This window comes from Bos javanicus, chromosome 18 (genome assembly GCF_032452875.1).
Source record: "Bos javanicus breed banteng chromosome 18, ARS-OSU_banteng_1.0, whole genome shotgun sequence".
Taxonomy (NCBI): Eukaryota; Metazoa; Chordata; class Mammalia; order Artiodactyla; family Bovidae; genus Bos; species Bos javanicus.
In genome coordinates, this window is record NC_083885.1 from 49,500,147 (window position 1) to 49,637,848 (window position 137,702).

At 48.5% G+C, this 137,702-nt stretch overlaps 3 protein-coding genes and 1 pseudogene across 9 annotated transcripts; all 4 read right to left on the reverse strand.

Annotated features, from left to right (window-relative positions):
* Positions 1–26,501: 26,501 nt before the first annotated feature.
* DYRK1B (dual specificity tyrosine phosphorylation regulated kinase 1B) lies at positions 26,502–35,086 on the reverse strand. Of its 4 annotated transcripts, XM_061388270.1 has the most exons (12): positions 33,973–34,737; positions 32,547–32,710; positions 31,421–31,540; positions 31,142–31,330; positions 30,621–30,768; positions 29,480–29,766; positions 28,638–28,784; positions 28,411–28,551; positions 28,087–28,122; positions 27,807–28,002; positions 27,333–27,439; positions 26,502–27,237 (listed from the first exon to the last, which is right to left on the reverse strand). In XM_061388270.1, exons 1-12 carry the CDS (start codon positions 34,046–34,048, stop codon positions 26,866–26,868), a joined length of 1,983 nt encoding a protein of 660 aa, XP_061244254.1. In that variant the 5' UTR covers positions 34,049–34,737; the 3' UTR covers positions 26,502–26,865. The 4 variants fall into 4 exon arrangements, with proteins under 4 accessions (XP_061244254.1, XP_061244256.1, XP_061244255.1 ...); XM_061388272.1 differs by lacking the exon at positions 33,973–34,737 and adding an exon at positions 34,744–35,086 and having other exon boundaries at positions 27,807–28,122; XM_061388271.1 differs by lacking the exon at positions 28,087–28,122.
* A 95-nt stretch (positions 35,087–35,181) lies between these two features.
* Positions 35,182–47,474, reverse strand: FBL (fibrillarin). Its single transcript, XM_061388273.1, has 9 exons — positions 47,365–47,474; positions 41,912–42,085; positions 41,721–41,822; positions 41,538–41,632; positions 40,398–40,568; positions 37,353–37,485; positions 36,233–36,345; positions 35,369–35,514; positions 35,182–35,284 (listed from the first exon to the last, which is right to left on the reverse strand). The coding sequence occupies exons 1-9, from the start codon at positions 47,372–47,374 to the stop codon at positions 35,260–35,262; spliced, it is 969 nt and encodes a 322-aa protein (XP_061244257.1). The 5' UTR covers positions 47,375–47,474; the 3' UTR covers positions 35,182–35,259.
* Positions 47,475–54,899: 7,425 nt separating this feature from the next.
* On the reverse strand, positions 54,900–113,024 carry FCGBP (Fc gamma binding protein). Of its 4 annotated transcripts, XM_061388274.1 has the most exons (21): positions 112,890–113,024; positions 96,613–96,669; positions 93,929–95,176; positions 91,434–91,780; positions 86,606–87,176; positions 84,050–84,654; positions 79,838–80,405; positions 78,484–79,076; positions 76,688–77,282; positions 76,384–76,583; positions 74,385–74,526; positions 71,271–71,608; positions 69,597–70,170; positions 68,659–69,275; positions 67,513–68,056; positions 65,136–65,707; positions 64,232–64,805; positions 63,035–63,234; positions 59,011–59,394; positions 55,187–55,455; positions 54,900–55,065 (listed from the first exon to the last, which is right to left on the reverse strand). In XM_061388274.1, exons 2-21 carry the CDS (start codon positions 96,665–96,667, stop codon positions 55,056–55,058), a joined length of 9,006 nt encoding a protein of 3,001 aa, XP_061244258.1. In that variant the 5' UTR covers positions 96,668–96,669; positions 112,890–113,024; the 3' UTR covers positions 54,900–55,055. The 4 variants fall into 4 exon arrangements, with proteins under 4 accessions (XP_061244258.1, XP_061244259.1, XP_061244260.1 ...); XM_061388275.1 differs by lacking the exon at positions 93,929–95,176 and having other exon boundaries at positions 112,890–113,006; XM_061388276.1 differs by lacking the exons at positions 93,929–95,176; positions 112,890–113,024 and adding an exon at positions 107,666–109,606.
* Positions 113,025–114,405: 1,381 nt separating this feature from the next.
* LOC133230595 (alpha- and gamma-adaptin-binding protein p34-like) lies at positions 114,406–121,625 on the reverse strand (annotated as a pseudogene).
* Positions 121,626–137,702: the final 16,077 nt, after the last annotated feature.

The following is a 137,702-nucleotide window of genomic DNA, read 5'->3' on the forward strand; positions in this document are numbered from 1 at the left end:
TTATTTTGTTGCCATGACTAGGACTTCCCATACTATGTTAAATAGAAGTGGTGAGAGTGGGCATCCTTGTCTTGTTTCTGAATTTGATGGGAAGGCTTTTAGGTCTTCACCATTGAGTATTACATTGACTGTGGGTTTGTTGTAAATGGCTTTTACTCTGTTGAGATATGTACCCACTTTGGTGAGAATTTTCACCATGAATGGGTACTGAATTTTGTCAATGCTTTTTCTGCATCTTTGAGATGATCGTGTGCTTTTTGTCTTTTCTTTTGTTGGTGTGTTGTATCACATTGATTTGCATATGTTGCAAATCTGGAATGAATCCAAGTTGATCATGGTATGTGATCCTTTTTATGTATTGTTGGATTTGGTTTGTTAATACTTTAAGGACATTTGCATCTATATTCATCAAAGATACTGGTCTGTAATTTCCTTTTTTTGTAGTGTCTTTGTCCAGTTTTGGTACCAGGGTGATGGTGGCTTCATATAATGAATTTGGGAATATTCCCTCCTCTTCAGTTTTTTGGAGTAGTTTGAAAAAAATAGCTATAACTTTTTCGTTGCATGTTTGATAGAATTCCCCCAGTGAAGACATATGATCCTGGACTTTTGTTTGCTGGAATTTTTAAAAAATAGATTCTATTTAACTTCTAATGATTGGTCTGTTCAAATAACTTGGTGCTGCTTTACTCAGTTTTGGCTGGCTATGTTTTTTAGAAACTTGCCCAGTTCCATTTTTTTTGGCTGAGAATTGTACATAATATTCTCAGGATTTTCCCCCCCTGTGGCATCAGTTGTTATTTCTCCTCTTTCTTATTTTATTTGGGTTGTTTCTCTTTTCTTCTTGATGACCTAGCTAGAGGTTTGTTGATAGTTTTTCTTTTCAAAAAACCAGCTCTTGGTTTTATTGATTTTTTTTTATTGTTTTTAATCTTTATTTCCTCTCTGATCTTTATTTCCTTCCTTCTGCTGACTTTGGGTTTTGTTTGTTCTTCATCTTCTAGTTCTTTTAGGGGGCAGGTTAGGTTGTTTATTTGAGATTTTTCCTGTTTCTTGAGGAAATCCTGTATAGCTACGAACTTCTGTTTTAGAGCTGCTTTTGCTGCATCCCATAGACGACTCCTGCAATGCAGGAGACCCTGGTTTGATTCCTGGATTGGGAAGATTCCCTGGATAGGCATCCACTCCAATATTCTTGGGCTTCCCTGGTGACTTAGATGGCAAAGAATCTGGATTGCCTGCAATGCGGGAGACCTGGATTCAATTCCTGGGCTGGGAAGATCCTCTGGAGGAAGGCATGGCAACCCACTCCGGTATTTGCGGGGAGCGAGCTCCGCCCTTGGCAAAGGTCATGAGGAAGGAGGCTTGGCATACGCAAAGGCGGGATCAAGCCTAAGGAGTCTCCCTGGAAATTCTCGAGCATCTACCCCCAAAACCAGAGTCTGCCTACTTTCTGCTTTGTGCTTTCACCTACACCTCAGACTTTACAGGGGGCTGTCCCCCACTACCTCTCTCTGAAACAAGAGTTAGCTTACAGCTCCAGTTAATAATTCCTGGTTGTGACAGTGTTTCAACCTACAAACTTCTTTGGAAGTCCTCTAGCCTGCCTGAATAGGTTTTTCCGGCCACATGTGATTGCTCAGAGCCTCCCAACTGTGAGAGGCATGAGATGTTCTAAACTGTCTAAATACAGATTCCTTTGAGCAGTTAAAAGATTGATTAGAAATTGTATTGGTGAAGGGTTTTTCACTTGTTGGGCCAATGTTTGCTGCTAAGTCTCCATATCCCTTACCTGCTGTGTCCCTGGCAGTGTATTGATTAATATAATTGGTGTAAATAGTAGCTTTAATGTTTGTAACCTGGGACCCTTGAGTTAATTCTTTTTCTTGTTATAGCGCACCACACCTTTGCTTTGTATGAATGCAACCTTATCTAATGCTTTTGGAGGGTGGCGCTTGACTTATCACCTTTAGAGAAAAAGAAGTTTTCTGAAGAAAGGGTCTTAAAATGTTAACAGGCCTCCGGGCCAGAAGATGATGCAAATCACCTAAACTTTTGCATATGATAAGTTTGCAGGAAGAAAGCCTGGCTTGCTGCATGACTCTACCCCTTCTCCCATTATCCTCTATGCATAACTTAAGGTATAAAAACTACTTTGGAAAATAAAGTGTGGGCCTTGTTCACCAAAACTTGGTCTCACCATGTCGTTCTTTCTCTTACCTTCTGGCTGAATTATTCAGCCTCTTTTCTCCACTGAATTTCCTCAATGAGCTATCCTTATTCCATTACTCTTTATATCCTTAATTAAAGTTTAATTAAGCAGTTGTTTCCTGATCCTCGACGATGCCGTCCCTGCTTCGAATTCCCTGGATCCACCGGGGCTGGACCCCGGCAGGTATTCTTGCCTGGAGAATCCCCATGGACAGAGGAGCCTGGCGAGCTACAGTGCATGGGGTTGCACAGAGTCGGACGCGAGCGATTGCACAGAGCGACTAAGCATAGCACATGGACTTTAGTGAAGTTGTGTTTTCATTGTTGTTTCGAGGTATTTTATGATTTCCTTAATTTTATCATTGACCCATTGGTTTTTTAGTAGCATATTATTTAGTCTCCATGTGTTTGTTTTTTCCCCCATTTTTCTTAAATTAAAAAAAATTTTTTTTATAAAGTGTTTCGCATTTCTGCCTGTGCTGGGTTTTTGTTGCTGCAGGGGCTCTTCCCTAGTTGCAGCAAGTGGGGGCTACTCTGGTTGCAGCGCGCGGGGCTCCTCTGGTTGCTATGTGCAAGTCTCTCTCGTGGCAGAGCGTAGGCTCTAGGGTACTCAGGCTTCAGTGGTTTTGGCTCCCAGCTCTAGAGCACAGGCTTACAGGTTGTGGTGCTTGAGCTTAGTTGCCCCTCAGCATGTGGGATCTTCCTGGACCAGGGGTGGAACCCGCGTCTCCTTCCTTGGCAGGTGGATTCTTTACCACTGGGCCAACAGGAAAGCCCTTTCCCATTTTTCTTTCTGTGGTTAATTTCTGGCTTCAGACTCTTGTGATCAGAAAAGATGCTTGAAATAATGTCTATCGTCTTAAATCTGAGGTTTGGTTTGTGACCCTTTTTATACTCCCGTCTTCCACATTTAGTGACTTTGTTCTGTTTTACATCTTCATGCTTATACTTTTGCTGTTAATTGTAGGTATAATCATTTTTATAATTTAAAATTATTTTTAAAAATCTATATCCTGGCTTATTTAAGTGATCATCAATTCTTCTATATATTTGCCTTTCCTATTGTAATTTTTTCTTTCCTGTAGATCATTACTTCTTTTCTATTTAGAGAAGTACTTTCAATATTTCTTTTAGGGTAGATTTGGTGTTGCTGAATTCTTTTGGTTTTTACTTGTCTGAGAAATTCTTTACCTCTCCTTCTATTCTAAATAATAATGTTGCTGGGTAAAATATCCTAGGTTGCAGGTTTCTCCCTTCCGGACTTTGAATATATCATACCACTTCCTTCCAGCCTGCAAAGTTTCTACAAAGAAATCAACTGACAGCCTTAAAGGGCTTGCCTTGTAACTGACTGTTTTTCTCTTGCTGCGGTTAGAATCCTCTCTTTAACTTTTGCCATTTTAATTATATGTCTTGGTGTGGGTTCATCTACTTTGGAACCCTTTGTGCTTCCTGTACCTGAGTATCTGTTTCCTTTTTCGGAATGTTTGGGAAGTTAGATGTGATTTCTCCCAGGAAACATTTTCTATTCCCTTTTGTCTTTCTCTTCTTTCTGGAACCCCTATTATGTGTAGATCGGCACACTTTATATTATCCCATGGATCTTGTTTTTTTCATTTGTCTTTGTCTGCTGTTCTGATTGTGTGATTTCCATTATTTTATCATCCGGATCACTTATTTGTTTTGTATCATTTAGTCTCCTATTCGTTGCTTCTAGATTGATTTTTACCTTGGCAGTTGACTTGTCTAATTTTGATTGGTTCATCTTTATACTTGGTACTTCCTTGTTAAAGTGACCTGCACTTCTATGATAATCTTTCTTAATTCCTGTAGCATTTTTATTACCTCATTTTTGAGCTCAAGGTCTAGTAGACTGGTGAGATCTCTTTCATTACTCTTTCAGAGGATTTCTCTTGTTCTTTTAAGGGTAGTTTCTGTGAGTTTTCATTTTACTTTCTCTGTCTCTATAAATTTAGGAGAAATAGTTATCTCCTGTGGTCTCGAAGGGGTATTGTAATGTGGCGGCATGCCTGGGTAGACTGTGTGAATCCAGTGTTTTGGGTGCAAGGGCTGCTTTTGGTATGGACGCCAGCACCATCTTTCCCCGGAGTGTGGTGGCTGTCTTTCCCTTGTTTGGGGCGTTTCTGGCATTCTGGTGTCCAGAACCTGTGCTGGATGCTGGGCAGGGCCTCCTGTTTGCTGTGTGGCTGTCACTGCCTTGTCGGGGGCAGGACCTGCTCCCCAGTTGTTGGATAGAAGCCCTGAGGGTTAGGTTCTATCAGGCTCTGTTGCCCTTGAGTGCATGCCCTGCCCCAAAGGAGGTGACTGACTGCTACCGCAAGGGAGTCCCGCGCGGACCTGCACATCATGTGTGCAGCTGTCTCTGGTGCTGCTCAGAAGCCACCCCAGTTCATGTACCTTTCTCTGCTGTGTTCATCCCAGACCTAGTGCTAGGCTGTGGTGGGGGCCGGGCTGTGGTGAGGATCTGGCTGGGGTTTAGAGCCGAGGCACTGTGGCGGCAGGAATCAAGGTGGCTGTGCTTCCTTCGGGGACCTGAGCTGCGTCCCTGGCAGACCTCTTCCAGGACTTGTCTGCCCCAGATCCGGCTCCAGGGGGTGGTGCGGGGTGGGTGGAGCCAGAGCGTTTGCCCCTTTGGATTGGGAAGTTCAGCCAGGCGCAGGTCTCTCTGCCCTGACTGGTGTGCAAGCCAGCACCGTGCACTCCTCGTGAGTGGAATCTAGGCTTCTCCAGCCCTGTCTGTCCCAGCAGATTTCCCAGCATGCACGGGCTCCCCACGGTGGCGCTCCGCCCGTATGGACCTCCTCTCCCTTACAGGTCACCCCCAGGGGCACCAGTCCTGTGCTGACGCTGCCCCACCTCCACCGCCCGCCCCACCTGGCTACACGGAGCGCTTTCTTGCAGCATTGGTTGTATGGGAGATCTGTTAGTTTCTAGTTGGCTTCCTGTGAGAATTGTTCCACATGTAGATGTATTTTGGTGTATTTGTGGGGGGAGGTAAGCTCCCTTTCCCCTTACTCCACCATCTTTATCCCTCCCTCACTACATCTTCTTTACCCATTCGTCTGTGATGGATATTAGGTTGCTTTCACAGCTTAGCTATTGTCAATAATGATGCCGTTATGAACGCTAAGATGCATGTATCTCTCTGAGCTAACGTTTTTTGTTTTCCTTGGATATATACCCAAGAATGGAATTTCTGGATCGTATTTTATCTCCAGTTTTAGTTGAGGGAATCTCCATACTGTTTTCCACAGTGGCTACACTGACTGACATTCCTACCTCAGGTACAGGGTTCGCTTTTCTCCACATCCTCCCCTCAAGTTTGTTATCTGTGATCTTTTTTATGATAGGCATTCTGACGGTTGTGCAGCTATAGCACATTTCGTTTGTGTGTGTTTATTTTGTTTTTATTTTTATTGGAATATAGTTGCTTTACAATGTTGTCTTAGTGTCTGCTATACAGCACAGTGAATCAGCTGTATATACACATGTAGCTCCTCTTTCTTGGATTTCCTTCCCATTTAGGTCACCACAGAGCACTGAGTAGAGTTCCCTGTGCTATTCAGCAGGTTCTCATTAGTTATCTGTTTTATACATAGCATCAATAGTGCATATATGTTAATCCCAATCTCCCAATTCATCCCACCTTGTTTCATTTTTTTAAACAGCTTCATTGAGATGGAATTCACAGGCCATAAAATTCAACCAGTTAAAGTGAGCAATTCAGTATTTTCTTAGTAGATATGTGAAACAGTCACGGTAATCAAGCTTTGAACATTTTCATCAACTCAGAAAGAAACCCCATACCCTTAGCTATCACCTACCAGCCCATCCTTCTCAGTCCTAATCAACTAAGAATTCAGTTTCTCAATATATATATTTGGCTATTATGTACATTTCATATAAACGGAACCCTACAATATGTGGCCTTTTGGTTTTTCCCTTTTAACTTTTTATTTTACATTGGAGTATAGTTGATTATCAATCTTGTGTTAATTTCAGGTGTACAGCAGACTGGTTCGGTTATAACGTGTATGTATCTGTTCTTCAAATTCTTTCCCGTTTAGGTTGTTATGTGGTATTGGGCAGAGTTCCTTGTGCTGCACAGTAGGTCGTCACTGGTTATCCAATTTAAATACAGCGGTGTGTACATGTCCATCCCAAATTTCCCAGTTATCCGTTTTCCCACCCTTCACAATATGTTCGTTCTGTTTTCTACATAAGTTCATTTGTATCATTTTTCTTTTGGTTTCTGTATATAAGGGATATCACACAGTATTTCACTTTCTTTGTCTGACTTACTTCACCTAGTGTAACAATCTCTGGGCCCATCCATGTTGCTGCCAGTGGCATTGTTTAATTCTTTTTAATGGCCGAGTAATATTCCATTGTATATATGTACCACATCTTCCTTATCCATTCCTCTGTCAATGAATATTTAGGTTGCTTTCATGTCTTGGCAATATGTGGCCTTTTGATTTTTTTTTTGTTTTAAAGATTTTTTTGGTTGTTGTTGTGGACTATTTTAAAAGTCTTTATTGAATTTATTGCAATATTGCTTCTGTTTTCTAATGTTTTGTTTTCTGGCTGTAAGGCACGTGGGATCCCAGCTCCCTTACCAGGTACCAAACCTACACCCATTGCATGGAAAATGAAGTCCTAACCACTGGACTGCCAGGGAAGTCCCTGGTCTGTTGTATGTGGCTTTTTTTTTAACCTTAGCATATGTTTTCAAGGTTCATTCATGTTGTAGCGTGTGTCAGCCCTTCATTCCTTTTCATTAATATTCACTTGTGTGGCTATATCACATTTGGTTTATCCGTCCATCAGTTGGACGTTTGGATGGTTTGGGGTTTGTGTAGACAGTTTTCTTTTCTCTTGGGTGTATTCCCAGGAGTGGAATCATTAGGTCATATAACTCCACGTTTAATCATCTGAGGAGCTCCTAGACTATTTGGAAAGTGGCGGGACCTTTCTACATTCCGTCCGACAGTGTACGAGGGCTCTGATTTCTCCACATCGTCACCAACACTTCTCTGACTTTTCGGTTATAGTTATCCTAGTGGGTGTGAATTAGTACTTCACTGTGATTTTGATTTGCATTTCCCTGATGACTGACGTTGGGCATCTTTTCATATGCCTAGTTGGTCTTCTGTATGTCTTCCTTGGAAAGATGTCTGTTCAGATGCCTTGCCCATTTTTAACTGGGCTTATTTACCTTTTTATTACTGAGTTGTGCAAGTTCTTTATATATTCAAGATATAAGTTGCTTTTTAGATATATAATTTGTGAACATTTTCTCACATTGTGGGTTGTTTTCCCTTTCTTGATGGTGCCCATTGATGTACAAAGGTTTTTAATTTTGATGATGCCCAATTTACCTTTTCTTTGTTGTGTTTTTGGTGTCGTATCTGAGTTTCATAGTTTTTGCTCTTACATTTAGGACTTTGATCCATTTTGAGCTAATTTTTTAATATGGTTTAAGGCGAAGGCCCACCTTTATTATTTTGTATGGACCATGCAGCTGTTGCAGCTTCATGTGTTGATGAGACTGTTCTTTCCCCGTTGCATGATCTTTTGGCGACCGTGTGGAAAGCCAGTCAGCCAGACACCAGACCCAGTCCTGTCTCCAGGCGTCGTCACATGCTACACTGTGAACCCACAAGGTCTCCACGGTATGTGGCCTCTTCTTTGTCTCTGGACATGGAGTATCTTTTTTGGTGGGTTCCAGTGGCCTCCTGTCGATGCTGGTTCAACAGCTAGTTGTGATTTTGGTGCTCTTGCAGGAGGAGATGAGCTCACATCCTCTACTTCGCCATCTTGAACCGGAAGCTTTGCTTTATTCTTGCTCTTAGTGTGAAAGCATCCAGTTTTTCCCCAATAAGTATGATGTTAGCTTAAGTGTTTCATAGATGCCTTTATCATGTTAAGGAAGTCCCCTTCTATTCCTAACTTGCTGAGAGTTTTTATCATGAAAGAGATTTTTCCAAATATTTATATCTGTTGAGATAAGCACATGGTTTTTGCTTCTCATTCTATTGATGTGGAGTATTACATTAATTGATTTAGGGATATAAAACCAATCTTGCCTTCCTGGAATCAGTCTCACTTGTTCTTTGTGTGTGTCCAAATATAAATTTTATTCGGAATAATTAGGGTTTTCTTATAAGCTGATGGATGTAATGCACAGTAGCCAACAGCAGAGAGTTTGTGATTTTTCCTACACATGGCTGGAATGAACAGTGGTTAGAATCTTGGTTGGTTCCAGTTTTATTTCAGAAAAGTTGTAATCGGTTATAGGCCAGACATTAAGATGCAGTTCCCAGGTCCACCCAGGAAAGCTCCTACCCTCAGTCCTGGGTCTGGATCACACCTCTGCTCCTGCCCTAGACACTGGCCCCAAGGCAGCAAAGTGTATCCTTGTGCAGAGCAATAATGTGTCGACTTAAAAAAAAAAACAAAAAAAACTGCTCAGTGTGAGAGTTGCAAGTTATGTTTATTTGGGGCAAAATGAGGATGATAGCCTGGGAGACAGCATTTTAGACAGTTCTGAGAAACTGCTCCAAAGAGAAGTGGAGAAGGTCAGTTTATATATGATCTCGGTGAAGGCGGGGAGTACATGCAATCAAGCACCTGTTCTTTGCAGAAAGTTTCTGCTGGTCTTGTGAGGGCCTCTGCTAGTCATCAGGAGCAGTTGTCACCGTGAAGGGCTGTACTGCTGTTCTAGACATGAGGAGATAACAAGGATTGGGCTCATAAGATTGGTTCCTGAAAATATCTACCTACCTGAAGACCTGTTCTGCCAGTTTTCCTCTGAACACAGAGTGCCTCATTTCTGCTCTCTGCTCTCCACCCTGAACTCCTTTCTGGGGGTGTTGGAAATCAGCAGCACATGTTTTAATCCTTGTAGAGGCAGATGGCAAGTGCCAGTTCATAGGTGACAATGGGAAGCCCATGCGGAGCCATCTTTCCCAGCCAGACTGGAAGAGGGAAATCTCACTTGCTCTTGGTGTGTAGTTTCTTTTTATACATTGCTGGACTTGGTTTGCCTAGTGTTTGAAGATTTTTGCATCTGCATCAGTATTCATAAGGGATACTGGCCTGTAGGTCTCTCTCCTTGTATCTCTTTGCCTAATTTAGGTAGCAGGGTGATACTGGCCTCATAGAATGAGCTAGGAAGTGCTCCGTCCTATTTATTGGAAACATTTGTGAAGAGTTGGTATTCATTCATCTTTAAATGTTTGCTAGAATTTAGTGGTGAAGCCATCTGAGTCTAGGCTTTTCTTTATGGGTAGTTTTTAGACTATGAATTAAATATTTTAACTTGCTTTGGATTTGTTCAGATGTCCTATTTCTTTATTTTGTTTCAGTCATTTGTGTCTTTCTAGGAATTTGTTTTTCATCTAAATAATATATTGGCATACAGTTGTTCATAATATTCATTTTTTTTAAATTTCTGTAAGTTGGTAGTAATGTCCCCTCTTTCATTTCTGATACTAATCATTTCACTCTACTCACTTTTGTTCTTGGTATATCTAACTAATATTGTTACTACATTGATCTTTAAAAACCCAACTTTTGGTTTTTCTGATTTTCACCATTATTTTTCTAGTCTCCATTTCATGTATTTCTGCTCTAATCTTTATTTTCTTCCTTCTGACTGCTGTAAGTGTAGCTTTTTCTCTTTCAAAGTCTTGAGTGGAAGTTTATTATTTGCAGTCATCTTTTTAAATAAAGGTATTTACAAGTATACATTTTCTTCTAAGCACTGCTTTTGCTGCACCCCATGAATTTTGATTTAGGATGTCTTCATTTTCATTTATTTCAAAGTACTTTCTAATTCGTTTTTTTCTTTTGGTTATTGACGAGAATATTGTTTAATTTCCACATACTTGTGACTTGCCCAAATTTCTTTGCTATTGCTATCTGACTTTATTCCATTGTCACCAGAAAATTCTCTCTACCTTTATCAAGATTTGTCTTGTGGCCCATCACGCCGTTTCCTCTGGCGAATGCTCCACAGGCACCTGAGGCAAGTGTGTCTTCTGCCTTTCTATAGATGTGTTAGGTCTAGTTTGTAAGTGTTGCTCAAATCTTCTGTTTTCTTATTGACATTCTGCCTGATTGTCCTATTTATTATTGAAAATGGAGTACTGACGTCTCCTAATACTATATTTCTTAAAGAAATTTATTTCAAAAATTTTTATTTTTGGCCATGCTGGTTCCTCATTGCTGCTCAAGGGCTTTCTCAAGCTGTGGTGAGCGGGGCGATTCTCTAATTGTGGCGCTTGGGCTTCTTTTGTTGCGGAGCATGGGGTTCCTGGGTGTGCACGCTCAGTAGTTCCTGCTCATGGGCTCTCGAGCCAGGGCTCAGGAGTTGTGGCGCATGGGCTGAGTTGCTCTGCGGCACGTAGGATCTTCCCAGACCAGGAATTGAACCCATGTACCCTGCATTGGCTGATGGATTCTTAACCATGAGTCCACCAAGGAAATACCCCATTTCTTACCTATGTGGTGGCCACATGTGCACTCAGAGTATATTTTTTTTCAACTGTATACACATGTATTAATATGTATGTGTCTCTACACATAGATACACTATATGGCACAATTTTTTTAAACGAGTTTTTTAATTTTACCACTATTAGGATAGAGCTCAAGTTCTTCTCATGACATATAAAGCCTCATACAACCTGTATTCTGCCTGTATGCCTGACCTAATCTCCTGCCATCCTCCTGCCTCCCTCTCAGCTCGGGCCACACTGACCTTCCTGCTCTAGCTGACAGGTCAAGTAATAGCGGAGCTTGTTGGAGGGGCGCTTAATTGGCCCTGTGTTTAAAGCCATTTGTATTAGCAAAGCAAACAAATGTCTGTGGTGGGCTGAGTGAGTGGGGGTTGGACATCCAGGGGCAGGGATTATGTGGCAACTGCAGCCTCCCAGAGATTGGGAGGAAAGGTGTCTGCTTATATAAGACAGCTGGAGATGGTCCTGAAGGCTGCCAAAAAAGGAACAGTTGTGGGTGAAGGAGCTATCAATCAGGTCCCCTGAACAGGTGGAGGCTGGCGCTACTCTCAGCGGAAAGCTGGGCTCAGAGCTCCAGTTACCAGCACGGAGAATCCAACTATCAAAACCAATGCCAGAGGGGAGGGAGAGGATGAGAAAGAAGCCTGAGTCAGCGGAAAGAGCGAGTCCAGAGCACCTGAGGTGACTGCAGACCCACTAGAAAGGGAGCTGGACCCCAGTAACAACATCTAACTAGGCAGTTCTCAAGGTAGGGTCCCCTGGACCAGCAGCATCACTTTGATGCAGGAACTCATTAAAAATGCAAAGTTTCAGGCTCCCCTTTCTGAGAATCAGAAATTTCAAGGGGAGGGAGGGCAGGGCCCAGCAACCATGTCTTAACAAGCTCTCCAAGGACATTCTCACGTCCAAGTCTAAGAACCATGGATTAATGTCAGTGGGTGTGTGGACTATGCGCCAGGCACTGTTCTGAACGATTTACTTCTATTAACTCACTGGGATTCAAAATGGTGTTATCACAGAGGACAGCACCATTTTCCAGATGGGAAAGGTGAAGCAGTGACTTCCGTAACTCACCTGAAATCAGAGGGCCAGGCAGAGCAGAGATGCGGCTTGGAGCTGTGCTCTCCCCCTCCTACCACGCTCGCCTGTGGTGAAGCTGCGTCCAGGACATGGCCGCTGGAATGCTTCTCAAACACTCTTGCCAGAACCCATTCCAAGTTTGTGATTTTCTAAAGTTGGACCTGAGAATTTGCACTTTTTCACCAGGTTGCACACTTGGAGAACTTCTGTCCTGTCACTCTGCATTTTCCACACACTGACTGAGTGCAGCTAATGGAAATGTTGACTGAGGCTTTAAAACAACAACAAGCTCCATGCGTATAGGCCCCTGCTGGGATGCTTTGGGCTACAAATGACAGGAAACCCAATTCAAACTGGCTTAAGCAGAAACGATATTTATACGCTCATCTAACGGAACAGGTTACGTCTGCCTTCAGGTACAGGTGGATCCAGGGCCGAGGAGGTAGTCAGGATTCTCTTTCCCTCTTCATCTCTCAGCTCTGTCTTCCTTTCTGTATGGTCATTTCCAGGTGAGCCCTCCTTGCAAACGGGCCCCCAGCAGCTCTGGCCTTGGATCCTACTGGCTGGGAAACCACCACCTTTTGTGTTTTGTGGTGTCCCCCTTCCCTACCAGCTCAGGGGAAGCCCACCCCAGCTCTCATCGGCCAGGTCTGGGTCACAGGCTCATTTCTGAAGTCGTGGTGGTCAGGGAGATGGAAGAGTCTCAGTAGGGAGGTCCAGGTTATGGGCTCAGCCCTAGAGAACCAGCAGGTGGACTTACCTGCACCCAAAACACACAGATGAAGAGGCAGCACGTGGGATGCTGCAGCCAGAAAAATGGGCGGCTACTGGGCAGGCCAGTATAACGTGTCCACTGCACCACCTTCAGGGAAAGGGCACCAGGCAGCCGACGTGTGTCCCACTCATTAACCTTTCATAAATGGGTCCGAGCACAGAGATGATGGTAAGAGAGGGAAACTGGAGTTTGATGTGTTGTTTCGTTTATACAGAGGAAAGGCTTGGGCAAATAGCCTGTGGCCCTAGAAGTCAGCACAGCGGTTATCCTTGGGGAGAGGGTGTATGATCAGTCCTCTGTTGCTGCTTTAACGACCCCCCTCACCTTAGTGGTATCATAAAATACTGGGACCTGATGACGACTATCATTTACGTGTCTGGTAGTTCGCTGAGCTCTTAAGTATGTGATCGCAGTGGTGGAATTCCTATAAGGTGATGGACGGACACAGCAGTGTCTGCACCAGGAGGCAACCAGCGGGTGGCGGGAGCAAGCAGGACAGCCTATAGTCTGAGACCCACTCAGTTAAACGGGGACTGAAACCAGCCTCACAGGGGCGCTGGGAAGAGTCAAGGGAGTCATGCAGGTAAAGGCCTCACACGCCACCTGACACAGCGCGGGTGTCCCTGTGAGAATAAAAGGAGTCAGGCCTGAAGAGGGAGGGCTCATGCCCTACCCTGCAGCGTGTTACCCCCACAGGAAGATGGCATTACTGACCCCAGCAGGAAGAGGGGTACCCTGCACTCCCAGACAGGAAGGGCAACCACCTTACTACCCAGAAGCGGGAGGGGACGCTTCCTTCTTGCCTTGCCACAAGCCCAGCCAATGGGAAGCCGGCACTGCCTGCTGCCTCTGATTAACTTTCTGATAACTTTCCTGTCACACTGTCCTTACTATGAAAGCCTTCTACGTTAACTTCTTGGTTTGCCATACAGAATGCTGCCCCATCCATGAATTTTTAAATAATGCAAATTAGATCTTAATTTACTCAGTTAAACCTTGTTTTTTGCTAACACTCCTAAAAGTGGTAACTCACTCACCACATGATCACCAGTTGTTTGGCTCCATGTAAGAGGACCCAGGTCCAAAGGGCTTGAATTAGAAAGAAATGCATTACTTCACACACAGCAAGAAATCCAGAGGTGTAGGGTGTTTCAGGGTTGTTGAAGTCAGACATTTAAGAAAATTTAATTTTACTTCCAAAAGAATTTTAACTTAAAAATACACGTATTTATCAAGTGCCAACTAATCACCAGGCCCAGAAGTGGAGACACAGCAGAGGAAGCAGAGCCCCTCGCCTGGCTCCGTGACTCAAGTCCTTCTGCCCAGACCTCCTCGGCCTGACAGGCGAGCCCCCAGGGGCTGGCACTGCCCCCCTCACATGGCATATCCAGAGGTGGTACGAGGAGTCTGAGCTGCCCACTCCCCTTTTTGATTTAGCTCTACAGAGGTATTTACGTGCAGTGAAATAAACCCATTTTAAGTGCACAGCACAGCAAACCCCAAAAGGTTCCCTCTTCCACTTGCTGGTTTTACGACGTTTTCGTGCGCAGTGTCTGTGTGTGCCGGGTTCTCAGCTTTCTGGAATGGTATCATCGTCCCGTATGGAATCTTCTGAATTTTGCTCCGTTCACAGAACATTATTTTTCTCACACACCTGTAGTTCCTTCCTTTTCACTACTGCATAATATTCATTTAAGAGGGATTTATTGACTCCATGCCAGGTTCTGGAGATAAATGGCGACAAGAACAGACTTTGTCCCCATCCGTGTGGATTTATCGATCTCAAGGGAGAGACAGTCATTTAGATCATGAAAGCATCTCGCCTACCGTCTCATTGTGGCTGCTTCTTTGTGTTTGGGTGTAGAATATCTTTTTGGTAGGTTCCAGTCCTTTTTTGTTGATGGTTGTTTGGTAGTTGTGATTTTGGTGTTTTCGTGTGAGGAGGTGAACTCAAGTTCTCCTACTCTGCCATCCTATCTCCCGTCTCCGGGAGACAGACATTTAGATGCTGATGTGTGTCACAGGTAGTCAGGGCTGAGATGAGGAAAACCAATAGAGCAGAAGCCCAAAACAGACACCCAACCACCCTGGGGGATCAAGGAGGACTTCCTGGAGGAGGAGACATCTTATTTGAGACCTGAAAGATGTATGTGGTTACTTTTGAGAATGAGGTAGGAAGAAAGAGGGAAGCTTCAAAAAAGAGAGAAAAACATGTACAAATGCTTAGAGATGAGTCTGGAGGGCTAGACCAGCACAATCCAAGAGAAACATCATGAGAACCACAAATGTAATTTAAAATTTTTTAGTAGCCACATCAAAAAAAAAAAAAAAAGGAAAATTAATTTTAATAATATATTTTATTTAACCCGATATATCCAAAATATTACCATATTAACATGTGATCAGTATAAAAGCTATTAATGAGACATTTTACATTCTCTTTTTGCACTAAGTCTCTGAGATCTGGCCGGTATTTTACACTAAAGTACATCTCAGGCCACACAAGCCACATTTCGAACCCTCCACGACCACACGTGGCTGGTGGCTGCCTTACTGAGCAGAACAGCACAGCAAGACCCTTGTTACTCAAAACACTGGCCTCGCTTGGGAGCTTGTTAGAAATGCAGAATTCTCAGTCCCCCTCCCCAGACCCACTGATTCAGAATCTGCATTTTAACACGATCCCAGGGGACTTATATGTACATTAGTTTAAGAAATATGGGTCCAGTTCTGCCTGAAACACTTCTGTGGCTTCCCACTGCCCTCATGAGAAACCCCAGGTACTGGCCCTGGTAGTCATTCATTCATTCGCTCATTCATTCCTGTTACTGCGCGCCTGCTGTGCGCCAGGCCGGGTGCTGGGTGATCCTGGGACACAGCAGGAACACAGACAGACCTGAGTCATGGAGCCCCCAGGCAGTTAAAGGTAAGTACCCAGATCCCTGTTTCCTTTAGACTGTGTTAAACACACTGTGCTGAGGTGAAGTTACGGTGTGCATGGGGTGTAACGGGAGGTTGACCTGGCTTGAGTGGAGGGGCGGCCAGAAACGAACCCAAATAAGGAAGAGGCCACTATCGCGGCAGAGCCACACGCAGGTGAAACGTCCCACTGCAGGGGACGGGCTGCCAGGCAACTCGGCCGGCCTCGGTCACTAAGAGGGATCGTTTTCAGGCTTCAGGGCCATGTGGAGAAATGCCCGGAGGGGATCGGGTTACGGGGAACGAGCCAGTGATGGGGCTGCAATAGTGTCACGCCGGCAGAGATGCCTGCATTTGGAAAGCCCACGGGGAGGAGCTGGGCTCGGGAAGATGGTCAGTGTGCCCACAGCGGGAGGACTTAGAGCAAGGAAGTTAGGTCCCTTTTGCTTTGAAGGCCATGTCTTCTGATAAAACACCTGAATTGCTTTAAACTAACTGAGCAGGGAGGGAACGTGTGCGGGATGTGGAGGGAACAAGAATGGGCACGTGCTGTAACTGCTGAAGCTAGGTGATGGGGGCACGGGCACTCATTAGACTCTTCTCTCCGCCTTGGCGCATGTTTGAAGTTTCCCCTTAAAAAAACAAAACAAAGTTAAGTGTTTTTCTTCGAAAGTAATTGGGGATGTTGAAAAAAATATTTTTGGCACCTGGAGAAGAAAGTCTTTGAAGCTCTTCTGAAAAGAAGAAACTGCAGTATTAGAAATGTGAGCATCTCGGGGAATTTCCTGGTGATGCAGTGGTTTGGGCCCCGTAGTTCCACTGCAGGGGGCATGGGTTCAATCCCTGGTCAGGGAGTGTTAGATCCCATAAGTTGCCTGGCAAGGGCACCCCCCGGCCCCCCAACCCAAAAAAAAAAAACAAAAAACCACTGTGAATGTAAGCATCTCTTTAAGAATGGAGCCCAAGGGGAAGAGGGTTGAAGGCACAGACAGTAGAAGCAATAGTATTCCTGGGTTCAAATCCCAGGGCTGCCACTCACTACCTATGCGACCTGAAGCAACTGATTTCAACTCTGAACTGAAAAACTGGGGTAACAGCAGCTGCCTCCTAAGGGCTGTGTTAGGTTGTTACTGAATTAATGCACACAGAGGGCTCAGACTGGTGCCTGGCTTGAAGCAGCGCATGTAAATGTTGGCAGTGGTTATCACAGCACGTGCCAGGCAGATGTCAACACCGCAAAAGGTCTCAAGGCAGACGCACCTGCGGTTCCTTTACAGAATTGACTGTCCCAGTAGTCTGGTATCAGAGGGAAAGTCAGGAACTCTCCCAACACTGATGTATTGATACTTTAGTAACCTTCCCTTACACATACAAAATCCTTTTCTACAAGTCAGTTGTTCCAAAGGCTTGTGAAACACCCTCTAAGTAAGTGACTTAAGTTCTGTTTATAATGATAACTGAAGACTTCACGGTAAAGAGGTTCCCTAAGTTGATGGGACCTTGAAAGGAATCCTATAAGCACTCAGAAGTCAGTCTGGGGTGACTGAAGGTTATAGACACACCCCTGTTCTCTTCCTGCCCTGGTGGAATGGTTTAGGTGATATTTTACAAATGATTCCTGAAAGGTTTTTTTCCTCTTAAACACAATGTGATTATTGTCTTTTGTTTAGTTAACTCTTTCTCCCACAACAGCTACTGGTGTGTTCTGTTAGTATTCAACAAAAACATGTTTGTTGCAAAAAATACTTTAAAGTGAATCTCCTCTCCCCTACTTTCAACATGCAGAAATGACCACTGGTTTTACATTTTGTCCATCATCTTTACAGATGATGTCTGGGAGTGTTTCAAAATAATACGAGTGGGAAGAAAGCGGGTGGTGTATGTGGAATGGGCAGGGCTGGCGGGACTGAAGGTCACAGCGAGGGTGCACGCTGAGGCCCACGTGAGAGTGAGGGCCGAACTCTAGGAAGAGAGGAAGTGAGTTCAGTGTGTCTGTGGCTCAGGCAGTCGGGGGGACAGGCGGAGCAAGTCAGGGACCAGGTCACACCACACACTCAGTGTCAGTCTATGGCATGAGGACTCGGTCCTGAGGACGCTGGAGAAATATGGAAGGACTTCAAGCAAGAGGGTGTGATAAGATCTGGGTTTCACAGAGATCCCTCAGCCGTCCAGTGGAGGTGGGTTAAAGGGGGAGACAGAAGACCAGGCAGAGACAAGGTAGGATAGGACGGAGCTGGACCAAGGCAGGGCCATGACAGATGAGAAGGGGTGGGTGGTCAAGCCCTGGAGGAGGACGGTAGGATGCAGGTTGGGGAGGGAGGCGGCATCAAGGATGAAGCCTTGAGCTCTCTCTGGGAGCCTGGTGTGCGACACCCCTGTGACAAGGGCCAAGAAGAGGAGCAGGTTTGCAGTTTGGGACATGGTGAGTATAGGGGCCCGGGGCTGAGGGCAGGATGGAGAGAGGGCTTCTGGGGCCCAGGGAGGAGTCGGAGCTAAAGGCGGAGAGTGGGCATCATCAGTACAGAGGCAGGAAACAGATCACAAGAGGGTGAGATGGCCCAGAGGCAGGAGGAGAGAAGAGCCCCCCACCAGCCTCTGATTTAAGGGGTCAGTGAAAACAGGAACCTCTTGCAAAGAAGCAAGACACAGGAGAAAAACCAGGGGACACTTGTCATAGAAACCGAGGAGAGCATGTCCTTACAGAAACGGGAATGGCCCGCCATATTTGCTAAGATGGCCCATAGGATGAATACCAAAAAGTGCCCACTGAGCCGGGATTCTCAGCCCAGAGAAAGAAATTACAAGAAAACAAGGGCAGAAGGAACCCTCTGGAGACTGGATGAGAGACCATTATGGACTCAAATAGGTTTATTTGTATACACTGATATCTGTATATATACACACACAAATACAAATGTGTGTGTACATGGGTTTCTGCGTATACATTTCCCCAGCTCTGTCAGCTGAGAGACAACGGAGACACCTCAGGTGCAATGACCACGCTCAGTGCCCAGTTCTTGGTTTCCAATGCCACCCTCCATCAGAGGAACTGGGGCTACCTGCAGAGGGGCTGAGTCCAGGGCTGGGCAAGTAAATGTGAGAGGAACTGGCACATCTTACAAGTGCTGAAGAATAAGGAAGTGCTCGAGGGAAAAAATAAGAATACAGAGCCAACCTGGAAGAGCCCCTATGGCCAAAACTGGAACAAGTTGAGTGAAAAAGTTAATTATGATAGTATTGGGTTAGATGCAGAGAATAAAATATCCATGAGTCCGCACTGATACGACTGTACAAATAAATGGGATAGAAGGGACAAACCTCCCTACAGAATTCCCAGTAAGAAAAGAGGAAATCAGAAAAGCATCCTTAGAACACCACAGTAACAACTGCTGCTGAGCAGCTTCACTGAGGAATACCAAATGAGCGGGCGGAACGCTGAGGGGACCGCTCAGGAGACCCTCACAGGGTCTTCCCGTATTTATCAATTACTGTGGCGGTTTTGACATATGAGAACAAATTCTTTGTATTTTCTCTCCAGGAATTGGAGCTTCTGGGCTGGATTTTGTGACTAGTTTCTAAAAGGCATAAGGAAAAGGAAAACCCTATGAGAAACCTGGCAGCCAGCACCAAAAGGAAGTGATCCGGGTTCCCATCACCTGAGTGGTACTCTTTGCCCAAACCTACACTCCTGGTGTAGCCAGGAGAAGAACATCAGACGACCCCAGACTGAGGGGCGTCCTACCCCATACCTGACCGGGAAGGCCATGGGAGGAAAAGACAGAGACTGTCACAGAGAGGCGGACACGGGATGAACAACTGCGACACGGCGTCCTGGAACAGAAGAGCATTAGTCAATTCCACGCGTTCTTCCACTAAAGCGAATTCTGTTAGCAGAATAGTAATCGGTGTTCATTGCTTAGTTTTCACAAATGTACTGCAATTAAGTAAGATGCTAACATTAGGGGAAGCGGAAGGAAGTCTCTCTATTATCTTTGCAACTTTCCCGTAAATCTCAGAAAAAGCTTAAGTATCTATTGACTTGGCTACATAGTCACCACCTGCGTCCCAGACTCCATCTCATGGGTTCTCGACTCCAGGAAGTCCTCCCTGATACCTTCAACGAGGTCACGTGCTTCACTGGGCTTACCTACCTCCCCCTTCCCGCCGTGACCCCCGTGGTCAGGGCTGTCTCCCCACTGGACAGGTGCTCTGGGAAGACAGGCCGGAGGCTGCTGCAGTCATCTCCAGGGTCCCCCTTACTTCCTGGGACCTGACCTTAGCCCTTTAAGTTCAGAGCCTGCCAGACCCCCCCCACCTTCCTTGTCTCCCTACCCTTCCCCCAGTACACCAACTGTCACCAGCACTGTGATTATTTGAGGTGACCACCCTGTCCACAGCCCTTCCCAGTAGACAGACCTCACTGTAGGAGTCCTCCGTCCACGGTGGGTGGAGGGGGTTGGACACTGGACCCCAGCACTCCGACTTCTGTCTGGGGAACTTGGGACGGAAAGGCTGTGGGGCACTGCATGGGAAGACCCCATAGAGTCAAGGCAAGAGCCCCCCAGGGCCAGCCTAGCAGCTGCAAACAAAAACATCAACTGCAAAGAGCAGCGGGGGCCCACAGGGCCTGGGGGAAGCAGGGTCACTGCCCCATGTTGACTCTCTTCTCTGTCATCACCCACAACCAGCCCACTGTGGGGTCTGCCTTCAAAACGCATCCGGACGACTGCTCAGGCCTCCCCATGCCCTCATCCAGGCCACCGTCCCCTCCCCACAGGCCCCCTGCTTCCACTCCCAGATCTCAGGTCCATCCACACACTCCCTCCCTTAGTGAACTCATCCTGGACCTTATAACCATGACATCACCAACAACTCCACGTTTCTGTCTCCAGCCCAGACGGCGCCCCTGAACGCCAGACTCCTGTACCTGCTGGGGTGCCTACCACAACCACGGGCTCCTTTACACAGTGAAACAGCACTCTGCTCAGGCTAAAACCTTGCAGTCACTGACCCCCGCTTTCTCAACTCGCACCCCAGTCCACTTCCACCACTACTAAGCTGGCCGAGCCACCACCTCTCAGCTGGATTGGAGCCGCAGCCTCCACGCTGGGCCTGCTTCCATTAAGAGGCCCTCAAAGCGGCCAGAGGAACCCCACTAGGACATGAGATGACGTCACTCCTCAGCTCAGGATGTTCCGACTGCTTCCCACCTCCCTGGGAATCAAATCAAGTCCTTCCCATGCCTGCCCCCGCCCCGATCCCCTGCGTGCCCCCCACCCCCATCCCACTCAGTCTGCTCCAGTTCACCCCTTTTTGCTCCTCCTACGCACTGAGCACATCACAGGACCTTTGAACTTGCTGTTTTTTCCCCCAAACAAAACAGGCGCACAGCTGGTTTCCTCCCTTTTGGTCAGGTCCCTTCTCCAATCGCATTTTCTCAGAGATCTCTCATTTAACCCCTCCACCTAAAATAGCAGCTCTTGTCGCTCTATCCCCCTCCCTTGGCCTTCACCAATACTAAGGTAAGGGAAAGTAAGTGAAGTCGCTCAGTCGTTTCTGACTCTTTGTGACCCCATGGACTGTAGCCTATCAGGCTCTTCTGTCCATGGGATTTTCCAGGCAAGAGAGCTGGAATGGATTGCCATTTCCTTCTCCAGGGGATCTTCCTGACCCAGGGATTAAACCCGGGTCTCCTGCATTGCAGGCAGACGCTTTACCGTCTGAGCCACCAGGAACAAAAATACTAACTTTTGTTAAAATCATCTACCTCTCCCCGCTAGAATGTTAAGTTCCAATGAGGACAGGGCTCTTGAGCATCTTATTTACTATTATAAAACCAGCATCTAAAACAATGCCCGAAACAGTACTACATATCTGATGAATCAACAAATAACAAAACCCAGACGTTGGCTCCAAGTAACAGAAAGCCCTATTCAACTTGGCTTGAATGATTTAAAAAAAGAAAAAAGCTTTATTGGATCCCCTAATAAGAAAGTCCTGAACTAACTTTTCTCAGATTCGGCCTGATCCAGCACTTCAACAACATCCCCAAGGACCTGATGCCTGTCTATCCATTAGGCCTTCCGAGAGAATGGCTGTGCCCTACAGCCACAGCCCACCTGGGTGTGTGCTTAGCCGTGATCATCTTCCCTGCCGTGGGTTAGGTGTCTGCCCTCTGACAGACCCTGTGCTCCTCATGGCAACCTTCTGAGATGACAAGTATATTCTCGACTTTACGATGAAGAAATGGAGCCTCAGAAAGGTGAAATCACTTATCTAAAATCATATCACTAGTAAGTGGAGGAATTAACGCTTTAATTCCTCTTATGACCCCTTCTTTAACCATCATGGAGATTTTAACGCTGGTGACCATGATGCTGGTAATAGCCATGATATGCTCACCATGTGTATCCTGCTGGTCCTCCACTAACTTCTCTGTGCCCTGGTTTTCTAATACACATAATGACAATAATAATACTACCACACAGGGTGACTCTGAGGGTTAAAAGAGCTAATACATAATATGGACTTCACTGGTGACTCAGACGGTAAAGAATCTGCCAGCAATGCAGGAGATTTGGGTTTGATCTCTGGGTGGGGAAAATCCCCTGGAGGAGGGCATGGCAACCCACTCCAGTACTCTTGCCTGGAGAATCCCATGAACAGAGGAGCCTAATGGGCTACAGTCCCTGGGGTCACAAAGAGTTGGACACGACTGAGCGACTTAACACTTCTCATTACACTTATTACTAATACATAAAATGGTCAGATCTCAAAAAAAAAAAAAAATCTGTCTCAGTTAGCTATTGCCAGGTAACAAGTCCCCAAACACCATGGCTTAAAATAGAAACCATTTATTTGCTTCTGAGTCTAATTTGGACAAGGCTCTGAGGGGCGAGGGGACTCAGGATGGCTCAGCTCTACGCCATGTGGTGTCAGCAGAGAGCTGGGCTAGACTATCCAAGATGGTACCACTCATGGCTGATGTAGCACATCAGCTGGGGGCTGACTGGGCCTCCCTCTTTCCACATCTCTCTCCAAGGGGTGGTCCAGGGCTCCAAGAGAGTAAAAAGCACAAGCTTCTACTTCCTAAGGCCCAGGCCCCCCCAACCAGCACAGCATCACTTCCACTGGATTCTGTTGGTCGAAACAAATCACAGGCCAGCCTAGATTAAAAGGGAGGAGACTCCACCTCTTCCCAGGAGAACCAGGAAAGAACACATGGTCTTCCTCAGTAGCAGCCACTTTAACTTCATGGCAATCAGCTTCCTCACAGGCGTCTCTACTTCAGTCCTCAATCCCCTACAGCCAGTTCCCCACACAACGCCCAAGGGAGCTTTTAACACACGTAACCGATCATGCCTCCTTCCACTGTTTAAAATTCTACAGCTTCCCAGGACTTCCTTGGTGGTTCAGTGATTAGGACCCTGAGCTTTCACTGCTGAGGGCACAGGTTCAATCCCTGGTCAGGAAACAGATCCTGCAAGCCAGCGCAGTGTAAAAAAAAAAAACAAAAACCCAAAACCCAAAACAAACATTCTTCTACAACCTCCCAATGCACCTGGGGTAAAGACACAAACTCCTTACAGGATCCACATGGTCTGGCCTCTTTCTCCCCCTCAGCCTCTACATTCCAAGTCACACACACACACACACACTTGATTGGGTTAATATCCTTCATCACCTCATTTCCTAGGGTCCAGATGAGACATCATGTCAAGTGTTCTCACAACACTCTACTTTGTAATTTCATATCTGTGTGATAAGTTAACAATCTGAACCTCCACCCCCGAGACTGTGAGTTCTCTAGGGAAACTCTTTTGTTCTCTGCTGCACTCTAAATTCTGAGCACAAAGCAGAGGCAAGATGAAATGCCCCTTGGATGTCACAGACCTCAGCAAATTTTCAGGCAGCCCTGGGCACAGGGGATCAGCAGAGTCCCTAGGATGCTGGGATCGCTAACTACTATGAAATCACCCGTCCATTCATCTTCTAAATAGTTACTGAGCCTGTACTACATGTCAAGAGCTCTTCTAGGTGTTAGACAGAAAGCATGGAGTAGATAAAAGCTTCTGCCCTGATGGTCTGCTATGGGGGAAGACAGACAATAAGCAAGTTAAAGGGAGGACAAATATGAATATCAGCGATCCAGTTCTAGAAGGGTTGTCAGGAAAAACCTCCAGAAGAAGGTAACATCTGAGTAAAGACCTAAAGGAGATGAAGGTGAGCCTTGACTCTGTGGGAGAAGAGGGTTCAAGGTAAAGAGAACAGCAAGTGCAGAGTTCCTGCGGCCAGTATGGCTGGGGCAGAGGGAACAAGCCGAGGGGAGTGGATGATGTCAGACGGGTAACAGGGACACAGCATGCAGGGCCTTGCAGGCCACAGAGAGGAATGTGGTTTCTACCTTCTGTGAGATAGAGCCACACGGAATCAAGAGCAGGGAGGGGAATGTGACCAGATGCAGGCTTTCAGAACGTCCCTTTGGCTGCAAGTGAGGAACAGACAGTGGGGAGCAAGGAGACAAGCGTGGACAGGGCCAGGGTGACAGGAGTGGAAGTGGGAAGAAATGGTCAGGTTCTGAATATACTTTGAGAGTATTTGCTGATAGACTGGACTAGGGTATAATACAAAGAGGGGAGTTGAGACAACTCCAAAGCTTTTGATCTGAATAACTACAAGGATAGAGCTGACATTTAGTGAGAATGTGGGAGGAATACGTTTTGGGGAAAAGACCAGGAGTTCAATATCTCTAGATATCCAAGAGGAGGTATGCTGGCAGTCAACATATCAGGGGAGAGGTTCTGGGTAGCTCATCACAGATTCCTTACAGGACTTACATGATCCGACTCCTGTGATGTCTTGATGCTCATCTTGCACCTTGCTAAGTCTGGTTTACTCACAGATCCTGAGCTCTCTACCTCCTGGCCACGTAATCTTGGGCTGTGCTTAGTTGCTCAGTTGTGTCCAACTCTTTGCGACCCCATGGACTATAACGCTGTTCATTAGGATTCTCCTGGCAAGAATGCTGGAGTAGGTTGCCATGCCCTCCTTCCCAACCCAGGGATCGAAGCCAGGTCTCCCGCATTGCAGGCGGATTCTTTGCCATCTGAGCCACCAGGGAAGCCCAAGAATAATGGAGTGGGTAACCGATCCCCTCTCCAGGGGAACTTCCCCACCCAGGAATCGGACCGGGGTCTCCTACATTGCAAGTGGATTCTTTTATCAGCTGAGCTACCAGGGAAACCCTATCTTGGGCAAGTTATTTAATTTTTTCTACCATCGGTAACCTCATTTACAAAAGGAAGATCATAGTAGTATCTCCTTCCTACGGCAATTCATTCAAAAAATACTATTAAGCATTTTTGATATGCCAAAATCTGTTCCACAGTGCTAGAGAGATCCCTCTCCCACACAGCCTGTGAACTCAGCCTTCTGGAAGTCTCCTCCACCCACATTCATCCTCCCCTCCCATCCAAGGGCCCTGCCATGGTACAACCCTGGCATCTCCTGCCTAGGACACCACGGCTGCCATCCTGGGCTCCCAGACCCTGGTCTCTCCCGTCAATCTCTTCTGGCAGCTGGCAGCAAATTGGGTCTCTTCCCTTCTGGAAATTACCCCGAGGTTCCCCACTGCCCTCAGGACAAAGTCCAAGCTCCCTCAAGAGCCAACAAAATCCTCCACGACCTAATTTACACAGCCCTTTTCAATAAGATTTCCACTAACACGAATCACCTGCGATTCATTCACACACACCTGTTTCTCATCATTGCCTTCGCGCAAGCCATTCCGCCGCAGCACCGCCACCCCCAAACATTCCTCCGTCTTCAGGTCTCAGTTCAGACAGCACCTCCTTCCCCAGGAAGGTTTCCCTACCGGTGCCGGGCTGGTTCTCTCCGCGTTCCAAGCGGCTTCCGTTAGCGAATACATGCAGATCCATAACGGGGCTCATGCCCGTCTCTCCTACCGACTGGGGCTTCCCGCGAGCCGGACCCAACAAAGCAGCTAGCAATGCCCCATATTGTGGGGCCACTTAGGGCCTCCCCGCTTACCTCGTGATCACGAACGCCTAACTTGCATGCTCTCCCAGTACAGCGCGCAACCCACCTGCCGCCAGACTGGAGAACTCAACGCTCCGGAGAGTCTGGCCTAAACCACCCAATCACTACCTTCCTCTCCTCTACAGCCCGCCTCCAGCATCCGGGCCCTGGATGTCTCTGACTGCCGACTGGCTGCCTGGGAAGCCCCTAAGCGCGTGAGCGAAAAGAATTCTGGGCTCTGTAGTTCCGCAACTTAAACTGTGAAAAAGGAGTGCCAAGAACGCCATTTCCCAGAAAGCGCCGCGCACCAGTATCCTTTGAACCTGGCGGCTCTTGATTGGCCGGTTGGGGGACAGAAGTTTCCAAATTACCATGGAAACAGGCCCACTTACCTGGAACCCCGGTAATTTCCTTTTGCCTGAGAATCTAAAACATTTTGCTCAGCACTGATTCCAAAGAGTGACACAAGACGTGTGCATGTGTGAGTGGGGTGGGGGGTGGGGGGGGGTATGTAAATTCTGTTCGCATTGCTGCCTGCCATCCCCCAGATGGCACCAATAAGGCCTGCTACATGCACTCAGCACCTACTGAACGCCGGGCAGAATGAGCCACGCCTGTGCAGACTCTGCACAAAGCCTGGCTTCTCAGGACAGAACCTGATGTTCTCCATAGACAGCTGGCCCTTTACCTTTCAAGGTCTCAGTTTATCCGAGAAAAGGCCAGTGTGGGCTAGGAGCATATCCAGGATCGCTGTCTAGGATTCCACAGCCCCACGCTTCCTACAGGCCCATGTCTGTGCCATAACTCCCCCAGGGACCGGGGCCTCACCCCAACCACAAAGCTCTGCCAGCACCCCTTCCCCAAACACCGTTCCCCATGCCTCTGAGGGCGGGGTGAGGGGAGCCAAGGGCCTGCAAACGCTCAGGCGGGCATGTGAGAAAGCTCTTTACTGGGGGGTACAGCAAGGAGGAGCAAGGCCATCTCCCCCTACCTGCCCCCACCCCTCCTAGGGCCCTGGGGTGAGGGGGGTCTCCCCCACCCCACTGGACCACCACTGTCTTTGGTACAATAAATAGAAAACAAGGGGAGAGAGGGGGCCAAGGGTCCAGTCCTTAGTGGGGAGGTGAGCCTCAACCCCTCTCCTTGAACCCCTGCCCCAGGCCCCAATCAGTGCAGGCCTCACCCGCCCCCGCTGGGTAGCAGCAATTCCAGTCAAGGGGAGAGATGAGGATGGGAGCCCAGGGCCCCCGGATGGGGGGGTATGGCTTCAGGAGGGGCCCCAGGGAGGGGGCAGGGTCATGAGCTGGCTGCCGTGCTCTGGGGTACACCACGGAGGCCCAAGCGAGGCCCCAGGGTGGCAGGGTCATCGGGGGGTGGGAGGGGTGGACGACCCCCTGTCATCCGAGTCCGGAGGGCTGAGGCAGCTGGGTGCTGGGGGGCAGGCGCTGGGTGAGGTGGGGAGCAGTCTGGGGGCCCGCCCACCAGGCTCACATCCATCAGCTCCGGGGGTGGTGGTGAGGTTGGTGATGGGGGACGACCAAGGCATCGGGGTTGGGCGGGTAACTGGGCTCCAGCCCCTGGCAGTGATGAGGCAGAGGCAGGGGCCTGATGTGTCTTGTGGGGCACATCCCCCCCGGCCCAGGGGCGCAGCGGCTGGGAGGGCGGGACCTAAAGGAGCAAAGCAACGGTGGGTGATGGAGACCTGGGTTCTGAAGCCCCAAACTGCCCACCACCCTCCTCCTAAGTCCCCAAGACCCCATTACCTGGGGGCTGTTCATCTCACAGTCAGTGATGGGGGGCCCAGGGCCCCCACAATATCGGTTGCTATAGCGGTAGGTCCTGTTGTCACTGGAGGAGCCACTGGAGCCTCCTGGAAGTGCCAAGGAAGGAGAGAGGCTTAGCAAGGAAAGGGAGGGGGGGTGGTCTTCAGGTGGCTGAGTCTGGTTCATGGCCCAGGCCCATTCAAAGGATCAGACACAAGTGAGATTAGGGGTCAGGGTTCAGTTGGGTGTCAGAGAGTCAAAACAAGTTTTAGAGATCTGAGCCCAAGCTCAGAGAGACGCTCAGGGATCGTCTGCGCTCCCCTGCTCCACCCACTGTTGAGTTCAGGATCTCATAGTTTCAAAGCTCTAGGCCAAGGCCCAGGTGACAAAGCTATTCCCCACCCCACCCCCATCCCCCCGCCCCACCCCCCCCAATCAGAGCTACCCGACCCTCATCCGGCACTGAGCACCCACCGGAGCTGGAGATGGAGCTGGCGGTGCTGGAGGAGGGGCAGGTGTCGAGGGGTGCGGGCGAGGTGGAGGCACTGCTGCCCGCCGGGCCCGTGTTGGTGGCCTCATCAGCCGTGCGGCGGAAGAAGCCGTGCTGCAGCGCCCCCAGCGGGCTGATGCGGGCGGCGGGCTCATACTCCAGCATGCGCAGCACCAGGTCCTGGAAGCGGAGGTAGTCGGCGGGGCTGTGGCCCGGCTCCCCCGCCCGCCGGCCCCCGGGCCCGCCCGTCTGCACGCCCAGCACCTCCTGCAGCCGCCGTGTCCCGGGGCCCTGGTAATCCTGGCAGGGGGAGGTGGGAGGGGGGGCAAGAGAGTGGCCGTCAGTGGGCAGGAGGGGCAGGGAGACACACACGGGGAAACAGAGGCACAAGAGAGAAAGTGGAAAAAGAGAAGCTAAGAAGAGCTGTGCGGTGGGTAGTAGGAGAGAGGGGGTGGGCGGGGGAGGAAGGAAAGGACAGACAGGGAAAGACACAGGGAGAGGAAGCAGGGAGACGGAGGAGGGAGCCCCAAGTGTGAGAGAGTGAGGGGCCGCCGGGGTAGGAGGAGCGGCGTGGGGCGGGGGCCGCACCTTCCTGAGTTCCTTTGTCCTTCGTAGGGTCCAGCCGCCCCCAGGCAGCCGCTCAAAGTACTTTCGAGCCTTGGGCGCCTGGTCCAGCATGGGGGCTGGTGGGATGCCCAGCACCTCCACGATCCGGTTCATCTGGTCCACCTGAGAGCAGGCGGGCCGTCAGGGTCACTGGGCCGGCCGGGCCTCCACCCCCTCCTCGGGAGCACACCCCCTCCTCGGGAGCACACCTCATTGGAGCCACTGAAGAGGGGCTCTCCAGTGTGCATCTCCACCAGGATGCAGCCAAGGGACCACATGTCAATGGCCAGGTCGTAGGGAGTGCCCAGGAGCACCTCGGGCGAACGGTAGAAACGGCTCTGGATGTACTGGTAGATCTGGAGAAGGGGAGAAGGCAACCATCAGAGGTCCCAGCCTCTGTTACGAGAACAGCCCCAAAGCTAGGAGGGCCGACCGAGGGCAAGCCTCCTGCCCCCAACACTTGGGACGGGGGGGCGCCAAACCCTCACATTATCAGCACCAGCTTGCTGGAATCACCACCACTATCGTACTTATCGGCTTCAGGGCTCTGCCGGCCTAGTCTGGTCCTGAGCCCCTCTAAGTCACCAGGGGCTGGCAGCCGGCAAACCTAGGCCCTTCCCACCCTCCCAAACCAGATCCTTTCAAGCCACTACCAGCATCATCTTAGCTGCAAAGTTGAAAAGCCTCGCCCCTTCCACCCCCAGCTTTAAGAGCACAGGGTAAACAAAACTTTGCAGAGCGCCACAGCCTTTCAGGCTCACAGCCACCCAACTATCCCTCTGCCCACCCCCTCCTCAATCTGGCAAAACTGGCCCTGTCCCCTCAGGCTCCGCTCTCCCCTCTCCTTCGGGCAGTACACCCGGTGGCCCTCTCCCTCTCTTGGCCCTCTCCCTCTCTTGGCCCCATCCCAAGCACCGTAGCTCAGGTATCAGGCTGCACGTGACAAGGCTATCCCCGCCTAGCCTCGCCCCGAGGACCCAGGCCGCCAGTCGGCCCCGCCCACAGCCGGGCCACACCCACACCGAGCCCCGCCCCCGGGGCTGGGCCGAACCCGCTGGCCGAGCTGGCAGGAGCTGCCGAAGTCCACGATCTTGATGGCGCTGCGCTTGGGGTTGCAGAGCAGGATGTTCTCGGGCTTGAGGTCGCAGTGAATGATGCTGAGCTCGGGCGTGGCCAGGAAGAGCAGCGCCGTGCAGAGCTGCTGCGCCAGCTTCCGCGTCAGGTTGAGCGAGACGCCGCGGAAGTGCGTGTTGCGCAGGAGGTCGTACAGGTTGTAGGAGAGCAGCTCGAACACCAGGCACAGGTGGTTCCGGAACATGAAGTGCCGCTTCAGGTGCACTGCCGGGAAGGGGGCGGAAACGGGCCGAGCAAGAAACTGAGGCTCTGCGAGGGCTGCGGCCCACAGTCACAGAGAGGCTGCTTCTCGAGCACAGACCAAACTGGAGTGTGCTCTGCGTGCTGGGTGCATGCGTGCTAAGTCGCTTCAGTCGTGTCCCACTCTTTGCGACCCTGTGGATTGTAGCCCACCAGGCTCCTCTGTCCATGTGATTCTCTACTGCCTACTAATTGGAACGTTTTCATATGTCCACAATTTCATTTACAGGAAGTTAATCTCTTTTCTAATCTCTGTCAGACTTTGTGATTAAACCAAAGAGGAAGTTTCTATTTGCTGCTGATGGGTTTTTAACACTGTCCTACACTTCATTTCATTTTATAACAGTTTTTAGTCTCAGTTCTATTTTTGTGACAAAGGGTACTCGCTTTCCATTTACCGTAAGGATGTGTATCTTCCCTTTAAAAGAAACACAGACTCCTTCAATCTACTTGATTTTTCTAAGAGGAATCAGTACAGGAAAGAGGACAAATATGCACACACAGTAAAGGCTCTGGAGGTCACCGCCTGGTCAAATGACAGCTCTGCCGAGTACAAACGCGGTGACCTGCTGCAAGTGATGGCACCTAACTGCCTCTGTTTTTCCATCTCCAAACTGTGGGTAATCTGTGATGAGGGTTCACCAAGTTAATGTGTGTCAAGTTCTTCCAGTAGAGCCTGACCCCTTAGTGAGCACTCAATCAACTGACCAGCATTCTCATGTGAACAGGATACGGTGAAAGTGGCAAGCCTGCCCTGAAGACCTCAGCCCCTGCCCGTAAGGGGGGGCCCACCCGAGCAGCCCTGCCCCAGGCCTCACCTATGTAGTACTTCATCTCTGTGTCGTGCTGGTTCATCAGCTCCAGCAGCCGCAGCTCAATCTGGGCCTGGTTCAGGAAGGCTTTCTTGTTCTTGATGATCTTAATGGCCACCAGCTCCTGGGTCTGATGGTCATAGGCCTTCACCACCTGTGATCACAGGCCGTCACAATGTGAGGGAACGGGGGCACAGGGAACAGAGCCAGGGACCACTCCTCTCTCCAGCAAGGACACCCACCGATACCACCACCAGTAATACTACTCATTCAAAACGGCAGTGCTCACCCACAGCCAGATGCTAGGGTAAACACGGGACACAGCCTTATGTGGGGAGTCCTGTTGTTTGCACTATTTTATAGAAAAGGAAACTGAGGCACAGGTAACCAACTGACTGCACTGGGACAAGTGGCCCCGCGCGGAGCTCGAAGCCACTGAGCCCACTGGCTGTAGGTGGGGGTCAATACCAGGGGGTGCCCGTACCTCCCAACCCCTGGATCAAGGTCGGGTGAGGGGCATCCCGCACCTGGCCAAAGGAGCCTTTGCCAATGAGTGAGTCAATCTCATAGCGCTCCAGCCAGCGCTCGCCGCTGCGCACGATGTAGTCATGGTTGTCATCGTCGTAACCGTGGTTCAGGACCTTTTTCTCCTTCTTGGTGCTCGAGTCCTGAGGTGGCGCCTGCTGGGCCCGCCGCTTCTTCTTCGCATAGTACACCTGCCCAGCCGGCCAGGAGACGGGGAGCGGTGAGTGACAGGTTGTCAGGACCCCTCTGCGCCCAGCCTGTATCCCCGCTCCTCTGCCCACCTCATTGATGTGCTTGTAGGTCTTGATGAGGTCCACGGAGAGCTTACGCAGCGGAGCCGAGGTTGCGTCTCGGAAGGCCAGGGGCAGCCTCCGCGGCAGGAGCCGTACTTCCGGCAGCACCTGGGGACAGGCAGGGTGACCGGTCGGTGGGCACTGAGGGAGGCCTCCACCCCTACCTCGAGGGGGCGAACTCTGTGGGCTGTTGGCTCACCATTACCACACGGGTTATTTATCTGATCACTGACAACCCCACTAGAATTGAAACTCCCAAAGGACAGAGACTTGACTTATTCTCACTTCCTCTCCTGAGCCTGGAGCAGGGCCTCACACAGAGTGGGTGTTTATGAGCAATTTGCTGAGTGAATCACGAAGTGAATGATTTACCCCTGACCTTTCATCACACACCTTGATTCTTTTCTAAACCTCAGTTGGAGAGGTTGGAAACCTGGGCTCTGACCCTCCCCATCCTTCAGTGGAGACCATCCATCCCGGGACTGCCTCCCAGAGGGGCTCCCTATCTTGCCTTGTCCTCACCCTTTGGGGCCTCCCCACCCTGCACCCCTTCTCTGTGCCTCTCTGCCCAGTTTCTTCACCCTGAGGATCGTGGATCCTCATACTCCATCCTGTTTCAAGCTCTACAGCTCAGAGTCTTCAGTCTACCCTTGAAGCTCTTAACCCTGCACTCCCAGGCCCGGCTGGCTCCAAAATCCTTCAGGCTCAAGCTTCTTCCCTTTGAACTCCTCCAGATCTTTCACTTTGGATTTTTTTTTTTCTTAATGAGTATTTATTGAGTGTTTACTATGTGCCCGGCACTGTTCTCAGCATTTCCAACTGCATTTCATGAACTTGTTTAATCCTCACAACGCTGTGAGGTGGGCATCGGGTCCCATTTGACAGAACAGGGAAGTGAAACATGTGGAACCTAAGGAAATAACCACTGTGCCTGGACGGGAGCCCAGGCTCTCCAAATCCCGACTCCTCCAGCGACTCCTATCTTCCACTCCCAAGGCACCCTTCACGCCCGGCAGACTGTCCTGGGCAACCACATCATCTTTTTTGGCCCCAAGACCCTTCTATCCCAGCCTCCCCCTTCCCCAGGCAGGTGAGGAGCCAGCGGAACGCGTACCTGCGTGTGCTCCTGGGGCCCCGGGAAGCCAGAGAAGGGACCATGGCCCGGTGGGACAGCCATGGTGGGCTCAGAGGGCCGCAGGGGAGCGAGGCCTGGAGCGGGAGCCCGGCCGGGGGGCGCCTTCTCGCATCCTGCACCTCGGCTGCCACCGCCGCTGAGACCTGAGAGGGGGCGGGGTGGGGGGGAGAGGGGGGACATGGAACAAGGGGATGTGTTGGCCAGTGCCAAGCAGGAAAGAGGTGGGCAGCAGAGAGAAGGCAGGGCCCAGAGCAAGGAGGAAAGAGTGCAAGGGGTCAACAGGTGGCAGTGAAGAGCGGACAGAGAGAAGTGGCGGTGGGGGCACAGCAGAGTCCCCGGCAAATGATGACCAGATACATGAAGCAGGCGGCACGCAGAGAACACGGGAAAGGGAACAATTGGGAGCCAGGCAGGAATGTGGGCCGTGACAGGAAAGGACAGAAAGACATGAATAATTGGGGGGAGGAAGAGAAGAGAGAAACCACAGACAGCACAGGGAGTTGGGTTCACGCTCTCCTCCCCATTTCCACTTATGGCTCTCCTCAGGGCCCCTCCTGGAGTCTTCTCTGAACGTCAGGGCCTTGTCTTACCACAAGACGGTCCCTCCACTTCAAGGTCTACACTTCCCAGTAGGTCCCCCAATCCAGAGAACTCTAGGCTCCCTCCCAAACCACAAGGGAGTCTTCCGGCCCCCTCTAAATCACAGCAGACTCCTCTGCAGGCCCCTAAAACCACATCAGGGTCCTCAGAGAGCTCCCAACCACACCAAGGTTATCTGAGGACCCCTTTATAACAGAGTCCTAACCCCAAGGCATTCTCACCCACCAGGGTACACCCTTCTCAGGGGACCCTCCTCATGTGGTGCCAAGACCTCTTCCCTAACATTTCCTCCCACATCAGGGACCACCCTCCAGTAATTTCCCAAACCATATCCAGTTTCCGCATGCTACACCAGGGCCCTTCTCCACATTACTCCAAGCTGCTCCCCCCTCCCCCACTAGGGCCACTCCTTTGGGAAGCAAGGGGGAGGCGTTTCTATCCGCGCTTTAGAGTGGATCGTCCTTCTCTCCCCTACCATGGATCCTACCCCCACCCTCCCAACCAATATTCCTGTCAGGGCCCTTTCTCCAGTTACTCCTTCACACTACAGTCAATCCACAGCTGTGCCCATTCCTAGAAGTCCCCCAGAGCCAAATTCGCCAAATATCACAGAGTTCTCCCCTTCCAGAGTATCTTCTACACCAAACTCCTCTCCCCACGGGCCTTCTCCCCTGTCAGTCCTTTCTCCCATGCCAAGCCCTGCCACTCCACGATCCCTCCTCTCTCTTGGAGCTCCCCCACAAAACAATCTCTGCCCCGGGGCCCTCCCACAACAGGACCCTCTCTCCCAGCCTCCACCCCATACCCGGGTCAGGGCTGGCGCGCCCACGGGGGGCTGGAGCGCGGTGGGGCCCCCAGTTGGGTGGGCGAGCGGCCAGCATGGCGGTGGTGGCTGTGGTGAGGAGACAGCCGCCTGTCCCGGCCCTGCCGGCCCGGCAAGCCCCGCGGCGGGGAGGGCAAGCGGGACAGGCGGCCCGGTGGGTGACAACAGCAGGCAGCAGCCGCCGCCGCCAGGGGCGGGGAGAGAAGGAAACTAGGGTCAGCCCGGGGCACGCGGGGGAAGGGGAAAGCAGGTGGACGGGGGAGGGGCGGGTTAACCCTCGCCCCGCCGGCCCCGCCCAGCGCAGCCACCCGCCCCAGGGGACCCCGGCGTCCCGCCCCCCACCCTGGAGGCCAGCCCCGGCCTGAGGAGCCCAGGCGGGCGGGGCCGGACCGAACTTGGCAGTCCACACCTACCATGGCAACAACCGTGCCATTGGTCGTTGCTGCCAAGACATCAACCAATCACAGCGCAGGACAGCGGTTGCTAGGCGACGACGATGCGGCCGGCGGAGCCGAGCCCAAACAAAGGGCGGGAGCGAGGCCCCGCTACCCCCTCCTAAGACTGCTCCCTCCGGCTCGGCCCCTTCCAGGAATCCGACTATGAATAGCCAGGCAAAGCCTGCACCTGCCCGCCGCCCCCCTTCTCTCCTCCTTCGGCCTCGTGCTAAATCTCGCGGCGACGCAGGCAGGGCGGGTCCCAGACTACCCTCCCTCCCCGAGAGCGCGTGCTGCCCCCCGGGATATGCGTCCTTACCTGAGGGCGCGGGCAAGGGAACTCAAGCTGCTCGGGAAGCCCGAGCTCAGTCCTGCCCACAGGCTGAAGATATCCGGCGAGCGCAGCGAGCCAGGGCCCCGATTACCCAGTAATGCAACCAGCAAAATGGCGACCACAACAAACCGGCCCCCCCGCCCCGGACTCCGCCCCCACCCCCCAAGCTGTTTCCCCTCACGTGACCCACGGCAGCGCTCCGCGGCTGCGCTCCGAGGACCTTACGGGGATCCATGCGCAGTGAGCTACCGACCCCGCCCAAGCGCCGAAGTCCAAGTTACGGCTGCGCAGGAGGCAGCTAAGAGAGGAGCGTGCGCAGTGCGACCGGGTGGGAGCGCTCGCCCCCACCACCACGCCGGTGGACCCAGCGCACTGCAAGCGCCCTGTGAATAGTGTCGTCAAGCAATCACCGGCAAACGGAGCGACTGATGAGTCTTTTAATACAAAAACAAACGTGTAACAGTAGCTACAGACTCTCTGGCGATCCAGTGGCGCTGGGCTTCAGTTCTTCACTTTGGGAGGTGGCCTGAGAGAAGAAAGTGGACTTAGAAGAGCCCGTCACCACTTTGGGGCACTCGTAACACAAGTACTGATGGGGCTTCGTGCTCACCTGTACACACCCACGACCACAGCATGGTCTCTTTCGTACGGCTCTAGGGTCAGCTGCTCCTGGGGCTTCATGTTCTCTTGCTGCATCTTTTTCACTTCAGAGGCAAAGACAGCCTCTGCGGAAGCTGTGGAGTCAATGCAATTAGCCTGCAAAAGAGAGGATTTGAAGTCTGGGGCAAGCTTTGGGATACCCCCCCCCCCCCACCTTTTGTGCTTCTTTAAACCAGCAGAATTTGTTTTTATTGGAGACTAGGCTTTGGAAATGTACGAAAAGACTTTGTGAGACAAGTTTTCTATTTGGTTTGGATTTGGAACAAAAATCCTTCAACAGAACCCTATTTATCTAAAACCTAGTGTTTAAATTTTACGCATTTTTTCGCCTCCTAATTCCTTTTCTTTAGGAATTATGCAGCTGAGAATACCAAAAACAAACGCAGCAAAAGAGAATGGGGAATCTGGCTGAAGTACTGGAGAAGCCTCTGAATTTCAAAAGACTTCTTAAAAATGCACCTAGCATTTATCTGTTGTTTATTTTATACCAGGTTCTGTTCTAAACATTCCACATATACTGAGAAGTGTAGTCCTTACATCAACACTAAAAGAGACAGGACTAATGTCGCTATTTTACAAGAAACAGGTATATAGGTTAGGTAACTTGCTCAAAGACACAGCAAGCAGGAATCCAAACTCAGATACTCACTCAACCACTATAGTCTAGCCTCTTTAAATTCTATGGTTTTTAGTTTTGTAGACATTTTTCATTATGTTCTATTTGGTTGGGTGGCTTATAGGGAGCTGGGAATACACTGAATCAGGATATTCCAAGAAGATACCGCCACCCCATAGACTCCTCCAAGCTCCACACCTTAATGGAAATCACAAAGTGTCCTCCATTACGCAGGAAGGTGTGGGCATTCAGGGCTACAATCCGGGTCTGGTCTGGCTGGGCCACGTCAGCAAAGATCACATCCACCATTGCTAGGGAGAAAAAAGTAGCAGTTAAAAGCCGGATCCACGTAATCTTCCCAGCTCCTCCCATGGGGCCTGAGCCCCAACACCAGCAGGTTCCTGGCAGTCTTCCCTGCCTCCAGAATCACCTCCCCCGGCAATGATCCCCCACCCTCCACAGTGCCCCCAAGGTGGGTCCAAAGCCCAGTTACACCAATCATTCATTCCTCTTGTAGACCATATTGCCACCTACTCTGTGGCCAGCCCCGGGCCGGCCGTGGGGGGCACAGAGACGAGTCAGACCCGGACCCTGCCCTCGAGACGCTCCCGGGTCTGGGGGGGAGACAGACACGTCATCAAAAAGGCAAGAAAAGGCGAGCACTTACAGGCAATCGCGTCTGCAGGATTGTGAAATGAAGAAAAGTTGCAGGACAGAGGTAGGGTATGAATGCACAGGGAAAAAAACTCACAGGAAGAAAAACTTAAAAAAATGAAAAGATGGTGCAATGACTTTTTTTTAAAATCAGGAAAAGCCAACATCAAATTGTTCAGATCAGTTACCTCTGGGGGTGCTTTATAGGTGCTCAATTTTTATACTATGTTTCTGAACTTTTTAAAAAAAAAAACAAAGTTATTAATATTCACAATGGGTCCCTCTAGGTGTGCTTTCCGGGTTATGATGTCACCAGAGGATGCTGATGAGGACCTCTGAAGGAGGTTTTTATGCCTAAGTCAGGGGTAGCATAAAAGGTACTGGGTTTTGGAGGCAGGCAGGCAGGAATTACTCAGCGGGAAGTGGGAATGTCAGGAGATTGGAGGGAAAGAGGTTGGCCCAAGGACCCAGATATTTGGGTCCCTGAAGCGGGACCGCCACCTCCACCTCACCTGGCTCCCCAGACTATTTACATTTTTGCAGACTCAACCTGTTCATCCACTCCAGTTCCATCCGAATCAGGACTCCGGGGGCCTCCTCCAGGACACCTGGGGTGGCCTGTCTCACACCTTGCCCTCTCCCAAGCCAACCCTAGACCCCTCACCGATGAGCATGCGGTATTTGTGTGGGTGCCGAGCGTCTTCAATGACAGGAATAATGTTGGTCCGCTTCTTGGCCAAGTTAATGAGGTCACGGCCAGAACGGTGGGAGAACTCAACTGCATAGACCAGACCGTCCTAGAAGACATCAAAGTCAAACAAAAATAACAATGATAACTAGTTCTCCTGTATGGAGTACCTACTCTGGCCCATATACTGCGTTCAGCTCAGTCGCTCAGTTGTGTCCGACTCTTTGTGACCCCATGAATCGCAGCACGCCAGGCCTCCCTGTTGTCCACCACCAACTCCCGGAGTTCACCCAAACTCATGTGCATCAAGTTGGTGATGCCATCCAGCCATCTCATCCTCTGTCATCCCCTTCTCCTCCTGCCCCCAATCCCTCCTAGCATCAGGGTCTTTTCCAATGAGTCGACTCTTCGCGTGAGGTGGCCAAAGCATTGGAGTTTCAGCCTCAGCATCAGTCCTTCCAATGAAAACCCAGGACTGATCTCCTTTAGGATGGACTGGTTGGATCTCCTTGCAGGCAAGGGACTCTCAAGAGTCCTCTCCAACACCACAGTTCAAAAGCATCAATTCTTCGGCACTCAGCTTTCTTCACAGTCCAACTCTCACATCCATACATGACCACTGAAAAAACCATAGTCTTGACTAGACAGACTTTGTTGGCAAAGTAATATCTCTGCTTTTTAATATGCTATCTAGGTTGGTCATAACTTCCCTTCCAAGGGGTAAGCATCTTTTAATTTCATGGCTGCAGTCACCATCTGCAGTGATTTTGGAGCCCCCAAAAATAAAGTCTGACACTGTTTCCACTGTTTCCCCATCTATTTCCCATGAAGTGATGGGATCAGATGCCATGATCTTAGTTTTCTGAATATGGAGCTTTAAGCCAACTTTTTCACTCTCCTCTTTCACTTTCATCAAGAGGCTTTTTAGTTCCTCTTCACTTTCTGCCATAAGGGTGGTGTCATCTGCATATCTGAAGTTACTGATATTTCTCCCTGCAATCTTAATTCCAGCTTGTGCTTCTTCCAGCCCAGCGTAGTTAAATAAGCAGGGTGACAATATACAGCCTTGATGTACTCCTTTTCCTATTTGGAACCAGTCTGTTGTTCCATGTCCAGTTCTAACTGTTGCTTCCTGACCTGCATACAGATTTCTCAAGAGGCAGGTCAGGTGGTTTGGTATTCCCATCTCTTCAGAATTTTCCAGTTTATTGTGATCCACATAGTCAAAGGCTTTGGCATAATCAATAAAGCAGAAGTAGATGTTTTTCTGGAACTCTCTTGCTTTGTCGATGATCCACAGATGTTGGCAATTTGATCTTTGGTTCCTCTGCCTTTTCTAAAACCAGCTTGAACATCAGGAAGTTCACTGTCACGTATTGCTGAAGCCTGGCTCGGAGAATTTTGAGCATTACTTTACTAGCGTGTGAGATGAGTGCAATTGTGAGGTAGTTTGAGCATTCTTTGGCATTGCCTTTCTTTGGGATTGGAATGAAAACTGACCTTTTCCAGTCCTGTGGCCACTGCTGAGTTTTCCAAATTTGCTGGCATATTGAGTGCAGCACTTTCACAACATCATCTTTCAGGATTTGGAATAGCTCAACTGGAATTCCATCACCTCCACTAGCTTTGTTCCTAGTGATGCTTCCTAAGGCCCTCTTGACTTCACATTCCAGGATATCTGGCTCTAGGTGAGTGATCACACCGTCATGATTATCTGGGTCGTGAAGATCTTTTTGTACAGTTCTTCTGTGTATTCTTGCCACCTCTTCTTAGTATCTTCTGCTTCTATTAGGTCCATACCATTTCTGTCCTTTATCGAGCCCATCTTTGCATAAAATGTTCCCTTGGTATCTCTAATTTTCTTGAAGCCACAAGCAGCTCTTCAAATCCCCAAATCAAAACATTACCATTTAATGACCGGTTATCATGATGTGTGTGTGCATGCCAAGTCGCTTCAGTCCTGTCTGACTCTTTGTGACCCCACTGACTGTAGCCTTCCAGGCTCCTCTGTCCATGGGATTCTCCAGGCAAGAATAATGGAGTGGGTTGCCATGCCCTTCTGGAGGATCTTTCCAACCCAGGGACTGAACCCATGTCTCTTGCATCTCCTGCATTGGCAGGTGAGTTCTTTACCACTAGAGGCACCTGGGAAGCCCTTGTTATCATTTTACAGATGAAAAAACTAGGTCCGAGGGTTATTCCATCCTACTTTGTCTGATCTGAGAGCCCAGGCCCCCAGTTCAGGCTTAAAATGAGGAAGCTAGGGCACAGAGATGACACAACAGCTAAGAATACCTGCACTGGGCCAGACACTGCTCCAGGCACGTTACAGGATTTAATTCATTTATCATCACAATCACCCATTTTCCAAAGGGGTACACTGAAGCTCAGAGAGAGTAAGTACCTGCTGAAAGCCACTTCACTGTTAAGAACCTGCACCAGAGTCTGGGGTTTTTAACCATTAAATTACATACCCTCTCGCCTCATAGCCGAGTAAGGGATCATTGAGATGTCTGGGTGCCCTCTCAACAGGGAGGCCATCCAGCCGCACAGAAGCATAGGCCCCCAAACTGACAATCTCCTGTTTAGGGAAACCAGAAGCCCAGATTTGAGGGCTATCTTTTTTTTGGCTGTACCACATGGCATGTAGGATCTTAGTTTCATAACCAGGGATGGAACCCGCACCCTCTACAGTGGAAGCCTGCAGTCTTAACCACTGGACTGCAAGGAAAGTCCCAGAGGGGTAGCAATCAAATCAAATGTACTCTCAGCTCTGGCCACCCCAACATTGGTTACCCCGACACCCAAGCCCATTCGCTCCAGGCCAAGAACTCAGGTGTGAGGCTGAATGGAGCTCCAGTGACCATGTGGTTCAAGCCGCTGCTTTCACACACAGGCACTGTGACCAGGAAGGGCCTGGCTCCCAGGCCCTTGGTGCAGGGAAGCAGCCAGGCTGGTCCAGGCTGGCAGAGGAGGGGACCTTTCCCTCCCTCCCACCTCTTCCTGTCCCTGTCTACTCACTGGGCCGACGATATCAGAGACGTGGGAGACGGTGGTACCCGAGGCAGCCCCGAGGTAGAGGACCTTGGCCCCCGGCTTGATGTGGATCTGGTCCACCCCGCCCAGGATCGCCGCTGCCAGCTTGGAACGGAAAGGGTTCCAGGCACGGTACTCAATTTTGTCATCTCCCTCCTGTACCGGAGAGATGGGGACAGAAGTCAGTACCAGGCTCTTCTGCAAGACCCCACGGCTCTTAACTCTAGGGCCCTCAAAAGGGCCTGGGCCCCCAGTCATTGTATGAGAAACAAATGAGTATATGCATCTGTGACCACAATGACCACGACAGGCAGGGCCTGCACTCTCATGGGGGTTCCTGACTCAGGGAGAAGGGGCAGTGGCGGGGACAAGATCATCCCAGACAAGAGCAAGGCAAGACCTCTGTGTTCGTTCTACGAGCACTGCCTGTGCCGGCCCCTAAGCTCAGGCACTGGGCAAACACACCAAAGGGGACACAGGCCTTGCCCTCCAGGAGCGAGGACACGCTGAATGGACACACACGGCACAGGAGCCAGTGACAGGTGCTCAGGAGAAGGGTCAAGCCAGGAAGCGGCGTGTGAAGTCTGGGGAGCAGGGCGAGGGCAGGTGAGGATGAGAAGGCGGCGGCCAGGAGAGCCCGGGAGGAGGAACTGCCTGAAGCTGAGGGCTCACTCAGGTCAATAAGGAAGTGAGTTCCGGGCAGCAGGAAGCCTGCAGAGAGGTCTTGAGGGCTGCTTCTGCTAGACAGGGTGGGGCAAGGGGGCCTTGTGAGGGAGACAAGGTGACAGCTGACCAGAGTTGCCTGATAAGGGACTGGCCCTGCCTGGAGCGGGGAGGAGGAGAGTGTTCCAGGCAAGGGGAACGGGGAGGCTGTGGGAGTGGCTAGAAGACACGTGGTTAGGGAGAGAGGGAGATAGCATGTGCAGGGCCCCCCAGTCACACTGAGGACCCAGGACTTGAACCTGAAGCCAGTGCAAAGTCACGGAGGTGTCTGGGGAGAGGAGTGTGTGATCTGACTTGTAGCTTAAGATGATCCCCTGGCTGTCTCGTGTAGGATGAACAGTGGGGGGCAGGGAGACCAGACTGCTGGTGGCCCTGGTGGCTTAGTCAGGCATGGGGTCTCACCGAAATCGAGACTCTCTTCTCTCCGTAAACGGATTCCCCAGGGACCAGGTTCTTGGTGACCAGTGCATCTTCCTTTCCTCGACAAATGAAGACGCCTAGGGGAAGGGGTCAGAGCAGGGTCAACACCCCATCAGGGCACCGCCCCCTCCTAACCCCGGTGGGCTCCCCGCCCTCCTCACTCACCCTCATGTCGATGGGGCTCTACCATCACATTCTTCCCCGACGGGTTTCCTTTCTTTCCTCCCCGACCACGACCCCGGTTGCCACCAGACTGGAACCCGCCACCTACAAGGCCGAGACATGGTGAGAGCTAAACCCCACCGTGCTTCCCTCCCCGCCCCAGCCCCCAGCCCAGGGAGAGCCTGGTCCATCACCTCTTCCTCCCCCTCCTCGTCCACGGCCCCTGAAGCCTCCTCCTCCTCCACCGCGACCTCGGCCTCCGCCGAAGCCTCCTCGGCCCCCGCCGAAGCCTCCGCGGCCACCACCGCGACCTCCGCGGTCACCAAAGCCACCGCGGCCACCGAAGCCACCCCCGCGGGGGCTGAACCCTGTGATGGAAACAGAAATAGGAATCGTCAACAGGGCCATGGAGCTTGAGAAGTTACTTCTACAGCGAGGGACTCTGCTCAGGAGAGAAACGTGTGCACACGCACACTGGGAGAGGTGTCCACACGTGTCCACGGCAGAACCAACAGGACTGACCCGAACGTCCATCAGCAGAAGGGATGAATGAGACTCGACCGTTCACAGCCATCAAAGCAAAAAGGTTAACAGCAACATGGGACAGATAGAAAAATCTCAGAATCCCGGTAAGTGAAAAAGCAAGGCCTAGAAACCCATGTCAGACACAACATCCTTTTTAAAAAGTCCAGCCACAACCAAGACTGAACAGGACTAGGTGTGTAGACCTAGATGATAACCCATGCACTCCTTTCCCCTTACAGAGACAAAAGGATGTGGTAAATGTGAAGCTGACTATTAGGCCTGGGGAGGGTGAAATTATAGGATGAGGATGAGAAGGAAAACGGGTGGAGGCAGAGCACTGTTAATATTCTGCTTTCCTCGGCTGGGGAGTCAATTCACAGGATCTGTTCTGTTTCCAATATTGATTAGTCTGAAGAAGAGCGCATGCCGTGTGTGGCCATGTGCTGTGACAGGAGGGTCCCCCAGGCCCTGAAACTTCTTCACGCTCTCCCACTCAGGACCTTGTGTGTGGCAGAGAAGTGCTAGCCCCAAATCGGTTGGCGGGGGGCGCATTCGGCATCCATCTTTCCCCCTAACTGTTCCCCCTGCTTCTAAACACACACAAGTCTCCCCCAGCTTGGTGGTGGGGGTGGGAACGGTGAGGGGGAAGCAAAAACCAAAAATTGTCCTTTATGGATGGGCAACAGCTTATAAGCAGTTTACTTACTTGTCAACATGATGGAAAGTTTAGGGGAAAAAAAAATTCAGAGAGACTTGATTTTCATCACTTCGGGAGTCAGCAAACACTGTTCGCTGAGCCCAGAGCAATGTCTGAAGCAGAGAGATTTCTCCTGGTGCTCACAAATTCAGTATCTGACCTCTGCGACGGCTTCTAAAGCTCTGCTGTACTTTCAGAAAAATGGAGTTACCAATCATTTGTGTGAAAATCCGTGGTTTCAAATGACCGCCCTTGATGTAAACTATTCAATATTAAACCTGCTAAAGTTTTTGCAAAGGCATGTTATATTCCCACCCTATGAAGGGTTTATTCCTCTTTTTTAAAAAATTTGAATTTATTTTCTTTTGGCCACACCATGCACCATGTGGGATCTCAGTTCCCGGACCAGGGATCGAACCCGAGCCCCCTGCCTTGGAAGCTCTGAGTCTTAACCACTGGACTACCAGGGAAGTCCCCATGAAGGCTTCGATCATCTTAAAAGCATTAAAAATGAAAACGTAGAACTCTGAAGAGCTAGTCCTAATGTAAGTGTTAGGAATGAGCTGGTTTCAAACTCCTACCCGGGAGCTGCCGGCCTCTGGTCTCCTGCCCCCTCTGCAGTCTCCTGCCCACACGGCAGCTGGTGACTGACCTTTTCAGAAAAGCCAATCGGCTCTCACCATTCCCCTGCCCAAACTCCTTCAGGTTTGGGCATCACATTCTAAAGGTTTTCCATCACATTCTAAATGGAATCAGTTCCTTTCTTGGGCTTCCAAAGTCCTAAGTCAGTGGGCTTGCCCCATGCAAGCAATTCTGAGTAACTGTCTGGGGTGGGGGCCCAGGCCTGGGACTTTAAAGTTCCTCGGGTGACTCTAATGTGTGGCCCAGACTGAGAATCACCACACTGGCTTTGCTGACTTTCCTGACCTCACTCTAGGCTAGGTCCTGTGTTCTTCCTCCCCAAGAACAACACCACTTCCAGCTTCTACACCCTTGACATCTTCTGTCCCCTCTGCCTGGGTCCTGAGGACACTGCACGCAAGTGGAGGCCCCCTCCACTGCACGCAAGTCTCTGACCAAACGTTCCTTCCTCAGACCAGCCTTCTCTGGCTACCTGGCCTTTATTCCACTTTCTTTTTCTTCCTGCCAATTATCATACATGGCATTTTAACAATTATCACTGCCTCTTCCCCACTCCCCCCACTGGAATCAACTCCAAACGGACAGGGATGGTTGTTTAGGTCATCACTGCATCCTGCGGGACTATGGGCTCCATGAAAATTAAATGAGCTGTTTACTGATGACTCTTAAAAGTCCTGGGTCCTGCCTCAGGAAGAAAGCGCCCTCTCTATCCACTCAGGAAGCAGGTGATCGGACAGTGACCAGAGCCCCGGTCCCTCCCCTGAGACAGCTCGTGGACTGAACACAGGGAGATGGCCACTCCATTCACGACCCTAGAGAGTAGGCAAGGTTCGTGGGTGTCTTGAAAAGTTCACCTGTAAGAAGGAGATCTGGAAAATAACACAGTGCCCACATCATAGAATTGTAAAGATTAAACGACAACACACAAAAAGCGCTTAATATGCTGCCTTACACGCAGAGCAAGTCTCTCCTCCTTCCTACTTAGGGGAGAAACCACTATGCCTAAGAGACCCTCAACCCAGTCCTGCCAAAACAGAGACCCAGAACGTGTGGGCATGGTATGGGGCACAGTATGCATGATCCTATTTCAGTTCCTGGAGCTCTTAGAAAAATGGGCTGTACCCACTCCTCAGAAAAACACACATTCACATATTTAAAAAAAAAAAAAAAGTTTTGGTTTTTAAACAGACCCCCAGTTTAAAACTTCTCTTCTGCCACAGCCTTCCCCATCTCCAAACTGGCACCCCACCCTTCCAGTTACACACACCAAAACCCTGAATTGTCCTTGACCCCTCTTATGCCCACATGCAAACTATCAGCTCTATCTCCAAAACATATCCGAAAGGGTGACAATTTGTCAACCAGGCCGACTGCTGCCACCCTGGTCCAAGCCACATCATCTCCAAGTAGATGACAGCAACCACTTCTTACTGCTCTGTCTGCCTTCACTCTTGTTCCTCTAAAACCTTTCACACAGAGCAAGAAGCTGCTGCTAAGTCGCTTCGGTTGTGTTCGACTATGTGTGACCCCATACACAGCAGCCCACCAGGCTCCTCTGTCCCTGGGATTCTCCAGGCAAGAATACTGGAGTGGGTTGCCATTTCCTTCTCCAATGCATGCATGCTAAGTCGCTTCAGTCGTGTGTGGCTCTGTGCGACCCCAGAGAAGGCAGCCCACCAGGCTTCTCTGTGCACAGTATCCTCCAGGCAAGAATACTGGAGTGGGTTGCCATTTCCTTCTCAAGAGCAAGAAGGATCCGTTTAAATGTCTCAGTCAAGTCTGACTGACGTCATATCCTTGCTTGAAATCTCCCAAAGACTTCCTCTCTCAACCAGACTAAAATCCTTGCTAAAGGACTTCCCTGGTGGTCCAGTGGTTAAGAATCCACTGACCAATGCAGAGGACATGAGTTCGATCACTGGTCTGGGGAGATCCCACATGCTGAGGGGCAACTAAACCAGTGCTTAGAGAAAGTCCGAACAACAGTGAAGACCCGTGCTCCATCATGTCCAATTCTTTGCGACCTCATGGACTGTAGCCTGCCAGGCTCCTCTGTCCATGGAATTTTCTCACCAAGAATACTGGAGTGGGTTGCCATTTCCTACTCCAGGGAATCTTCCCGACCCAGGGATCAAACCCGTCTCTTGAATCTCCTGCGGAGACCCAGCACAGCCTAAAATAAATAAATAAAAATCCTTGCTAAACAGCTGACTCCTGACAACTTCTACAACTTCTTATCCTAACACAGTGAGGGCAGGGTTGGGAAAAAGATGTAGCCTCCATTCCTGGGACAATCAGACCACAGGATGCCTGTGGGCTTGCCAGGGTCTCAGGTGGCACCACCTGACACTTCACCAGAAGATCCCCAAACACTGAAGAGAAAGGGAACCTGGGAGGGGGCGTGGAGTCACAAACTCCACTACCCCTGACCAGATGACCCCATTTCTCCACGGGCCAAAGGGGAAGGAGGGAGAAAAAAGAAAACCTGTACTAAGAACAGACCCTCTCTGTCATGATGGAAGTTTTCCCCAACTCCAGGGGAGCAAGTTGCGGGGAGGAGGAGGAAATCAGCCTGATTTATAAGAGCTGAGACATCTGGGGAAAAGGACCCTAATTTTGTTCCCCTTGATGAGAATGGTAAAGATAATAATTAGAACCAACACTATTATACGTCAAGCACTGTGCTATGCGAGGTATAATAGACAAAATGTAACTATATGTGAAAGTTTAAGGTGTACAACCTGTCCAGCTCATACACATATATTGCAAAAGGATTACCACCATGAGCTGTTTTTTCTTAACACGCTCTCACTAAATTTGAACTGGGCGCCATTTTATTGATGAGATAACTGAGGCTCAGAGAGGTAAAGCGACTTGCCCAAGGTCACACAGTGAGTTAAGCTTAGTTAGGAGTGAAACTTTGAACTGGGAGGCCCTTCTGCTGTCAAAGCAGGGACTCTCTTCATTCCACTAGGAGGGAGGTGCGGAGGGTTCATCAGAATCTCCAGTAAAACCGGAATGAATAAAACCACTCACGCCTTGTGATTACCTCCCTCCCCCACCCCACAATCCTATACTCGGTGTGTGAAGTTTCACCTCACTTCTCACCGCAGGTGAGGATCACTAGGCTCCGGATCTCACTCCATGCTTAGGGATCCGCCCCCCTCGGGAGAGTAGAGAGCGGGAAAGTGGGCCACAGACTATCAGGCCAGAATACTCATCTATGCGGCTCTCTCCGAGAAGCTGGGTGTGAAGTCAAGGGTACTGTAGCTACGGCAGCGACAGGGCAGGATACGGGGTCTTAAGAGGATCCAGCCCAAGATAAGGGACTCTCCGTCTCGCGATGAGGTCAAATCTCCAAATCCCACGCCCAGAGATCCAAGACCCCTGATGTCTGGATCTAGATTCTGGGTAGTACCCTCGACTGCCGCCCGCGGCCCAATATCCAAGACCCCTACTGACGGCCTCAATGAAACGAATTCCAGTTCAGGACATCCCCAATTTTAAGCCCAAGACCCTCGACTCACGACGGTGACCTCTGACGAGTCAGTCACAAACCTCTAGACCAGGAACCCGAACCCTAGGCTCAGGTTCGCTCCCAGGGCGGAACCAAGCCCTCTCATTCCCACGAGAGGCCGGAACAGGACCCTTCCTCACAAGAGACCGGATTCGGGGCTCAGAAACCCTGCCCGCCAGGCCAAGACCCCGCCCCTCTGTTCCCGCCTGGCACTCCACTCCCCGCCGAGTCCCAGCCCTGACCCAGACCCCAACCCCGGGCTGCACCTGGTTTCATAGCGAGCGCAGAGCTGCTGGGCTCAGGAATCGGTGGCTTCCCGGGCTCCACGCGACTGAAGCTGACGCACGTGGAAATGAGCGCAGGCGCGCGGCGACGTACAGTGGGTGACGCGACCACGCAGCCCCGCCCCTCGGAGCCGCAGCCCCGCCCCGACCCCAGCGCGCTCGCTGTGGGCGGGAATTTTTGAGCTTCTCAGGGCACCGCCCCCTCGAGCGCCCTAGGCGGTACCGTGACCTGTGCAGAGGTCGTTACACTAAACACGCTTCCCGCTTCTCTTTCACAGGTGCGAGCACCCCAGTAATTACGAGGCGAAAATATAGTCCCTAAGTCGTGTCCGACTCTGCGACCCCATTGACTGCAGCCCGCCAGGCTCCTCTGTGAGATTCTCCATGCAAGAATACTGGAGTGAGTTGCTGTTCCCTTCTCCAGAGGATCTTTACGAACCAGGGATGGAACCCTGGTCTCCCGCATTGCAAGCAGATTATTTACCGTCTGAGCCACCAGGAAATCTCAGTAATGAGGGCTCATCCTCAAATTTTCGCAGGAGCTGTGCCCTCTGCTTCTCTTCTCTATTCCCAGTTAACTGCCTAAAATTCCCTCTACACTCAAAAGCCTTCCCTGATCCATTTCCATCCCCAAGAATAAGGGCCAAATCTGGACTCCATTCATACATTGGAAAAGCATTTGTTGTGTGCCTGCATGTACCAGGCACTCTGTTCTAGGCACTGGGAATGCAGCAGGGAACAAGACATACGAATTCTGGAGCTCATATTCCTATGAGGGAAACAGACACCAAACAAGTTAGTAAAAACATGCTGAATGGTAGAAGGCCATAGTGCTTTGGAGAAATAAGTGCTTTGGAGACTGGTGTTGGGAAGAGGGGTGAAATTTCTTACAGGGTGTTCAAGGAATGCATCCAGTGACTTTTGAGCAAAAAGCTAAAGGAAGTGAGTGAGGCACGCTCCTGTCTGGGGGGAAAGAGTTCCAGGCAGGTTGGACTGCATGTGCAAAGGCCCTGAGGCAGGAAAGGTAAGGAGAGTTGCAGAAACACTGAAGAATGTGTTTCAGGCAGAGTGAGCAGGGGAGAGGGGAAGAGATGCGGGCAGGGAAGTTCACAGGTAAATTGTGTGGGGCCTTGGGGTGAGAACTTTGACTTTTACTGAGTGAGATGGAGGGTTCTGAACAGAGAAGGGATGTGATCTGACCTGGGTCACTCTGGCTGAATGTGGGAAAGGGAGTGAGAGATAGAGGTGGGAGCAGGAAAACCAAGGCGGGGCCTGCTGCAATGGATCAGGGAGGAGACAGGAAGGACCAGATCAGGATGCAGGCGGAGGAAGGAACATGGAGAAGCTTCTTTATTAATACTGAGAATTTTGCACTTTGTAATTTTATAATTTGAATATTCATCCTCATATTGATTCCACAAAGCAAAACATGTGCTACTGTGAGAAATTAGTAACAACCTCCAGGAGAATCCACTGGTCTGTTCTGTTCATTGTTGTATCATCTTGTATACAGAATAGATAGAGTGCTGCTGCTGCTGCTGCTGCTAAGTCGCTTCAGTCGTGTCCGACTCGGTGGGACCCCATAGACGGCAGCCCACCAGGCTTCGCCGTCCCTGGGATTCTCCAGGCAAGAGCACTGGAGTGGGTTGCCATTTCCTTCTCCAATGCATAAAAGTGGAAAGTGAAAGTGAAGTCGCTCAGTCGAGTCTGACCCTCAGCAACCCCATGGACTGCAGCCTTCCAGGCTCCTCCATCCATGGGATTTTCCAGGCAAGAGTACTGGAGTGGGGTGCCATTGCCTTCTCCGAGATAGAATGGGTGCTCCCTAAATGTTTGTTGAAGGAATGAATGAGCCTGTGCTGTCTTGAGTTCTCTGTGCAGGGTGTTCCAGAAACACTCCTGAAAATTTGTTTACATATTAAGATGGAAAATCTGTGGAGTCTATGCTGCATTTCCAGGAACTGTGTAATATTTCAAATGGTTCCAATTCAGAGTAGTGTTATCTACTACTCTTGGATCTTACTGTTTGCCTTCCAGTTAAAAATAATTTTTTTTCTAAAGAATGAAAATCCAGGACGTCCCTGGTGGTCCAGTGGTTAAGATTCCATGCTTCCAATGCATGGGGTGCAGGCTCCATCCCTGGTTGGGGAAATAAGATCCCACAGGCCTTGAAGTACAGCCACAAAAGGGAAAGAAAAATGGATGACAATCCTCAGAGTACAGCGCAGGCTGTATTCTGGAATCCTGGCACCATCTCCTGGCTCTGAGATATTGCACCTGCCAACTTGCTCTGCAGACCTGAAACGGGTACTACCAGTGAGTAACTGGGCTTCCCTGCTGGCTCAGAGGGTTAAGAATCTGTCTGCAATGGGTTGGGAAGCCATAGAGAAAGGAATAGCTATCCACTTTAGTATTCTTGCCTGGAGAACCCCATGGACAGAGGAGACTGGTGGGTTACAGTCCATGGGGCCACAAAGAGCCGCACATGACTGAGTGACTGAGCACACAGTGAATAATTAGGGGGATACCTGCTAGTCTTGTGCTGGGGGCACAGTGGTGACTGAAAGAGTCCAGCCTTCCTGGACATGCCAGGCCCTGGTCCTCTGACAGTGGCAGTCCAGAGGGGTCAGGGCCAGAATGGGGGGGTGGGGGGCGGCGCAGTACAGGCAGAATGGTCAGGGCTGGGATAGAGGAGGCATCCCTGGAGGGCTTTTCTGCATGTCCCCCATGTCCCCTGAACCTTCCTTTTACCTTCCTGCTCTGACCACAACCTAGTTCTCCCAGGAAGACACACCTTTCTGTACAGCGCTTCTAAGCAGAGGCTATTTCTCTTCCTCAGCCTTCATGCTCACTGGGCCTGTATATGCAATAAGCTCCTCAAGACTACTTCAAAACCATCCTCTGCCTCCTCTCTAAGATCCTCACTTTGAAGTTTCTGCACAGAACCTGCTCCCCTTCTTGTTACCAGCTTTATCGACTCCCAAGTCACTGCAGCTCACTTCATCTTTTTAGCTCTAGGCTCATGGCCACCCAAGCTGCTCCTCTCATAATTCTTGTTGACTTCCAAATTCAGGTAGATGATCCTGTGACCGTTCTGGCCTCTGGATCTCTTGACTTCCTCTCCTCTAGCGATCTCGTCCTCCGCCCAAACCTTCCTTCCCACACGCAGACTTTGTGCAGGGGACACAATGGTGACTGTGGCAGTGCCGAGGTCCCAGGCTGTTGAGAGAGAAAGGCCCACCCCCAGACAGTGACAGCCCCAAAACTGCAGCCCCTGCAGAATCTCAGTTCCATGCATCTCACTGTCTGCCCATCACCTCTTGTCTCTCCAGTTCACTCCCTCTGAAACTGTTGCTCCGAGGACACTTCAGCCCCATGAAGCTGACCTCCTTCTCCCTGCCCCTCACCTCACCTCCTCATGATCACACTACTCTCACCACCCAGCCCAATCCCCCATCCACTGTTATCTCCTCTTCTTTCCTCATGCCCTCAAACTTCTAACTTTACCTTTTGCACCCAATTGAGTCCACCCTCCACCTCCTTCACACCTGCACACTGGCAGCTAAATGTGGATGGAGAAAACCCACACCTACTCTGACACATGACCCCAAGCAGTCCCTAATGTGGCCCAGCCATCCTATCACATGTCCCTAATTAAATCATTCTCCCATTTCCTTTCCTTTTCTTTTTTTCTTAGTAGTATCAGCAATGTGCTCATTTTTAAATGCTTAGGGCATAATTTACATGTCATAAAATCCACCTCTTTGGGGACTTTCCTGGTGGTCCAGTGGTTAAGAATCCATCTTCCAATGTAGGGGACTCAGGTTCAATCTCTGGTCAGGAAATTAAGATCCCACAGGTTGAGGGGCAACAAAGCCCACCCACCACAACTAGAGAGGAGCCCATGTACCACAACAATGAAAGACCCACGTGTGACGACTAAGACCGGACATAGAAACAAACAAATAAATATATTTTTAAAAGATCAATTTGTTAAAAAAAACACACCTATTTTATGTGTAGAGGTCAACACATTATTGAACACATTTTAGTAAATTTAGTTTATACACTCATCACCACAATTCAGTTTCAGAACAGCTCAATCATCCCATTTCATATAGATGAGATTATACAATACGTAGAATTCTGTGTCTGGTTTTTTTCACGTGGCATCACGTTCCAAATGGCTGCATGTATCACTAGTTGGTTCCTTTTCATTGCTGAATTCACTGTACAGCTAGACCACACTTTGTTCGTCTGTCTACCTGTTGATGAGCTTTCCAGATGTTTCCAGTATGGAGGTTGTTATGAATAATGCTGCTATGAAATATTCACTTACAAGTACTTGTGTGGACAGATAATTTTTTTCTTTTTTTTTTTTGAGAAGAGTTCCAGGAGTCAAATGGCTGTGTCATGTGATCAGAGTATGTTTACCTACTGACACACTTTTTTCCAAAGCAGCTGGAACGATTTTCTCTTTTCTTTTTTGGCTGGGGTGGGTCTTTGTTGCTGTGCATGGGCTCTCTCTAGCTGCGGTGATCAGGGGATACTCTTCATTGAGTTGTGCAGGCTTCTCATTGCGGTGGCTTCTCTTGTTGCAGAGCATGGGCTCTAGAGTGCAGGCTCAGTAGTCGTGGTGCAGGGGCTTAGGTGTTCCGTGGCACGAGGGATCTTCCCGGACCAGGGATCGAACCTGTGTGGCCTGCATTAGCAGGAGGATTCTTAACCACTGGCCACCAAGAAGTCTTGGACCCCTTTTCTTGAAGGATCATTTTACACTCTCTTCTCTCTCATCAGACCTCAAAACTTTTTCTTTCTTGCTCTTAACTGATGACTGTGTTTCCCATTTGAATGAGAACATACAAGGAATCACAATTTCAGCATCCTCTGACCCATATCTACCAGTCTGTGGCACCTGTTAACTTCCTTTGCTATAAAAGAAATCTGTTTTTGTGTTCATACACTTCACTGCCGACACCAGATATATTTCCACCACAAGCAATTCTCCAGTTCTCTGCAGACTCCAACTGCTGTCCTACAATTTAATTTCGTTTGGACACTAACTACACGGAGTTGCAGCAGACCCCACAGGTTAAGGACAGAGAGTAACAGAGGAAATCCACTTTCAGTGAGGTGGTTGTGGAAGGGCTCTGTAAGGTAGTAACAGGTAAGTGGACATCTGAAGGATGAGAAGCATCTAGTCAGTGATGAGTGGAGGGAACAGCTCTTTCACAAAGGAATGAAGTAAAAAATTTGGCATGTTCAATACCCTGAAAGATAAGGTTCCCAAATCATAATGACAATGATAGGAGATGAGTCAGAAGAGGTTGGCAGAGGACTTCCCTGGTGGTCCAGTGGCTAAGACTTCATGCTCCCAATGCAGGGGGTTCAGGTTCAACTCCCTGGTAAGGGAACTAGATCCCACATGCCACAACTAAAGATCCTGCGTGCCACGACTAAGACCTGGTGCAGCCAAATAAACCTTCAGTCACAAAGTAGTGTCCGACCCTGCGACCCCGTGGACTGCAGCATGCCAGGCTTCCCTGTCCTCCACTGTCTCCTGGGGTTTGCTCAAACTCATGTTCATTGAGTCGACGATGCCATCCAACCATCTCGTCTTCTGTTGCTCTCTTCTCCTCTTGCCCTCAGTCTTTCCCAGCAGCAGGGCCTTGTCTTCAGAGTCAGATCTTCGCATCAGGTGGCCAAAGTTTTAGGGCTTCAACTTCAGCATCAGTCCTTCCAATGAATATTCAGGGTTGATTTCCTTTAGGATTGACTGGTTTGATCTCCTTGCTGTCCTAGGGACTCTCAAGAGTCTTCTCCACTACCACAGTTCAAATGCATCAATTCTTTGGGGCTCAGCCTTCTTTGTGGTCCAATTCTCTTTATTTATAAATAAATAAATACTTTTTAAAAATAAGAGATTGGCAGGGGCCTTTTAGGTGAAGGAATTTGATTTTATTATGATCAATAGCCAGTGGTACTCTTTATAGGTAAAGAAGAGTCCTCTAGTGGCTGTGAGCATGAATTACAGGCGGGGAGGAGCAGATGGTACGCATGATGATGCCAGCTGAACCAGGTGGTGACAGTGGGCGTGATAAGAAAGGCAGGCAGATTTCAGTTATGTTTCAATACAATCCAAAAAGATGCTTTGATGAACAGAGTGGAGGGCAAAGATGAGGGAAGAATCAAGAATAACTCCCCATGTTCTGACTGAGGTTTGGCAGTGATAGTCACTGAGGTGGGGGAGACTAGTGTAGGCAGGGCAGGAGAGAGAGTTAGGACAGAAGAGAGACTTCAGCTTTTGATGCGTAGATTGGACGAACACCTTAAGTCCTCACTCCAACTCTGTGAGGTAGGGACTATCTTTAGCTCTACTTTAAGTATGATGCTTTTGGCTGAATGCTTGCGTCCTTTCAAGATTCCTGTGTCGGAAGCTGACCTCCAATGTGATGGTATTTGGAGATGAAGACTTTGGTGGGGTGAGACGTCATAAGGGTAGAGCCCTCATGCATGAGATTACTGCCTTTATAAAAGAGGCCCAGAGAACTCCCTTGCCCTTCCACCAAGTGAGGACACATGAGAAGATGGTCATCCATGAACCAGAAAGCAGGCGCTCACCAGATACCAAATCTGCTGATGCCTTGCTCTTGGACTCCCCAGGCCCTAGTGAAAGTCAAAGTGTTAGTTGCTCAGTCGTGTCTGACTTCGCCACTCCATGGACCTTAGTTCTTCAGGCTCCTCTGTCCATGGAATTCTTCAGGCACTACTGCATTGGGTTGCCATTCCCGTCTCCAGGGGACCTTCCCCACCCAGGGATCAAACCCGGGTCTCCCACATTGCAGGTACATTCTTTATTGTTCGAGCCACCAGGGATCCCAGGCTCTAGAACTGTGCGAAATTTAAATGTTTGTTGTTTATAAACCACCTATTTTACGATATTTTGTTATAGCAACCTGAGTGGACTAAAACATATGAAGAAACTGAGTGGCAGAGAAATTACCGTGCCCAGATTATAAAGTTAGAAGCTGTTGATATTTTCATTTTCTACTTCTTCCCTCCATCCAAATGTTCATTTTCTCATCCATCCATTCTTCTAATCATCCAACTGCCCATTTTCCCATTTCCCCATCTACATCTTTCCCAATCTATCTATCTGTCTCCATCCAGCCGTCCCCTCACCTGCCAGTAAATATTCATCATATGCCAGGTTCCCCAGGCATCTGACACCTGATGCACAGGAAGGGGGGGCTTCCCAGGTGGTTCCGTGGTGAAGAACCCACCTGCTAATGCAGGAGATGTAATAGACTCAGGTTTGATCCCTGAGTCGGGATCCCCTGGAGGAGGGAATGGCAACCCACTCCAGTATTCTTGCCTGGATCCCATGGGTAGAAGAGCCTGGCAGGCTACAGTCCACAGGGTCGCAAAGAGTAGGACATGACTGAAGCTACTTAGCAAGCACGCATGTACAGGAAGGAAGGTCATGGATAAGCAGACATGAGACAGACACACTGGTGTGCAATTTAATCGAAGATATTTATTGAATGCTTTTCCGGTTGGCCTCGGTGGCTCAGCAAAGGGGCAGAGCAGAGGGACACATGCAATGACAGAGTGCGTCCCTCAGCCTCCAGAGGCTTCAGGTCCTGCAGTCTTCCTTCCCGGTGGATGACTGATCAGTCCTGACTGTGAGACACAGACACTTAGCACTTTTTGTAGACGGAGCGCCCACCCTGACTTCCCCCTTCCCGTGAGGACGCAGGTGCCCCTGGTCCAAGAAGCCTGGCCTCCGAGCTGTATCCCTTACCATGGGGAGAAGTCCTGTGCTTTCCAATTCTCCAACGTTGTCTCTTGGGAGTTAGGCCAATCGTTGCTCCAGTCCGCGTCAAAGTTTCCACAGGCCCCACACAGCTTCCCAGCATGGTCATCGCTGACCACCACAGCCAGCTGCCCATCGGCGCCAAGCTTCACCTGAACCCCCTCCTTCTGCTGGACTAGCACAGAGCCGTCAGGGTTCTGACTCACGGACACAGATGTTAACACCTCAGCTGGGAGGCCCACTTGGAGACCATTCACCTGGTGGTTTTGGCGGGGGGAAAGGTGCGTGAAACACAGAGGTGAGGCTGGAACTACAGAGAAGCTGGTTGTTACAACAAAGGAGACCCCAAGGAAGACAACGAGTCCAAGGAGCAAACACAGAGAGGCAGATGCTGAAAGAGATAAGGCCCGGATGGATGCACCAAATGGAGAGATGAACACCTAAGATAATCAGAGATGTGGATGAATGGATAGAAGCACGGAGAGTGGATGGATGAAGAGATGGATCAACGCATAAGTAGGTGTGCACACAACATTCCAAAGGCACCTGGGGTTGGGGGGAGGCACTTGCACCAGAGAGAGAAACAACGAGTCAAACCCCAGCATCATCCTGTCTAATTCTAGTTTCCAAAATAAAAAGAACCCTTGAGCATGTCCTGTTAAGTTACTGGTTCCCTAACAAGGCAACTTCATCCCTTATTTTTGCCATGCTGATGTCTGAAGACAAGTCATGACCTCGCCAGTGTAATAACCATGTGAGAAAATGACCGTTTGTCCATCACAGGCTGTGGACTCAGTAACCGTGGTAACCTGGTGAGTTTTTTTCTTCTAAATAAGTGTTGTCTGTTTTCTCTGATGAGTTAACCCTTGTAAAGTTAGACTCCCTGGAGAGCCTTCTTTCAAAGAAAAGTTTCTTTTTTTCAAAATGCTTTTGTATGTGACACTTCCTCTGCCAGATGACTGGAAAGTCAGGTAGATAAGAAAGATAAGTAGACAGATCTGAAGAGGTGGATGGATGGACGGATGGTGAATCAATGGAAGGAAGGAATGGAGGGGGAAGGAAGGGAGGCAAAAAGGAAGGACAGGTGGAAGGAGGAGAGGAGGAGGATGGATGGATGCTGTGAAGGACAGCTGGAGAGGCGGGCGGGAAATCTCAGCAGGCTGCAAGCTTAGATGGTATAAGAAGTGGGACTGAGTTATCTGTGTTCCCAGCACATGGCCTGGTGCAGAGGGACCAGGCGGGTCACAAAACCAGCTGCTTCCTGGGGCCAGACCCTGATCTGGGTACTGGTGACAAAGTGACGACCGAGGGGAACAGGATCCCTGCCCACCTGAGGATTGTATGCCAGTGAGGGAGCACGTCAACAAACACGAAGAAATAATGGATGACTTCAGAGAGTGACTAGCACTGCAAGGGGATAAAACAGAATGACCGCACAGAGGCTGGGCTGAAGAGGGAGAGCTTCCGTAGGGCGTTGGGAAAGGTCTCTCTGTAGAAGTGGTGAGACTGGAACTGAGATCTGAAGGATGAGAAGGAGCAGAAGCTTAGGAAATCTGGAAGGAGAGTACTGCGGCAGGGGGAAACGCAGCAGCCCGGCGGTGGGAACAAGCGTGGTCCACTGTGTGAACAGCATAAAGGCCAGCTCGGCCTGTTAGCAGCACAGCCCCTGAGCTCAGGAAGGAGCTGGAGGCGATGAGGTTGGCGAGGCCAGCGGGAGTCTGATCGCATAAAGTCTTGCAGGCCATGGAAGGGAGGTGGCTTGAGTTTGGAATGTTGCTCTGAGAAGTCGCTGCAGAGTTTAAAGCAGCAGAATGGCCTGATCCGATTCACATTTCTACAGCATCTGTCTGCTATGTAGAGAATTGTTTCTGGACAGATGAGCAAAGGAAGGTTGTGAGTAGGGGTCTGCAGTAATCTCACTCCTGGGCATATATCCAGAGAAAAAACGTAGGTCAAAAAGACACATGTACCCCAGTGTTCATTCACTGAAGCACTACTTACAAGAGCCAGGACATGGAAGCAATCTAAATTCCATCAACAGACGAATGGATAAAGAAGATGTGGTACATATACACAAGGGAATATTACTCAGCCATAAAAAGGAATGAAATTGGGTCATTTGTAGAGACACGGATGGACCCAGAGTCTGTCACACAGACAGAAGTAAGTCAGAAAAAGAAATATATTCATGCATGGATTTGCAATCTAGAAAAAGGGTACAAATGGACCTATTTGCAGGGCAGGAATAGAGACGCAGACACAGGGAATGGACATGAAGACGTGGAGGAGGGCGGTGGGATGAACTGGAGGTCGGGATTGACCGTTACGCACTGCCACGTGTAAAACCGACCGCTATCGGGAGCGTGCTGGATAGTGTGGGGAGCTCAGCTAGGTGCTCTGGGACGACCTAGATGGGTGGGAGGGAGGTGAGGGGACACACATATATATATGCCTGATTCCCTTCATTGTGCAATAGAAACTAACACAACATTATAAAGCAACTACACCCCAATACAAAAATTAAAAACATATTCAACGTAACAAAAGAGTAGGGGCCTGTTCACCTGAATTATGGGTCCAGCAGAGAGTCAGTCAGAGAAAGAGTGACTGATCTAGACTATGCTAAAGAGAGAACACAAGCTTCCCTGCTGAAAGCAGGGCTGAGTCTCGGACCATCTCCCTGCACGGGGGAGGAATGCAGAGCATCCCCTGGGGGAGGGGTGTGTGGAGCACGGGCTACACCCCTACTGGACCTAGAAGACACCGGTGCATGGCGCTGCAATCCAAGAACAGGCCATGGAAACAGGACACGGGAGCTTTAGAGCAGCCTGACGACTGTGTTTGGTCATGAGGCTCTATGACACAGGCCATGGCGGAGCAGACTATGAGTCCTCATCAGCCCTCAGTTCGGCCAGAGAGACTCTCTCTAGACATTTGGAATCAGGGTGGTGAGAACTGTGGAGTTTGGCAAATGCAAGACAGTGATAAGTCAGTGGAAGTCAAGGGACAGAAGGGAGGACCCATCTGGGCTGGAATGGACTCAGGAGACAAACAGTGACAGGCCTGAGGGGACCCTGAGAGCAAGCTGAAACACAGCTGAGGGCAGAGGAAAGTGGCCTGGAATTGACGGAGTTCAAAGAACGGTCCCACTGAGCGAGCACTGCGCCTGGAGTCTATCTCGGTCCCCTGTGTCCACACCGTCACCACCAGCACTCCATTGCCATCAAAGTGGTTCAGGGCATGGGTGGTGCTTCTGGGTTCAAGGCTTGGATCTCTGAGGTACTCTCTGAGTGACCTGAGTAAATGACTTCACCTTTTTGGGCCCTGGTTTCCCCTCTGAGTAAACGGAGATAATGATAATCCCTGTTTCATGAGTATGTTGGAGGGAGTCACAGAGAATGAAGCTGACTGGTGATCAGCAAGTCTTAAACACAGAGGTACAAATCCAGGGCACCTAGATCCAGCCACTCCTGAGGCTGTGTCCCTGGATTTTCTAGTTACATGGGCTGATAAATTCAGTTTTGCTCAAGGCACTCTGAAATTGGTTTTCTCTCACTTGAAACCATAGAGTCTTGCTTAACACTAACATCTAAACGGGTAAGTTACTTGACTGTGCTTTTGCTCCTCAAGAACTCAGCCAGAAGAGAGGGACTAAGTTTGAAGTATCGACACAAATACAAACCCAGAGAAACAAATTGCAGAGATCTGTGAAGAAAACAGACGTTAGGACAGACAGGGCACAAGGAACGTAGGCACACTGCAACAGGAAGAACAAAGCCCAGGGGAGACACAGTCCCTGTGTCCTGGCTTACCCATACACCCTTGTTTTGGGTCACAGTCACCAGCCCGTCCTGGAAGAAGATATGAACCCGGGCCACGGCTTCCACTTTGCCTTTGCAGGGCTGGACATCGGCAACCACACGGTACCAAGGCACAGTCTCCTGTGATCCTGGGCAGCGGAAAGAGATCTCGTAGACACCAGGGGAGCTGACGGCGCTGTGGGCCCCATCAAAGGTGGTGAGGTTGGCACCCACAGAGAGGGAACAGAGGCCATGGGGCACCCAGCAGTCCCGGGTCCCAGCCTGGACCTCGCATACACGGCCCAGCGGGCAGCTGGCTGCCTGGCATGTCAGGCCGGTGCTTGAGGAACAGGAACAGCGCTGGCTGCAGTCCGAGGTGAGCAGGGAGGAGTTCACCTGTGCACAGAAAGGGGCAGGTGACAAGGTGCGGTGGACTGCAAACACGGCCACCACCTTCCACCCTCTGCATCCATCCGGGGTCACTCTGCAGTAACTTCCTCTAAGAAATGGAGTTTAGGACTTGCCTGGTGGTGCAGTGGATAAGTCTGCCAACCAATGCAGGGGACCTAGGTTTGACCTCTGGTCCAGGAAGATCCCACATGCTGAGGGGCAACGAAGCCCGTGGGTCGCATCTACTGAGCCTGTACTCTAGAACGAGAAGCTGCCGCAGCAGAAGCTCAGGTACTACGATGAAGAGTAACCCCTGCTCACTGCAACCACAGAAAGCTCACGTGCAGCAATGAAGACTCAACCCCAGCACAGCCAAAAATAAATAAATTTTTTAAAAAAGAAAGAGTGTTTTTTAAAAAAGAAACAAATGGAGTTTATTTCCCCTTTCCCATTAATCTGAGCTGGACTTAAGACTATGCCTTGGTTATTGCAATGCAGCAGAAGCAACGCTGTGCCAGGTTCAAGCCTGGACCTCAAGAGACCCGACAGCTTTACTACTCTTTCTTGGAACCCTGTCCAGCCACCACAGGCTAGCCCACCCAAGGAGGAGAGATCTCATGGAAGAGGGACGGCCAACCCTCAGCTGACCTACTGGGGGACTACAGAAGTATGAGTGAGCCCAGGGATGGCAGAAGAACTGCCCTGCTGAGCCCAGGCCAAACAGCAGAGCTGCAGAATTGTGAACAGTTTTTTGTTTTTTTTTTGTTTGGCATCTTCTTTCCAAGAAGTCCTGCACTTCTAGACCCTCCAGGCTACCATTCTGCTATTAATAAAACTAGGATGAGGGACTTCCCCGGTGGTTCAGTGATTAAGACTCTGCCCTGCAATGCACGGGACACGAGTTCAATCCCTGGTCGGGGGACCAAGATCCCACACACTGTGGGGCAACTGAGTCTGCATGCTGCAACTACAGAACCTGTGTGCCACAACAAGAGAGAAGCCTGCATGCTGCACTAAAGACCGCATGCAGCAAAAAAACAAAAACCTGGGATGAATGGGGAAGGAATGCGGTAATCTATCTTTCCTTTATTTGACAAACATGCTTCTGAAGAAGCAGGACAGCCTCATGGTTCAGAGGTAAGTCCAGGCTGCTGGGGTATGAACCCCAGACTCCTCCCTTGCTAATGGGTAGCCTTGAGCTGACTTCTCTTTGTCATCTGTAAAATGGGGAACATAATAGTCCGTGTCTTGCAGAATTGCTGTGACTATCAAATGACTTAACATCTATAACCAACTTAGTGCATAGTGAGAGCTCCAAAAACATCAATCATGGGCTTCCCTAGGGGTTCAGTGGTAAAGAATCCGTCTGCTAATACAGGAAACACAAACCTGTGTCAAACCCCATTCCAGGTCCAGAAAGGTCCCATATGCCTTGGAGCAACTAAGCCTGTGTGCCACAACTGTTGAGCCTGTGCCCTAAAGCCCAGGAGCCACAACTACTGAGCCCACATGTTACAGCTACTGAAGCCCGTGTGCTCTAGAGCCTGTGCTCTGCAAGAAGAGAAGCCACCAAATGAGAAACCCGTGCCCCACAACTAGAGAGCAGCCCCCACTTGCCGCAACTACAGAAAAGCCCGAGCAGCAACAGAGACCCAGCACTGCCAAAAATGAAATAATTTTTTTAAAAAATCCATCACAAAAATAAATTAGCTCTTAACTTTCAATTCCCATTGTTAAATGGCCATAGTTGTGCTACCTACTGCTGCTGCTGCTGCTGCTGAGTCACTTCAGTCGTGTCCGACTCTATGTGACCCCAGAGACGGCAGCCCACCAGGCTCCTCTGCCCCTGGGATTCTCCAGGCAAGAGTACTGGAGTGGGTTGCCGATTCCCTCTCCAGAGTGCTACCTACTACACTGCTGTAAATTAGTGTTATTTTTCCTGGGTGTGATGAATGTGGAGGGTGAGGCCCAGCTCAGCGAGTGCCTTTCAATCACCCCTGGCTCCTCAGACACCCAGGGTGCAAGGATGATGGTTAACCCCATTTTACAGATAGAGAAAATGAGGCTCACACAGAGGACTGCAGTAGGTCCAATATCACCCTCTCTACAAAGATATCAGGTCCTAACGCCTAGAGCTACTCAATGTCACCTTACATGGAGAAAGCGTGTTTGCAGATGTGATTAAGGATTTTGAGATGGAGAGATTAATCCTGGCAGGCTTTAAACACAGTCAAGTGTATTCTTAGAAGCAGGAGGCAGAGGGAGATTTTAGGGCACACAGCAAAGACGGGGGGACATGTGACATGGAAACAGAAATTGGAGTGATGTGACCACAAGCCAAGAGCTTCCCAGGTGGCCCAGTGGTAAAGAATCCACCTGCCAATGCAGAAGATTTGGGTTTGGTCCCTAGGTCAGGAAGATCCCCTGGAGGAGGAAGTGGCAACCCACTCCAGTATTTTTGCTTGCAGAATCCCATGGACACAGGAGCCTGGCGGGCCACAGTCCATGGGGTCGCAAAGAGTTGGACCCAACTCACCAACTAAAATAGTGAGGGTTAGTCGTTCTGTCCTGTCTGACTCTTTGCCTGCCAGGCTCCTCTGTCCATGGGATTTCCCAGGCAAGACTACTGGAGTGGGTTGCCATTTCCTTCTCCAGGGGATCTTCCCAACCCAGGGACCAAACCTGTGTCTCCTGCATTGCAGGAGGATTCTGTACCATCTGAGCCACCGGGGTAACCAAAAACAACCAAAGACAAGGCCGTAAGCCAAGGAATGCCTGCAGCCACCAAAAGCCAGGAGAGACAAGAAACAGATTTCCCCCTAGAGCTGTCATCTTGGCCCACCTATTCTGGTTTCTGACTTCTGGCCTCTATAACTAAACAAGAGAATAAATTTCTCTTGTTTTAAGGCATCAAGCTATGGTCATTTGTCACAGCAGCCATAGGAAACTAATATGGGGACTTCACCAGCATTGAGTCACAGCAGGGAAATGTGGCAGCCTCCCTGTCCCCATCCTCGAGGGGATCAGCACAGAAATTCTGAGTCTCCACAGACTTAGAGGATGAACTTATGGTTCCCGAGGGGGAGGATGGGAGGAAGAGATAGTTAGGGCGTTCAGGATGGACATGTACACACTGCTATGTTTAAAATGGATAACCAGCAAGGACTGATTGTATGGAACTCTGCTCAATGTGATGTGGCAGCCTGGATGGGAGGGGAGTTTGGGGGAGAATGGATACATGTATATGTATGAATGAGTCCCTTTGCTGTCCACCTGAAACCATCACAACATTGTCAATTGGCTATACCCCAATACAAAATAAAAAGTTTTTAAAAAAAATAAAATACAGAAAATCTGAGTCTCCCTCAAGCTCCTCCATCCTCCTTGTCCACCTCAAGCTCCGTGCTGCTGTTTAGTCCCTTCAGTCGTGTCTGACTCTTTGTGACCCCATGGACTGCAGCCCATCAGGCTCCTCTGTCCATGGGATTCTCCAGGCAAGAACACTGGAGTGGGTTTCCATTTCCTTTTCCAGGGGATCCTCCTGACTCAAGGATCAAACCCACATTTCCTGCATTGGCAGGCGGGTTCTTTACCTCTGACCCTCAAGCTCCTCCACCCTCCCTGCCCACTTCAAATTCCTCCTTACCGGCAAGTATCGGCCATCGTGGGTGCAGCCGCAGTCTTGGACAGGAATGCAGACGCCCTGGGACAGCAGGAAGCGGTCGTCACACTCACAGCCCTCAAAGCAGCGGGTGGTGCAGCCCGTGAGGCCAGAGAGAGCCGCGCAGGAGCCCTGGCAGGAGCGTGTGCAGACGGAGTAGTGGCTGTTGGTGGGGCACTGGAGCGCTGCAGAGAAAGGAGCAGGGTGGGGTCACGGCTGCTCGCTGAGAAATGAACAGGACCCGCTGCACACCTGGATCTGAGCTGCCGGTGCTGGGGACACACAGCTCCAGCCCCTGCCCTGTGGGGCTCATGTCAGTGGGACAGACTGTGATGGTCCAGTGTGATCAGGGGAAATACAGACAGAAGGTCAGGGCCAGGATGGGAGCTGTGAGGACCCAGGGGAAGCACGCATAGTGAGGGCCTGGGCTCTGGCTAAGCAACGGGTGGATGGTGTGGCTGCCTTGAGATGACGATCAAGGTTGAAAAATAAGAAGATTATGTTTGGGGTGAAATGCTGATGTCACATGGGAACACAGGAGGTGTGTGAGGGCCCCCTAAGGTCACCTAGTGGAAAATGCTCAGGAGGTCACTAGACCCATGAGGCTGGCAGTCAGGAGAGAGGTCAGAGAGGGAGACAGACAGTGTCCACTGCCTGCGTGTAGGTCCTGCCCTGAGAAGAATGAAGGAGACACAGCTCGGGCCTGGGGTCATGAGTGGCCACTGCTGTGTCCAGGAGAGTCTAAGGAAACACAGCCCTGTCCTGGGGGTTTGAAGGAAACAGATAAGCCCTGACTGGAGGTTAGCTAAGAGGTCTTGGGCTAGGAGTCTGAGGAGCCTGCAGTCTTGTCCTGAAGGATCTAAGGGGTGATGGTCCCATCTTGGCGGGGGTAGGGCGGGGGCCTGGGTGAGACTCAAGTTTTACTGTGTGACCTCCTGACCTGCCCGACCCACCCTCCCAAATCACCACAGATGTCCAGGAAGGGCCCTGAGAACTGTAAGAGAAGGTTTCAGGAGAGCGGGCCCCTGAAAGGAGTCTGAGAAGGGCCAGTCAGCCGGGCAGGAGTGAAGCCAGGAGCAGAGTGTGCTAAGGGAGGAACTGGGGCCCTGCCCCTGAGATGCAGACAGAACAGGGGGCCCCGAGCCCGAGCCGGAGTCCTCCCAGGGGTCCCCAGACACTCACGGCAGAAGCTGTCTGTCCTCCAAGGCTTCACAGCCATGCCGGCCGCCTGGCAGGCCGCTGTGTAGGCTGCCAGGCTGCGGCAGAGGTAGGTGACGTTGCCCTTCTGGGCACAGAGGTCATACACGCACTGGCGGAAGTACTCAGAGGGGCTCAGCGCCGCGTGGCAGGCTGAGAAGGGGCCGTTGGCATCCCGGAGCTGCCCACAGGCCTCGAGGCTCTCGTATGGTGCCGTCTGCTCTGCTGAGCACACAGGGCAGCCTTGGGGTCCACAGCCCTCGCTGCAGCCCTGGGAGGAGCCAGGTGCCCGCCATGCAGCTCCAAAGGCATCCACGCTGGGGGCCGTGGTGCCGCTGGGCAGATCAAGGTCATCATTCCAGTTGCCATTGAAGTTGCCACAGAGCCCGCAGAGCCGGTTGCGGAAGGGGGAAGGGATGGATATGAGGATGTGGGCGTCGCCATCAAAGAGAAGCCGCAGGTCCTTGGTCGTCTGCAGAACGATGTTCCGGCCCTCGGCCGTCACCCGCACGTGACCCACAGCCACGGGCAGGGCTACGGCCTCACCATCCACAGTGACCTGGATGGAAGGGCCAGGTGGGTCAGGGACTCAGAGAAGCACAGGTCAGCCTGTCCCCTCGGACTCCCAGGCTACAGACTCTCTCTCAGTTCCACTAGGGTGAGGCCATGTCCCCCAGAGACTTCCCAGGGCAGAGTATGCTCCCTTCAGAGACCCCAGGCTGACAATGTCTCCTCAGTCTCCAAGGCTGGGGCCATGTCTCCTTCAGGCCCCCAGGACAGATCTATGTCCTCCTTAGTCCCCTTGCACTGGGTTCATATCGCTCTCAAAATCCCTAGGTTAGGCCCTCTCCTCCTCAGACCCCCCCAGGGCAAGGCCGGGTCCACTTACCTGCGGCCCTCGAGCCAGGGTCACCACCTGGCCGGCCACAGTAACCACCACACGTTGGGGATCTCCAGCTGCATTCTTCTCAAGCACAATTGTAAAGTCCTCGTCCCCAGGCTGTGGGTGGCAGACCTGGGCCAAGATATAGGAGCAGGAGCCATGCAGGTCATAGACGCGTCCATCCAGGGTAATGTAGTGGACGCCCCCATTGGCCAGGCAGCGGCCACAGCCGGTGGGGCGACAGGCCTGGACGCCGTCCTGCACCCGGCACTCCTCGTAGGGCCTGCAGGTCTCGCCCTCCTGGCAGCTGACTTGGCCGCCGGGTCCACACTGGCAGTGCCGCCCACACTCAGGGCCCGGGTAGAAGGTCTCGCCCAGCGGGTAGTAGCGGCCCTCGTGGAGGCAGCCGCACTGGCCCACAGGCACGCAGGTGTCTCCGCTGAGCACGAAGCCGGCGTCGCAGACGCAGCCCTCACGGCAGGTGGACTCGCAGCCCTCAGGCGCTGAGAGGCTGGGGCAGCTCACAGGGCAGGAGTCACCACAGAGCTGGTAGTGGCTGTGGGCAGGGCACTGGAAGGCTGCGGGGACAAGAGGGGAAGGAGGCAGGGCGTGAGGGAGGAGGACGCCGGGGAGTTACAGAGCGGGAGAAGCTGCTGGGGTGACTCTGTGTGTTTTGCCTGGGATATCTCATGAGCGAATCTGTCCAGGGATCTGAGTGGGGTGTCTGACCCAGCACGGCCAATGGGGGATTCAGTGTGGGGATCTGGGAAGCAGGTCTCTCTAGCCAGGCTGCGTAACAACCTGCTCAAGTATTTCTAAAGATCAAGTCGGTCTGACTGGGTGACTCCAACCTCATATATCTGACCAAGATATGCAGGATTAGAACCGACCGTGAGTATCTCAGGGTGTGAATCTTGCTGGGGTGTGGGGCCAGATGCATCTTGGGGTATGAATCCATCTGAGTATGCCTGCCTGTGGATGTCTGATCTGGAAGCCTCTCACAGTCTCTCTGACAGGGTCTGTCAGTGTTTGACTCTGACCACACGTGTATCATTGGGTGAAGCCGACAGGATAAACGTGACCAGGAGATCTGCCTGAGGGGAACTGCCCAGGATTCTCGGACCATGAACCTGTATGTATCTTCCTGGGGCTATGTCAGGGTCCTGATTCCACCCTGATTCCACCAGATAGGTATATCTGCCTACGTGTGTCTCTGTGTAAATGTGACCAAGTGTCTCTAACCAGAGGAGGCCCTGTCTGAGGTTATGAGACGAAATCTATCTGACCCTGTGCATTACCCTGTTTAAAAAACAAAACAAAACAAAACAGTCTAGAGGCATCTGGAGCTTCCCTGGTGGCTCAGTGTGAAGAATCTGCCTGCCAATGCAGGAGACCTGTGTTCCACCCCTGGGTTGGGAAGATCCCTTGGAGAAGGACATGCCAAACCACTCCAGTATTGCCTGGAGAATTCCATGGACAGAGGAGCCTGAAGAGCTATAATCCATGGGGTTGCAAAGAGTCAGACACAACTGAGCAACTAAACACCACCACCACCAACAGAGGCATCTGACGAGGTGTAGCTCTCTAGGTCTCTCTGACCAGAGGTAACTGAGAGAATCTACTGGGGTGATCAGTCACCCCAGTCTATCTGAGTGCATAAATCCTGACAGTGTACTGGACTGGATATGGACATCTCTTTGCTGACAAACGTCCATCTAGTCAAAGCTATGGTTTTTCCAGTAGTCATGTACGGATGTGAGAGTTGGACCGTAAAGAAGGCTGAGCACCAAAGAATTGATGCTTTCGAACTGTGGTGCAGGAGAAGACTCTTGAGAGTCCCTTGGACAGCAAAGAGATCAAGCCAGTCAACCCTAAAAGAAATCAACCCTGAATATCCATTTGAAGGACTGATGCTGAAGCGGAAGCTCCAAAACTTTGGCCACCTGAGGTGAAGAGCCAACTCACTGGAAAAGACCCTGATGCTGGGAAAGACTGAAGGCAGGAGGAGAAGGGGACGACAGAAGACAAGACGGTTGGATGGTATCAGCGACTCAACAGACATGAATTTGAGCAAATTCTGAGAGATAGTGAAGGACAGGGAACCCTGGTGCTTTGTAGTCCATGGGGTCACAAAGAATAAGACACAATTTAGGGACTGAACAACAACTGGACCCAGGGTTTCTAGCCACATGTATGAGTCTCTCCCATTGCAGTATGTCACTGGGTATATTCCAGTGTGTGAATGCCAAGGTATTTCTTTCACAGGCTAAGGGAAGGCGGGATGGTGCCTAAGCCCTACGGAGAAGGCTCTTGTCTCAGAGCCCAGCAAAGAGGGTAGGAGGAGAGACCCCACTATGTGTACCGTGCATGGATCACTACTCACGACAGAAGTCCGGCCGCCTCCACTCGCCGAGCTGGGCCCCAGCGGCCTGGCAGGCTGCCACATAGGCGGCCACGGCCGGGCAGAGGCCTCCTGGATGGCCCTGAGCCTGGCAGGCGTCCAGCAAGCAGGCCTGGAAGTACTGCTCGGGCGGAATGAGGCTGTGGCAGGGAGCCAGCGGGCCTTCGGGGGACGAGATCACGCCGCAGGCGTCGGGGCCGCCGAAGGGCTCCTGTTGCTCGGGCGTGCAGGGTTTGGGGCACGGCCCGGGCACGCACTCTCCGCAGCCCGCGGCGCCGCCCACTTGCCAGCGGTCGGGGTTCCCTTCCACCGCGTTCAGGTCGTCGTTGGGGTTCTTGTTGTAGTTCCCGCACAGGCCACAGAGGGCGCCCGCGTACGCCGCCGGCACGCGCAGGCGCACGTTGCTGTTTCCGTCGAAAGCAAGCGAGATCCCGGAGGCGGTGGTCACCACCACGTCGGCACCGCTCAAGTAGGCGTGCACACGGGAGTCCAGCTGGAAGGGCAGGGCGACCAGCTTGCCGTCCACCTGAAGGGGCGGGGTGGGAGTGGGGGTTACTGAACGTCGGAGGCACAGGTTAGAATCTTGACTTCACTATCTACTGGGGGCTGGGGCGGAGACACCTTGTGCGCGTCACCTTCCCCTCCTTGTAATAGTTAATAGTTGTAGCAGTAATAACGAGGGCTTCCCCGGTGGCTCAGTGGTAAAGAATCCACCTGCATGCAGGAGAACCGGGTTCGATTCCTGAGTGGGGAAGATACCCTAAAGAAGGAAATGGCAACCCACTCCAATATTCTTGCCTGGAAAATCCCATGGACAGAGGAGCCTGGTGAGCTACCGTCCATGGAGTCGCAAAGAGATGGACATGACTGAACTAATTTTTTTTTTTTTTTATTGACAGGATATCATTGGCTCCTCACACTACCCTCTAAGGCAGATACTTTTCTTAGACCCATTTCACAGAGGAGTAAACTAAGGCTTAGACATGGGGAAGCCGCTGTTCCAAACCCCCTACTGTGAACCCCTCCATCTGCCCCCTTAGCCTGTGAAAGGCAGTCAGGGAATTGGCAGACCCCTAACTATCCCAGGCAACCCCAGGGCTGGCACGTGCTGGTCCACAGACTGCTCACCTGCAGCTGCCGGGGCCAGCCGGCACTGAGGGTGAAGCTGTGGCCGTAGATGTGCAGGGTCACAGTGCGGGTGTAACTGACGGCCTGGCTGCCCCGGTGCTCATTGGCTACCGTGACGGTGAAGTTCTCAGCCCCGTCAGGTAGGTCATGGCAGGGCGCACTCAGCAGGTACTCGCAAGTGCCTTGGAAGTCAAATCGGTGCCCATCCAGGGTGATGTAATGGGGGTCACCCCAGGCCTGACACTCAGCTGTGCTGACAGGTTGGCAGCCATGCTGGCCTGAGGGCAGCAGGGCACACTCTTCACCTAGCCCGCAGCTGGCAGGCTTGCAGACCAGCGAGCCACCTCCGGGCCCACATTGGCACCTCTGGGAGCAGGTGGCATCAGCCCAGAACTCACTGCCGGCCTCGTGGTAGATGCCATTGGCCCAGCAGCCGCAGCCGCCTTCCAGGGGGACGCAGCGGTCGGCACTCAACACGAAGCCTGAGTTGCACTGGCAGCCCTCCACGCAGGGGCCCTCACATACGGCAGGGCTGGTGGGGGGCGTGGGAGATGGGCAGCTGGCTGGGCAGGGTGGGCCACAGAGCTCGTAGTGGCTGTTCTCCGGGCAGGGGAGCTCTGTGGGTGGATGAAGAGAAAGAAAGAGAGAATGGTTTCAGGAGGTGGGGTCTGAGGATAGGGTGGGACGAGCCAGAGAGAGACCAAGATGAACAGAATTAGAGACGATGGAAGACCCAGGGATGGGAAGAGAGAAGAGGAGAAACAGACAACCAAAGGCAGACGCAGAGACGAGGGCCAAGAGAGTGAGAGACAAAAACAAACACGGCAAGACAAAGAGAAACAAACAAACAGACCCAAAAGGACTGGAATGAAATCAAACCAGCTCCAAAGTGTTGGGACCCCTGGCGGCAGCTCCTGCTCTGTCCCCCCAGTGCTCACCACAGCCGGCCTCCGTCCTCCAGTCCTTAATGACGATCCCAGCGGCCTGGCAGGCGGCAGCGTAGGCAGCCAGAGCCTGGCAAAGTATGTCCTTGGCCCCACCGCCCAGGCAGACATCCAGAACGCAGCCCTTGAAGAAGCTATCGGGGGCCACATGGTCATGGCAGGCGGCGAAGGGGCCTCCGGAGCCAGGGGCCAGGGGTCCGCAGAAGCCGGGGCCCCCGTACTCCTCCAGTCGGTCCTCAGCGCAGGTCGGGCAGGACCCCTGACATTCATCCCAGCACAGTGGGTCCCAGCCTGGAACCCGCCAGCTGCCGCCCCAGATAGGTATGGAGGGAGCCAGGGTGCCATTGGGGAAGGCTTGGTCGTTGCTCGGGTTGCGGTCCATGTTCCCGCAGAGCCCACATACGGCGCTGTGGTAGCTGCTGGGCAGCGTCACTTCCACTCGCCAGTCCCAGTCATAAGTGACCTGCAGCCCGAAGTCAGTGGCCAGCACTGCTTTGGATGCACCGTGGGTCACCAAAAGCCGCCCGTCAGCCACAGAGACAGGCAGTGCCCTCAGCACACCGTTCACCTGGGGGGAGAGGAGGGCGGGAGGCAAACCAGGTCACTGGAGATGCGGAGGCCCAGATCTGGCCCCCTGCCTCCCTCGCTCGTCCCGCCGTGGCTGGGAGCTGCCAAGGCCTTCCTCATGATTGCTGCTCATAGAGTCATTTGACAAACACTATGGAGGTTTGCTCTAGTCCAGGCCCTGGAGAATGAAAGCCCACCCCATGGCTTTCTCTGGGTTTCTCTTTTGATCTCCATCTCCCTCCCTTCTTCCCTCTCTGTCTCTCTTTCTACATCTGGACCTACTGCTCTCTCTGGTCTCTCTCTCTGAGTTTCTCGCACTCTGTCTCCCTTTATTCTTTCTCTGGGTCCTCTTCCCTTCTCTGTGTCTCTCTCACTTGTGCATTATCTCTCTCTGCATCTGTGTGTGTGTGTGTGTGTGTGTTACTGTCTCTCTCTGGGTCCATCTCTCTGGTCTTTCTCTGGGTCTTACTCACCTAGTCCCTCCCTCTCTCCTTATTTCCTGTGCATCTCTGTGTGTCTGGCCATCTCTGCCACTCACTCACCATGGTTTATCGAGTGCCTACTCTGTTCCATAAATCATTCTCTCCCTGTGAGCTGCCACTAATCTGCATCTCCGTTATTCTGGGCAGAAAGGGCAGCCCATCTTGCTCTCTCCAGATCTCCTTGAATTTCTCTCCATGTCTGAGGCTCGGGGCCTCTCATTTGTTTCCTCGCAAACAATCAAGGGTGCTTACCTGGGTCAGACCCTCAGCTGAGCACTCTACGTGCATCACTCACTGTGGGGCAGTGCCTGCTATGATGCCCATTTCACAGATGAGGAGACTGAGGCCCACCAAGTCAAGTCATTTGCCCAATATCACACATCTCATAAAGAGAGGGTGGATTCAAACCCGGATGTCTAAAAAGGCAAATTCTGAAGTCCTACATTAAAGCCCTTAATGAAGGGCTAGACTCATTTAATTCCCAGTAGTGGGGTGATGTAATTATCATTGCTCTTGCTATTTTGTTTCAGGACTAAGTGAAGAGAGAGAGCCCTGAGCTCCCCATCTGTGACCAGCAGGACCCTTCCCACCCTACCTGGGGACTTGGGACCAGCCTTACCCGGACTTTGCCGATCTCGCCTTTGTGGATGGAGATGTTTGTGTTGAGGGTGGTCACGGTGACCAGCCTCACATAGGACACTGAGGGGTTGCCCCGGTTCTCGTTCTTGGTGGTGACAGTGAAGGGTGTCAAGCCCTGGGCATTGCTCCCTGGGCAGTCGGTTGATGCCAGCACATAGTTACAGGTGCCCTGGAAGTCAAAGTTCCAGCCGTCGAAGGAGTGGTAGTGTGGGTCGCCCCACAGCCAGCACGTGGCCTGGTAGTTGGGCACGCACACGCCCTGGCCATTCTTATTCTGGCACGTCTCCTGTGGCCGACATGTCACACTGTGGCACGGGTCTGGGGACAGAGGAGAGAGGACCTTGAGGGGCTGCCAAGTGGAAAGCCAGTTTCTTCCCAGAATCAGCCGGGACACCAGCTCTGAGGGCTCCTGGGGTGCGGGGGCGGGGGGGAAGACCAGGTTCCAGGGTCCTTCCATTTGAGAGGCTGGCCCCCAGTCTGCCATTTCTGAGACCAGGCCCAGGGTGCCCCTGCTCCCATGTCTGAAACTGTGTCCAAGACCCTGTCAAAGGTCCCACTTCTGAGACTCAGGCCCCAAGACACAGGTTCTAGTCCCTACCTCTGTGACCAGACTCTGGGGTCCCCTTGCTTAAGACCTCAGCCCCAGAGGACTGAGGTCTGAGACCACAGGGGTCCCTGGTCCCTGTGCCAGCCCTGCGGGCATCCCTAAGGATACCCACAGCCAAGGGTCCTCTGTGTCCCAGGTCCCTAGCACCCAGATTTCCTCACACCTGGGCCCCCAGCCTCCTGGAGGCTCTGCATGGAAACCCGGGTCCTGGTGGTCTCTGTGCCCCAGACCAATGTACTGCATGAACTTTCTGGTGGGAAACTAACCTCAGAGGTCCCAGCATTTAAGAGCCTGACCCCGGAGCCCCTTTTTCTAAGTCTCATAGCCTGCTGAGCCCTCTGTTCCAGACTCCATCTCCCTGGGATTCCTGTGCCTAACACCCTGGTCTTGGGAGATCTCATTTCTCAGGCCCTGCCTCCGAGGGTCTCTTTGTCCAGGACTCCCTTCCTAGGGCCACTGAATCAGTGAGCCTGGTTTTTGGAATCCCTATGCCCAAGTTGTTATTGTTGTTTAGTCGCTAAGCTGTATCCAACTCTTTTGCTAGCTCATGGACTGTAGCCCACGAGGCTCGCCTGTCCATGAGATTTCCCAGGCAAAAATACTGGAGTGGGTTGCCATTTCCTTCCCCAGGGGATCTCAACCCAGGGATAGAACCCACGTCTCCTGCATTGACTGATGGGTTCTTTACCACTGAGCCACTAGGGAAGCCTCTAGGACCAAGATCCCACCTCCTCTCTCCCCGTGTGCTCATTTTCAGTTGACTGCTTCTTAGCTCCAAATCCTCCAGTGGAGTTGGGCTTTGTCAGTAGAGGGAGCTAGAGGGTCACAGCAGGAGGAAGGGGTGGCTCCTGCTTCTAGCGGGCCTTGCTGTCTGGGCTCCTGGTGGCACGTGGCACCAGCAGCTTGTGGAACACCTGCTCAGTGAGGCCCCTTCTGGTTTCCCTGTGCACCCCAGCAGGCGGCTTCCCAGTGAGTTTGCCAGCACCCCAGTGAGGGTTTTCCCGCCTGCCAGCTCCAGCCTGCATAACCTGTCTGCCACCCTCCAGTAAGATCTGCCTCCCATCCTTGACGTGGGGGCCGTCTTCCCAATTCCTCCCTTCCTTCAGTGCTCTGCTGTAACCTTTGGGGCAGGGGCTGCTCCCTACATCTACTCTTCTTGTGTTCATTAGCGTTTTTTTAATCCCTTAGTAGTCAATATCTATAAGCAAAGAATTCTGTTAAACTTCCCCTATTTAAGCTCCTGTGTGGCTTCCCAGGTGGCGCTAGTGGTAAAGCATCCCCCTGCCAATGCAGGAGACTTGCACTGGGGCAGTGCAAACCACTCCAGTATTCTTGCTGGAAAGTCCTGTTGAGAGAGGAGCCTGGCAGGCTACAGTCCATAGGGTCTCACAGAGTCAGACACGATTGAAGCGACATAGCATGTGTGGTTTCTGTCTCCTTTGGACTCAGACCGACATAACAGGGTCCCTGGGAGTCCCACTTATCCTGCCCATGAGCCCCGAATGTCAGTCAGTCCTGGAGGTATATCTGTTTAGCCTCAGGAATAAGGGAATTTTCTCTGCCCTTCACCCAAGAAATCAGTCCTGGGGTGTGGCTTTATATCTCAGACTTAATCCTGAGAGGTGTCACTGTCTGAGGGTGTATCTCTATAAATCCTGAACCTCCACTTGAGGCAGGTGCTGTATTCAAGACCCTGGCCTTCGGGAGGTCTCTGCCTGAGATCTCAGGACTCTGCTTTCTTTCTTTCTTTAAGATATTTTTGATGTGGACCATTTTTTTAAAGTCTTTATTTGTTACACTATTGCTTCTGTTTTCCGTTCTGTGTTTTTGGTCCAGAGGCCTGTGGGATCTTAGTTCCCCGGCCAGGGATAGAGCACACACCCGCTGCCCTGGAAGGCGAAGACTTAACCACGGAACCACTAGGGAAGCACCAGGACTCTGCTTTCTGTCCCTGTGGGTCCCGGTCTGCCCTGCCCCTTGGGGATGGTGACTGAAACCCTGAGCCTAATTCCGCATACCAGTGACCAGCAAACTATGCACTGCCAGCTGCCTGTTTCTGCAAATAAAATTTCACTGGAGTCACACCCCTTCACTTACACGGTCTACAGCTGATTGCGTGCTGCAAAGGGAGAGCTGAGTAGGGACAGAGACCATATGGCCTGCAAGTTTAAATATTTACCCTCTGGCCCTTTAGAGAAGAAGTTTTCTGTTCTCTGCCTTACTCAGAGGGTCTCTGCTGTCTGCCTGGGGAAACCTATTCCTGAGGGTTCCCACTGACTGCTTTCTACCATAAGAGTCCCTGCCTCCCAGCCTGGAGGGCCGCTGCCCCTGCCCCGGTAATCCTAGCCTACGGGTCCCCAGGTCTGAGACTCCAGTTGTGAGTCCTCTGTGCCTGCCACCATGAAGATCCGGGTGACGCCACCCTCAGATCCGGAGTCCCTGTCCTCTGTCCCCCTCGCTGCACCCTCCCTGGCCCCAACCCAGCACCTTTGGTGACGCAGCTCAGGACTCCTCCCGAGGGCTGGCAAACCTGCCCGTCACTGCAGCTGTGGTTCTGGCACACCAGGCCTTTTCCGGGCTGGCACACGCACTGCTGCTGGCAGTTGTCAGTGAGTACCACCTTCTCGGGCTGTGGGGACAGAAGATATGGCTGTCAGGGCCAGGCTGACTCTGGCAACTGCGGTGTTCCAGGCATAGGCAGTCCGGAGGATGTAAAAGGGACATCTTCCGGCAGGGTGGCCCCTTATCTGTGAAACTAAAGCACAGCATGGCCTTGGGGTCCAATTCATTCATTCGTTCACTTTCATTCATGTACTCATTCATTTACTCTGAAATTTCCACTAACTGTCTGCTGTATGAGAGAAACAGTGTAATGTGGGAATTAAGAACATAGGATCTGGAGCTGATTGCCTGGGTCTGAAGCTGGTTTCTGTTATTTCCAAGTTACATCACTCTGCACAAATTGAGCTTTGTCATGCCTGAGTTTTCTCACCTGTAAGTTGCAGGTAATAATAGCACCAATTGCTGTCATTTAGTCGCTAAGTCGTAACTGACTCTTTTGCAACCCCATGGACTGTAGCCTGCCAGGCTCCTGTCTACTGAATTTTCCCCAGGTGAGAATACTGGAGTTGGTTGGCAGTTCCTCCTCCAGGGGATCTTCCCAACCCAGGAGTAGAACCCACATCTCTTGCATTGGCAGGCGGATTCTTTACCTTTGCACCGCCAGGGAAGCCCTATTAAAGCATAACTGAGTTAATAATACATATAAAGTACAGATGAAATGAAAAGGGATTTTCTTTAAATATCCAGACTGGAGAGGAAACAGGGGTAGAGATGAAACAAGACTGGGAAAATGTTGATTATTTTTGAAACCAAGTGATGGGTACAGGGAGATTTATTATACTGGTCCCTTGACTTTTGCCAGTGTGAAAATTTTTATAGTAAAAGGTTTATATATAACATTATATCTATTATACATGAATAAATAAAATGCACATATACTGTGGGCTTCCCAGGTGGCGCTAGTGGTAAAGAACCTGCATGCCAGTGCAGGAGATATAAAAGATGCGAGGTCTGTCCCTGGGTCGGGAAGATCCCCTGGACGAGGAAGTGGCAACCCACTCTCATATTCTTGCCTAGAGAATCCCATGGACAGAGAAGCCTGGGCGGCTACAGTCCATAGGGTCGCAAAGAGTTGGACACGAATGAAGTGACTTAACACACACACATATGTGTGTTGTTTACACAGCACTTAAAGCGGTGACTGGCACATAGCAAGCACCATCTACCTGTTTGCTGTACTACTATTATTATTCGTATGAGGAGGAAAACAGAGAGGGTTCTTGCCCTGACAGAGCTCTCAGACCTTTAAGGGAGACAGACTTTACATAACACACGTTCAAAGGAAAAGCAGTAACTCTGAGCATGGGAGAGGGACACACAGGGAGTGAGCCTCTGGTATAACAAAGTTGAAATCTACACCTGGGATACAAAGCCAAAACTTGACCTGAGGAACCAAGGGAGGGTTTCAAGTTGTGGGTGCACGCATGTCTGCCAAGTTGCTTCAGTCGTGTCCAATTCTTTGTGACCCCATGGACTGTAGCCGCCAGGCTCCTCTGTCCATGGGGATTCTCCAGGCAAGAATTCTGGAGTGGGTTGCCATGCCCTCCTCCAGGGGATCTTCCCGACCCAGAGATCAAACCCATATCTCTTATATCTCCTGCATTGGCAGGCAGGTTCTTTACCACTGGCGCCAAATGGGAAGACCTCAAGTTGCGGGACCTCTGCTCGTATTTAGAAAGGTCTTACTTGCTACTGTGGGGATGGTAGACCAGAGACAGCAAAAGTGGACAAACTGGACCACGGTGGGGCCATGGCGAGGGGAAGAGGAACGGATAGGAGAGAATTTCAGGAGGCCAAATGGACAGGCTGCGGGAGGGGGTCCAGCAGGCAGCCCCCGTTCTGCCCGGGACGGCAGGGTCCCTACCTCGTAGTAGATGCCATTATGGTAGCAGCCGCACTCCTGGATGGGCACGCAGCCTTGGCCGTCACTGAGGAAGCCGGAGTCACACTGGCAACCCTCGGCGCACCTCTCTGGGCACTGTGGGGGGGCACTGAGTGCCGAGCAGCCCAGGGAGCAAGTGTCTGCGCAGACCTCGTAGTGGCTGTTGGGGGGGCACTGCATGGCTGCAAAGAGGGGGTGCAGGTCAGGGCCCTGGGAGTGAGAGGTGCTGGGGCCCAGGGTCTGCCCCTTCCATGTCTCTGCCTCCCCCTCCCTGCCCCTCACTCACGACAGAAAGACTCGGTCCTCCAGGGTTCCACGTGGCCTCCAGCTGCCTGGCAGGCACTCACATAGGCGTGGATGTTGCTGCAGAGAATGCTTTCGTTGCCACCGCCCACGCAGAGGTCAAAGACACAGTCTTGCAAGGGGCCCTGGGGGTCCAGGAGCTTGTGGCAGGCGGCCAGGGGCCCTGTGGGGCTGGTGAGGAGCCCGCAGAACTCCTGCTGCTCGTATTTGTTCTGCAGCTCGGGTTTACACTCCAGCTCCGTGTCACAGTCCTTGTCACCCGGCTGGCAGGTGGGGGGCGGCAGGCAGGGTGAGTCGGGCACCGCCTCCTCCCAGGAGTTGCCAAACTCCTTGGCGCTGCCCGCCTGTGAGCCATCCGGCTTCTGGAAGTCGTCCTTGGGGTTGCCGTTGTAGTTCCCACACAGGCCACACAGCTGCTGGTAGTAGTTGCCTGGGACAGTGACCCGCACGTTGTACACGAGGTCGTAGGCCACACGCAGGCCGAAGTCAGTCTCGATCACGACGTCTGAGCCGTGTTGGAAGACGTGGATCCGGCCCTCGTCCAGCACCACGGGCAGCCTCCTGTCCACGCCGTTCACCTGGGAGACAGGACAGGCCGGGCTTCAGAGGGTACGCTTCGAGATCCTAGATCAGGCCCCTGCCTGACACTGAAGATCCATGGGATCTCACCTCTCTGGGTCTTAGTTTCCATATGTGTAAAATGGGCATAATAATAGGGTTCATAGTGGGTCGATCAGTGGCTCCCCAAAGATAAGTCCGCCAAGAACCTCAGAATATGACCATATTTGGAGAGGTAATTAGGGTAGAGATCTTGAGATGGGATCATCCTGGATTAGGGTGAACCCTACATCCAATGACAAATGTCCCTAAAAGAGCAGGAAGAGGAGAAGGTACAGGGAGACCCAGAGGAGAAGGCTGTGTGAAAAATGAAGACGGGCTGGAGCAATGGGGGCACAAGCCAGGAACACCTGGAAGCCCCAGAAGCGGCGTGAGGCAGAGGAGCATTCTCCCCCAGAACCCCTGGAGCGGGTGAGTCTCTTGCCCACACTTTGATTTTGGACTTCTGGCCTCCACAGCTGTGAGAGAATAAATTTCTGTTGTTTTAAGCCACCAAGGTGGTGGTGAGTTGTTACGGCAGTCTCAGGAAATGAATATAGGTCTCAATGGAGTAATGCTCTTAGGACAGCAGGGACCAGGAGGGAGGGGCAGGTGGAGCGGAGGGTGGAGTGGAAGGGAGGAGGGGGTTGGGGGGTGTCCAGAGGGGATAATCAAGGGCCAGGGAGGGCTTCCACAGTGGTCCAGTGATAAAGAATCCGCCTCCCAATGCATGGGACGCAGGTTCAATCCCTGGTCCAAGAAGATCCCAAGCCTGTGTGCTACAACTACTGAGCCTGTGCTCTAAAACAAGAGAAGCCACTGCAATGAGAAGCCGGAGCACCACAAGGGAGAGTGGCTCCCACTCGCCGCAACTAGAGAAAGACCGTGGACACCGACCAAGACTCAGCACGGTTATAAATAAACAAATTTAAAAAAAGAAAAAGGGCAAGGAGAGGGGAGACTGAGCCACATAGGAGAAGGCCCAGGTCCCCAAGGTCTCCGCCCTCCTTGGTTCCCCACTGTAGGCTCTGACTGGCACCTCCTCTCCTGGGGGACCCCATGCCCCCCACATCTACTCAGAGCTCTGTGCCCCCCGCCCCTCAGCTGAGAGCTGTGCTCTTCCCACCCACAGACCTCCCTCTACCGAAGACCCCTCCCCTTCACGTTCTGGGCTGTTCTCACCGTGACTTTCCACTGATTCTGCTCCAGCCGCAGGGTGAAGTTGGCCACCCGCACGGTGATCGCCTTGGTCACACTGACTTTCCCGTTGCCCCAGGCCACATTCTCCTGCAGGACAGCAAACTGGGGCAGGCCAGGCCGAGTCCCACAGGTCTGAGCCAGGACGTACACGCAGGTACCCATGAAGTCGAAGCGTTGGCCGTCGAAGGTGGTGTAATGGGGGTCTCCGGATGCCTGGCAGGTGGTAGAGCCCACAGCCACGCAGCCCAGGACGCCATTGGACGGCTGGCAGGCCTCGTGAGGGCCACAGCTGGACGGCACACAGGACACCAGCCCGCCCTCCTCGCAGTAGCAAAGGGAATCGCACTCGGGTCCCGGGTAGAAGGTCTGTTCGGGCGGGTAGTAGGAGCCCTGGTACACGCAGCCGCAGGAGGCCAGCGGCACGCAGGACTCACCGTTGAGCACGAAGCCCTCGTCACACACGCAGCCCTCTTTGCATTCGAAGCCGCAGCCCCCGGACACCGGGAGGTCTCCGCAGGACAGCGGGCAGCCATAGGAACACTCCTCGTAGTGACTGTGGGATGGGCAGCTCAGCGCTGCAGGGAAAGGGGCCGTCAGGACGAAGCAGCCTTGCTCCCCGGTGACACCGAAGACCCCCTGACACACACGTGCATGCACATATGCCCACACACACTCACACGTATAAGCAGTCCGGTGGCAAGGAGCCCCTCAGTTCAGTAGGGCCCAGGAAACATTACATCCCAGTTAATCTAATCCTGATAATTAAGATTCTATTCCAATTTAACTGTGGTCTGGGGTCATCTGTACTGTCTTTAATGACCTTATTCAAGTTGGTAACAAGTTGTGGATCTGTGATATATATTTTAAACATGCATAGGCATGTGTCTCTATAATCTATGCAATGTATTTGTAAATGCAGTATTTTTAGCTTCTTTGTTCTATAGCAGTAATGTAGTACTGGTGGTAGTAATTCTATAGAAAATTAAAATATTTGTCCAGGGTGGTAAAGAAAACAGTGAAAAAGAATCCCCATTCCTCGCTCCAAACTCACCACCTCAGATTATAAAACAGGGGTTTCCACAAAAACAGAAAACCCTGAAACTGAACCCAATCAAGTCTCTCTCTGCACCGTCCGTCCAATCCGAGAGCCACACATGGCCCATTTAAATGTAAGTTAGTGACAATGAAGTAGAAACCTGTTTCCTCATCTGTTAAATGGGTATAACCACACCCCTACCTCATGGAGCTGTTATAAGAATTAAGTGACTTAATGCTATCTATATATTAATGAATGTACATAAGGCCAAGCCCCCCAGCTGTCACTCTCGGTACTCACGGCAAAGTTCCTCACTCCTCCAGGGGTGCACGGTGAGCCCAGCAGCCTGGCACGCATCAGCGTAGGCTGCCAGTGCGTCACACAGAGGCCCGGACTGGCCTGGCAGGAGGCAGCGGTCATAGACACAGTCGCGCACAGCACCCTGTGGGTCCAGCGTTCGGTGGCACTCCCGGAAGGGACCACTGGGGTCAGCGAGGATCCCACACTCCTTCTTGCTCTGCAGCTGCTCAGCCACCAGGGAGTCCAGCTTGGGACAGTCGCCTGGCTGGGCTGCGCCACAGCCTGGCCTCGTTTCCTCCTGCCAGCTATTTCCGAAGGCCAGTGCGTTGGCAGCTTGGCCTCCACTCTTCAGAGCAAAGTCGTCAGCTGGGTCCTCGTTGAAGTTCCCGCAGAGCCCGCACAGGGCCCCAGCGTAGCTGGTGGGCACCTTGACGGTCACATGGGCGTCCCAGTTGTAGGTGACTGTCAGGCCAAAGTCCGTGCGGATGACAGCATTTTGGCCCTGGCGGAACACCTGCACCTGCCCATCTGCCGCCTGGAAGGGCAGGTACTGAAGGATATTGTCCACCTGGGGAGAGATGGGAGAGGACCAAGAGGTCAGGGTAGTCGAGGCTCTGTGGCCCTCCCTTCACTCACTCAGCTCTGGCTCTGCTGGGCTCCTCGATATTCTCCTGATGCCCCTCAGGGCCTCTGCACTTGCTGTTCCCTCTACCTGGCCCACTATCCACCTCCCTGTCCATGGGATTCTCCAGGCAAGAATACTGGAGTGGGCTGCCATGCCCTCCTCCAGGGGGATCTTCCCAACCCAGGGATCGAACCCAGGTCTCTTACATCTCATGTACTGACAAGCTGGTTCTTTACTGCTAGCGCCACCTGGGAAGCCCTTCATCCTTCAAGTATTTGCTTAAATCTAAATCCCTAACCCATGGCCTTCAAAACCTACAGGCTCTGTCTCCCTTGTTTCCTCCCTGACCTAACCTTTCTCCCACTCTCCTCCTCACTCTTTCTGCTCCTAACGCACACTGGCTTTATTTCTTCTTTTTTTTTCTTTTTCCTACTATGTGCATGCCTGCTAAGTCGCTTCAGTCATGTCCGAGTCTTTGTGATCCCATGAACTGTAGCCCTCCAGGCTCTTTTATCCGTGGGATTCTCCAGGCAAGAATACTGGAGTGTGTTGCCATTCCCAGGGGATCTTCCCATCCCAAGGACAGAATTCACATCTCTTGCATTGACAGGCAGATTCTTTACCACGGTGCCATCCGGGAAGCCACCATTTTCCCACTACATTTATGATTATTGTTTTATTATAAACAGTACAAATGATGAGCCAGATTAACAGGAATATTGGGTCCCAAGCATAAGAGCTTCTATCCCATGGGTCAAGGTGCACCTCCTTCCCAGGTATCTACACTGATTGTTCACCAACCAGGAAGTGCTCATTGTTCAGAGTTTTTACGGAGGTTACATGACGTAGGCAGGGTTGATGAAGTCATCTGCCACTTGCTTAAGCTCAGTCTCCAAGTCCTCTCTCCCCACTGGAGGCCCAGGGTGGGGACTGTAAGTCCCACCTCAGTCACCTAACCCCACCTCAGTCACCTTGGTTTTCCTGACAGGCAACTGAGCCTTCACTCTGAAGCTACCTAGGGACCTGCCCTGATTCACCTAATTAGCATAAACTCTGGTATGGTTGAAAGAGGCACTTCATGACGAAGGTACTGGCTTTTTTGATAGTCGCCCAGCTCTCCTAGTTTAGTCTAACTTTAGCGGTTTTTCACTTTGCCAAGAACACCGCCTACCACTTTTCTCCTGGCTGCTTCCCTTCCATCCTTTAGCACTTGGCTTAAATCTAAGCCCCTTCCCTAGAACATCCTGCTTAACTGTGGCTCCTGTCCATCTTTGTGCCGGCACCACCTCCCACCTCCCTCCCTGGGCTCCCTGCTGTCTCCCAGAGCAGATCAAGTGCACCCCCACCCCTGGGCCTTTGCACTTGCTGTGACCTCTCCCTGGGATACCTGGGATACCACCCATCACTCTTTATTTAGCCACCTCTACTTCACCTTCTAGGTGTCAGCCTTGATCCAAACTCCTTAATGAATGGCCTAAAAGGCCATAGTGTGGTGCCATGCAGCTTCTTAGTTGCGGCATGTGAGATCTAGTTCCCTGCCCAGGGACTGAACCCAGGCCCCCCGCATTGGAAGCATGGAGCCTTAACTACTGGATCACAAGGGAAGTCCCCACGCAAGCATTCTGACAGTCTCCTGAACTCACCAGGCTCAGCCCAGCCTCAGGGCCTTTGCACTTACTGTACACTATGCTTGCAACACACCTACTCTCTCCCACATCCTCATTCTTGGTCTGGCTCCCTCCCCATTATCCTTCACATCTCAGTTTAAAATCAAGCCCTCTACCCACCAGGCCCTGCTTGCCCCCTCTCTCTGACCTCATCCCCCACCAGCCTCTCTCCCCCACCTCCCCAGCCTCTCTCTCAGGTGCAGCCTCTTTGGCTCCATCCTTTTCTTCAGCTCAGTCCAGCCTCAGCCTTGGCACCTGCTGTTCCCTCTGCCTGGCAACCACCACTCTTCACCTGGTGGCTTCTTCCTCATCCTTCAGGTTTCAGATTAAATCTAAAACCTCCATCATAACCATCCCCGACATCATCCCCTCCCTCGCCCTCCCCTCCCTCTCTCCATTCCAGCCCTGCTGGCCTCCGTGCTGTCCCTCTACCCTTCATGTTTGTTCTTGCCTCAGAGCCTTCGCAATTGCTGTTCCTTCTCCCTGGAACACTCTTCCATCCGCTTCCCTCCCTGCCTGTTCCATCTCTTTATTCAGGAAAAGCAACAGAATGTAGAGGTTAAGAGTATGGACTCTGGTGCCAGACAGCCTGGCTTCAAATCCTGGCCCTGCCACTCATTAGCTGTGTGACCTTGAATAGGTGACTTAACTTCTCTGAGCCTCAGTTTTCTCCTCCAACAACACTAGCTATTTCACAGTGTTGTTACAGAGGTTAACAAATGAGTTACTGTACATCAAGCATTTAACACACAGAAGTAAATTATTCCCAAGTGGCTCAGTGGCAAAGAATCTGCCTGCCAATGCAAGAGCCATAAGAGATGCAGGTTAGATCCCTGGGTCGGGAAGATCCCCTGGAGAAGGAAGTAGCAACCCATTCCGGTATTCTTGCTTGGGAAATACTATGGACAGAGGAGCCTGATGGGCTATAGTCTACGGGGTCGCAAAGAGTCGGACACAACTGAGTGACTATAATGCATGCATATCTCTATCTCTCTATCTATATATATGTATATATATTGGCTATTATTGTTCAAGACTCAGCTTAAATGTCATCTCAAATAAATGAGAATATAAATATTAAAATTATGCCTTCTGTTTAGCTACAATTTCTCTATTCCAAACACTAGGCTTTGTGGGCAGAATTCCTTTATTCTAAGGCTGTTCTGAGGATTACAGGTTAAGGCCTGTCAAGGGTTTAGTGCAGTGTCTGGCACACGGAACACTCTCTTGGATTTCCATTTCCAGTTCATTCTCCTCCCTAAGGCAGGGGCTACTGCCTCAAACTGCTCAATAATAATTATCAACTATCACTGTAAATCTTAAGAAATCCTGCTTCTCAATTTTTATCTTTTTTAAAGAAAAAATCAGTGGTTCTTGACTTCTGCTGGGTAGTTGTCTCTTTAAGAACCCTCTGTCCAGAAACCTATGACCTGTGGGCGCATTTGTAAGCACCCCCTACACCTTGCAACACCTCCCTGCCAACACACTTTTGTTCCGGACCTTTCAGGTCACCTCACTATCTGAATATCAATTGTCCTCCAGAGAAAGCCCAAATCTTTACCTTTGGAGGGTTCATAGCAATAAAACATGAAGTCAATATTTACTGAATACTTGTTGGGTGCCAATGCCTCTTTTAAACATTCTGCAAATAACAACTGGCCAAATCTCCACAACCACCTTATAAAGCGACAGCCATTGGGGAGGCACCATCTTATTATCCTATTTGTCAGAGGACAAACCTGAGGCTCCAAGAGACAAAGACACACAGCCAGGAAGGGGCAGCACTGCCCAGCTTGTGGGGGGTGGCAGGCCTAACTACTGACCACCAGGTCTTCTAACAGACCCCCATCCTCCACCAGACCCATCCTCTTTAAGGGGGATTCCGGCCCCTCCAGCCAGCCTCGGGTGCCCCTCGCTCACCAGCACTCGGCCAGGGTACTCCCGGCGCACCGCCACCTTCACGCCGCGGGCCTCGACCCGCACGGCGCGCGTGTAGCTCACGGTCTGGCTGCCCCGATGCTCGTTTTCCACCAGGACCCGGAAGGTTTGCAGCCCTGAGGCCTGGCCGCACGAGCCAGCCAGCAGGTACGTGCAGGTGCCCATGAAGTCGAAGCGTCGGCCATCGAAGCTCACGTAGTGCGGGTCCCCGGACCCCTTGCAGGTTCCGAAGCGGTCGGGGTAACAACCTCGGAGGCCGTTCTGGACGAGGCAGCGCTCGCCCTTCGGGCAGCCCTGCGTGTCGCTGCAGCGCACCTGGCCGGTGGCGGCATCGCAGGTGCAGCGCCGCTGGCAAGTGGTGTCAGCCCACACCTCCTGGCCGGGCGCAAGCGGGCGGCCCTCGTAGATGCAGCCGCAGGACGAGGCCGCCACACAGGCGCCGCCGCTCTCTACGAAGCCCTCGAGGCACACGCAGCCCTCCACGCACTGGCGCGCCGAGCAGTTGGACGGCGCTGCGTCGGGGTTGCAGGAGGCTTGGCAGGCCGGGGCGCAGAGCTCGTAGCGGCTGTTGGCTGGGCAGGACAGGGCTGCGGGGACACGGGAGAGTGAATCAGGCCTGCGGGAACGTGCTAGGTCCTCCCTCCCCAAGCCACTGCGTACCCGCGGCTCCCCATCTTAGTTAATGGACGCCCATCCTTCTGGGTGCTCACGCCCCAAACCTGAAATGTAGTTGATTCCCTCCTCTATCTGCCGAACAACCAAGTTGTCCGTAAATCCTGTGAGCTCCATCTTCAGGAGCGATCCGGAATCTGACCTTTCTCCGTGCACCACAGTCCCCACCCTGGTGCTGTCAGCTCTCAGCTCCTGCCTGGTCTCCCGGCTGCTCCCATCCTACATCTCATCCTGTTCCTCACCTGCAGCCAGAGGGATCTGTGAACACTTGAGTCCCCTCTCCTGCTCAGAGCCCTCTGGTGGCTCCGTCTTGCTCAGGTTAAAAGCCAGAGTCCTCCTATTGGCCATGAGGCTCCCCAGGTTCCACGGTCTGCCCCCTCACCTCCTTTTCCTCATCTCCTCCTTCCAGTCTGCCTCTGGCTATCTCCACCCTGCACGGTGGCCTCCTCTCGGGTCCTCACACTCCCCCCTCTCCTTTTCCCCTCTGCCTGTACTGTATTAGCCTTTCCTCATTGAAGGCATGCAGAAGGTTCCTGGAACCCAGACGGCCTGGGTTCAAATCCCAGCTCTCCCCTTCTCAGCTGTGTGATTATGAGCAGACACCTCCAACCTCTCTGTGCCTCAGTTTTCCCATCAGCAGAATGGGATAATAATAGCCTCCTCTATGTAGAGACATCCCATGCAGAGCGTCATTGCTAACTCACTCTGTTCCCTAATCCTGGTCTCTGCTCCAAAGGCACTCCCTCACAAAGGTCTTCCCTGAGAACTCTCTTCCTGAGCCTCCCATTTACTTTTATCCCATGAATTCTGTTTCTTTTGCTCTCTGAAGATATTCCACAGTTTATGGCTTGCTGTCTGTCTTCCCTGCTAGGACTATAAATTCTATGAGAGTGGGGACCTGATCTGTCTCAAACATGGTGGAATCTCCAGCACCAAGGACAGGGCCTGGCCCACAAGAAATGCCCAGGAAATGCTGTGAAAACTAATGGGGAGATAAACGAATACACTGGTTCCTCTTCTGTACCAGGCATTGGGAAACTCAGTGGTGATGGTTGTGCTGGTGGTGATGGTGGTGTTTACTGGGCAGTGAGGACACAGCAGTGACCAAGACAAACCCCAAATGGCCCCAGTGTTTCCCTCAGACTTATGCCTCTCCGGAATCCCTGTCTCAAGTCCTGAACCTGGAAGCCTTCTCCTCCTTCCTGCCCTGGGCTTTCTGCCTCCTGAACATTTCTCTGGGAGCCTCACAACGGCAGAGGCAAGTGTGTGTTGGTCCCCACTATGCCCATCACTAACACGGGGTGGAGCCAGATAGGGGTTTAGGGGATGCATGAATGAATTAATGGATATATAAGTGAATGAATGATTCAGTGAATGGATACCTGGCTATGGAGCTTGGACTTTATCCAGAAGATGTCGGAGAGTCATGGAAGGGTTATAAGTGAAGTGATATTCACATGTCTGCTTTGGGACACCTCATGCCAAGCCTTTGCACATGTCCTTCTCTCAGCTTGGAGCCCATTGCTTGCCCCCTGCTTTCCCATCTAGTTCTAATCCTTTCTACAGGCTTCAGATTGGCATCCCTTTCTCTAGGAGAGTCTCCGTCACCCCCACAGGCTGAGTCAGGAAGCTTCTCTGGTCTCGCACAGCCCCTCTGAACTTCCTTCATCCCAGCCCTGGACCATCACTGTCTAGTGCTACATCTGCTTCAACTTTAGGCTCACTGTGGGCAGAGCCTGGCCATCTGGCCATTGCTGTGTCCTCAGCATCGTCCAGTTCCAGGCTGGACCACAGTCAATGCTCTGATGCAGGGGGCACCCCTTCCTCCTACCACATGCTCCCAGCCCCCACCAGGGCATCACTCACGGCAGTTGGCTGATGACCTCCAGTTCCCGACAGAGATGCCAAGCTCCAGACAGGCCTGGGTGTAGGCACTGAGGCCACGGCACAGGCTGGCTCGATCCCCATTGACCACACACAGGTCATACACACATTCCTTTAGGAAGGGCTGGGGGTCCAGGGCCTCGTGACAGGCAGCAAAGGGGCCGTTGAGCTGGGTCAGCATGCCACAGAAACGACTGTCCTCATAGTGCTGGGCCTGCTCTGGGGTGCAGGCAGGACAGTTTTCTTGGCAGCCATCCTCACAGAGGTAGTCCCCGTCATCCAGCTTCCAGCTGCTGGCAAACTCCACAGCATCGGGAGCCTGCTCCGAGTCAGGTGTAAGGAAGTCATCAGTGGGGTCACCATTATAGTTGCCACACAGTCCACGCACCTGGCCCTGAAAGCGCACGGGCAGGCTGAGTGCCAGCTGGGCATCCCAGTCGTAGCTGACCACCAGTCCGAAATCCAGCTCCACCACGGCCCGTGTCCCACTCTGGTACACTCGCAGGCGTCCCCCAGACAGGGAGGCAGGCAGGCGTGAACGCTGGTTGTCGATCTGCGGAGGGAACGAGGAGGGGAGGGTCAGATCCCCGTGTGGTCTGGCCTTCAGCCCCTCATCTCTTCCCACACGTGTCCCTCCTCTAGCCACATGGGGATTCCTCCCTCCTGTTAGTGCCACCCATCAAGCTTCAGCATCTTTGCTCCTGCCTTTCCCTTGGCCCAAAAGGTTCTTTTCCTAGAAATACACATGGCTCACTCCCTTGCCTCTTACAAAGACTTTGCTCAAATGTCACCATCTCAGGGAGGCCATCCCCGAGCACCCTATTTTATATGGCAACTCCTCCTTAGTCCCTGTTCCCTTTCTCTGCTCTATTTTTTCCCTCTAGTGTCTAACTTTCTAAAATGCCATCTGCAACAACTATCTGATGTTTATTGCTGTTTAGTCTCTAAGTCATGTCCAACTCATTGCAACCCCACGGACTGTAGCCCACCAGGCTCCTCTGTCCACAGGATTTCCAAGGCAAGAATACTGGAGTGGGTTGCCATTTCCTCCTCCAGGGGATCTTCTCAACCCAGGGATCGAACTCACATCTCCTGCCTTTGCAGGCGAGTTTTCTACCACTGAGCCACCAGAGAAGCGCTAATCTGATGTTTATCGTCTCTAACTTGACAAGACTGTCAGCTCCACAGGACAGGGGTTTTGGTCTCCTTCAATCACTGCTTCATCTCCAGATACGAGAACAGTACCTGGCAGAATAGCAGGCACTCAGTAAGTGAATTAGGCACTGCTGTATTAAGTATACACTCACTGGGCACTGACTCTGGGCCTGGCCCTGGCCTGGGAGAGCCCTGGAGATATATTGATGACCAGATCCCACTCCACTGGGGGAGACAGACCTGTCACTGGATAGTGACAGATCCTAGTGATCAGGGCTGAGACGATGGAGAAATAAGAGGCTGCAGGAGCCTAGAAAAAGGGCAGACCTAAATTTTCAGGTCAGGAGAGGCTTCCTGGAGGAAGGGACACTGAACTGAGCTGTAAAGGACCAGGGAGAGAGAGAGCCACAGAAACCAAGAGGGAGAGAGGTGTTCCTTTGCAAATGTCCTTAATGGAGACAGAGAGTCCAGCTGGGAGATAAGGAATGTATTCTCTCTGTCCCCAGGACCATTTTCCTCTTCCTGAGCATCTCTTTCTGATTCTTTCTTCACACAGTCTTGTCTTAGCCAAGTAGATGGAGTGTAAAACAAGGGATAACAGACAGAGAGGACAGCATGAGCAAGGTCAAAGGTAAGACATCATTCATTCAGTCAGCAATGCCTCCCTGAGTCTTCCTGTGTGTCCAAGTCTATGTCAGGCAGTGACTGAGACAGCCCACATTCACAGGCTCTCAGTCCAGGGACCACTGTCCAAATCCATCTCTTGCTTAAGACCAGGGGTCTTCATTTGTTCATGACACAAGTAGTATCTGTTCAGTACAGAAAACTTAAAGAGCACACATGATTAAAAATGAGAAAAGAGAAAACCACCTATATTGCTACAGACACACACACACATATTTATGCATCATGCAAGTTTCTTTTTCTACTTTTAAATACATTTTTTTAAAAATAATGAGCCCATCTGAAGTCACCATTTCATGAACCTCTATTGTCTCTAAAATAGTCTTGTGGGCATCCTAGCATCATTCTACCTGTAACTCTAAACCTTTGCTAAGTCACTGACCTCTGTAAGGATCTGACAAAGTAATAGTTCATCTCTCTGAAAAACTACACAGCAGATACAAGATCCTGGACATAAGTTCAAGGGATCTGAGGTCCCCCTGAGTTTGTGTTCAACCTATCTAGACCTCAAAAACACCTGCTTTAATCCACACGGTTATTGATCTCACAGATCCACCTGCACACTCATAAGATGAGAGAAGTACAAGAATATTCATGGGGACTTCCTGGCTGTCCAGTGGTTAAAAGTCCGTACTTCTATGGACTTTTAAAAAGTCGAAACCTGCAGAGGGCGCAGGTTTGATCCCTGACTGGGGAACTAAGACCCCACATGCCTCTCGGCCAAATAAATAAATTTTATAAAAGAGATCTCCATTAAAAACTATAACTTTAAAAAAAGAATATTCAGGGCAGTAGTGCTCACCATCATGAACACAGCATCCAATCACAGGGGGCTGAGCAAAAGGAACCATAATGCATTCAGCCAATGGCAGGCTGTGCAGCTATAGAAAGGAAAGAGGAGGCTCCCTCCCCACTGAGGAAACAGCTCCAGAATGCACTGTTCAGGGCAAAGTCAAGTGCAGAACAGAGCCCACGTACAGTACTGTTTGCTAACAAAGGGGAGAGGTAAGAATGTGTGTCTATATTTACTTGTATTGGCATAAAGAAACCCTAGATGAACACTCAAGAAATCAGTAAAAGTCGTTACCTGTGGGGAGCAGGGGAAAGCAGGTGGAGATGGGGGTAAAAGCAGGACCTTTCACAACGTGCCTTCTTGTTTTGAGCTGTGAATGCTTTATCTATTAAAAAATTAATTGCAGCAACAGGAAAGAACTTTGAAACTACTATGCTGAGCTTAAAGAAGCCTTCCACAAAAGGCTTCTTGCACTGGCTGATTCCGTTACTATGAAGTTCTTGAACCAGCAGAAGTAATCTCTGGTGGAGAAAAGTTAGAACTATGATTGCCTCTATGCGTGGGTTGGCCATTGTTTGAGAAGGGACATGAGGGAGTTTTTCAGAAGGATGAAAACATTCTGTACCTTGACAGAGCTTAGATGTGCACATTCATCAAAACTCAGTGAGCCGTCCACTTACGATGTGTGGATTTCGTTATGTTTAAATTTTATCTCAAAGGTAAACAAAAATGTAAAAATATTATATTCTAGTTAATGGTATACATGTTGAAATCTCTAGGGATGAAGTGCGTTGATGTCTAGAACTTACTTTCAAGTGCAAAAGAACAAATTTGCAGTCAGTTGTAGTGAGGTGGGTGAACCTGGAGCCTGTTAGACAGAGTGCAGTAAGTCAAGAAAAACAAATATAATACATTAAAGCATATATATGGAATCTGGAAAAACAGTACAGATGAACCTAATTGCAGTGAAGGAATGGAGATAACAGACATAGAGAACAGACTTGTGGGCACAGTGGGGGAAGGAGAGGGTGGGATCAACTGAGAAAGTAGCACTGACCTATATACGCTCCAGTAGGCAAAACAGGCAGCTGGCGAGAAGCTGCTGTGCGGCACAGGGAGCCCAGCCTGGCGCTCTGTGATGGCCCAGAGGGGTGGGATTGTGGGCCAGTGGTGAGAGACTCTAGAGGGAGGGACTATATATACAAATGTCTGTGTACATATACAGAGACATATAGTTTTGATTGATTTACCATGTTATACAGCGGAAATCAACACAACATTGTAAAGCAATTATCCTTCAATTAAAAATAACTTTAAAATTAAGTGAATAAAAAGAGGGATTGTTGAGTGGACAGAGGGACAGGCAGATGTTAGATGTATGATGAACTAAGAGGAGTAAAGTGTTTAGAATCTAGGCAACTGGCAAATGAGTGTTCACTGTACAACGATTTCAATCTTTCTGGATGTTTAAGCATGTTCATAGCAATATAGCAGGAAAAAAATCACTCCTCATTTATTTTCCTATTATTAGATTGCTGTTATTTATGTTGGCTGAGTAGCGATCCATTTACCAGAGGCAGAATAGCCTAGAGGTTAAGATGCAGGCTTGGGAGCTACCCTGCTGGTGTTCCCAGCTCCATCTCTTACTAGCCTGAAGCTCTTGAGTAGTCATTCATTGTTCTGGACCTCAGTTTCCTCATCCAAAAGTGTTAATAGTGCCTACCTCCATAGATTGCCGTTAGCATTAAATGCATTAATACAATAGAAAGTGCGAAGAAACAAACCCAGCACATAGTAGGTACTCACTAAAATTTTAGGGTTTGGTCACTTAAGAAATTCCCATTGTTGGATATCTGTCTTCTTTCTCTCCCCGACCCTCACTGCCTTCTTGATACAGTAATATAAACACATTGGCATAAACCTGTTTTTCTAACCACATCTCTGAGCATTCTTAAAACTTTTAGAAATCGAATTGCTGAACAAAAGGATTTTAAGGTTCTGCCACTGGTTTTCAAATCCCCTTTCCCCAGCCCCCACGCCCTTGGCCCACTTCTCTGCACCCTCCACCCCATGGCAAAGAGCTTGGGTCTGGGGTCCAACACCCAGACATTGCCTCCTCCATCTGACTGGCAGGCGGCTCCTGGGTATTAAACTCTGATGGCTCCTCTGGATCCTTACCCGGGCGAAGCCAACTTCCCCGCGGGCCAGTGACACTGCATGGTTGTAGGCGCGCACGGTCACCAAGCCCACGTAAGAGACACGGCGGCTGCCTCGGTGCTCGTTCTTGGCATCGACGCTGAAGGCAGGCAGGCTGTCATCGTTACTCTGCAGCTCCGCCAGTGAGTACAAGCATGTGCCCATCATGTCGTAGTAGCGGCCGTCGAAGGTGGTATAATGGGGGTCACCCTGGGCACGGCAGGTAGCCACGGGGGCCACGCACCTGGCCTGCCCATTTATCACCTTGCAGAGCTGCCTGGCAGCACACTGCTTGCCTTCACAGGGGGTCTTCTCCAGCGACCGCTGGGCTGGGGAGGGAAGGAGGATGGCCACAGAGAAAGAATCAGGAGTGTCCACCCAGTGGGAATCCTGGAGTTCTCCTGCCCTGGGGAGTTTGGGTGGCTGACGCCCAGCCGCCCATTCAAGAAGTGGGGAGACTGAAGTCTGGAATTTCATAGGGAGAGAGCGGCTCAGGCTTGATTGTTCCTAGGTTTGGTGGTTCCCCAGTTTAATATGGCTCAGCCCCGAGGAACTGGAAGGTGGTGAAGAGCCACTGGCAGGGACAATCACAGAAAGGCCTTCATTTTTGTTTTTTCTCTCTGTTTCCCCCCTTTCCTCTACCTTCCCACTCAGGGTAAAAGGTTAAGGAATCCTTTTTTAAAGATAGAAAGTGGGGACTTCCCTGGTGGTCCAGTGGTTAAGATTCCATCCTTCCAAGGCAGGGGGCTCAGGTTTGATCCCTGGTCAGGGAACTAAAGTCCCACATGCTGTGCGGTGTAGTCAAAAAATAAAAATAAAATAAAGATAGAAAATGGAAAACAGACTGTTCAACAGAATGGAAATGGCAGAGTTAGGTTGCCTATATTTGAATCTTGGGACAACTAATTACCTGTGTGATGCTAGAAAGTAATTTAAAATTCTCTGTGCCTCAGTTTCCTCACTTGTGACATGGGGGTGATAGTAATACCTTCTTCACAGGGACAGTTGGGAAGGGGAGAGTGGCCAGGTTTAAATAAGCTAAAACATAAGTTAGGGTTTGGAACTGATCTCAGGTGTTAATGAGGTTGTTATCTGTTATTAACATTCACCTGTCTTTTCCCCATCACTAATCAAGCCCAAAGTGGCCCTTTGCAGCTGAGTGGCTTCCATGCCCTGGAGGGTGGACAGGAGTGCTGGGGACCCGTGTCTAGGATCCTTGCTTCGGGAGGGGGGCCCACACAGGAAGAAACAGCTCTTCCTCCCCTGTCCCCTGGTCTTCAAAAGCTCTTGCCTTCTGACTGCTCACAATAATGGCTCACCCTTGCGTGGCCCTGCTCACTAGCCTGATGCCCCCTAAAGGCTCCACTGCGTTAACTTATTGCACTGTCACTTCACAATCCCGTGAGGGGTGCAGGCGTTCTTCCCATTTTGCAGATGTGGAAACAGGTCCACAGAGGTGAAGTCACAAGCCCCAGGTCACACAGGCAGAGGTGGGATCTGAACCTGGGAAGTCTGGCTTCAGCATCCGTGCCCTCAAACGCCGCACTGCCTGGTGGCAACTCCTCGACAGGCTGGGCCCCCAAGCACACACAGGGCCGGATCCTAGAAATGAACTATGTTAACACATACAAGGCCCCTAGAGTGGTCCCTGGTATTTTGAGAAATACTCCCCCCACGGTATCCATCATTATTATATTAATACTTTTAGATCTCCTGAGTTTGGCTTTCATATATGAAGTGTATGTGTGAGGGAGGGAGTTAGTAACTGGTATAGTTGTAGCTTCCCAGAGGGGCTCAGTGGTGAAGAATCCACCTGCCAATGCGAGAGATGCAGGAGACGAGGGTTCAGTCCCTGGGTCAGGAAGATCCCCTGGAGGAGGAGGAAATGGCAACCTACTCCATTATTCTTGTCGGGAAAATCCCATTGACAGGGGAGCCTGGCAGGCACAGTCCATGGGTTTGCAAAGAGTCAGGCATGACTGAGTGACTGAACACACACATAGTTGTCTATCAGTTGCTAGAATAACAAAATATTTTCAAGCTGGTTGGTAAGAAACTGCTGACCTGATCCCAGCCCGTAAAGATCCCTTCCTCTTGGCACCCTGGCTCTCCCCAGACCCCCTCCTTCCACAAAAGCAATAGAAAAAGGGCTGATGCCAGACACCCTGCGGGCTTCTAGAACCCTGCTGCAGAGCTGTGTCTGGTATCTCTGCAGACTGGGTGGGACTCTGGGTCTTGCCAGTTGCTAAACATTTAGAGAATTGCTTCTGTGGTAGGGTGGGGGAAGAGGACAGGGAGGACCTGGGAAGGCTTAAGGAAAGGAAGGATGGCAGGGAGGATTCAGGTAAGTGGGAGGCAGCTCAGCTGACCCAGAAACCACAGATGAGCACAGAGATAATGGGAAAGGGGAAAAGGCAGGAGAGTCGGCAAAAGGGTTACCATCTGGACAGGGTCAGAGGTCATTTTTTGTCACTCACTCCGGCCACAGGCAGCTGCTGTCCCGAAGCTCACGTCCTGGTATAGCCCGAAGGTGAGCAGCCCAAAGCTGGTAGCGGCCTCGGCCACATGGACACTGTCAGTTGTGCCAAAGTCCAGTTCGGCATATGAGAACTCACTGCCTGGCACAGCGGCCCAGGAGAGTTTGGCCCCTAGCCTCTGCCCATCCATGGTCAGCTCGCCAGCAGCCTTGGTTGGCGCCACCACCAGGGCCACACCCTTAGAGCCTGGCACACTCCTCACCACGTAGGCAGGGCAGTAGGCCGCCACGTCTGGGATCAGGACCAGGTGGGGGTCATAGGTCTCTCCATCTTTGGTGGTACCCGCACCAAACATCAGGACTTGGATGCCCACGTCTGCAGACAGGTAGAGTGGCCGGGACTGCTGGATCTCAAACTCTGCCACGTTGCCTGCCTGGAGCCCCCGGGAGCCAGCGGTGCCCCCCAGGTGGTAGGTCAGCCTTGTGGCCTGGCTGGCCATGACGTAGATCACATCATGCTGGCTGTGGAAGGACAGAGGGGGCACCACGTAGCGGGTGCCCCAGGCAGACGTGGGTAGCAGCTGCTCTACCACATGGTTGCAGTTCGAGTTTCTCTGGGCACAGCTGTGGCCGGAGAGGACAGCCACGGGGCTGCTGGCAGTGACCTTTGACCCCGAGAGGTTAGATGTGCTCTGTATCTGGGCCACCTGGTAGGGGTCCAGGGTCACATTCAGGACACGGCCCGCTGCGTAGGACTTGCCCTTGAATGTCACCGACCCCTTCAGCCATATACTGACAGAGGCACCGGCTGCACCCGCCACCACAGCAAACTCCTGGAGGTTCCTGGACGAAGGGCTGGAGGGCGTGAGCACAAAGTACTCAGTGCCCAGGGCGCGGACAGGCCTCAGCAGTGTCACATCCGCCGTGCTGGGCTTAGCGTTTACCGCCTGCACCGAGATGGCACGGTCAGCGCGGACCACCACCGCATGCTGGAAGGTTTTGCTGCCGACCATCTCAGCCTTGGCGCTGATGTTGACCAAGACTGACTGCCCTGGCCTGACAGTGACCTTCTGTGTGGTGCCATCTGCCCGGCTGAGGATGGAGACTGAGGTGAGGCTGTCCGACAGACTGGAGAGGAGGAGGCAGAGATAGGCCTTGCTGTACCCGGGATTATAGTTCTGCAGGAAGGCCGTGAGGAATTCCTCACCCCCGCTGCTCTGGGGGTCCACTGAGGCCTCCTGGGTCAACCCTGGGGTGAGAAAATGCAGTCGTGGGTCTTGCCTTATCCAATCCCCCCCCCTACCCCTGTCAGAGAAGCAGCCTCCTGCCCTGTGCCTGGCTCGCAGGTTGAAACATTAACATGAGTTTCTGTTTTCTCTCTTCTCTCTCCTTTTCCCTTAGTCACGCAGTGATCACCTACCAACCTTTCTGGCTTTTGCCTTCCAGAAGCCTGAACACTTCAGACAGGGCTCTCAGGCTCAAATGCTGATGGGGCCCAACAAGAGACATAAATGTGTGAGACAGAAGGGGCGACTGTGGGGCTAGAACATTCATATGCCATACGCATTGCTATTGGCTTTAATCTGTTGTGGTTATGATGTCTTATAGGTTCTCCCTTAAAAATGTCAGATCTTACCATTTTTCAAAAGAAATTGGAGAGTTGAATTTCTATGTGAAATTTCCAATCCAAAATTGTTTTAAGTAAGCAGTATGGGGACGTCCCCAGTGGCTAAGACTCCGAGCTTCCAGTTCACGGAGGCTGGGTTCAATCCCTGATCAGGGAACTAGATTCCATATGCTGGAACTAAAAGTTCAAGTGGTGCAACTAAAGATCCCACTTGCTGCGACTAAGACCCGGTGTAGCCAGACAAATAAATAAAACAAATACTGCACTGTGGGGCCCAACCTCAGGTGCCAGTTTGTGATTTCTGTGTTCACAGGATGAAGCATGAGTGTGAAGGGTAAAAGGGGATTATGAGAGTATGGACAAAATGTCTCCTAGCAATAGAGAGGAGTGGGCACTTTTCAACACCTCCATCAAGGAAGAGATCCTCCAGGGCTGAGAGGAGACGGGGAGAGGAAGAGAGAGATCACTCTATGGGGTCTTAGAGAGTGTTGTGGGGGGTTACAGAGGGACTGTCTGCTGAATAAGGGGAGCCTTGAAGAACATCCCAGTGTCCCACAGCACCAGGGGATCAGGGGGATGAATGTAACTAGAGTAACCTAAATAGATGTTGACTGGTAACTAGAGGCCCCAGATGTCCCATCCGTCCCCCGAACTTTGGCTTTATGTAGGACTCTAGTCCTGGACAAAGCCCTAGAGAATTAGGCACCAAGCCCACCCCTCCAAATGATGTTAGTGAAATCTTCCATCACCTCCACAGAATGAGGCTCTAAGTCAAAACTTGAGTTGAGCTGCAGAAAATCAAGAAAGTAGCAATTCTTACCTACTTGAATTCAGGGACTAAAGATTTTACCTGCTTCCCTCCAGAACTGACAGAGGATGGGTGAATTCCACCACATTTCTCTGCCTGACTTAACGGCCCTCTCTCCCAATCTCAGCTAGCCTGAGGTCACAATGGGAGATGGGTTTGCAGAGGTGGCTCCAGTGGAGGGTGCTGACCCAGGCAGGCAGAGTTCTTCAGTCTGGAACCAGGACATAGATGGGATTTCGGTCTAACTTACCCCACAGGAGGGTTGCTCCGGCCCAAAGCATCCACCAGCTCCGCAGGGAACCCATGTCTGCAGTGGGAGAAGAGAGGGGGTCATGGGAGGCGGATCTGTCCCTCTGTCAGAGGACAAAAGTGCCTTGTCTCTGGACAAGGGCTACCTGGGCACCAGGAAGGCTGAGGTGAGCTGGGTCCAAGGGCCAACGTATGTATAAGGGGAGGTGGACATCTGGTGGGTCTGGTGGTTGGGCAGGGAGGGCAGAACAGGAGTCGGATGTCCTGTGGGTCTGGTAGTGGGTGAGATGGGGAGGCCTGGAGCCAGGGGCAAGGGTAGGGGACCTGATGTCCTGCTTCTAAAGGTGACGCGGCCTCTCTCACCTGCAGGTTCCTGGAGCTGTGGGAATGGCCTCTGGGCTGGCCTATATAGTGGAGTCTCTTAATTCCTCAGGCCACTCCCTGGGCCACCTGCCACACAGATGGTGCCAACTTCCTGGAGGAGGCTTCTGACCCCAGGGTCAGCTGGAATGGGCACCCTGGAGGCCTGTGAAGGGTGAGGGCAAGCCTGCATGCCTGATTCCTGAGAGGGGTGTGAGAACAGCTGGTGGCTGTGCCTAGGGAGTCTGCTAGAGACTTCAGTCCTGGCAGGGTGGTGTCCCCAAGAGAAACAGCTGGGGAGCAGGGTGCTGAGGGCCTGGACCTGGGCTCCCAGAGGGCAGGGAGCAGGAGCTGAAAGTGGCATTTGGTCCTGTTTGCTGGTTTGATGGCTAGATTTGTTTGCTTTTTTTTTTTTTTCCTTTTGGCTCCTGCCAGGAATAATAGTGAAGGACTCACATCCGGATCCCCAGTCCCCTCAAGCTCTTCTCTGGCCCTCAGCTATCCATATCCTGTTTCCAGTCACTCAAGGCAGGGGGGGGGGAGCGGGGAAGGTCAGATGTGGGGGAGGGGGCGGGGGGGGGGCAGGAATCTGAGCACTTGACCCAGGGCTGTGGAGTGGGACACAGTACCTCCACCCCCAAACCACAGGGTCTCCTGGGTACCTAATCTGCAAAATGGGAACATCAGAAATAGCCTCATTGGGCTTATTTGTCTCCCAGAGGATACTGTACACTCTCAAGGACTGTAGCGGGGAGGCAGGCTCTTCTGGTGTGGCCCCAGGTGGGGAGCAGGTGGGATGCAGGGGCTGGAGCTGCCTGCAAAGAAGGATGGAGGCCACTGTTTCCTGGTTCCACGTAGACAATGGGCTCTGCTTTCTGGAAAATTTGTTTTCTGGGAGGTGTTTTATTTTCCTGAGAAGAGTCTAGCTGAACAAGTTTTGGGTGATGTGGTGCCCCCCATCAACCCAAAATCTGCCTGGGATGGGAGATGGAGTTCTAGGTCACATCTAGGGGAGCAGAAGCAGAGACAGATGAGAGGAGGTATGGGTGTTCAGAGATGGAGTTGGCCTGACCCATGCCCTGCTCTCCTCCTCCCAGCCTCAGGACTCATTGTTTGCTGGGGAGTCTCCCCTGGGAACAGCAGCTGCAAAGCCTGGCTGTCCTCTCAGACAACACCCCAGCAGCTGCTGCCCCCAGGACTTCTCCTCCCTTATCACAAGGCCTGGGCCTCCAGGCGGCCAGGGTGGGTGGGAGCTGTCATAGCCCCCACCCAGGGCAGGTTCCCAGAGGGAGAGATAAAGACTCAGAGTTGACTGAAACCCAAAGTCAACCGGGAAAATGAGGTGAGCAAACAAGAGACTGAATGAGAGCCAAAGGTATCAAGAAACAGGTAGGGGTGAGGGGATGCATGGGGAATGAGAGCTTTGTGTGGTGGCTTCCTGGGTCCTGAGGGAAAGGATTGGGAGGAGGCGCTGCTTCGAGTCCTGAGGAGGAAAGAGCTATTTGCAAACAAAAATGTCAGATCTTCTATATCAGATAGATACCCCTCATTTAGCCTGAGACATCCAGAGAATTAAGGGCTGAGGGGCAGAGAATTAGGGTAAGACCCAAGGTGATTCTTCACATCAATCGCTAAGCCTTGAGGTCTCCCCTGATTAACCCAGAGAGGAGCCTTCCCCCATCCAAATCCATGGCTGCATTCTGCAGAGTCCCCAGAAGTGAGGTGGTGGTGGAAAGTCCCCACAATTTAGGATGTGACACCCCTGGGACCTTCTCCCTCCTCTCAGAGCCCAAGGGGTATGAGTGCAGTAGGTGTGTATGGAGGGGGGTATGCTATGACACACCTTGTGCCCTACTCCATGCCATATCAAATTCTCAGAAATCCCACTGGTGATCCCCGAGATAACCTGTGGGGGCAGTTCCTCGCGGTCAGTAAAACCACATCCGTCCTGCACCAGCAGTCCTGGGCTGAGCCCAGACAAGGGGGTGTTTGTGTGTCTGAGCCTCTGGCCTCTCCCTGCTGACAGGTTCTGCTGGGGGCAGACCTGTGTCGGTCATACCATTGGAGACCCCTGGGGCCCTCTGGCTTGTCTGGGTTTTGGAGATCCAGAGCACAGGTGGAGAGAATTTATTCTGCAGCTCAATTCAGAGTACATTCAGATCAAGGAGGTCAAAATTGCTGGAAATGTTGAACTTCATTCTTTCATGCTCTGGATCCCACAAGGGGTCTTTACACCTCCTTGGGGATTCCTCCATCTTGCCACTAAGCTCCCTGAGGTTCAAACTTGACCTTCTTCCTCCTTTGCTCAAGAACATTCCATGCCTCTCTGTTCCTGTGAATGCAAGTTCACATTCTTGGCAGGGCTGTCTGAAGTCCTAATGCCCCACTTCCGGCATTAGGACTTTCATCTTGCCGGTGCAGTTCCTTCCACTCTTCATCATGTTCTACCTGCTAACTCCAGGCCTGGAATCTAGATATCCTTTTCTATATGTGTCATTTCCCAAGAACCCGAGGTAAGGCTAATCTCTTTTATTCCTCCTACGTGGCACTGGCCATCCACTTCCTTGCTTTACAGGAGCTCCCTTTATTTGTTTTACCCGCTTGAAACTTCAGACCTGCCACATCTATGGTCCTGTTCTGCACCTCCCCACCCATGTCTCTCTCACCCACCACAATCTGACTTCCATGTGCATTGAAATCGTCTGCTAAACCCTCCAATGTAGCTCCTCTGTAACATTTGACACAAACACTTCCTCCTTAAAAATTTCGAATGCCTTGGTTTCCATATCACTTTCTTCTGGATCTTGTGTTACTTTGGTCTGTTTCCTACAATAACTCTTTTAACATTGGTGTTCCTCAGATTCTCTCTCTGCTTATTTCTCTAACTGCCTCTTTTTTCCAGGAGATCTTTTTGTTGTTGTTCAGTCACTAAGTCGTGTCTGACTCTTTGCAACCCCATGGACTACAGCACACCAGGCTTCTCTGTCCTTCACTATCTCCTGGAGTTTGCTCAAACTCATGTCCATTGAGTCAGTGATACTATCCAATGATCTCATCCTCTGTCACTCCCTTCTCCTGCCTTCAATCAGCATCAAGGTCTTTTCCAGTGAGTCAGCTCTTCCTATCAAGTGACCAAAGTATTAGAACTTCAGCTTCAGCATCAATCCTTCCAATGAATATTCAGGGTTGATTCCCTTTAGGATTTACTGGTTTAATCTCCTTGCTGCCTAAGGGACTCTCATGAGTCTTCTCTAGCACCTCAATTCAAAAGCATCAATTTTTCAGCTCTCAGCCTTCTTTATGGTCCAACTCCTACATCCGTACATGACTACTGGAAAAACCATAGCTTTGACTATATGGACATTTGTTGGGAAAGTGATGTCTTTGCTTTAAATATATATATATATATATATATTTTTTTTTTTTTTTACAGCTGAGCTAGGTCTTCACTGCTATGTGGGTTTCTTTCTAGTTTCAGGGAATCAGGGCTGCTCTCTAGTTGCAAGGCACAGGTTTCTCATTGCAGTGGCGTTTCTTGTTGCAAAGCACAGGCTCTAGAGCACAGGCTAAGTAGTTGTGGCTCATGGGCTCAGTTCCTCCACAGCACGTGGGATTTTCCAAGATCTGGGATGGAACTCGCCTCTGCTGCTTTGGCAGGTAGATTCTTTACCACTGAGCTACCAGGGAAGTCCTCTCCAGGAGATCTTATATGTGTCCACTTATACTATTTTTGTGATGATGAAACTTCTGTGTTTTGGGCTGTCCAGTGTGGTAGGCAATAGCTCCATGTATGTATTGAGCTCTTTTAAACATTTTTTTCTTTTATTTATTTGTTTGGCTGTGTTGGGTCTTAGTTGCTGCATGCATGATATTCTATCTTTGCTTCTATCTTTGCATGAGGGATCTTTAGTTGTAGCAATGCAAACTCTCAGTAGTGGCAGGTGGGTCTAGTCCCCTGACCAGGGATCGGACCTGGGCCCCTGCATTGGGAGCTCGAAGTCTTAGCCACTGGGTCACCAGGGAAGTTCCTCTATTGAGCTCTTGAAATGTGACTAATGTAATGGAGGAACTGAATTTTTAATTTAATTAATCCATTGAAAATTAAATTTAAATAACCACCTGTAACTTATGTCTGTATTAGACAGGATAAAACTCCAGAAAACTCTATCTGCCACCCATACCTACCTACCCATCTATTCTCTTTTATACCCATTTTCTATTCCTGGTCCCCTTGTAGAAACCATTCTAATTTGATTCATGGGAATATTTTTAATGTCCTCTTGAAATAAAATACACATATTGGTAAATGCACAAATCATAAATGTATGCAGCTCATTGAATTATTTAAAAATGAATATATCCTTATAACCCACAACCAGGTCAAGAAAGAATATTTTCAGCAGTCCAGAGCCTTCTGAATTTCCCTTCCTAATCACTACCCACTCCCTACTTGCCATGCTTGCATGCAGTCACTCAGTCGTGTCTGACTCTGTGCAGCCCTATGGACTGTAGCCTGCCAGGCTCCTCTGTTCCTGGGATTCTCCAGGCAAGAATACTGGAGTGGGTAGTCATCCCCTTCTCCAGGGGATCTTCCTGACCCAGGGATCATAAGGAGTCCCTGTTATGACTTCAAACACCACAGATTGTTTAGCTTGCTGGGTTTTGTTTCCCCCCCCCCCTTTCTTTTTTGGCCAAGCCATAAGGCATGGGGTATCTTAGTTCCCCAACCAGGGGTGGAACCCGAACCCCCTGCATTGGGAGCTCGGAGTCTTAACCAGTGGACGCTGTTTTTGAACTTTACACAAATGAAATGTCCATATTGTTCTGTGTCTGGCTTCTTTCACTCAGTATTATCCTATGTACATAACTGCAGTTCATTTTCATTGCCATATGATACTTGCTTGTTTAAAAATCACTACATAGTTCCCCATTGTACTGTTTCCACTTTGGGCTAATGAATTCTATCTTTTGACACACGTGCAGTTTCTGTTGGGATGTGCTGTGGAGTTCCCAATGCTGGGTCACTGGGCTTGGCTTTAGTAGATGCTACCAAACATGTTTCAGTTTCAACTCCGATAAATGACTGGTACGGTTGCTCCTTAGCTTCACCAATATTTGGCCTTGTTAGACTTTGTAATTTTAGCCATTCTAGAGGTGTAGTGATGTTGTGTTGTGGTTTTAATGTGCATTTCCTTGTTCTTTTAATGAGGTTGAGAACTTTTCACATAGTTATTGGCGATTAGAATCTCTTTGCAATTGGTGATTTTAGTGATGTGCTTGTTCAAGGCTGCCCATTTTTAAAAATTAGGCAGTCTTTTGGTTTGGTCTGTATGACCAAATTGTATGACCAATTGGTCTGTATGAATTCTTTATATGTTCTGGGTACAAGTCAATTATGGGTTATATATTTTGCTTTTTTTCTCCCACTCTGTGATTTACCTTTTCAAAATTTATCTTTTTCTTTTTTTGGCTCAAACCACATGGCTTGTGGGATCTTAGTTCCCTGACCAGGGATTGAACCCACAGCAGTGGGTCCCAACCACTGGACTACCAAGGAATTCTCTCTGATCACTTTCACTTTTTTAATACTGAAAAATTCTTAATTTTAATGTGGTTCATTTCATCCATCTATAACATTTTGTGACTGGCCTTTTTTTTCCTGTGTTGAATTCATCTAATCCATAAACATTTTGGGCTTCCCAGGTGTGCTAGTGGTAAAGAACCCACCTGCCAATGCAGTGAGACATAAGAGATGTGGGTTTGCTCCCTGGAGGAGGGCATGGCAACCAGCTCCAGTATTCTTGCCTGGAGAATCCCATGGACAGAAGAGCCTGGTGGGCTACAGTCCATGGGGTTGCAAAGAGTCAGACGTGACTTAACGACTCAACCACCAGCAGCACTGAAGACTTTCAAAGGGACACTTTGTGTTCGAGGTAATGGTCAGTGAGAGTCAGAGCTATGGTGGCTATTAACTCTGATGAGGAATGAATAAGTATTCCTTGCTGTTCCCAGGAACTGTGATCAAATGTTGACACTCTTTTACACCTGGACTCTGTAGAGCAGGTTCTCCTACCTAAGGTGGAAACATGACACAGTCCAGGAAGCTGAAAGAATGCCTCCCAGCCAGAGATAATACCCTTTTTCTCTTCTTTGAATAGGTGAACTACAGGTGCATGGCAACTTCCTGCCCGAGCCATGCCCTTCTCCCTCAGCCATAGATGGTTCTGAAAGGCAAAGGAAAGGCAGCAGGTAGTGGGCAAAAATATCTAACTTAATATTTCAAAGCTGAACTGATGTAATCCCTGTGAAGAGAAGCTTTTGGAAAACCTTTAAGACTGAGAACTCAAAGAGTTGGGTTCCCTCCTAGAACCCTGTAATTCCTTTACCAAAACACATTTCACATCATCTTGTAATTGTTTTTTTGACCTCCTTGATCTGAATAGGGATGTGTTTATTTTGCTGATTAGTGAATCCCCAGAGCCTGGTATAGTCCTGGCTCTCGGCGAGTACTTAACAATTATTTCCTGATTGAATGGAATGGAGAAATACGCGAAGATCTGGAGGAGTGAAAGAGATTAGCGGGGTTCAGTTCTGTCTGTTATATTGGCCTGTGATGGAAGTTGTCCTTTCCATAGCATTAATGGAGAGTGGTATATATATTTTTTAATATTTATTTATTTTATTTTTATCAGTTATTTGGCTACACTTGGTCTTAGTTGCGGCATGTGGGATCTTTGATTTTTGTAGCTGCAGGTGGTATCTAGTTCTCTGATGAGGGATTGAACCCAGGCCCCTGGATTGGGAGTGCGGACTCTTAACCACTGGACCACCAGAGAAGTCCCTGGAGGTTAGTAGAGACACTTTGCAGAGGCAGAGTGGGAGAATCAGGCTGCCTGGTCATTTAAAATGGATATGCTTGTTATACTTCAAGGATACAGCTCAGATCAGTGGTCTCTGTGCTCATCAGACCTTTTCTAGGAGAAGTAACAGTTGAATATTTTAGGTTCAGTCAAATTTTGTTATGATATACAACATACATGTATTAGCCAGATATGAATAAATATAGACCATGGGAACTACATATCTGAAATTTACATAAATATTTAAAGATTTTTAAAAATGCAAATGCCCTGGTGGTTAAGAACCTAAGGTCACTTGGCCCCTCTGTTTCTCATTTGTCTGCCTTTTTTCTTATATTCTTGTGGGTTAATATGAGCATTTCTTATAATTCCATTTTGATTTGTAGGTTTTTTTGGGGGAGGGGGTGTTGGGTCTTCCTTGCAGCATGCAGACTTCTCTAGCTGCAGTGCACTGGCTTCTCTAGTTGTGGCTTGTGAGCTTAGTTGCCCCTTGGCATGTAGGATCTTATGTGCCTGATGAAGGATCCAATCTGTGTCCCCCTGCATTGGAAGGTGGATTCTTAACCACTGGACCACTAGGGAATCCCCTATATGCTTTTTGGGTACATTTTTGTTGTTGTTCCATCACTCAGTCATGTCTGACTCTTTGGGACACCATGAACTGCAGCACACCAAGCTTCCTTGTCCTTCACTATCTCCTGGAGCTTGCTCACACTCATGTCCTTTGAGTTGGTGATGCCATCCAACCATCTTGTCTTCTGTCGTCCCCTTCTCCTGTCTTCAATCTTTCCCAACATCAGGATCTTTTCTAATGAGTCAGCTCTTCGCATCAGGTGGCCAAAGTATTGCAGCTTCAGCTTCAGCATCAGTCCTTCTAATGACTATTCAGGATTGATTTCCTTTAGGATTGACCTCCTTGCCGTCCAAGAGACTCTCAAGGGTCTTCTCCATTACTTTGGATAAAATTTCTTAGCACTTGCTTTAGGACTTACAAATGAATATGTAACTTATTACTCAATATTTTACCACTTTGATTGATGTGCTGAAACTTTACTTCCATGGAGGTTCTTTCACCTTCTTCACTTTAAAAAAATATAATTGTTTCAAGTATCACTTCCATCTATAGTAAGCACCACATCAAATGATATAATTTTTTCTTCAACCATAATTGATTTTAAAAACGCATAAGCAAGGTAATATAGTTAGTCCTGAGAAAGGTAATATATCTACCCATTCTGTTATTCTTTCTTTCTGAAGTTCTGACACTTCTGTTATCATTTGGAGCTTGGAGAACCTCCTTTACCCATTCTTTAACAGCTGTTCTACTGAAAAGACACTAGCTTTTCACCTAAAACTTATTTCCCTTTAATTTCTGAAGGGTAGTTTTGCTGGCTATAGGATTCACAGTTGACGGTTCTTTTCTCTTGGCACTTGAAAAATATGATGTCATGCTTTCTTCTCAATGGTATTAGATGAAAAACCCACTGTAATTTGATCAGTGTTTCCCTGGAGATAATGTATCATTTGTCTCTAGTGCTTTCAAGATCTTTCTTGCCTTAGTTTTCATAAGGTAAGTAAGTAAGTAAGTGTTAGTTGCTCAGTCATGCCCGACTCTTTGCGACCCCATGGACTACAGCCCACCAGGCTCCTCTCTCTATGAGATTTTCCAGGGAAGGATACTGGAATGGGTTGCCATTTCCTTCTCCAAGGGACCTTCCCAACCCAGGGATCAAACCCAGGTCTCCTGCACTGCAGGCAGTTTCTTTACCCACTGAGCTACAAGCGAATCCCTTTCATAAGGTAATTGGTGTGTATTTCTTTGGATTTACTCTGTTTAGCTTCTTGAATCTGTAGGTTTATATCTTCTGCCAAATTTTGTAAGGGTTAGTCATTATTTCTTCAAATACCTTTTCAGCCCTGCTCTTTCTTTTTCTCCTTCTGTTACTCTGTGATACAAATGTTAGATTTTGCATAATTGTCCTGCAGGTTCTCTAAGGATTTGGTAGTTCTTTATTCCTGTCAATTTTTTTTTTCTGATTTTGTTTTTTTGGTTTTAATAAATAAATCACATTTTAATCACTTGGCTTTGTTTAATCCACAAGATCAAGTTTACAGCTTTTTATAGTCTGTTTTCCCAAACCACGTGACCTAATGTGTTCTCTGAAACCTTTAATATTTTAAGAAAAACTTGTTCCACCTTTCATTTTGCAACCCCAGAGATGACCTTCCTTACACTCCCCATCAATGGCCAATGAGTCACCTCAAAGAAACAGTGCTGGAATGGTGGTAAACTACAGTCTAAAAGACCCTCAGAATAGTCAAGAAAGAAGTTATTAAGGAAGACAGCCTCCAATGTTCCCTGGAATGGCTCTCCCTGAACATCCCACTCACACCCTGTGGCCACTCTGGCCAGGACCCTGGAGCATTCTGTTCCTTCTGCCATCTGTAGCAGGTTCTGCAGGGCTGAAACGGTGTTGCACAGACAGGTCTGAAATTCGTTTCTGCTGGTGACCTATGTGGTTCACAGCCACACCAGGCCAGCAGCAGTTCTCAGCCGTGTGCCCTGAGCCAGCTGAGAGCCATGGCAGACTGAAGGCTCATGACATGCATTACGTGATCCCTATCCAAACAGAAATAAGGGTTTCATTTGCTTTATTTCCCACTCTTCTGGAAACTTTCCCCCTTGGAGATCAGTTTTCTTGGAGCCGAACTCCTCAGCCCTGGAAGTAACACAGGTACTGAGGGATTCATTGCCTAATGTTTTGCATGCCTTCCCACCAAGTCCCACTTACGTGTTACTATTTTGGCAGTGATCTCTGGCAACCAGAGAGAGAAGAGGAAACTCCCCTTGTTCTGAGGTTATCAACTGTGACAACACATCCCTGCCATCTCAAGTAGCAAACTCTAAGAAAGAAAAGTTTCTGCATGGTAATACTAATGCAAAAATCTCAGGCTAGGATCATACTGATTCAATGGCCTCTACAAGGAATTCCTTAAATTACTCTTACTCATGCCCCATCCCCACCCCTGCCCACAACTTGGTAGAGAAGGGTTTATTTTTATCCCCATCAGAGTAGAAAACCTTTGCATCATTTATTATAGTCTAAAAATTCACACTGGTTTCTCAATGCTTTGTGCCAAGAGGTCAGATACTGTATTTCAAATGAAATGCTTAGATGCTTTTTTTTTTTAGCTAGAGACTAACCCGAGGGCCAGTGGCTGATCCACAATCTGTACTACAGCACAGATTAAATCTGCAGTTTCTTCCTTTCCTCCCACCAAAACCATCAAACCTTGAGCAGCAAGCTCCTTGAAAGAGAAAATCAGAAAACTCCTGATCTGCAGTGATCAATATGAACACAGGGAATGCTCCTCAAAAGACTGACCAAGAAAGCTTGGTGGTGGTTTTTCTTCTCAAACTTGGGCAAATCACACAGGCCTTTGAGGCTCACCCCACTCCCATTCCTAGAACACAAAAAATGTTATTTGAAAATTTCTCACTCCCTTACAATATACTGAGGTGTCAGGGAGTGTTTAACGGGAGGATTCCTACCTGCTATTTCTCATAAGTCCTTGTTTCTTTTTAAGCCGAACAGCAGGCTGCTCCCAGGAACTGAGGTCATTGTGTGAGACAGACTTGGGTCTTCTTTAGTAAACATTCTCTTTACGACAAAACTGCTTAGTCTCGCCCCCCTTTTTGAGATATGGATTGTCTCCTGACCTTGTGACCATTATTATCCCCTGTTCCCTTGGTAACAGTTACTGTACATTTAGTTTTCTGATCTTTATCACTGTCGAAAGAAATTTCTTGTACTATAGCCTATATATACTTACAGAAAAATCATTAAAGCACCTTTGCTCCGTCAGAGCTTGGGTCCCCGTGTCTTTCTTTCTTTCTTTCTTTCTCTCTCTGTCTCTTCCCCTCCCTCCGGCTCTCTCTTTCACTTTCTTATTGTCAACTCCGGACTGCCAGGTCCCGGTCCATTAAAGGACCCCAACAAGTGGAGCCCACAAGGACACTGCTATACGTGGCATTTCGGACGGAGTGACTCCAGGAGGTCAGGGCCTATTGAGGTCGGTGAGTACTAAGACACGGGCCAAATGGCTGGAAAGCCCCATTATTTCTCTACTTTACTTCACCATTGTTTAAAGCTCAGGGACTTTTGGTTTCACGCCAATGAATAGAGGCTTACTTTCAAACACTGGTTAAATGTAATCCTTGGTTCCCTGATAAATGCAGTTTTGATTTAGAAATTTGGCACCAAGTCAAAGAAAATGTTGAATGAACCGCCAAACAAGAAAAAAATACTCCAATTGATTTCTGGCCATTTCAAGGTAAATTTTAGCCCTCCTAATATTTGACAACAGACAGAACACTTATTGCATGAATATGAATTAGATGATGAAACTTTACAAAAGGCCCAATTAGAACAACATAAAATATTTCAAAATTTTCTTACTAGCCCTGCCCTGGCTGCTCCCGGAGAAGGCAACGGCACCCCACTCCAGTACTCTTGCCTGGAAAATCCCATGGACAAAGGAGCCGGGTAGGCTGCAGTCCATGGGGTTGCTAAGAGTCGGACACGACTGAGCGACTTCACTTTCACTTTTCACTTTTATGCATTAGAGAAGGAAATGGCAACCCACTCCAGTGTTCTTGCCTGGAGAATCCCAGGTACGGAGGAGCCTGGTGAGCTGCCCTCTATGGGGTCACACAGAGTCGGACACGACTGAAGCGACTTAGCAGCAGCAGCTGGCTGCTCCAAATGCTCCTCCTCTGCCAACAGGCACAAAAGTCTCTCCTTTGTTGGAACCTAATGAAATTTATGCTAATTTTTTAGGTAGATTAGAAACTGCTATTTCCCATACTGTAATTGGAGAAAAAACCAAGAAACAGCTAGAGAAATTACTTGCTTATGAGAATGCAAATCAGGAATGTCAAAGAGCTATTGCTCCAATTCGTGAGACTGGGACTATTATTGATTATTTGAAGGCTTATCACAATCTAGGATCAGAAAAGCAAAAGATGCAAATGCTAACTAAGACAATGGCTGCTACCTTTAGAAAGGGAAATGAAGGATGCTTTACATGTAGAGATAAAAACCATTTTAAAAGGGACTGCCCTAAGAAAGCTAATAAAAAACCTCCAAGAATTTGCCCTCGCCGCTGTAGAGGAATGCATTGGGCCAAAGATTGTAAATCTAAATTTGATATTGAAGGAAAACCTATTCCAGGAAACTCCAAACAGGGGACACCCCAGGTCCCCTACAACAAAAACCAGGGGCAAATTCTATCTTTTCCCTCAAACCCTCCACATCCGGCAGTGCTGCCGTCAATATACCAGCCCTAAATGATTTTTTCCTTTACCCTCAAGCAGTCCCTTCTAGAGTACCTACCAGACTTTTTGGACCCCTGCCCTCACAAACCTTCAGTCTTTTATTTGGCCGATCTAGTTTGGCTTCTAAAGGAATTACTGTTCACCCTGGAATAATTGATTCAAATTATAAGGAGAGATTCAAATTATGATGTCATCTCAGATTCTATGGCAATTAAAAAAGGGGGACAAAATTGCTCAATTACTTCTTTTGCCTTACATTTCTATTAACTCCTCTAATAATGTACAGGCAAATGGGTTCAGCTGCTGCTGCTATTGCTAAGTCGCTTCAGTCGTGTCCGACTCTGTGCGACCCCAGAGACGGCAGCCCACCAGGCTCCACCATCCCTGGGATTCCCAGGCAAGAACACTGGAGTGGGTTGCCATTTCCTTCTCCAATGCATGAAAGTGAAAAGTGAAAGTGAAGTCGCTCAGTCATGTCTGACTCCTAGCGACCCCATGGACTGCAGCCTACCCGGCTCCTTTGTCCATGGGATTTTCCAGGCAAGAGTACTGGAGTGGGGTGCCATTGCCTTCTCCGAATGGGTTCAGCAGTACAGATCAAAAACAATCCTTATGGACATCATTGGTATCTGAATATGCCCAACCAAATATAAATATCAAAATTAATGGTAAAAGATTTTCTGGTCTCCTTGGCACTGGATCTAATATTACTATTATTTCCAAACATTTATGGCCCAAATCCTGGCCTATACAAAAGGTCTCTTACCAAATTGCAGGAATTTCTCAAACCAAAGTACAAGAAATTTATCAAAATGTTCAAATCTACCCATATGAAGGACCAAAAGGCCAGCCTGCAACATTAAGACCTTATATGATAAATGCACCCCTTAATTTAATAGAAAGAGACTTACTTATGCAATGGCAAACTCAGATATACATTCCACATTTTTCCTAGGAGCCACTACTCATTTAACAAACAAAGCAATTAAAATAACTGAGAAGAATGACGAGCCTATTTGGACAGAGCAATGGCCCCTTACGAAAGAAAAATTACAGGCTACTAAAGAACTTATAGACACACAATTAGAATTAAAACATATTGAGGAATCTTACTCTCCTTAGAACTTTCCTATTTTTATTATAAAAAAGAAATCTAACAAATGGCATCTCTTAACAGACCTTAGAAAAGTTAATGCATTAATGAAACCTATGGCACCCCACTCCAGTACTCTTGCCTGGAAAATCCCACAGACGGAGGAGCCTGGTAGGCTGCAGTCCATGGGGTTGTTAAGAGTCGGACACGACTAAGCGACTTCACTTTCACTTTTCACTTTCATGCATTGGAGAAGGAAATGGCAACCCACTCCAGTGTTCTTGCCTGGAGAATCCCAGGGACGGGGGAGCCTGGTGGGCTGCCGTCTATGGGGTCACACAGAGTTGGACACGACTGAAGTGACTTAGCATAGCATAGCATAGCATAGCATGGGTACATTATAACCAGGGATCCCATCACCTACTACTATTCCTCAAAATTGGCATATTATTATTACTGATTTACAAGATTGCTTTTCTAATATACCTTTACACCTTTTAGACCAGGAGAGATTCACTTTCTCTCTCCCTTATCCTAATCATATCGGGCCTCATAAAAGATTTCAATATACTATGTTACCTCAAAGTATGCTTAACAATCCTACTATTTGTCAAAAATTTTGTAGCCAAGGCTTTACATCCAATGTAACAGCAATTCCTTCATGCATATATCATTAATAATATACTATAACTACAAAAAGGAGAAATGATATTTTTGACACTGAATGGCCATGATATTCTTTAGACTCCAGAGAAAACTGATTAAAATAAAATCTTTTTTGAAATTGCAAAACTGGTTCTTCTTCCATGTGCAGTTAAGAAAAGGTTAACTTCTTAAAACACTCTTTTGGAGCTCCAGTTCTGCCTGGGAAACAAAAACAGGCCTAAGAAAAAACCTAAAGTTAACTCTTATCATGTCCTTGGGATACACAACCCACTCTATCTGGGACTCCAGCCATAAACAAATTGGTGGGAAAAAAAAAAATATATATATATGTATAAAAGATATTTTAAAGCAGAAAAGATATTTCAAATGGAAAACTACCTCTGTCTATTTAAAATTATCTATGTCTCAATATATGTCTTTGTTTTTGGATAATATGAAGTTAACGAGCTCTATTTAAATTCACTTGTTTGCTAATCTAATTAAGACATGTCTTAACTCATCAACATTATATAATACTTTTATTATGCCTAGGTTTAAGGTAAACTAAATTTGTCAACAAAAAGGTAACTCTTTATACATATATATAAATATATAAATGAGATGAAAACTTTTAGATAAACTCTATTAAAAATAATTATATTTTTAATAGAATAATCTATTATTATAATCTAAAATAATCTCTTAGGATTGGGGTAACTTAAGTTTCTGGAGTTATGCTAAACCAAATAATAAAAGTTTATTAAATAGCTAGGTCATTTCCAAATGAAGTAAGATTTTAAAACATTAATTACTGAACATTAACTTCCTCTTATAAAAAGTTTTTTCTTACAGAAAAACTAAAGAGATTTTAAGCTATTAATAAGTATAAATATAAATATATATTTATATAATAAATAAATATATTATAATATATAATATGATATAATAAATATATTCACCAATCTATAAAATGCTAATATACAAGCACTTCATAGTTGCTAAAGAAAAATAAGATGTATACTTTTAATAAAAAGATATCAGATCAGATCAGATCAGTCGCTCAGTTGTGTCCGACTCTTTGCGACCCCATGAATTGCAGCACGCCAGGCCTCCCTGTCCATCACCAACTCCCGGAGTTCACTGAGACTCACGTCCATCGAGTCAGTGATGCCATCCAGCCATCTCATCCTCTGTCGTCCCCTTCTCCTCCTGCCCCCAATCCCTCCCAGCATCAGAGTCTTTTCCAATGAGTCAACTCTTCGCATGAGGTGGCCAAAGTACTGGAGTTTCAGCTTTAGTATCATTCCTTCCAAAGAAATCCCAGGGCAATGGCAAATAAAATAATGGCAAAAAAAAATACAAAAATATAAAAAAGGTTTATAACAAATAAAAGAAAATTTTATGACAAATGGATGTAACTCATGGCCCTGAACTTTCTTCCTCTTCCTTCTTACATCTTGATCGGTACAAATTCTTCTTTTATAGGGGCCGCACCTCTCTGAGGTGAAACTACACATGTTATAACCCACCTATTAGCTTACTTTACAATAATGAGAACACTTAATTCCATAAAAACAGACAATGGCCCTGCCTATATTTCTAAACAATTCAAACAATTTTTACATTCATTCTCTATTAAACAGATTACAAACGTTCCTTATAATCCACAAACACAAGACATAATTAAATACATTACACACTGAAGCTACAAATAAAAAATTAAATAAAGAAAAATACACAGGAACACTTTTATCTTCCTTATCCAGAGCAGACTTTACTAGATTCTAACGCAATATATTCTTTAAACCTATAACTATTGTTAATATAGCTTTATTTCTGTTTCCAGTCTGTAAGATTCTTAAAACAAAATAACATCAACTTCAATGCCTATTTCACAATACAAAACAAAACAACATAAAAAAGACACCATTTGCTGAATAAGTTATTTGTTCCTAAGAATATCAAAAGTGCAAAATATTCACCTTCTTTTTAAGTCTGTCTTGTAAGTCTCATCTTCCTTGACACACTGAACAGAGAGATCCAACAGCTGCCAGGCTGCATTTCCTTCCCAAGGACAAGGTCAAATGTATTAGGGTATGAGCAACATTTCATTTACCAAGTTGTTCTGCATCAGCTTTTCAATAATTTCACTTAGGAAAAAAAATATTTGAATGTTTGCTCCTAATCCTTTGCCCCAAATAACACAAACCACTTAAAAACCACAGTCAGATCCCATTTCTCTTTATATCAGAAAAAATGTATGTACTGAATGAGAAAGAAATCAACCCATTATTTCAAAACCACAGCCAAATTTTCATAGTCAGTCAGTGATGACAACAAGACTACAGTACATCATGGGAATTAAGACAAACTTGCTTACTAACACGTTGCTTGGTTGGAGCTGATGAACTCTACGTTAGACAGACTATGCCTCCGACACATGGGCCTAATGAAAAAATATTTTTTAAATGGGTACATATATCTACAAAGGCTTGCTTTGGGCCACTGACTGTCCCATCTGTTAAACATGAGGCATAAACTGTATCAACCAGAAAAACCTACCTCTAACAACATCAATGTTGTCAATTCCAAGATACCCAAAGACCAAGAAGTTAAAGCCAAAATTGGATCTATTTGATTTACATATATGAAAAGGAAGAACAATAGCATTGGCTGAGCAAGATGATGGCTCATACATTTGACACAGAAATAAACAAATTCATGGAAACAACATTCAAGAGGAAAGGTTTAAATAGTCAAGAGTCAAAGTGAAAGTGAAAGTCACTCAGTCGTGTCCGGCTCTTTGTGACCCCATGCACTGCATAGTCCATGGAATTCTCCAGGCCAGAATATTGGAGTGGGTAGCCTTTCCCTTCTCCAGCAGAGCTTCCCAGGGATTGAACCCAGGTCTCCCGCATTGCAGGCGGATTCTTTACCAGCTGAGCCACCAAAAGCTTCTCAATGTCCTCTTGGGGACATTATCTACCAGTCCCCAAACAGATCTCTAGATGATTATTTTTGGACTGAAATATTTCCTAGGAGTGTTTTCATCATTATCACTTTCCTTTCTTTTTTATAACTATTGTTAATATAGCTTTATTTTAAATTTTAAAAACTTACTACAAGGAGATATTTTGGCAAAAACAGAAAAACATTTTGAAACATTAAAGGACACCTCCTTTCCTTTGCCCATTTGATATCAAGATGGATTAACTAATCAATGGAAATCTAAGAAACTAATCTTACAGGGAAAGGGATATGCTTCTATTTCTCCAGATGGATCCAACAAACTCACAAGGCTTCCTCTTCAGAAGATTCAACCTACGGGGGCTCCCAGCATTCAAACTAGAGATGAAACAACAAAAACCCCAGAAGGAAGAAATTCCAATACAAGCCATGGTGGTTTTAAAAAATTTCCAAAAAACACCACACTCAACGTCACCAACCTTATGATCTCCCTACTTGGGGACAGATAAAAACCCTTACTAAAACAAGCTGAAAATCTGATTTCTCAACAGGGAATGCCTCAGAATCCTGAAAATATTTTTCTTCGCTACTCTTGCTTTGGGTGTTGTTCTAAAAGGTCTTGTAGGTCTTCATAGAACCATTTAACTTTAGCTTCTTCAGTGTTACTGGTTGGGGCATAGGCCTGGATTACCGTGATACTGAATGGTTTGCCTTGGAGACGAACAGAGATCATTCTGTCGTTTTTGAGATTGCATCCAAGTACTGCATTTCGGACTCTTTTGTTGACCATGATGGCTACTCCATTTCTTCTGAGGGATTCCTGCCCACAGTAGTAGATATAATGGTCATCTGAGTTAAATTCACCCATTCCAGCCCATTTTAGTTCGCTGATTCCTAGAATGTTGACATTCACTCTTGCCATCTCCTGTTTGACCACTTCCAATTTGCCTTGATTCATGGACCTAACATTCCAGGTTCCTATTCAATATTGCTCTTTACAGCATCGGACCTTGCTTCTATCACCAGTCACATCCACAACTGGGTATTGTGTTTGCTTTGGCTCTATCCCTTCATTCTTTCTGGAGTTATTTCTCCACTGATCTCCAGTAGCATATTGGGCACCTACTGACCTGGGGAGTTCCTCTTTCAGTGTCCTACCTTTTTGCCTTTTCATACTGTTCATGGGGTTCTCAAGGCCAGAATACTGAAGTGGTTTGCCATTCCCTTCTCCAGTGGACCACATTCTGTCAGACTTCTCCACCATGACCCTCCCGTCTTGGGTGGCCCCACACGGCATGGCTTAGTTTCATTGAGTTAGACAAGGGGGTGGTCCGTGTGATCAGACTGGCTAGTTTTCTGTGATTATGGTTTCAATGTGTCTGCCCTCTGATGCCCTCTCGCAACACCTATCATCTTACTTGGGTTTCTCTTACCTTGGACGTGGGGTATCTCTTCACGGCTACTCCAGTAAAGCACAACCGCTGCTCCTTACCTTGGACGAGGGCTATCTCCTCACGGCCGCCCCTCCTGACCTTGAACGTGGAGTAGCTCCTCTCGGCCCTCCCGCGCAGCTGCCGCTCCTTGGACATGGGGTTGCTCCTCTAGGCCACCACCCCTGACCTCAGACGTGGGGTAGCTCCTCTCAGCTGCTCCTCTGCCAAAGCAGCCTGGCATTATAGGTCCATTATAGGGGACTGGAATGCAAAAGTAGGAAGTCAAGAAACACCTGGAGTAACAGGCAAGTTTGGCCTTGGAGTACAGAATGAAGCAGGGCAAAGGCTAACAGAGTTTTTCCAAGAGAACGCACTGGTCATAGCAAACACCCTCTTCCAACAACACAAGAGAAGACTCTACACATGGACATCACCACATGGTCAACACCGAAATCAGACTGATTATATTCTTTGCAGCCAAAGATGGAGAAGCTCTATACAGTCAACAAAAACAAGACCAGGAACTGACTGTGGCTCAGATCATGAACTCCTTATTGCCAAATTCAGACTTAAATTGAAGAAAGTGGGGAAAACCACTAGACCATTCAGGTATGACCTAAATCAAATCCCTTATGATTATAGTGGAAGTAAGAAATAGATTTAAGGGCCTAGATCTGATAGACAGAGTGCCTGATGAACTATGGAATGAGGTTTGTGACATTGTACAGGAGACAGGGATCAAGACCATCCCCATGCAAAAGAAATGCAAAAAAGCAAAATGGCTGTCTGGGGAGGCCTTACAAATAGCTGTGAGAAGAAGAGAAGCGAAAAGCAAAGGAGAAAAGGAAAGATATAAGCATCTGAATGCAGAGTTCCAAAGAAAAGCAAGGAGAGATAAGAAAGCCTTTCTCAGCAATCAATGCAAAGAAATAGAGGAAAACAACAGAATGGGAAAGACTAGAGATCTCTTCAAGAAAATTAGACATACCAAGGGAACATTTCATGCAGAGATGGGCTCGATAAAGGACAGAAATGGTATGGACCTAACAGAAGCAGAAGATATTAAGAAAAGGTGGCAAGAATACACAGAAGAACTGTACAAAAAGATCTTCACGATCCAGATAATCACGATGGTGTGATCACTCACCTAGAGCCAGACATCCTGGAATGTGAAGTTAAATGGGCCTTAGAAAGCATCACTACGAATAAAGCTAGTGGAGGTGATGGAATTCCAGTGGAGCTATTTCAAATCCTGAAAGATGATGCTGTGAAAGTGCTGCACTCAATATGCCAGCAAATTTGGAAAACTCAGCAGCGGCCACAGGACTGGAAAAGGTCAGTTTTCATTCCAATCCCAAAGAAAGGCAATGCCAAAGAATGCTCAAACTACCTCACAATTGCACTCATCTTACACGCTAGTAAAGTAATGCTCAAAATTCTCCAAGCCAGGCTTCAGCAATACGTGAACCGTGAACTTCCAGATGTTCAAGCTGGTTTTAGAAAAGGCAGAGGAACCAGAGATCAAATTGCCAACATCCACTGGATCATCGAAAAAGCAAGAGAGTTCCAAAAAAACATCTATTTCTGCTTTATTGACTATGCCAAAGCCTTTGACTGTGTGGATCACAATAAACTGTGGAAAATTCTTCAAGAGATGGGAATACCAGACCACCTGACCTGCCTCTTGAGAAACCTATATGCAGGTCAGGAAGCAACAGTTAGAACTGGACATGGAACAACAGACTGGTTCCAAATAGGAAAGGGAGTACGTCAAGGCTGTATATTGTTACCCTGTTTATTTAACTTATATGCAGAGTACATCATGAGAAACACTGGGCTGGAAGAAGCACAGCTAGAATCAAGATTGCTGGGAAAAATATCAATAACTTCAGATATGCAGATGACACCACCCTTATGGCAGAAAGTGAAGAGGAACTAAAAAGCCTTTTGATAAAAGTGAAAGAGGAGAGTGAAAAAGTTGGCTTAAAGCTCAACATTCAGAAAACGAAGATCATGGCATCTGGTCTCATCACTTCATGGGAAATAGATGGGGAAACAGTGGAAACAGTGTCAGACTTTATTTTTCTGGGCTCCCAAATCACTGCAGATGGTGACTGCAGCCATGAAATTAAAAGACGCTTACTCCTTGGAAGGAAAGTTATGACCAAACTAGATAGCACATTGAAAAGCAGAGACATTACTTTGCCAACAAAGGTCCGTCTAGTCAAGGCTATGGTTTTTCCAGTGGTCATGTATGGATGTAAGAGTTGGATTGTGAAGAAAGCTGAGCACCAAAGAATTGATGCTTTTGAACTGTGGTGTTGGAGAAGGCTCTTGAGAGTCCCTTGGACTGCAAGGAGATCCAACCAGTCCATCCTAAAGGAGATCAGTCCTGGGTGTTCATTGGAAGGACTGATGCTGAAGTCAAAACTCCAATACTTTGGCCACCTCATGCAAAGAGTTAACTCATTGGAAAAGACCCTGATGCTGGGAGGGATTGGGGGCAGGAGTAGAAGGGGACAACAGAGGATGAGATGGCTGGATGGCATCACCGACTCGATGGACATAAGTCTGAGTGAACTCTGGGAGTTGGTGATGGACAGGGAGGCTTGGCATGCTGTGATTCATGGGTCGCAAAGAGTTGGACATGACTGAGCAACTGAACTGAACTGAACTGATGCTTGCTTTGCTTGCTTTTGCTTCCCCTGCTCAGGTTGACTTGATTGGTCACACTTACTGGGCTTATATACCTAACCCCCCTTTTTTATTGTAGGTTATAGAATGGACAGATATAGGACCAATCGTATCCACTAATGGCTCAACACATATGCCCCCTCCTTGGAGCTTGGAAAGGCCCTCTCATTCTGAGAAAGAAGGAAGACTAATTAACATTTCTCTAGGCTATGAAATCCTTCCCTTATGCATGGGCCCAACAAAATTATATATTAATGTTAATCAACAAAAATGGGCTTTTGTCCTGCCTCCAAAAAGGAACTTCCACATGCTGCTTGGATTAATTACTGCCCTTTCTTTGTCCATGAACCATGTTTATACTACTGAAACTTTAGGGAAAGAATTAAAGAAAGAACAAAGAATGTTCTTTACAAAGGGTTTACTAATATGCAAAGGGTTTACTAATAAGAAGCTTAAATATATTCCTGTTCATTGGGACAAATGTCAGACCAAATCAGGAAAATTAATGTTTGTGGCTAATCATACAATTGTTGATTGGGGACCCCATGGTATATGGTTATCTAACTGCTCAGATGATATTAACAGCACTATAATACTTGAGTGATTATATTACTGAATATATAGTGTATTGTGATTATTGAGTGTAATACTATAATACTTGAGTGATTGTATTACTCAAGTAGCATAGAAGGTCTCTAATACTACAATGGAACATTACCATGACAAAGGACATCTTGGGTGACTTGACGGTAGAATGTCGCTCTCCCCACCCCACCCTCCGCTGCGCAGGCCACCCCCCTCCCCCCACCCCGTCCTAGAATCGTCCTTGGTAAACAGATTGGGCCTAAACAATGAGACATCTGGAAACCGCTGCAAACACCAAGGAACTTGGGACTTGAACTGGACATTTCACAGGGACCAATCACAGGGACCAATTGTAGTCATAGAAACTATTTCTTTCGTTATAATCAATCATATTTTATATAAGCCTATGTGCCACTTCCTTTTGTTGTAGCTACAGGAAATTTACAATTCAATAAGACTTTTTATTCTGTAACTTGCATAAATTATAAATTATATACTTGTCTTAACTTCTGTATTTCCTTGAGAAATGACTCCCTTTTGATTCTTTGATCTCAACATTATCTGCGGTTACCAATAAATCTCCAGCAGCCCTGGGAAGAAGGTCCCATGGCTGGACTTTCTTCCCGGTTACTTACTAAATTGCTCCCATGATCTAAACAATTCATTGGATGGCTGATTTTTGGCATTTTGAGATTAATAGCTATTTGTACCAATGCTGCTGTCACTGGTATTGCTTTACAAACCTCAATTCAAATACATAATTTTATTCAAAATTGGACTAAAGATGCCCATGCTATATGGGCCACTCAGGCTTAGAAAGATGAGGATATTCAAGAGAAAATACAAGAACTAAAACATCATCAAATGGGTTGGAGATCAATTAACAGATGTACAAAAACAGGTGATACTAAAATGAGATTGGAATTCTACTCAGTTTTGTGTTACTCCTGTTCATTTCAATAATAATGCCTACAACTGGGAACAAATCAAATTTCATTTGCAAAATATACATGATAATGCCTCTCTGAATGTACAATTATTACAAAAAGAAATTTGAAACCTTTTCTAAAAGTCTGTTCTCTTCCACTAATTTGAAAACTTTAGTTAAACAACTAGCTGATCATTTATCTGGGCTAGACCCACGCGGATGGTTTCAGAGTGGGTATACTCTGATACTCACAGTATATTCAGTATACTCAGTATATTCAGTATATACACAGTATATATATACACAGTATGTTCAGATACTCACAGAATCGGGTCTGGAACTGTAATTTTAGTGATTGTCTTGACAATTATATTTGTCATCTACCGTTGCCTTCATGCAAAGATTATTAAAATGAAACAAACTCTAATGTTCAGAACTCTTTTTACAAATATTATAAATAAATAAGGGGGAATTGTCAGGGAGTGTTTAATGGGAGGATTCCTATTGCTGTTTCTCACAAGTCCTTTGTTTCTTTTTAAGCGGAACAGCAGGCTCCTCCCAGGAACTGAGGTTATTGTGTGAGACTTGGGTCTCCTTTAGTAAACATTCTCTTTAAGACAAAACTGCTTAGTCTCGCCCCCCTTTTTGAGATATGGATTGTCTCCTGATCTTGTGACCATTACTGTCCCTTGTTCCCGTGGTAACGGTTACTGTACATTTGGTTTTGTGATCTTTATCACTGTCGAAAGAAATTTCTTGTTCTACAGCCTATATATATTCACAGAAAAATCATTAAAGCATCTTTGCTCCATCAGAGCTTGGGTCCCCATGTCTTTCTTTCTTTCTCTCTCTCTCTCTCTCCCCCTCGGGCTCTCTCTATCACTTTCTGATCGTCAACTCCAGACCGCCAGGTCCTGGTCCCTTAAAGGACCCCAACATTGAGGGAGAAGAGATTTCTGCTTTACCCTCTACTAAAAACTAAAATTAACGGGACCCTATAAACAAGTCAGGCAGCCAACATGATGCTGGTAAGTTCGGCAAAAGATGACTGGGTTGAGGAGAGAAGAATCTCAGGGAGAGAGTGCTCGGGTCTTAGTTAGGCAAGCCCAAGCATGAATAGTTTAGTGCTCTTCCTCAGATGAAATGCCTTCAATTTCATCTCTGTCTCCCCCAGTTGCCATCCAGAAGGCTTTGGCCACCTTTTCTGCATGCATCTTTCTTTGCTCATGAGGAAGCATCGCAGCCTTGTCTTTCATTTCTTTTAACTTTGAAAACAGTCTTTCAAAATTCTCCAAATCTCCTCCACCTGTAGTAAGACTGGCAAGTTCTCGAATATCCAGGTCTAACATGGGATCCACAATGCTATCGACCTGCCTGTCTACTGTGTTAGAGGCAGCCCCTCCATGATCCAAGAGGGATTTGGTCCTCTCTGCTGCTGGAACACAGGGCTGCTTTGAGTGGCAGGTCTCTGTTGATCCAATGCTATGGTTTGCGCCAGTCAATGAGGTGAGACAGTTAAGGCCTTGGTTCCTCTCATTCTTCATCACTACATTGGACCAGACATTGGCATTCAAGGCTTGAACAATTTGATTTACTCCTGTAGATTCTGGGAGGTCATCATCTTCCTCAGGCAACTCTTCTGGACTAAGTTCTACCAATTCAAAGCCATGTTTGATACACCACTCGAGCTTTCTGTCAGTTTACACCGTTTTCAGACACTCTATCGCAAACCAAGATCATCACCTCAGGTAACCGTGACTCTGCCAGAGGAAGCCAGGATGAAACACTATCAAGACCAGATTTTTGTGTGCTGTCAAAGTAAACCACAAATGCTTGGACAGACTCTGCAATCTCTGTGGTGAGGAGAAATTTGTTTGGCACCACACACACATTGATATCTGCTGAGTAGTATTTATTATCGATGGTTCAGGGATACAACCTCACAGCATTGTTGGCAGTCACTTCCACAACAGCATCTTCTGTTCTAAGAATATGTTGCACCAGCCGGTCTGAGGAGAAGTTGGGGGAGCAGCTAGTAACGAGCACGCAGGGGATGCCTGCAGCCATCACTGTGCTGAACCAGTTCCTTCCCAGAGCCACTCTGATTTTTTTTTTTTTTTGATTGGGCAATTTCTGTTGTTTTATCTTCAGAGTCACTTATGTTTTCCTCTGTCATATTCATCCTCCTCTTGAGTCTTTCCAGTGAGTCTTTAAATATCAGTTATTATCGTTCTCAGTTTTATCATTTCCATTGTTTTATATTTTCTATATCTTTGGTGAAATTTTCTATTTTTTCATTAGTCTCAAGAGTATTTGTAATTGCTTGATGAAGCATTTTTATGATGGCTACTTAACATCTTCGTCAGATAATTCCAACATCTAATTCAACTCAGTGTGGGCAATCTGTTGATTGTCTTCTCATTCAAGGTGTGACCTTCCTGGTTTTTGTTATGATGTGTGATTATTTTATTATATCCTGAACATTTTGGATATTATGATTAAAAAAAACCAACTCTGGATCTTATTTAACTCTTCCATTTTATCAGGCAGTTGCCATGTCTAGGTTTAGCATGCAGGTCCTGGCCTAGTTTTGTGTGCTGTGGTTCCAGGGACAATTTAATTTTCAGAAGACTTGTAGTGTTATTCTGGTCTTTTTACTTTCCCTAGTTATGGTTGCACTTGCATCCAATTTGTTTTGGTACCACTGGTAGAAATTGAAAGAATTTCCTAGTGTCTGCATGATGCTGCTAGATTATGGGTAGGAGACACTGGCATGAAGGGGTGGAGAGCACTTTCTTCCTGGACTGCCCAGTGCCAGCAGGGCTCCTGCTCGATCACTGCTGATAACTAGCCCATGGGAGAGAAAAGCACCTAGTTGAGTGCCTTCTGATGCTGGATGAAGGCTAGAGAGCCAGTGGGTGTGGGCCACCTCCTGTCATTGGGTCAGTTGAGAAATGCTGGTTCACTGTGTTATTCCTCAAGTCCTAAGGTCCCAAGTCACTTAGGCTTCTACTTTATACCTTTCACAGACTTCTTACAAATATCTGTTGTATTATTTCTAGAGTTTTTTTGGCCATATCAGAGAGAGGTAGGGAGAAATGAACCTCTGCCAACTTGTCTGGAACCAGAAGTCACCATTTATTATTCTAATAATTTATTGGTAGGGTTTTAAAAAATTTCTTATGTACCCAATCCTATTGCTTATGAATGCGCTCAGTTGCCTCAGTCATTTCTGACTCTACAACCCTATGGACTGTAGGCTCCTCTGTCCATGGGATTCTCCAGGCAACAATACTGGAGTGGGTTGCCATGCCCTCCTCCAGGGGATCTCCCTGACCCGGGGATCATCTCCTACATCTCCTGCATTGCAGGCAAATTCTTTACACACTGAGCCAAGTGGGCTTATGAATAATGAGTTTAATTAGTCTCTTTATCATCTTTATATCTTTTCTTTAGTCTATCTAATACATAGTAGAATAAAAGGCATGATGAGGGTATTCTAGTCTTGCTCCTGATCAGAAAGCAAAAGCTTTCAACATTTTGCTACTAAATATAAAGCTTGCATAGTATTTCTGTGAGTACACATTATTCTATTAAACAATTTCCTTCTATTTCTTAGTTTTTTTACACATAAATGAATGTTTAATTTTATTAAATGATACTTCTGCATCTGTCTCAGTTATGTTAACATCCAATGTTGATCATTATCTAGATCTAGGGCTGCCAGGTAAAATACAGGACATTCAGTTAAACTTGAACTTCAGATAAACAAAATTAATTTTCAGGATAAATATGTTCAATATAGGGCTTCCCTGGTGGCAGGAGACCCAGGTTCAATCCCTGGGATGGGAAGATCCCTCCGAGAAGAGAATGGCTACCCTCTCCAGTATTCTCGCCTGGAAAAATCCACAGACAGAGGAGCCTGGAGGGCTAGAGTCCATGGGATCAAAAAGAGTTGGACATGACTGAGCAACTAACACACATACATGTTCAATATAACTCTACTATAATTTTATAAGTAGTTCCCATGAAATTTATATGCTGAATCTAGCAACCTTCCTAGATTTATTATTTCATTAGGGACTTTGCAAAATGGGGATTGCTAATTTATCATTCTTTCTTCATTTACTAGCTACTATATACAGAAACATCTGTATACTAATATATACATACACTACTGTACAGAGAACATCCCTCATTAATTCCTTGGTTGCCCTGAGTTGCAGGTAATACAGAAAAAACAACTCAAATGCTTCAGTTTTCAGACTTAGCTCTTTCTGAAGGCAAACATTGGGTGTGTGTGTCTGTGACAGGTTTTAAACATATTTGCTCTTTAAATTTCCACCTTTGACTAGTAGGAGCCTCCTTGATTTATAGTACGACAAGATGTTCCAGGCTCATCACTGTACACTTCCTCACCAAACCCAGAAATCAGTCATTTCTCAAAAAGCTTTGATTCCTACTAGTTTACCGAATTATATTTGGAGACCATAATCTGGGCACTAGACACAGAATTATCTTTTTGTTTAAATTTTTTTAAAATTTCGGAGTTTCGTTCGTGGCAGAGCAGCTCCCTCGCTGCGACCTACCGAAAGTCAGCCCTCCCCACAAGGGTTTGTAGCCGCACTAGCGGCGGCGGGACCCTGGAGCCTGTCCGTTTCTACCTCTCCCGACTGGCGCCCCGCTATCCCTACCCAGCGGCGTCCTCGGCCCACCCTCGGCGGCTGCCTTGGTCCGCGCGACAGGAGCGATGGCAGGGCTTGCGCGCAGGTCCCCGGACTCGCCCGCGCCCGTGAGTCTAGGGAGGCGTCCGTCTAGCCTAAGCCGGGGCCTCGGGTCCAGCGGCACCACCACACCGGAGGCAGGGCGAGGGGGAGGGGGCGGCCCTCGCGGGACCTCTGGGCCTCAGCGCCTCGCCCACTCCTGTCCCGGCCGGGGGCCACGCCCAGGCGCTGGGACGCAGAAAGGGGAGAAGCTAGGGGCAGAGCGGAGGGGCGACGAAACGTGAGGCTATAAGGATCCGCGCCGCGGGTCCTCTGCCACCCCTGGCACGGGGGCACAGGGGGCGGTCGCGGCCCTTTGATCTCGTTGGAAAAAAGAAGAGAGAGAGAAAAGTGTATAAAACATTTGCACGATTCCAAAGCCCAGGTTTTATGATGAGGTATATTTCCAGAGGTCTAACTGCAGTCTCTGTGCCCTCTATCACATTTCTTCTTCTCCCGGCTTCCCGGGTGGTCAAGAATCCGTCTGTCAATGCAGGAGACACGGGTTCCATCCCTGATCCGAGAAGATCCCACAGTCCACAGGACAGCTAAGCCCCTGAGCCAGCAACTATTGAGCTTGGAGAACCACAGCTACTGAGCCCTCACACTGCAACTACTCAGGTCTGAGCACCCTCTTACAGCCTGTGCTCTGCAACAAGAGAAGCCACCCCAATGAGAAACCTGCCCTCCGCAACTTGAGAATAGCCCCTGCTAGCCACAACTACAGAAACACCTGCTCAGCAATGAAGACCCAGTGCAGCCAAAAATTAAAAGAAAAAGAACTGCTTGAAAAAAGATTTCTTATTTTCACCTATAAATAACTATATTTATGGGATTTTTATTCGTTTCCATTGTTTCTCTTTGAAAATACACAAACGTATGTATGTGTGTATTTGCATTTCCCTTCTTTCTTACACGAAAGGTAGCATGTTGCACACACGATCCTACACTTTACTATTTTGTGTAACACTTCATCATGGCGATCATACCATAACAACATGTAAAGATCTCCATTCTTTTTTAGAGTTGCATAGTACTCTACTGTGTAAATATACCTTAAGTTTATTCAATCATTCCACTACTGATGGATATTTTGGTTTCAAGTATTTTTCTGTTACAAAAAGTACTACCATAAACACCCTTGTACTTTCATTATTTTGTATTTTTGTCACTGTATCTTTGTGATAGAACCCTAGAAATGAGAGTAAAATGAGAATTTCTGGATCAAAGGGAATATATAAGTTCGTTAGAAGTGAGATTGATATGTAAAAAGCTACATACGACTTTGCTGGAGACTACCAGATCCTCCTCCACATGAGTAAAAGTCATTCAGTCGTTTCTGACTCTTTGTGACCCCATGAACTGTAGCCTGTCAGGCTCCTCTGTCCATGGGATCCTCCAGGCAAGAATAGTGGAGTGGGTTGCCATGCCCTCCTCCAGGGGATCTTGCTGACCCAGGGATCAAACCCAGGTCTCCTGCATGTAGGGGGACTCTTTAAGGTTTGTACTATTTTACACTCCCACCAGCAATATGAAGGTGCCAGTTTCCCCACAACATTACAACAAAGTATGTTGTCAATCAGATAAAGAAATTATATCTCAATGTCATTTTATTTTGCATTTTAAGTATTATAAGAGGTCAAGCATCTGCTCGTTTGTTTAAGGACTTGTGTTTTCTGTGAATTCTGTTCGTCTTTTTACTTTTCTCACTGTATTTTTTGCTATGCAAAAGTTTATCATTATGTAGTCAACTGTATCTTTTCTTTTAGTGCTTCTACATTCTGAATCACAGTTAGCAACTTTTGCCCACTTGAAGATTATAAATCAAGTCATTGTTTTCTTTTAGGATTTTCATAGTTTCATCTTTTAAAATTCAGATCTCTGAGTCTTTTAAAATTTATTCTGATGTATTGTGTAAGGAGTAGATTCAATTTGATCTTTTTCCATATGATTATCCACTTACCCCAGTACTTATTAAAAAAATCCTTCTTCCCTCCAGTGGTTTGAGATGCAACCTTTATTATATGCTAAATTTCTATATGCACTTGGGTCTGCTTTCTGAATTTTCTACTATTTTTTGGTATATCCATTCATGTGCTAATTCCTCATTGTTGTAATTACAGAAGTTTTACACTATGTTTAACTCTCTGGTCGTACCTACCTGTCATGGTCCTTTTTCTAAGACCTTTCCTAGCTGTGCTTGTTTACGCTTTCAAATATGTTTTTATAATCAACTTTTCTGATTCTAGATAAAAACCTGATGATAGTTTTGAGGGAGTTCCATTGCATTTATAAGTTAACTTGGAAAGAATTACTATATTATGCGAGACTTCTATTCAAAGAAGTTGGCCTTCCATTCATTCATGTTTACTTTTCTGTCTTTTATGAGTATTTATAATTTTCCTCATATAAGTTTTACAGGTTTCTTGCTAAGTTTCTGCCTGGGTGTTTTATTATCATTACTGTTTGCTCTTGTGTATAGGGTGTGCTCTTTTGTGACCTCTTCTGACTGGATACTGCTGAAGGCTGTTGATTTCTGTGTATTAATTGTGTGTCATGCTACTTCACTAAATTCTCCTGTTCATGATTGCTGTTCACCAGTTCTTTTTATTTATTTATTTTTTACTTTGGCCACACCGTGCAGCATGTGGGATCTTAGTTTCCTGACCAAGGATCAAAGCTGTGCCCTCTGCATTGGGAGTGCAGAGTCTTAAACACTTGACGTCCAGGAAAGTCCCTTCACTGATCCTCTTATAATCATATTATCATCAAATAGAGGTAGTTTCCAGTACTCATGCCCCTTAATTAGAGGCATAAAGTTAAAGGAACTGAAGATAGAGGGCAACCTAATAAAAATACTATCCCCCTCTCCTTGTGTCAGGAGACAGGCTTCACCAATTAACCCCATTCTCTAAATCTCTGCTCCTACACATCATTGTATAATCATGTTCAATTTCTTTAAAATACATATGTACATGCACACACACACACACTTTTCTAACAATGCATTCTGCCCTAAATGAAGCCCTCTAACTCTCGTCAAGTTTCTTGAAAGAGCTGTGTACACTCACTGACTCAACTTTCTAAATTCTTCTACGTTCTTCAGCCCTTATAGTCTAGTTTTCACCCCATCACTTCGCTGAGTTTACACCAGCCAAGGTCACCAATAACCACTGTAATCAAATCCAGAGGATATCTTTCTGCTCTGGCGTGATCTCTCACAACCTGTTTTTTAAATTTTCTCCCTCTACTCATTTCTCTGACAGCACATACTTATGTGCATGTGTGTGTGCAATGCACGCAAGTTTCCATCTAACCCCTTGGGTTGCAACTTTCAAGCTTCTTATCCTCTGCCACCACTCATCTTCAAGCCTCTATCACGTTGCCTCTTCTTACATTCTACACTCTTTCTAAGCCTTCTCAAACCTTTTCCTGGTTTCAGATACCACCATAAGGTGACTCATACCTTGTAATGATTCTAAATGACCTTTTGTTATATTTCTTATTGTAAATAAGATACCATCCAGCAGTTATCAATATTCACTATTTACCACCATATAATGGCTGAGATGTAAAAACTAAGTCACTGGTGCTAGGCCAATATAAGTACAGTGATAAGGGACATAACACAGTAATTCTTGATAACAGGGGTACAAGTTCAAGAGAAAAATCAATGATTCTACACCAAGAGAGGATTTTGAAAATTGTAAGAATAGCTCTCCTTTGAGTTCCAGATGGTGTGTCTGTCTACTGGATACCTACTGGATATCTCAAAGTCACTGCAAACTTAGTATATCCCAAACCTCACTGTCTCGCTCCACCTACCTAGGTTCTTTGCTTATTCTTAATCTCAGTGAATGATGCCACCATTGGCATCAGTTCTCCAGAAAACCAAGAGTAAAATGCCTGTTTAATTTTTTTAAGTTAATATACAGTATGTGTTGGTGTTAGTAACTCAGTTGTGTCTGACTCTTTGTGACCCCATGGACTGTAGCTTGCCCAGCTCCTCTGTGCATGAAATTTTCCAAGCAAGAATACTGGAGTGGGTTGCCTCAAATTCATCTACTTATTTCCAAGTTCCTGGTGGCTCAGACAGTAAAGAAACTGCCTGCAATGCAGAAGACCCATGTTTGATCCCGGGGTTGGGAAGATTCCCTGGAGAAGGGAACATCTACCCACTCCAGTCTTCTTGCCTGGAGAATTCCATGGACAGAGATCTGGTGGGCTACAGTCCATGCGATTACAAAGAGTTGGACAAGACTGAGTTACTAACACTTTCATTTCTTTCTTCTTCTCAACTGCCATTTTACTAATGGATTCACATAGCCATTGCTCAAAGTCTTTTCCCCTTTGCATCCATATCTGCACTGCAATAAGAGTGATAATCCTAAACAAGTAAAATCTTGTCATCTCCCAGCTTAAAACCCTTCAGTGCTTGTCCCTTACATTTAGGATAGATTTTTAACTCCTTACATAATATTCAAGACTGCAAATTATGCCTCCAGCTCTTCTTTCCTATTTCAACTCATCAGTCCTGGTCCCCTTATGTCTTCTACACATACTCTCACTTGCCCTGCTTCTTCTTTTAGTCTGGAATGCTCTCCCTCACTGATCTAATTCCTACTTATTCTTCAGGTCTCTTTGGCTCTAACCTCCTGGCTGGGTTAAGTGCCATCCATTTTTATTCTTGTGGGGGCAGGAGGAGAAGGGAACGACAGAGGATGAGATGGCTGGATGGCATCATTGACTCGATAGACGTGAGTCTGAGTGAACTCCGGGAGTTGGTGATGGACAGGGAGGCCTGCCGTACTGCGATTCATGGGGTCACGAAGAGTCGGACACGACTGAGCAACTGAACTGAACTGAATTCCTGTAGGAGACCCACAAGTGCTTCCCTTATCTTTTCTCTTAGTAGAGTGCTTTTCAAAGTGTATCTGGAGACCCCTGCATCTCCTCAACCCTTTCAGGGGGTCCCCTGGGTCAAGCTTATTTTCATAGCAAAACTAAGATGTTATTCAGATTTTACATTATGTTAAAATCTGCAAAAACAACGGCAGGTAAAAATCCTGTCTCTTGGGAGTTCCTTGATGGTTGGTGCTTAAGAATCCACCTTGCATGCAGGGGATGTGGGTTTGATCCCTGGTCAGGAAACTAAGATCCCATATGCTGAGGAGCAACTAAACTCTCATGCTGCATCTACTGAGCCTGTGAGCTCCAGAGCTGGCACGTCACAGCTAGAGTCCATGTGCCACAGTTACTGAAGCCTGGGTGCCAAAACTACAGAGTCTATGTGCCATGACAAAAGATACATATGACTTAATGAAGATCCCATGTACTGCAATTAAGAAAAACTCCTGGCTCTTGTTGCAAATCAAGGCAGCGGCACCCAACATCCTAGAAATTATTGTATTCTACACAAGCACTCACAGCAAAAAACAAACAATAATATACAATTTTTAAATTACTAATTCCACTAAATCTCTACCCTTGAGTACATGTCATTTTAATATACTGCATGACAAAATGCAAGGTCAATATAAAGCTACATAATGATATATGATGACTGTCTCAAGAAAAAGCATTTGTTTGATTACTTGACTTATGAACTGTACTGCCAGCTTTTGTCATAGCGTAACTTTTTTTTTTTTTTTTACATTGAAAGAACAATTTTAAAACCATAGACTTGATTATCTGACAGATAGTTTCTGAAAAAGAACAAAGTGAGACTCCTCTTTAAGGAGAATAACTGACTGAATTTGTGACAGATGATAAAATTTGAACCTTCAAGGAAAAACACGTATCTGCCACCTTGTGTCTACCAACTTTCTAAATATTTACAGATTTTCTAATAAGATCAATGTGGATACTCATGACTATGATTTTTTCAATATTATATAATGAGATGTTTCAACATTTTTGAAAATTTGAATAACTCACTAAAGCAATATTTTCCAGTTATCTGGTGCGTGATGGAATAAAACAGTGAACAGGTAAAAGATGTACTCAAGGGCTTCCCTGGTGGCTCAGGGGTAAGAAATCTGCCTGCCAATGCAGGAGATGTATGTTTGATCCCTGATCGGGGATCCCACATGCTGCAGGGCAACTGAGCCCCTGCTGCTGCTAAGTGGCTTCACTGGTGTCCAACTCTGCGACCCCATGGATGGTATGTAGCCCATCAGGCTCCTCTGTCCATGGGATTCTCCAAGCAAGAATACTGGAGTGGGTTGTTGTTCCCTTCTCCAGGGGATCTTCCCACCCAGGGATCGAACCCTCCTCTCTTATGACTCCTGCTGTGGCAGGTGGGTTCTTTACCACTAGCACCACCTGGGAAGCCCACCTAAGCCCTGTGCCAATTAATATTTTATAATATTTTAAATATTTGTATAATTATATTTATAATAGTTATATAATTAATATAATATTTTTAGTAAATCTTTTAAATATACTTCTGTAACTGCTTATACACGTGAAGCCAGATTTTCCTAATATACTTCACCCAAAACAACGCTTCACAATACACTGAATGCAGAAACAGATACCAGGATTCAACTGTTTTCAATTAAGCAGGACATAAAAGATACTTGAAAAACTCAAAATAATGTCACTCTTCTCAGCCGATTTTGTGTGTGTGTTTCCTTATGGTTCTCATTAAGATTGGTCAAGCCTACTATAAGTAAGCTCTCACTGATTACAACTAAAAGTTCTAGCCAGAAAACAGAAAGCAACTTCCCGAGAACCCCGGAAAGTAACTGAGAGAAGGCAGGTTGGGGAGGGAAGTCAAAATCCGAAAAATTACTGATATAGTGGTAAGGTTTTGTGGGGTTTTTTACCTTCCTGTATCTTCCTACTTAAACCAATGAAAAATGAAAGTGTTAGTTGCTCAGTTGTATCTGACTCTCTGCGACCCAATGGAATGTAGTCCACCCAGCTCCTCAGTCCATGGAATTCTCCAGGCAAGAATACTGGAGTGGGTAGCCATTCACTTCTCCAGGGAATCTTTCCAACCCTGGGATCGAACCCAGGTCTCTTGAATTGCAGCAGATTCTTTACTGTCTGACCACTAAGGAAGCCCAACTTTAACCAGATGGTGATCCAAATCCCAGATCGGGGCAGCAAACGAAGGCATAAAAATTTTAAGAAACTCTCTTTTCAGTCAGAGGACAGGGAAGGATCATCTATTATCAGCAAGCGTATGGGGGAGAGGGGAGGAGGTGTTGGGGAAACCAATAGAGTAATTAAATGAAACAACTCAAACTCAAAAGAAGGCAAAAAGGGGAAAAGATAAGAACAAAACACAGGGGGAGCAAACAGAAAACAAATAATAAAGTGATAGATCTAAGTCCAATTTATTAATAATTTGCATTGCACATAAATGAATGAAACATACCAAATAAAGGCAGAGATTGTCAGGTTAGATTAAAATTGTATGCTGTCTGGACTTCCTTGGTGGTCCAGTGGTTAGGAATCTGCCTGCCCATGCACAGGACATGGGTTTGATCCCTGGTCCCAGAAGATCCTGCATGCGGAGGGGCAACTAAACTGACGCGACACAAGTACTGAAGCCACGGCCTAGAGCCCACGCTCCACAAGAAAGGAAGCCACCACCGTGAGCAGCCTGTGCACTGGATCTAGAGAGCAGCCCCCGCTCCCTGCAACTAGAAAACGCCCTTGCATGGCAAAGAAGACCCAGTGCAGTCAAAGGTAAATAAATACAACTTAAAAAACAAAATGAAAAGCTATGCTGTCTGATTTTAGGAGTGACTTCAGCATCATGGCAGCTTAAGACACTCCCTTTGTCTCTCCCCTTCAATCTACAACCAGTAAAAGATCCATAACTCAGCAAAGGTGCCTCTTCCCAACACAGCAGGATGCCAGAGAATTCCTCAGAAGTGTGCATCTGAAGGTGAGTGGACTGGAACACACAGAGGAGGCAGAAGAAGGGGGACAGCCGAGGTGGTTCCTGACCTGATCCCTGGAACCTGGCCACGGTGGCCGATCTCGCTGAGAAACCAGTGGCATCAGGGGAGACAGTGCCTGTGACACCAGCCTCCCAGCTGCAGCAATGCTCGCAGCCACAGGGAATCACACAGCAGCAGCAGCAGCAGGGCCTCTGACCCTGTCCATTCAGCTACAAAGGGACCCACAACTCCAGCGCCTGCCCTGTCTGCAGCAGCAGAGCCCACCAACCTGACCACTCTGGTCATGGCAGAGATGCCTGCCACCCTGGATCCCCTCCGTGGCAGAGCCAGGAGACCCCAGACATGGTGGAGGCATGTACCCTCCCAGTGCCCCAGGTGGTGATGCCAGCAATGTTGGCAGCAGCAAGGCACCAAAAAACAGCAACAATGATGGCATAAGGGACACCACAGAGGTAGTGGAGAATTGAAAGTTGTTGTTTCATCGATAAGTCATGTCTGACTCTTTTGCCACCCCATGGAATGTAGCCCGCCCAGCTTCACCCACCAGGCTCCTCCTCTATCCAGGGGATTCTTCAGGCAAGAATACTGGAGTGGGTTGCCATCCTGCCTCCAAGGGATCTTCCTGACCTAGGGATTGAACCTGCCTCTAAGAGTGGAAAGTGCTCATTCTCAAATATTCAATTATACATATTGAATATTTGAGAATGTGCACCCAGAATTGGGGGGTCCCTGGCGGCTCTGACGTAAAGAATCTGCCTGCAATGCAAGAGACTTGGGTTCAATCAAGGGAACAGCTACCCACTCCAGTATTCTTGCCTGGAGAATTTCATGGACAGAGGAGCCTGGTGGGCTACAGTCCATGGGGTCCATGGGGTCCAAAGAGACAGGACTAAGTGATTAATACTTTCACTTTCATAACCAGAGGTAGCTCAGGGAAGAGAACTCCAGAGCTTGTGCTATTGCACCACCTACTGGAAGACACAAGTTGTTGTTCAGTCGCACAGTTGCGTCTGACTCTTTGTGACCCCATGGACTGCAGGAGGCCAGGCCTCCCTGTTAATCACCATTTCCCAAAAATTGCCCAAGTTCATGTCCATTGATTCAGTGATGCCATCCAGCCATTTTATCCTCTGATGCCCTCTTCTCCTTCTGCCCTCAATCTTTCCCAGTGTCAGGGACTTTTCCAATGTATCCGCTGTTTGCATTAGGTGACCAAAATACTGGAGCTTCAGCATCAGTCCTTCCAATGAATATTCAGGGTTGATTTCCCTTAGGATTGACTGGTTTGATTTTCTTGCCGTCCAAGGGACTCTCAGGAGTCTTCTCCAGCACCACAGTTCGAAGGCATCAATTCTTCAACGCTCTGCCTTCTTTACGGTCCAGCTGTCACAACCGTATGTGACAACTGGGAAGACCATAGCCTTGACTACACAGACCTTTGTCAGTAGCGTAATGTCTCTGCTTTTCAACACAGTCTAGTTTTGTCATAGCTTTCCTGCTGAGAAGCAATTGTCTTTTGATATCATGGCTGCAGTCGCCATCCACAGTGATTTTATTTTTTATTTTTTTTTTTACCTAACTGTCTGAATAAATATCACCAAATAGAACACAAATAACAAATGTTGGAGAGAATGTGGAGAAAAGAAATCTCATGTATAATATTAGTGGAAATGTAAATTTGTGTAGCCACTACAGAATGAATATTCCTCAGAAAAACTGAAAATTGAACTACCATTTGATACAGCAATTCTACTCCTGGGTAGATATCCAAAGAAAACAGAACCACTCATTCAAAAAATATACTCACTGCATTGTTCATAGCAGCATTATTTATAATAGCCAAAATATGTGAGGAAACTAATTATCCACCAACAGATGAATTGATAAATAAGAACAGTAAAATTCTACTCAGCCATACAAATAATGGAAATTTTGCAATTTGCAACATGTATGACTCTAGAGGGTATTTTGCTAAGTGAAATAAGTCAGATAAAGACAAATGCTATATGTTACCACTTATATGTGGAATTTTTAGAAAGAAAGAAGAATAAATACAACAAAACAGAAAAAAGCTCACAGATATAGGGAACAAGTTAGTGGTTATGAGCTGGGAGAGAGAATGGACAAGTTAGGGGTATGGAGATAAGAGGTACACACTACTATTTATAAAATATATCTGCTACAAGTATATATCATTCAGCACAGGGAAAATAGACAATCTTCTATGATAACTTTTATTGGAACATATCTGTGTATCACTATGGAAATATTTTAAATCAACTACAAGTCCACTAAAAAAAAAAAAAAAAAAGCTGTTGACCACCTAGAACTAAGTTTATCAACTTACTGTAGAAGGGAAAACAATGTCTTTTCAGAGACTTAGTGTCTGAAAAGCAATAAGTTAAGAATATTTAAATAATTTGTCATCTGGATTCAGATGGCTTATGATGACTTTAGAGTGGAAAGTAGGTGAGATTGAAAACACTCTCTGGCAAATGAGTTTATGATGGACAAATACACTGAGAGAGAAAATTGAGGAGCCTATGGATTACCCAGTTGAGCAAACTGCCACCCAGATACAAGCACTCTTTGTCAAGACAATGAAACTACTAACGAGTAATACTGAAGAAGCTGAATTTGAATGGTTCTATGAAGACCTACAAGACATTCTAGAACTAACACCCAAAAAAGATGTCTTTTTCATTATAGGGGACTGGAATGCAAAAGTAGGAAGTTAAGAAACACCTAGAGTAACAGGCAAATTTAGCTTTGGAATACGGAATGAAGCAGGGCAAAAGCTAACAGAATTTTGCCAAGAGAACACACTGGTCATAGAAAACACCCTCTTCCAACAACACAAGAGAAGACTCTACACATGGACATCACCAGATGGTCAACACCAAAATCAGATTGATTATATTCTTTGCAGCCACAGATGGAGAAGCTCTATACAGTCAGCAAAAACAAGAGCGAGAACTGACTGTGGCTCAAATCATGAGCTCCTTATTGACAAACTCAGACTTAAATTGAAGAAATTAGGGTAAACCACTAGGCCATTCAGGTATGACCTAAATCAAATCCCTTATGATTATACAGTGGAAGTGAGAAATAGATTCAAGGGCCTAGATCTGATGGAGTGCCTGATGAACTATGGACTGAGGTTCATGACATGTTATAGGAGACAGGGATCAAGACCATCCCCATGGAAAAGAAATGCAAAAAAGCAAAATGGCTGTCTGGGGAGGCCTTACAAATAGCTGTGAAAAGAAGAGAAGCGAAAGGCAAAGGAGAAAAGGAAAGAAACAAGCATCTGAATGCAGAGATCCAAAGAATAGCAAGAAGAGATAAGAAAGCCTTCCTTAGGGATCAATGCAAAGAAATAGAGGAAAACAACAGAATGGGAAAGACTAGAGATCTCTTCAAGAAAATTAGACATACCAAGGGAACATTTCATGCAAAGATGGGCTTGATAAAGGACAGAAATCATATGGACCTAACAGAAGCAGAAGATATTAAAAAGAGGTGGCAAGAATACACAGAAGAACTATACAAAAAAGATCTTCACGACCAAGATAATCACGATGGTGTGATCACTCACCTAGACCCAGATATCCTGGAATATCCTGGGCCTTAGAAAGCATCACTATGAACAAAGCTAGTGGAAGTGATGGAATTCCAGTGGAGCTGTTTCAAATCCTGAAAGATGATGCTGTGAAAGTGCTGCACTCAATTTGCCAGAAAATTTGGAAAACTCAGCAGTGGCCACAGGATTTGAAAAGGTCAGTTTTCAATCCAATTCCAAAGAAAGGTAATGCCAAAGAATGCTCAAACTACTGCACAATTGCACTCTTCTCACACGTTAGCAAAGTAATGCTCAAAATTCTCCAAGCCAGGCTTCAGCAATACACGAACCCTGAACTTCCAGATGTTCAAGCTCGTTTTAGAAAAGGCAGAGGAACCAGAGATCAAATTGAAAGGTTGTTGTTGAATCACGCGAATACACCAGGATTCTTGGCCCCCGGAGGAGAAGAATTCAATCCGGGGCCAGAGACAAGGCTTGATCGCTCAGAGCTTTTGTGTAATAAAGTTTTATTGAAGTATAAAGGAGATAGAGAAAGCTTCTGACATAGGCATCAGAAGGGGGTAGAAAGAGTACCTCCATCCACAGTGATTTTAGAGCCCAAGAAGAGGAACTCTGTCACTTCTTCCACCTCCTCCCCTTCTATTTGCCAGGAAGTAATGGGGCTAGATGGCATGATCTTAGTTTTTTTTAATATTTAGCTTTAAGCCAGCTCTTTCACTCTCCTCCTTTACCCCCATCACAAGAAAGGCCTTTTATTGCTAACGTTGAATCCTTACAACCAAGTATAAGGAAAACAAGTTTTACCTAAAGGAGTTGTTCAACTGCTCCAAATGCGTCAGCTAAGAACAACGTATCAGCTAAGGAACAACATATCAAGCACCTTGAAGAACCATGGTAACACAGTATTACAAAAAGAAAGTAACAATTCTCCAGAAACCAAACTTAAAGTCACAGAATATTGCTATCTAATTGATAGAGAATTCAAAATACTTGTCATGAAGAAACTCAGTGAGCTGCAAGAAAACTCAGAAAAGCAGTTTGGTAAACTTAGGAATAAAAATAATGAACAGAAAGAATACTTTACCAAGGAAATTGAAACTCAGAATAATAATAATAACCAAACAGAACTGGACCTGAAGGACTCAACAGATGAGATGAAGAACCATTAGAACACATTGGAAACAGGGCAGACCACATGGAAGACAGCTCGAAGACAGAAATCTAGAAATGATACAGGTAGAAGAAGAGAGATAATTAAGATATTTTCTGAGTTCTCCCAAGTATGCTGCTGCTGCTGCTGCTAAGTCATTTCAGTCATGTCCAACTCTGTGTGACCTTATGGACCAGAGCTCACCAGGCTCCTCTGTCCATGGGATTCTCCAGGTAAGAATACTGGAGTGGGTTGTCATTTCCTTCTCCAGGGGATGTTCCTGACTCAGGGATCGAATCCGGGTCTCCTGCATTGCAGGCGGATTCTTTACCAGCCGAGATACCAGGGAAGCCCAAGACTACTGGAGTAGGTTGTCATTTCCTTCTCAAGGGCATCTTTCAACCCCAGGGTTCGAACCCGTGTCTCTTGCATATTCGGCACTGGCAGGCAGATTCTTTACCACTAGTGCCACCTGAAAGCCATGGGTGTGTTCGCTTTGTGCAAATCTCTTGAACGGTACACTAACGATATGTATACGTCTCTGTACTTGAATACAAAGTTTACTTAACAAAACTGTAGCTGGTGTGATAAGCAGCAGTGTTTTCCGCGGCCGGAAGCACAGGCTTTGTAGACAGAAGATCTGGGCCCCCGCGCTCTAGTTTCTTTCAGAGCGAAAGAGGAACATAATGTCTGTCAAGATTCAATGGGTTGAGCACGTAAAACTTAAGCAACAGGGCCTGGTATAGGTCTGCAGGTCTCCTGCGTGACCCAAC

Coding starts and splice junctions, on each gene's coding strand:
- FCGBP (XM_061388274.1), bottom strand. CDS start 96,667: ATGGGTTCCCTGCGGAGCTGGTGGATGCTTTGGGCCGGAGCAACCCTC. Junction 91,781..93,928: donor AGCAGCTGCCTGTGGCCGGA/GTGAGTGACAAA, acceptor TTCCCTCCCCAG/CCCAGCGGTCGCTGGAGAAG. Junction 87,177..91,433: donor GGGAAGTTGGCTTCGCCCGG/GTAAGGATCCAG, acceptor TTCCCTCCGCAG/ATCGACAACCAGCGTTCACG.
- FBL (XM_061388273.1), bottom strand. Junction 41,633..41,720: donor AGAGCCCCATCGACATGAGG/GTGAGTGAGGAG, acceptor CCCTTCCCCTAG/GCGTCTTCATTTGTCGAGGA. Junction 35,285..35,368: donor GTGGTCGTGGGTGTGTACAG/GTGAGCACGAAG, acceptor TTCTTCTCTCAG/GCCACCTCCCAAAGTGAAGA.
- DYRK1B (XM_061388269.1), bottom strand. CDS start 34,048: ATGCTGGCCGCTCGCCCACCCAACTGGGGGCCCCACCGCGCTCCAGCC. Junction 28,123..28,410: donor GGACAAAGGAACTCAGGAAG/GTGCGGCCCCCG, acceptor TCCCCCTGCCAG/GATTACCAGGGCCCCGGGAC. Junction 27,440..27,806: donor CAGCTCCATCTCCAGCTCCG/GTGGGTGCTCAG, acceptor TGGCACTTCCAG/GAGGCTCCAGTGGCTCCTCC.